Source organism: Brachycentrus maculatus, unplaced genomic scaffold, assembly GCF_059751285.1.
Source record: "Brachycentrus maculatus isolate JH-2025_06_01 unplaced genomic scaffold, ASM5975128v1 h1tg000392l, whole genome shotgun sequence".
In the NCBI taxonomy this organism is placed as follows: Eukaryota; Metazoa; Arthropoda; class Insecta; order Trichoptera; family Brachycentridae; genus Brachycentrus; species Brachycentrus maculatus.
Genome location: NW_028281141.1, coordinates 4,573 through 142,500, shown reverse-complemented (window position 1 = coordinate 142,500; position 137,928 = coordinate 4,573). Strand labels below are relative to the sequence as shown.

The 137,928-nt window shown below is 30.9% G+C and overlaps 1 long non-coding RNA gene across 1 annotated transcript; it reads left to right on the top strand.

The window, feature by feature from the left end:
- The first annotated feature begins 38,359 nt into the window (after positions 1 to 38,359).
- On the top strand, positions 38,360 to 120,100 carry LOC148303020 (uncharacterized). The gene is made up of 3 exons (XR_015838544.1): positions 38,360 to 38,488; positions 53,912 to 54,106; positions 120,063 to 120,100. It is a non-coding gene; the product is annotated as an uncharacterized LOC148303020 (long non-coding RNA).
- Positions 120,101 to 137,928: the final 17,828 nt, after the last annotated feature.

The window sequence follows — 137,928 nt, the reverse complement described above, 5'->3', positions numbered from 1 at the left end:
CTTTACGCCACCAATGGACACTCCTCCATTCCATTCGTAGAGAGCCCTGCGCATGATGTATTCCCCATGGATGTTAAACAGGTCAGGGGAGAGTATGCATCCCTGTCTTACACCTTTCTCAGTGGGGAAGCTTGCAGTGTTTATGCCATTGATTCTTACGATTGCCTTACTTTGGGCATAAAGTCCATGGATGAGTTTTATCAAATGGGATGGGACTCCCATCTCCATGAGTACTTTCCACAGATGTTCCCACTTCACGCAGTCGAAAGCTTTTTTGTAATCGATAAAGCATAAAACTGTTGGCGTCAGGAACTCTCGGTTTTTTTCGATCACTTGGCGGATGTTGAGGATCTGCTCTCTTGTTCCTCTTCCTTTCACAAAACTAGCTTGTTCCTTTGGTATTTGCCATCCAATGTAACTGTGTAATCGTGCTTTTAGAACATATAGCATTATCTTGCTGGTGTGAGAGATAAGTGCTATTGTCCTATAGTTTTCACACTTTTTGGATGAGCCTTTTTTGTGAAGAGGAATGAAAACAGATTCAGCCCATTCCTGAGGCCATGTTCCCGTTCTCCATATGAGGTTGCAGAGATCCAGCACTGTTTTTATGCCCTTATCCCCTAGTTCTTTTAGAAGCTCGGCCTGTATGCAGTCATTGCCGGGGGACTTGTTGCATTTTAGTTTTTTTAGTGCATTTCGAATCTCTTCTTCCAAAATGTCGGGTTCCATGGTTTGATTCTCAAAGGAAGGACTTCCTGCTGTTGAGGTCTCGGCATATAGTCCGGAGCAGTAACCTCGCCATCTCTCCAAGACGCTGCCAATGTCCGTCAGAACGCTTCCATTTTGGTCCTCTATTGCCCATGTCTGAGGTTTGAAGGCACGGGTTAAGAGTTTAACCTTTTGGAAAAGATCCTTTGTAGTGACGCTATTCGCTTTATCTTCTATCTCAGCACAGATATCCGAAATTTGTTTATTTTTGTCTCGTCGGCAATGTCTTTGTATATCTTTATTGAGCCTAGTGTATTCTTGTTTCGCTTCTGCAGATGAGGTTCCTTTTACTCTCATCGCTTTTCGCTTTGATATCATATCCCATGTGGGGTCTGATATCCAAGATTTCCTCTTTTCATTTCTCGGCTCCTGATATTTCATTGCAGTCTTGACAATTTTCTCTTTGAGACTGTTCCAACGCTGTTCGACATTTTCTGAGGAGTTTACGTTGAAATCAGCGTCTTGTTTCCTGATATCTGTGCCAAAACATTTAATTGCTGGCTCATTGAGGTTTAAAGTTTTAAACTTATCCCTTTGTATAATTTTGAACTTGGCTCTGATTTGTGCAATCAGCAGATTATGATCAGAGCCGCAATCTGCACCAGGATAAGTTTTAACATTACTTACCGATGACCTCCAGCGGCTATTTATCATGATGTAATCAATCTGGTTGCGACATCTCTCACCCGGTGATATCCATGTGTATAGGCGTCTGATGTGCTGTTTAAACCAAGTATTCATGATTGTCATTTTTTCTTCAATAGCAAATTGGATCAAACGTTCACCTCTATCATTTTGGGTGCCAATTCCATAATGGCCAACTGCACCTTCGAGGTAACTGTTTGATCCAACTTTTGCATTGAGATCACCAATAACCATTGTTATTTCTTTATTGGGTATTTGAGCCAGCGTTTCTTTGAGAGCAGAATAGAAAAGATCAATAACTTCATCTGGAGCATCGGCAGTCGGTGCATACACTTGTACAATATTCATTTTGCAGGGTTGAGTGTTCAGTTTGATGTGGATCATTCTGTCATTAATGGGGTTATATCCAATGACAGACTTACTTAACTGAGATGTTAAAATTACCGCTACCCCACTAAATGTTGCATTTGCATTGCCTGAGAAGTATATTGTATTACCGTTTGCTGTTGTTAAGTGTCCATTTTCGGTCCAATGTGTTTCTGAGACTCCTAATATGTGTATGTTATGGTTGGTCATTTCTTTTTCTAGAATATCCGTCTTTCCTGGCAGGCGTAATCCTCTGACATTCCAGGTGCCAACTCTGTGTGTATTACGCACGGATATTCTTGTATTGGAATTAGCTTCACCAGTCGCACATTTCCCACATGGTGCCTGGTGCGTCACACCGATGTGCCCGGTCACCGATTTCCCACCTTGGGGCCCGGACCCCCAGAGGCGCCGGGTGTCAACCGGATCGCTCGACGGCCTTCCTATTTGTTTGCTTGCTTTCATTGGGTTGTCTTGGGAAAGTAGTGCAGTGGTTTCCCGTTGCCTTCTGCACCGCAGTACTCCAGTCGTTGAGGCTGTTGCAGCTGCGCCTGGAGTAATCTGTTGGGCAACCGTTCTGGCATCCATTGCCTCCGCTCGCTTCCAGTTCTGATGGGTACTGCTGCCCTCCATCAGTGCAGTAGCCCAGCTAACTCGGGCTGTGGATGCCGGCTGTCCAGTTTCCTGGCAGCCACCATCCTTAGGTACACGGCCTGCACCGGGACCATCCAGGGAGCTCTTCGCCAGTTCAGTACTGATGTGAGCCCTCCAGACCCCCGTCTCCCGTCTGTTCACCTACCCAGGCTTCCAAAGGGGTTGGTTACCGCAATCTCTTCCTGGGTTGCTAGGTTTAACAGGGTTCACCACGGGTAGGTGGGAGTGGAGTTGATGCAGAGAGGCTAGTATGTACACAACTTGTATAGTTACATTGTATTGCGCATCTGCATCCACGAATATATATATATATATATATATATATATATATATATATATATATATATATAGTTATATGTAAATATATATATATATATATATATATATATATATATATATATATATATATATATATATATATATATATATATATATATATATATATATATATATATATACCGTAAAGTGGGTATACATTGCACCAAAATACTGCATTTTTTCAAAAAATTGTCTATTCAGATCAGGATTTTTACTTTTTCTGAGGTTTCAACTATTGCAATGTAATAACACATATACCTGTAACATGTCTGATACATTTTAAATTTTTTATCTATTTTGCCTGTATTTTTTTTTAATATTTATATTTTGGTGCAAAGTATCCCGGGGTAAAGTACAACTTTGCACCATGATATTTTCTCTACACTTTTCGTACTAGAATCCAAATTGATGCAAAGTAAAGGCTATCCTACAAGTTTCGTTGCACCTTATGAAGGGTTTTGGCTCACAATTCGCTAAATGCAGATTATAATATTGTATAATTTTGGAAAAATAAGACACTTGATAGAAATTTTAAAAAAATGTATTGAAAAATCAAGCAAAAATATTTTTTTTTTCCAATACTGAAGGTTTAAAATTATATAAAATAAAAGGTGGATATTAAAACATATTGTACTACATAGGTAATAGGAATCAAAATGAAATTAGGTCTAAATATGGTCAAGTTCCGGGACGGTAAAGAAACCTCTTTTGGATTGCATTTTCGGTTCTTTTATGGAACCCACTACATCCTTCCAAGAATATTGAAGAAAGTCATCCTTCATCGGCCACTTCCACGATTTGAGACTCTCCTGCATGGATTTAACACCCCTTTCTTTCTTTATTTCCAAAATCTGTCCCGGAAATTTTTCACCTTCATAATGAAATATGACATATTCTCCCACCTTCTTTTTTACTGGTCCTAATGAAATGGAAGAACAAATACGATAACTGGTTTTAGTCATCGTTTTTGTTCTTCTCCCTATTCCTCCGCTAAGCTTCCGTGTGAACTATTATCAGTTAATGTTAGATATGCTGGATGTTTCGAAGCGGAAGGTGGGATCATTGATGTAGTTGGTTCAGGTAGCATTTGTGTCTCGTCAACGTTCATTTCGACATTTGGATCGTGAGCAATGCTCTTACCTGGTTCTATCGGTATCGTTCTCCTGCGTTTTATGACTGAATTCTTTGGGTTGAATCTGTTTTCTTCCAAAAACTGTTGAAAACTCTGGCGCACGTCATCGTCATACGCTTTTAATGGCAACCGATTAAGCAACTGATTAGCTTTAGCAACAGTCAAGGTTTTATGTTTTTGCAAAAATGATCTTATCCATTCAGAGCCTGGTACGTTGTTCTTTAATATTCGTACTCTTCTGCCAAATAGGCTATTAGAATATAGCGAATGGTAAAAACACTCACTGGGAAACCGTACTCACTCATGTCTACTATGCAGTTTACGAAGGATTGCTCTTCGCCCTTGTCACATATCGGAGGTTTTCCCACAGGTTTTGTGTGCTGACCTTTGAGCTTATAGTTAATCGTCCTTCTGGGGATTTTGAAAATTTCTTCAGCCTTTCTTTGACTGATTGTACCATTTCGAATGGCCTCCAAACACTGCTCCACTCTCTTTGGTGTAAAATCGCAATATCGTCTGGCGTAAGGCCGCTGTTTGTGTGTTCTTGACATTTTTGAAAAAAATATACCATCAGGAATTAAGTAAGTACACAAAACCTATACATATTTAGCAAAAATGTCAAGTTGTATTAGCCGTTTCAAGACTTTTGATCAAATTAATTAACTCTGGCCTTTTGTGGATACTTTGCACCAGGTGCAATGTTACCCCAAATGTGGTCAATACAAGTCAGTTCTTAAAAAAAAAATATTTTTGCATAAACTCGACAACGTAACCAAAAAATACAGCATTTGAGAAAAGCAGGGCCTACCTACCTACGATTTAGAGACTATTCACTTGTTATAACTTGTTTCAGTATACTGATAACACTGGATTTTTTCGGACACAATTTTCAGACAGAAAACTTTCTTTACATTCGGACAGGAAAAACGCATTGAAGCAATAGCGACCGACTGTTACTTCCATAAACTAAAAAGTAGATTGAAGTGCCATCTATCAGAAACAATAGAAAGTAGAATGAAAAATGATATGTATCAGAGATGACCAGCTCTACAATTTCTTTACAGAAGGTGGTGCAAAGTATCACCCATGGTGCAAAGTATACCCACTTTACGGTATATATATATATATATTTATATATATATATATATATATAAATATATATATATATGTATATATATATATATATATATATATATATATATATATATATATATATAAATATATATATATATATATAAATATATATATATATATATATATATATATATATATATATATATATATATATATATATATATATATATATATATATATATATATATATATATATATATATATATATATATATATATATATATATATATATATATATATATAAAATATATATATATATATATATATATATATATATATATATATATATATATATATATATATATATATATATATATATATATATATATATATATATATATATATATATATATATATATATATAAATATATATGTATATTTATAAATAAATTGAAATTTAAACAAATTATTAAATAATAGTTTCACTCGATGGTATGGATACATAGATCTGAAGCATCACTAAAATACATTCAGGTATATTAAACATATATATAACATATACACAAAATAATCTTTTTATAAAGTAATAAGAAATATATTTTTTTAAATTTTCAATTACTAAGTTATTTCACTTCACCAACACAACATTGAATAGTAATGAAATTGGTAAGTCAGTTTATTATATCATTGCAAACAAAAAATATGCTCAGAAATTTACTTTATTCATTGAAGTAAGAAACACGTAATCGTAAAGTTCATGCTTGTTATCAATTTCATCGGAAAGTTTACTGTAACAATACATTTTCATCAGTATTACCAGACAACTCATTCCGGAACTTGAAAAGCAGACGCAGCCGTGGCGCACTTCAAAATGAACATTCTACTCTTCTCGTGAAACTATGTTCTACTATAATGGCAAATCTACGCTCTAATCCCTCTCGAAGCGATTGTTCCCCGCTTTCGTTTGGGTGGTTTTATTAAAAAGGGCATAATGGTCTCTTGAAAATTAATGAGAACGAGAGAAACCACCTCCGAAGGTTCGAGTGTTTACTGGAAAGGGGCGAGCCAGAGTTGATTTATTCAATTATTGTTGAGTAATTATTCACGCGGAAAGTCATGAATTGATTCACCTCCGATCTGAAGATGGCTTTAAACTAAAACTAATTACTTTTCGGCGATTCGTTTAAATGTTTATTCAAAGCATTAGTCCTTTGTAATAAACTGTTAATTACTTTTGAAACGGATAGACTAAATTCAATTTTCGGTCACTGGTATTGATTGACATCAAACAATAAAAAACTAGAGATTATATTTAACTAATATTTTTAAAACGGTTACTTTAATCGGGGACCCGATTTTTCGCAAAGCTGTGACCCTAGTCGCTGCTTGAAATATGACGTCAATAGCTACGTCCGATGAAATGTAGACATTTTAATAATTTCAGCTAAGCTACGGTTTAGCTCAACGAAAAACGAAAGCAAACGACTAACTATGATCGAAAACTCGTCGGTCGGAAACCGGAAAATGTCGGACGGCCAATGAGCGACCCGATACGAGTCAGTTCTTGTTCCAAGTAGTATGTTTTTATTTTATTATTAGATTATAACCAATATTTTTAGCTTTTCCACTTTTTTATTTGACCAGCGACCGGGTTTCGTCGTTACCGACATCATCGTAACGACGAAACCCGGTCGCTGGTCAAATAAAAAAGTGGAAAAGCTAAAAATATTGGTTTTAATCTAATAATAAATTAAAAATGCAATTCCATCACGAAGTGTCAGTGGATAATATAAATCTATTAAAAAGTGCCAGCGTATGTTTTTATGTTTATATCTATAACTAATGTGATACCAAAAGCACGCACCGGGATGGATGAAGTGAAGCAGTGACCCAAGTCGCTGTTAAACGAAGCGGTGACTTTTAAGTCACTATCGCCGATATACCGGTGATTTACAAGAAGCCGTTAAGCACATCTCTAGTAAAACACTATTTTTTTTAGTTTACAGGGATTTTATAAAAACCAATACAAAGACAAAGGGCCAGGGCGGCGGCTTTAATTTATTTTTAACATCACATCAAAGGTGAAGAAGATATGAAAGTCTGGGCATTTACAGGGCTGACGTCCGTCATAGGCTGGTTTAAGTGATCACTTTATACAGTGTCACATTTACCAATTCTACCCATTATTGACAACCACACTACTCAAATTCTTGGAAGTGTTATATTTATGAACCAATTTCGAAACATTGTTCTTGAATCACTAGAACTTCACAAGAGACATCTATTGGTGTGATGAAAAGAACCTTTTTATTAAGCAAATTAAACTTTTATATTAATATGTGAGATCCGAATCCTGGATTAAAATCACACACATGAGAATCGCCAGAAAATATTATTTTAATTTTTATTATTTTAAGCTTTTAATTTGACCAAAAAATTTATTTACAACATTTTGAGTGTGTCCAAATACTTGTTCACAAATCTGGATTTTCTCCAGTTATAGGAGTTATTTTCATATTATTTTTGACATCTCATCAAAGATGAGATTAAGTATTTGGACACACTCAAAATGTTGTAGCTTTAATTTAAGCCAACAAATTACTTTTTTAGTATATTAAAATCATTGTTGGCAATATGCCCTTATCATTAATCGTTCACTTTGTGTGTATATTTATGTAATGGTATTTTAATGTTATATTACACACAACGATGAATGATATGGAGAGTGTCAACAAATTACTTTCACTTTGGGCAAGTTGCACAATGATAAAAAGCAAGACACTTTTTTTTTCTTTTCACTTTTATCTGCAAACCAATGGTGCGTAAGGCACTTAACTATATCGACAAAGTATTTTTTTAAATTATTGAAAGTGATTAGACTTGCGCTTAGCATACCTATCAGTCCAAACTTTTATATGGGTAAATATATTATAAGACATTCAAACGTAGCAGTTAATTTAAAATACTTCATAAATACAGAAAATCATTTTCTGTTTAAAAAAAGAAACTTGAATCTAAGATTCCATATATCAAAGGACCATGATAGATTTTTGTTTTTTTGAAATTGAAATATTTGAAAAATTTCAATTATGAATAAAAAGCATATGTTTTTTGAAAAGTCTCATTTCTTTGAATTAATCAAAGTAAAATATTATCTATCACCACACGTAGGTATTAATAACTGTTTGTTTTATCAAAACTCAAAATGTGCTTAGCTTCGTTTTTTAATATCAAAATCAATTTATTATTAATATTAAAAGAAATTACAAAAGAAAATTTTGGTTATAAACTGAAAAATACATTAGTTTTAGTATTTTAATTCAAAATATTTTGAACCCCTCAATTATGACATGAATAATATAAACGTGAGATAGAACAAATGTGAAACGTCACACACTTGTGTAAAGTCCTGCAAAAAACGCCCTTAAATGTGGATTGATACCGTCGTGAGTAACGGAAAAACTTGGAGAATTCAAATCCAGCATACTCAGCCCTTCACAGCTCGGGACGATGACAAATAGGATACGTTTATATGAAATATTATTAGGGACGTTCGTGTGTGACGCTTTTCTCATATATTCCGATTAGAATTTCATGGGAATGGTGAGATGGAACTACCAGCAACAGGTTGAATTCAAATTTAAGGTCAGGCTTACTCACTCACACTCATAATTTATTACTTATTGTGTTTATTAAACAAATTACCCATATATGCCTTTATTAATTTTTACTTTGCTAAAAAACATCTTAAACATCATACGAAAAAAAACTTAAGTTGATTGATGAAGATAAAAGTGACATATATACTGGAATATTACTCACAAAGAGAAGAAAAGTAAGGTATATGCAGATATGAAAGTTATTATGTACCTTTGTATATAAAACATACTAAGGCTAGGAGGAACCTACGCTTCTAAAACAATAAAACAGAATAAAACAGACATGTTAGATAATATACCAACATTTTATTAATTGCTTCGACAGTTACCTTGTGGTAATATCAATCAATTTTTATTTCAAAATTTACTTGGTAAATGCCATTATTTCCGAAATATCTATTTTGACACGTATGTCGATGCGTTCCGCATCGTTTTCAAACACCGTGTATGAAGTTGAGTTAAAGTTTTTGGATTGTACCCTTGAGACGTTGAAGTATGAAGAGGGGGTAGAAGCTGTTTCTTTTTTTATTAGTGGGAACATGATGCATTGTTCCCACTGATTATTAAGTCTTTTTCCAGGCTTCAAACGCTTCTTTCGAAGATGTGTAAAAAAAGTGGTTGCGTTCCCTGTCTCCATTTTACTCATCAGGCCACTATTTAGATTCAACAATATTTTTCCTTCTTAAAAAATAATGTTGAATCAAGACAAAAAAATATGTTTTTAATTTAAAAACAAAACTCAATAAATACCACTATTCCTTAAAATCTACCGTGGCACGTGTTTCGATGCATACCGCATCATTTTCAAATATCGTATGATGCGGAATGCATCGAAACATGTGTCACAGTAGATTTGAAGACATAGTGGTATTTACTAAGTGTTTTTTTTTATTCGAAATGGATAGGTTTTACCACAAAGTGACTGCCGAATCAATTAAAGAAATTAAAGAAAAAAATGTTTTATCCTTTGTTTTGAAATTTACAAAATTGGAGACTCTAAAACCGTTGTAACCTGTAAACTAATTATAAGAATGCCATGAAATTTTGACACTTATCGTTGTAAGGTTGATACTTTGCAGAAATTGTAGGAGTTTGTCAACAGTATTGCCATAAACGTATCAGATTTGGTACTCATTAAATGAAGTTATACACGTATGGATCTGTTAAGAGTGTCGCCATAAATGTATTAGACCTAATACTTATTGGGTGAAATTATGCTTGTGTGGGTTTGTTAACTGTGTTACCATAAATTTGTCATATCGGATATCTTTTGAGTGACGTTAAACGATTACTTACGTATTCTTTTAAACACAGCTATGGTTCCTAAACCTGAGTAACGTTTACTGAAATTCACGAACCAAAATAATAATAAATTTACAAGCAAATCAAACAAAGTTCTCGTTAGCCCCGATTCATTTCGATTTTCTGGTTCACGCCATGTTTTCGTTTGCGCATACGTACATGTGTTATATATGTTTGTCCACTAGAGCTCTAATCCTCTGTAAATAGCTCAATAACACAGCGATATGATAGCAGACGTGTGACACGCAACACCAGAAATGCCGGTTAACGCGGGGGCGGATGCATCATCTGAACATACTCGACAGTCGGAGCTAGATGCGACAATCGCAGTACCTACGGGTCGATCGAACTAAATACTTAACAAAAATATTTTAAAATTGCAGTAAAACCTCGATAAATTGGATCTTTTTAACTTTACTTTGGACATAAAGGACAAAAAGATCGATCTATAAATATTATACGTAATTCAGTAATCTCAGAGAGTTGATTATAAAAAATTGTATTTATTGTTTCGGCATTATTCACTTTGTGGTAAGACATGATGAAATTGTAAAGAAAAACACTTGTTTTTTTTACCACTTGAGTTTGTTTTATTATGACAACTAGTTTTGGAAGCTGTGCTTTCATCTCTAGGTCTAAATGTAGTTTACATTTAGAGCTGATTTTTTTTTATTAAATTTAAAATATAAATAACTTCCGAGGGGACAAACGTGGACTTATTACATGAAGATTTTGACACACAAAAATTTTTGCGAGGTATTGTTTTTTTTCAATATTACGGCTAAATCTGATGAACATGGAAATTAATTTTAAATAACAAGAAAATATTATATATTGTGTTTTTATAAAATAACATAATATGTAGTTACATGGTGCAAGCCTCGGATATGCAAGTGTGTGTAAAGTATATGGGAACTTAAGCTTACATATTATGGGTATCCAAGCAACTACATATACGTGCATGGATAGTAAATGGGGGTTTGTGGTCCATTTATTATGCTCCTGGGACCGCTGCACTCCATGAGCCATGCTTCGTCAACTCTAAACTAAAGTCTTATTGGGGTACTCACGTCTGGCAAGTAACTACTAAGGAGAGCTTCTGGCGATAGGTTAATTATTACAAAGATCGCATATATTCAATGGGTAAAAGTTATACTTCTCAGGACGGGGTAGTAGCTAATAGTTTGGTTTTTTGTTATGACTATCCGATTCGAATAAATAAAAGTTATTTTTTCACTGTAATATGAATTCGATTCACCCTGGACTGGTACATGGGATGATCACCTTTTCTTTATGTGTCAACGATCAGGATAACACTACGTTTATATGATGCAGTGCCCTATGCACCATCGGGTGTGGATAAGGGTTTGAAGAAGATACGAATCAATAGCTGTGAAATTATCATAACAAAAATTGCGGAAAAATTATATTATTTTATCAATTAAGTGGCCCTTTTTCTAACTGTTTAACTTTGGAGTTGTCTCGATAAAATATTATAAGCTCCTTTTTATGGAATATTCATATTTTGTAATTGCAAGTTTTTACTTTATGCATGTTAGAACTCGACCTTTAGGGCATGTTAGTACTCGGGTATTATATTGTTTCCAGGCTTGTGTAGTGATTGTCCTGACGAAGAGACGGGAACGTCTTGAAAGCGGTAGATAAAAATCTCGGTGAGTGGTTAAATACTGACAATTAAAGTAAAAATCTAATATTTTAATTAAAAATATTAAAAATAAGATATAGTACTTACAAAGTTATTCGGTAAGTTATGTATCTTCAAATGTTTTACAATTGTAAATGCCATAGAGGTGTATGGTATTGAAAAAAAAAAACTATTATTCACCCGATCTACGATGGCCCCTACGTAAAGTACTCTATCCGCAAATCTGTTACTTTATAGGAGAGAGCTTAGAAGATTTTTTCAGCGTATTTTTATTTATTAATTAACGGTTTTATCTGAAATTCTAAACTAGTATTTTACATTTAAAAAAAGTGAAAACAATCTTTTCAATCGTTTTAAAACTTTATGCCTTGACAAAATGAATTAGTTAGCGTTTTAGGAGTTCAGTTCATTTCGAAAATTTGATGAAGAAAGCGTCTTATACGCCAGAAAACTAGGGGTAATTTATTTAATATATATTTTTGTTTATTGATATTTGTAGATAATGGTCTGTTGATAACGTACACCAAATGTCTCAAAATTACGTAGGGTACGTCGATATGATGCAGTGCCTTATGCATTGTTAGAATGCGGATAAGTGATTGAATGAGAAAATATAAGGTTATTCACACTACGTAGTTAACGCGTTTATATCTTTGGAAAAAAACCCCTTGATACTGGTAGACATTTGTCGATTTATCTTTTTGTCAAACGTACATTATGCTGAAGGTTGAAAATAGTAAAGGTGCGATAGAAAAATCCTCATCTTGAAATAAGTAAAAAAAAAACGAAATAACCTGACCATATTTCCTTTTTCACTTTAAGTGCTTCAGTACAATTATATTATGTTACAAATACTCGATAACTGTCACGGCTCGTATGCTTTCTTTATTGACAAAGGTTCGATCAATACACCGAAATAGATTGGCCCAATTTAAATCTAGTGTCCACTGGTATTTTTTTCTCTCGAAAACCTATATCTGTGAAAATACCATGTTGGTAGAAACATTTATTCAAATATATCTCTCTCCTTATCATTCATGGTTCACTTTGTGTAGTACCACTTAAGTAAACACTAATTCGTTACTACCGTATTTTTTTATTTTAATTACCTAATGATGGAATGATTATTACAAAACTGGTTGTCACAAATTGGTGTTTATGAAAGTGGTATTACACAATGTGAATGATGAATGATGAGTAGAGTGTTTAATAACATACTACAAATAAAAGTTAATGCTTTTTAAATACAAAAAAAACTTACATAACCACCCAAAGGTAAAAATTTGAACAGTAGGTACATAAATCAATAACATTTTTTTTCTCTGGCTTTTTTATAGAAAACTTAATCTCAAACACACCATAATTATTTAAGACAGCTTTCTTGTATTTATAAGTTTACCCGGCAAAACTAGACACCAGTAAGTCTGGTGACGACAATGTTTGACAACATTCTATCGCCGCCTGAGTTCACGCATGAGTTCAACACTAATTTTGATACATTTTTCTCTTATCATCTATCGGTTGCTATACACACACACACATATACATTATTTATGAGTGTGTGTATTTTTTGTTGAACTTTTGTTCATAGGGATTCATGTTTTCGGTGAAATTTCAACTTAAACTAAAAATTAGTATGCTGTGTTAGTAATTGTGTTAGTAAAAATTAGCATGCTGGGTTAGTAATTGTCCTGACGAAGAGACGGGTACGTCTCGAAACCGGTAGACGTAAAAATCTCGGTGAGTGGTTATATACTCATTTTATTGACATTTTTGTTAAAAAAAATAAGTAAATATGACTAACCACAAAGTAAATGCTTTAAATGTTAATAATATTGAGAATATAAAAATTAGTTTTACAACTAGTTCAATTAAAAAGTATAAATATCAATAAGTCAATACAATGGTGGTTTTGAGCCTACTCTATCACAATATATTTCATTTATCATCGTTATAATAATAATAACATTGGATGATTTATATAGCGCCATTTTCGTAAAAAAAAATACCTCAAGGGCGCTTATACAGATACGGATTATGATATGAAAATGATGAGAGATAAAAATATATTAAAGAAAAACGTCGTCAATCGGCTGAGTCTGGAGGAGGGGAATATATATAATTTTTTTCATGAAGCTTTAATAATAAATTGTACGAATAGAATTTGGAGTAAGCACATGTTTTTCAGTTGCTATTGTCTATTCTTTACACTTTATTTACAAAGTCGTAGGGATGCATTTAACACGTGTTTTTTCGAGAGCAACTGCTCTCAAAAACGATCCAACGTACTATTTAGGCCTACAGAAATAGAATGAAATATAAATTTATTTAGTAAGAAAATAAATTAAAGTCTTTAATATTGTAATTATAAAAAATTACTTTATCATTTTAAAACGTTTCATATTTTCAAATTAGTATCTGGTCAGATAAAAATTCATAATGTTTAAATTTAAAACGAATTCAGAAAAATAATGTCAAAAGGGACTAATAAAATAAAGACAATATCATAGGAGTATTATAATATAGACAATATCATTCACGATCAAACCTCGTATAGACATCTGTTATTCGTGTTATAAAACATTCAGTTTGTATATACATACGTCTGTCGGTATTTTGTAGACGGATGGAAAAGTATGTTGAAAACAAAAGAAAACCTTGACAGAAGAATTCTAAAGTGAATCCATTTACTACTGTCAAATTAATTAAATAAAAGCTGTGGAAAGCCCCAATGGAAAGCAATTAACACGGGCTTTTCGTTTGACGAACTGTCTGCGGGACTAATTTAGCGGCGACACCTGTTCAAGCAAAAGCAAATCACATCTCTGATAGCGATAAGTTAAGCGCTTCGGGCGATGAATGTGTCCGCGGTGTTTACAACCTAGGAGTCAGTTTTTAAGCAATCACCAGCTAAACTTTTAATGAAAAATTTGACATTATGATAAAAATTAGACATTTGTTTTATTACCATGCAAACTATTTTATTGAATCGGGTGAATAAACGTATTCGTAGACTTCTTCGAGGTGGTTCAAAAATATCAATCAGTGGGAGTTTCTTATGAAAACCTAAATTTAATATAATCACTTTAGCCCGTGGGCGGGGTTTATCTATGTCAGATACTGTAATCCTCAATTATTGTGATCGAATTAAATGGTACAGATTTTCATTTAATCACATACATATTTTGTAATCTAAAAATAACATGAAATCAAAATAAATAAATAAAGTCTAAGGTATTTACCAAGTAAATTTTACTTAGTAAATACCAGTAGAAAAAATAAGGTTATCCGAGTTAAATTCAAATACAAAATGGATAGATATTACCACAAAGTGACCGTCGAATCAATTAATAAATTAACGTTTCAATGCATATGTAGTTTGATACACAAATTCATAAATAAACATTTATTGTTTTAGCATTTACTTTATTGTAAGACATGTAAAAATTCTTAAATATAACACTCCATTTACGCCACTTGACTTTATTTATGACTATTAGTTTCGGAAGCAAATATTCCATCTTCAGGTATAAATAATAACTCAATATAATTAATAAAAAACTGCTCTTTAAATAAGGAGAGGGGTAAAACCCTTAAGCTCACTTGACTAATCCCCCTCCCCTTAACTTACCCCTCTCCGTATTTATAGAATAGTTTTTTACTAATTATGTTTTAGTTATTATTTAATTAGTTTGTGAAAATCTAAATTCCATGAGCTCAAAAACCTTAATGATAGAGAATAGTTTTGTCAATTTTTTGTGTTTTATGATTTGCATTAATCAAATGAACAATTTATTTTTTATTTCATCTTTATTAAGTTCCAGATTCTATAAAAAAATATGTAGAATTAGGGAATGTTACACGTGTTTAAAGTGATCAATTAAACCAGCCCATGAGGGTAGTAAATCTTGTAAATGCCCAGACTTCCATATTCTTCTTCATCTTTGTTTAGTCGTCAAAAAGTGTATTAAACGTTTTCTCAACTCAACCATAGATGCTGTCGAGAACTCACATATGAATCAACGCGTTAATTATACGATTTACCATTTATACCGTGTATGTACATATATACATATAATGAGTTCCAAAATTTGAGAAGTGTGGTTGTTAATCATGGGTAGAAGAATGATAAATGTTACGTTTATAATTATTCTTCTTCTTTTCTTCTTCAAACCCTTATCCGCACCCCAGTGGTGCATATGGCACTGCATATAAACGCAGTGTTATCTCGATTGTTAACACATGAAGGAAAGGTGATAAAGGCCTTTAGCTTCAGGTACCGTCCAGGGTGATGTTGAATAAATATTAGAGTGAAAAAATCACTTATATTTATTTGACCCCTCCAAGGAATCGGACCTGGGAACTCCAGAATGGTAGCCGAGCGTGCTGACCATTACACTATGGACGCGGACGATACGTGTATATAGCGATCACTTAAACCAATCTAGTAAGCCATACGCCCTGTAAATACTCATAATTTCATATTTTGTTTCGTCTTTTATTTATTTTATTTTATTTATTCGGGAATTGTACAGCTTACAATAAATAAAAAAAATATATGAAACAATAGTTACATTAACAATAATAAACATTATATTACATTGACAAAAAATAGTTACGTTAAAAAAAAGCCAATTAAACAATTCCACAATTATGTTATAAAACTATTAAAAAACATTCAGAGATTTAACAAAAAACAAAAAAAAATAAAAAAACAAAAAAAACAGTCTTAGTTGAGATATAATTAAACATCTAATTATCTTCAATCAATTAAGAAATGTATTGAGCGAATACATTGGTTCATTATATTAATAGATCTCATTATAGCAACACTGTAATGAAGAAATTTAATTTATCCGGGGCATTCTAAATTCTATCACTGATGATGTAGAAAATAATACGTGAGAGATACTCAAAGCTTCGCAGAGAGCTCGTTTGATCAGCGTGGGTTTACATTTTTCTACTCGACCAAACGCTAGACAATGATTAAATCTCTGCAAATAAATATAAAACAAATTCTGGTGAGAAAGAAGAATGTGTCAATACACTAAGAAAATATTCATTTGAAAAAACCAAAAATCTCTAATACCACCTTTAAATTACATACATAGGTTATTTCAAACAAACGAAGCTGTTTCCATTTTCCTCATTTTTCATTGGACAGTGTATTTGACTAATGTAGCGTAAATTGCGGGCCGACAGGGTGATCAGTTTTACGCTTCAGATTTTATCAGATTTATAAGTCTGACGGTCACGCACCTTGGCTTATTTGCAAAGACGTCTGACACCGAAACAGGCCTTGCGGGTTCGGGTCCCTCCAATTTCAACCTAAATTCAAAAAATAATGTGTTGATTATAAACCTTTGTTTCACGATTTTTTTAAAAAGAAAAACTTCCATTGGATTTTTTTTTTCATTTCAAAAATCTAATAAATAAGCATTCCAGGGCTTGTGGTCTGGCATAAGTAATCACTTTGTACACTTGTCTAACATTCTGCCCATTATTAAAAATCCATGTTGATGTGATTTTTCATAAATGTTTTATTTATTATATGTACTGTTGTTAGATTCCTTTCGTTTTAAAGCTGTACAAATTTGATAGATTTGGAATTTATGCTCTTCCGTTAAAAATCTTACTGCAGGTTTTCAGCTTACTCGGATTAGTTGATTTTTTTCCCACTTTAAAAAAAATTCAAAACATTTCCCAGTTCCCTAATGCTTTACGGAATCAGGAATCGAATTCATGCAGGATGACTCATTCAAATTTATTTATTTGTAGTTTGTATATATGTTTGTTCATGTTTATATGTGCACTTATAATATATTTAAAATACTTATTTTGTCAAACAGTGTAAGGTGATATCCAAAAGTTTAGAAAGCGAAAGATCACAAAACCGTCCTGATGGTATCGGGTGCTTTTCTTTGTACCATGGCGGTTCACCTGGCACGCTAGGCGGCCGCGGCGTGTCACCTGTTGTCTGCTGCCCGACGCGCTGCGACGGCCGGCCGGCAGACGTCGGACGGAAGTGATCGTCCGGTCAGTGTGTGAGCAGTCATAAGCGCGCGCGGGCCCGCTTGCTCTTCCTCCATCCAGTGTTGTGACTCGACTCACGTGTTCGGTGTTCGGCCCCCTACCTGAAACAGCTGATCGCGAAACGTCAAAAGTTCAAACTGAAATTCAAACTGAAATTCAAACGGAAACTCAAACTTTTCAGTGCGCACGTTTTAATGGCCCCAATGTCACATATCCCGCGACCTTTCAAAGCAACGTAATCTTATCAACATGACAGTAAATAAAATTCTTTTTCCGAATGATTTTTTGTAATATTTATTTTTAATTTCGTGTTTTGTTTGTGTTTGAGTGATAAAGTTACCGAGTGAAACAAGTTGTTATCTCTTTCGATAAATTTTGTGGGATGATTTGGTGGCACACAGAACAACACCAGGATACCGAGAAGGGGTAAGGGAATAGAAAAATCTTATTCAGAAACTTGTTGCTCTCTTTGTTCATCCAATAACTCGGATATTATTTGCACAATATATTGCGATGGAAAGTGAACGAGTTCAACAAACACATCTGTCTTTGTATCTTGAAAAGAGATGTTTCTTTTGTTTGATTTACTATTGAAAGAAAAATTCCTACACTCCCTTACAGACGATCTATTGTTTTCTGAATATTTCTAATTGTTTTTCAGGAAAAATATTTCTCTCATTATGTAACGAAATTTTATCTAATTGTTCATTATTGATTCACCAACATACATTCCTTATCGTCTAAAGCTAATTGACACTGTTTCGCCTTCATTTAAATAACAAAAGGTTAATTAAACTACAAGATCGAATTAAAAATTGCTGTTTGTCAATAAATAAAATGCATACACATATGGTAGTACGTTTGTATTTACACAACTGCGGATAAATGATATTTGTTTTCAAAACTCGTATCTATTTGGATCGAATGTTACATTATGAATATATGATAAGGAGTGAGATTTAGCACTCGAAGCGTCATCATTAGCCAAATATATATTGGGAACACATAAAATATTGGTTGCGTTTATGGAAATGTTTTTGACCCCCCCTACAATCTAACGATGACAAACATATACCGTTTCTACTTTATCTCTTGTTTTTCATTGGAATATAATGGAGATTTTGTAGCTTTAATCTATATGTTAACCAATAAAAAACATGCTTTAATTTTTTTTCTTAAAAATAACACCAAAAATAACATTCAATAGGTAATTATCGGAGTGCTAGATAACTGTTGACAAGTGTAACAAAAAACGCCTGATTCTTTTATTTTTCTGAAGAATTGGTATTCTTGTATAATCTGAAAGCAATATTCAAACTATTGATAACATAAAATAACCGAGCATAAAACTAAATTTTATACTTGTCATAATCCATAACACAAAGGTGCCTGTTACCGTCATATTATCCAAATCCAATTTAAATTTAATTAGAAAGTAAAAACCAATATTTCTTAAAATCCATTTTAACACGTGTTTCGATACATTTTGTATCATTAACACGTGAAACTAAGTCTTAATTTCAATGTTATATCTTTGTGAAGTCGGAGAATAGAAGGGAATAAAAAAAGGATTATCAACAATTTTACTATGATTTTAAGTCTTTCCCTCTAATGTCCATATTAATAAAAAAATTAATTAAAATTAAAATAACAATAGGAAACAGTTCCTACCCCTCTTCATACCTCAACGATAATCTTAACTCGGCTTAAAAAATAGTTATTTTATTTTGTTTATTGGTTCTTACTTAAGATAATTAATTAATTCTTTTATAACTTAATGAAATAATAAATTAAAATAATTAGTTAAATGATTCTACCCTACGAATGATAAATCGATAAAATAAATGTGTTCCATCTAAAACGAAGCATTTGGCTGGTTTATGTGATTACTCTATCCACTAGAAAACCGTTCTTTATTTTTTTTACAAACTTATGTATTGCGTATTTTAATAAATTTTTGTCTGATGTTCGACTTTATTTACCCTACCGATGTTTTATCTACACATGTAACATATTAAAAATTATATTCAGGTTATAAGCTACGGAATGTTTAGACTTTCACTTGTTTCGTATAAAAATGATAAATGATTTTCTCAGTTGAAACATCTATCATAATCATAATTTTGTACAAGATATTTTTATTATTACCATGAAGATAAATTATGTTGCTACACGGTTAATGTAAAATCACCGACCAAGATAATTTTTTCAAAATAATTTAATGCTTTTTGCACTACAATAATCTAGTATAATTATAGTACGGTAATGGGAGCTTTTCCCCATGTTGAAGTTGGTCGAGACTAGTGTGACCCCTAATGATAAAAGTAACCCCTTATCTTCATTAAGGTCAAACTTTTTCATCGAGCACTAGTCTTATCTCAGAAACCAATGCAACTTAGTAGCTCACCTATAATTTCGTAAACACATGCACCAACGTTCGTTTCAAACTATAATCTGTGCCTCATATTTACATCTATTACTACATACAACGGTTTATTTTAAATATTTTTATTATATAACCTGAAATATTTAACTCTGAAAATATATTCTCAATGTATCGAAATCTTTGTACACAAGTACCTCGTTCAACTCTCGTGGTACGTGAAATAATGACCAGCCGATAATATAAACTGATAATTTTACTAAAATATTTATTTGATATTACTCTAGTCTGGTACCCGAAGCAGACAACCCTTTCTTCGTCTATGTAACAATAAAAAGTACTGCTTCTTTACGATGCAGTATATTATGCACCATTTGATGTGGATATGGGTAAAAAAATCTATTTTAATAACAACTACAAAAAGTTAGGATATTTATAAAAACGATACAATCATATGTTTCGCTTGATGCGTGGTGCTTGATAATGATGCAGAATGCATAAAAAAACCTTGTCACCATAGATTCTAAGAGAAAACGTGGTATTTACTAAGTAAAATTTTAATTTTTAAAAATTGATAACGAAAAATCAAATGAAAAAAATTATCTGAAAAACATCATTTACGTTTTTTTTTTAATATTTACATTAACTCATATCACTGGTTGATTTCGATCCAAATAGTGTTTTTGCTATTAGACGACCAATGAAAAAAACATATGATTGTTATCCATATTTTTTACATTTACAAAATCATTTTTTTCTTCTTTGTTTTCTTCAATTGTGCTGTTTGATTAATTTTTTTATCAAATTTAAATTAACAACGCAAATTTTAATTTTTATAAAGAGACTACAAACATATTCGAAAATCATGAAAAAAATAATTGCTGACAAGACAAAGCTTGTTACTATAAAGTCAGTGTTTTGAATTTGCCGGATTGTTTTAAGTGTGCACTTGTTACATATTTTAGTTTCTCGGGCGAGTATATTATTATGCTTGCTAAACATTTTAAGCGATGACCTATATTCGTGAGTTGTCGTGAAATCCGCTAAACAACACAATAAACCCAAGATAATCTTTCCGAAGATTCATCGCACTATGACACCCACTATAAGCAACAATCCTGTGAAAATGGGTGAACTGTTCGTTTCGAGATAACAAGAACGTGACATCAAGTTGAAGGAGCACTGTCATATAGACAATAATTTATAAATCAGTATTTCATATCATTGTTTGTACGCAAAATATTACATTTTAATACATGCTTTAATTTTTATTTTGCTTAGCTCTGGAGGAAAGTTTTTGGCATATAATTTTTTTTTTAATCTTTTTTTAGTGAAAGTAATATTTAAATGTTTTATGTTGATGAAACTGAGAGTTTTCATCTCACCAATAGATATCTCTATTGAAGTTCTAGTGATTCAAGAACAATGTTTCAAAATGAGTTCGTATATATAGAACATCTAAGAATTTGAGTAGTGTGGTTGTCAATAATGGGTAGAATTGGTGAATGTTACAAGTGATCACTCAAACCAGCCTATGATGGTCGTCAGCCCCGTAAATGCCCAGACTTCCATATTATTCTTCATCTTTGATGAGATGTCAAAAAATAATATGAAAATACTCCTATAATTGGAGATAATTCAGATTTGTGAACAAGTATTTGGACACACTCAAAATGTTGTAAACTGATAGTTGTATTTTTTTAATTAAAATAAGAGTTTCAAAACAAATCTTACAAACTTATTGATATAAATGTCCAGATATAGAAAATTAACGAGATGTCAGCACACTCGTATATAAATTTGAACATTTTAATTTAAATCATGGTTGAACAAATTCTGGGATGCAAAACAATTTAAATTTAATTTAAAATGATTTTTTTTTTTAAATCTATGGACATTTCAAATAATAATTATAACCCAGGGTGGTCCAGAAATAACAACTCCACTACGGAAGAAGTATTTTAAGTTGTTGGTAAGAGTTGGTAATAAAATATAAAACGTTACTATTAAAACATTACTTACCGAAGTTTATTATACATAAGAGTACTCCACAGTAGGTAGTGTAACAAAAATTCAGTAAGTAGTGTAGAAATGCATTTGAAACTAATCACATACGTGATTAAACATCAGACAGTATGACAATGAGTAATAGCGGATACATCAGAAAAATAAGGGTCAACGACCGATAGCCAAATCAACGAGGAATATCGAATTCGCAACATAAAGATGGAAACAAAGTTAACTTAGATTTTAGAGAGCGGGTGTTTTGAGCGCAATACGGAGTATAGATGACAGTCGATCGATGTAGATTACATCCACAAAATACTTGTGAAATAGATGCAAATGTAATAGAGATCGAAACCCGTATTTGAAAACAATGTACATAGTATCAGTAGTATTTGAGACTTAGAGTGCAATTTAATATACCAAAACAATTACGTTATAGCAGTGACCAATGTTACAAAAAAGTGATTTACATCGACACTGAAGGGAACCAACGCTTACAACATAAAATAGAGTGGAAGGATATCCGATGAGCAACGTCAAGAATGACTTGGTGCTTGATTTGGCACTTTTCGACTGATGCGTGCGGGAATAGGTAAAGTTCAACTCTAAAATCAACCAATCAAAATACTTTTTTATTTGACCAGCGACCGGGTTTCGTCGTTACCGACATCATCAGACTGGTGACACCAGTCTGATGATGTCGGTAACGACGAAACCCGGTCGCTGGTCAAATAAAAAAGTGGAAAAGCTAAAAATATTGGTTTTAATCTAATAATAAATTAAAAATGCAATTCCATCACGAAGTGTCAGTGGATAATATAAATCTATTAATCAAAATACAGTCAGGAGACACATTATAACGTTAGATGGCACTTAACTTTTGTCACCCTAATTCCAAAGTATAACTAACATCATTACACCACAGACACTAACATTCCTTATTGCTCTTGTTTTAAAGAGAACAATTTAATTCTAGACATATCTACACATTATCTGTAAACAAGAAACTCGGCGCAATTATTTGAGTTTTCCTATCTCCACCAGTTAATCCAAGTCCCCGAACGGGCCGCGAACTACTTTATATAGCGTTCTAAAGCAGTTTGATCTTATCTCCCTTCCTGTAATTAGATGAGACAACATCAGTTTAGTGTGGTTATCGCACACTGGTATTCTAATCTCTTTTCGTTACGTAAAATCTACGAATCGCTACTGTCCGGCTATAAAATGCGTTAATAATTAGTAGTGTGAATCTCTTGGAATCCGTCCAAGGCAACAGTATGTTTTGGAGAAGGTGTTTTTGTACACTAGATATTAAGAAACTCGCTTGAATTGATTTCGAAAGCGATTAACCGAATTGAACACTTTACATTGGAAAAGTGTTTATTAATAACGATAAGTCAGATTTATTTATAAATAAACTTGAACGGAATATATGTCCATTAGTAAAATCATCGTTATCGTCTTTGTACAATGAGGTTATATTTAAGGAAAATGACGCTTTATAAATTTTCCAAAAAATATTAAAATGAAGCGATTTTCTAGAAATTAATTAGTTGAAGTGATGGAGAGTTTTTACTTAAAAATGTGTTTAAAAGTAGTTAGAATAAATAAACACTAGCTTACCAGTCAAGGTTTGCAATTCCGTGTGCCATTGGTACCATGCTCCTTCTCTCGCCTACTTTTCCAACTCCATTTATTATTCCATAAACCAGTTTGATGCATACAGGTTAAATATATGAAATTAATATCTGACTGAAAAATTCTTTAAAATAACAGTATTGTAAATTAATGAAACCAAGGTTACCTACCTATAAGAAGAAAAGTGAAAAAAAAAACATAAATCGAGAGAGACAATATCCAAGAAGGGGATGAAGATAAACTGTTGGATTCTAAAGAAAAATAGTGATGTTTTTTGTTGTTGGGGTTATTACAGAAAATGAATTTCTGCCTTTGGTGTATTTTAAGATATTTAGTACCGAAATAAATTTATTACTTTTATGCATCTCTTTTTTTCCTAGATATTGATGTTTATCTAATACTTTGATACATTTCCTCAAATAAAAAAAACTTGTTGCAAAGCTAACGTTTCTTAACTTGGGGACGTTATAAGAAGACCCTCTACAAGCAATTATGAAAGAATGTATATGATTATGTATTCACTTAATTACTTTTAAAAGCCGCAATTATCAACAACATTAAGCGTCATTTATTATGCAAATCATAGCCACAGAAATATTCTCCTTCAATGAGATTGTTAGGGGGTGAAATTGCACATTTGTAAGAAAGTTCTGCCGACCCTTTGTTTATTCATAAATTTTAAAAAGATCGCTAATGGCCGCAATTATGATTTAAAACACGTACAAAAAGTTTTAAAGATATTTCGTTTTGAGTAATCTTTTAAAATTCTTGTTTTAGATAGAAATGAATTAGGAACGTTTCTGCTAAAGGATTTTACTCAGAAGGTTTTCTTATAACAGTAATCTGGCTACTGTACTTAAATGTTTTAAAATCCAGTTTAACGTTTTTAATTAAATTATAATTGTCATACCTCAAACATATTTCTTCAACTTGGTTTGTGAAAAAGTAATAAGTAAAAGGCATCCAAAACATTGCATTTATATACATGTTCCAAAAAAATAATACAAAATGGATGTTTAATAATGGGCAGAATGATGATCGTCACACAAGCGTATAAAGTGATCACACAAGTCATATAAACACCAAGTTGTAAGCCCTGAGATGCTCAGACTTCTACCTTCTTTCAATAAAAATGATAGATTTTTTTTAATAAGAAAAAACTTATTTTAAAGTGTCTCAACTTGATATGAAACATGTACATATGTATGTGGAAGTCTGGTCATCCAAGAGCTTACTACCTGGCATTTGGCTAGCTTGAGCGATCACTTTATACACTTGTTCACCGTTCTGCCCATTATTAATGCCCATAGGTGAATAATCCAGTGTCCGATATAATAAATACATTTTATTATTATTGTGAAGAAAAAGCATCGCGAAAGATAATTTTTTATAAAATTATTAAATTAGAAATCTCGGGGATGAAATGTAAGAGCTTTAGACTTTTTTCTTTAAAGGTTGGTAAGTATCTTGAACATAGACAGCGGTACACGATATCTCCCTTCTAATAATTCAATAATGTAGCATGAGTTAGGTTTCCCTGCTACGAACCGATAGCGGACTAGGGGTGAGTGGGGTAATCTCATTAAAACATGACGCTTTTGTACAGAGATGTGCACGCAGCTCAACAAGTTTGCAATTAAACGGCCCCATACCATCGGCAATGCTTCGATCCGAATAGTTCAACTAACAATGCTAAACGCTTCAGCCAATTAAACGGTCAGTTCATGTGTATATTTGCACATTGCCTATGTTTGGAATTTTAAAATTATTTATTTTATATATTACTTATAACCAGCCATACGTTACTGTGACTCAGTCGATTTAAATGAAAAAATAAATTTGTGTTTTAGAAGTAACCTGAATTACTTTTAAAATAAAAATAAAAGCTGCAATATTATTTTTTGAAATCAAGCTTTTCAATACAGTCAGATTCTAAAATATTATATTTAAAAAAAAAACTGCCCTATAAATGTCTAAACTTATAAACATATTTTAAAAACATATTTTTCAATAAAAATCCTCGATATAAATCCAAAATTTGTGAACTAAAATTTGGACCCTGAAAATATTGTAAATTACCTTTCTTTTCTTCAAGGTACAGACTTTAACCACTTTTACTGGTCTCTTATTATTAGTTAATTGGAAGATATTGCTTCAATGCAAAAAGTTTTCCAATATGCTTAGTATATTATTTGAATTAAAAAAATAGATTTATTGTATAAGTTATTGAATTCACATTTATTTACTTTATTTTTAATAATTTCTTATTGTTATCTTTTGTGTGATATGATCAAATATACCAGGATCGCATGTTCGTAAGGGGAGGCAACTTACTTCAGCATTTATTAGTCAGTTAGTTCATTCCTCCGGCCACGTGTTGAGTTGCCAAGTGATTTCCATGCCACGTTGTCCGTACATTAAAAACGTTTCATTATCACACAATCTACATTATATTCAATTACCCGAAACGCTGTTCCAACTGAACCCGCCAACTTCGGAAATGAGGTTTTTTGTAAAAGCACTTCGAATTTTGCACTTTGCAGGATTCTCTGGATGAAATTTGGATTGCGTAAATTTAATTAAAACTTTTCATGAACATTTGCTATTAATGTTCGTTTTTAATATGGGTCGAATTATTCAGAGCTGTGATAACTTATTCGTTCTGAATTATGAATATTAATTGATTTTTTTCTCGAACAAAAAATTAATAAAAGGGGTTTGAATTGGTTACAGGTTTGATGAAACAGTCTATTTGCCTTTTTCATATGGATTTTTTTTGAAAATCAGGTTACTTGAGCGTATTAAGATTGTTTAGGCATGTGAACCGAATAAATGAAGGAATAATAATAATACAAATTTTCGATGCAAATGTGGTCGGTAATAGAAGCAAAAGAACCCTAAAAAAATTAGCATGGTTAATTATTTTATATTCAACATTTTGAGTATCTCCAAATACGGACTTCGGACCTCACATAATAATAAAAGAGTTCCTGCTCAATAAAAAGCTTCTTTTCATCTCACCAATAGATGTCTCTAGTGAAGTTCTAGTAATTCCAGAACAATGTTTCAAAATTGGTTCATATTTATAGAGCTTCCAAGAATTTGAGTAGTGTGGTTGTCAATAATGGGTAGAATTGGTGAATGTTACACGTGTGTAAAGTGATAACTTAAACCAGCCTATGACGGTCGTCAGCCCCGTAAATGCCCAGACTTCCATATTCTTCTTCATCTTTGAAGAGATATAAAAAATATATACTTTAAAGTGTTCAGATCTGGAGTCGGCATAATCGACGGGTACGTATGAGAAGATATATGAATGTGGAAAAGGCGAACATTGTTTGCAAAGACATATTAACAGAGGTGGAGATTAATCTCAGATAAAAATAATTACTCACCAGGTTTATTTGTTTCTAATTATGAATAAAATATAAGTTTTATTTTTAACCACATTTATTCTTGGTACTATTATTCCAACCAGTTTCGACAAACACACTATTTTTTTCATGGATCCCTGAAGATGACAAAGTGCTTGACAAAATTGGTTAGAATAATAGTACCAAAAATAAAAGTGATTTAAAACAAGGCTTGTTCATTCTCAGGCAAAGACATTTTTTAAAAGCAATTTGGATTAATTTTTTATTGTGAAAGAGTCCAACAGTTGTAGATTTATCTTTCGGAGATTGGTTTACAAATGTGTAAATGTTACTAACAAGCTTTATGAGGGTAAATTTTTCAATATTCAAGTAGTTATTTCGTAATGTACTAATGACCCATATTTGTCAAACTGCCGGTAGAAATTTGTTCATATATATTTCACTACATGCACGAGTAATACCTTTGAAAGGTTTGCACATCAAATATTAACATCTTCACGTGGGAGGGTCCTCATTACAACTGCCGTCGGACATTTCCAGGCAGGAGCCATCATTATGAGTCTCGGACGTCTCAAATAATTAAGAACCTCCCGTAAATTACCCCGCCTTCTGGTTCATTTCCACGGCGCAATTTTCCTCGCTGTATTTTCACGTCAGGCTGTATGTCAGGACGGTAAACGTCTTCGCTTTGAGGTAAGCGGTGCTGCCATTATGGCATCATTTATTCACGAGACATGCTCGCTTTAGCCGCGGCAGACGGAGAATCAATATCATTCGGTTTCCCAACCCTGGCCCATCAATTGTTTATGATTAACGTGTATATTTCGACCCGTTCCCTCGGGGTGGACGGGGGTCGATATGTGACCCAATTTCCACCCAATTGAAAGACTCGCCTAATGCATATTTAAATACTGCCGTTGTCCATTTGTTACGTTCAATTCCTTTATTGAAGTCGTATGAATTTTAAATTTGAGTAACTCCATTTTCTGATTTCATGATTGGTCCCAACAGAAACATATGCGACTTGAAATAAATACAAATCAAAGATGGAGCCTTCGTTTTCCATAGCAGTTGATTTGTTGTTTGAAGTAGTACAAAAGTAAAATTTTAACAATTTTGACAAAAAGTGAAACATTTCAAAATTCATGCCAATAAGTGAGACATTAAACAACCTTAACTTTAAAAACATGATTGTCAATCACGAACGCGGTTGATTGGTGGAAAGATAAATGTTCTACGGTGTATTAAATGATGACTTTAACCAATCACAGAATTGTAATTCTATAAATACACAAATTTTTATACTTTCACCTCAAATATCAATACAAAATTTGTTTATTTTTAAAAGAACTTTAGCTATTTTTTTTCTATTCACTCCTCAAAAATGCAATGAAAAAGTTATGATATAGTGTGAGAGTATCTACGTGATAATTTAACGCATGAACTTGTTTTATGGATATTTTCCACCTGTTGGCAATATTAGAGCACAAACGACTCTCGTTGTTTGTTAAAATAAACACGAGCAATATTTTTATGGCCTTAATTAAAATCAAAATGACTTTGCAAAAGTTTTTTTATCGGCCAAAGCTTGGGCAGCGTAGTAAATTTAAACTTCATTTTAAATTTTCAAGTTTTTAATGCTTTTAACACTTTGAATATCCGCTCTCAGCAAATTATTTATTTTTTTATTAAATCTGCATTTGTGCAAGTCTGAAATAAGATTTTATCTTACTAGGCTCAGCATATTTTTCAATTATTTAACCAAGAGCGCTTTTTACTACAACCATTTGAAGCAATCGTTTCAACAAATATTCCAATAGTTTTCGATCGGAATATTAAAACAATCATTTTCACGTTATATTGATTTTAGGTAATGCGAATTACCTCGTAGGAGTCGTATCTTGCACAGGTTTAAACAAGCATGAGTATCAAACCCCGAGTGCCTTTCCTATTGTTTCTTCTTCTTCTTCTTCTTGGTGTAGGGCTTGTGGCCTGTTTTTAGAAGGGATTAGCCTCCTCCAATGTCGATTCTCAGCTGTTAATCCATCTCTTAGGTGGTCTGTCCGGAGTCATCTACCTTGAGGTTGGCTGTGGGGCATCTGAATGGTCTCATGCTCCACACATGTGCATACCATTGTCTTCTTTGTTGTCTTTCTTACCTAACGACATCTTCGATCTCGCGAATTTCTCTTATCCTGGTGTCCCTTATTATATCTCGTTGACTCTTAGCCAGATATGCTTCTTAGACTGCTCATATCTGACACTCTTAGCGCATTTTTGCTACCGCTTCTATTCTCATATTTCAATCATTAATTTTCCTCCATTTCCTTTCCTCTAATTTTACTTAAGTCATCTGTATCTCATAACATATATTCAACTTTAAGATCCAAAAATCTGAATTGCAAGATTGATCACTCTGCCTTCGTAACACAATAAGTTTTAACGAACTTTGTAACATCGCGTCGTCGCACAGCGTGCAATATGACCGATCTATCTTTACTTTAATCGTTTTTTCATATTTTAATTTTACATATGTGAATATCAAAACTTCTTAATTAATAACCGGTGCAATCTTCTGCACACCTATTTTTAGGCTCAAATATATATTATGTATCACGTCGCAAAGTTGATGAACAGCGTGACACTAGATTTCAACTCCTAGTCAGTCGCGGATCAACGCCCGGTTTAATAAGATATTTGTCAGACTGTAGTGCTTTTAATATATATTTTTAAAAATAGACGTTATTGAACAATATACTTTGTTTATATTTATTCTAAAAAAAACTTAATATACTCGTATTAGTACGTATCCGTCCGCCTCCGTAGTGTAATGGTCAGCACGCTCGGCTACCGTTCTGGAGGTCCCGGGCTCGATTCAAGTAAAATAAATACAAGTGATTTTTTCACTTATTCAATTCTTATTCATATTTATTCAATATTACCCAGGACTGGTACCTGAAGCGGAGGGCTGATCACCTTTCTTTCATGTGTAAACGATCAAGATAACACTGCGTTTATATGACGCAGTGCCCTATGCACCATTGGGGTGCGGATAAGGGTTTTATTATTATTACTATGTAAATTCGTTCAATTTATAAAACATGTAAAAAAATAGGCGAAAATATTTTAATTGTACATTCACTTAGACCTACGAAACGATTTTGTTTGGATTTTCATTAATCTAGATAAATAACCACTCATAATACTACAAAAGTAGGTCAGCTAGATAAAGTTTAAAAAGCTCTATGTCACGTGAATGTTATATTCATTCTTTTTTTAGTTTTATAACATTTCAAGCGAGTACTGTAAGTAGGTCGTAATAAAACTGAAAATAAATTTTATTTCTTATCAAACTTTCAATTAAAAAAATAAATACATATTTCTTTATAAAATAACAAAATCAGTTTGAAAAAGATTTTTTGCTACGTCAACAGGCATTCAGTGGAATTAATTCAATCAATAAGGATGAGCACGAGTATTTGAGTTATATAATTGTTTTCATTAAAAACACAATGGTCTTATACAATGTGCAATAAGTTATGATTCAATAAATATTTTTCATGCAACAATAATTTTTGAAATTTTTGTTGCAAATTATGTGATTGATTTTTTTTCGTAATAAGTTATTAAAAAATTAAAATTAAAATAAAGTTTAAAAATAATATTAAATTAAAACAATTTTTTTTTCGAGAATCAAGATATATGTGCTCTTATTATATACATAAATAATTCAATTTGCTACTATTTTATAAAGCCTAAGTGAACCCTTATTAAAAATAAAATTGAGAATCTGGATGTTGTATAGTAGGTTTGCATAAATAAATTCTGAACTCTGTGACACTAACTAAAAAACTACATACTTTTCACTTCTACTTAACTCGATATTCACTGGAATTAATACAACAAACATCGAAAGTACATACTATATATGTTCCTGCCATATGGATTACATACAAGTTTAAAAAAAAAAGGATGAAAATATCTGTGCAAACATGGTGAGATTTGATTTTTTGACATTTCAACATAGGTAAAGAAGAATATGGATGTTTGTACATTTACAGGGCTTACGACCCGACACAAGCTGGTTTGAGTGATCACTTTATACACTTAAACTTACACAATTCTATTCATGATCGAGAATAATAATACTAAATTTATTTAAACTTTTGTTAAGCAGAGATCTTTTCATTTAAATGTATGAAAGTTCCTTCCAGAATTATTTTCCAGAATTAAAACTTGATTTAAAAAAAAATATTACTAATTTGTGAACAACAATCAAGACACATTAAAAATATAGTGAATATTTTTCAATGCTGCAGATCAAGAAAGACGATACATGTTACCATCATATTAAATCTCAAATAAAACTTTATACATTATACGTAAATGAATATGTAATATCGCCTATTCCTTTCAAGAACGTCATAAATCAAAAATCGTTAATTTTTAGTCATGTTTTCGAAATGCCCAGAAAATGTACTATATCCCAGCAAAAGAGGCATATTTTTAACTTAATATTTACCCTCTACAGGGCAGAAAGTGTTGTTTTTGCATTTTGAGAAAAATGTATTGTTTAATTTTTTTTTAAATATACTAAATATTTTTCAAATGCAGAAAAAATCTTCAGGTTTTACCTAAAAAGATCTGTCGCACAGTAAAAAGTTTGATAAGTGGCTTGATATTTATTTTTAATACATTGTATTCTATTTTTAAACTTTAAAAACGTTCTCCTGAAAAATCAAGTTTTTTGATTTATGACGTTCTTGAAAGGAGTAAGCGATATGTGCATATTAAAAAATACATTTATCATCGTATTAAACACTTAAAAATATATTTTTTTACATGTATTTATTTAATATTATAAACTGGCAAATATATTTTATTAGTTTTTTTGCAAATACTTTTGGTTTGTCATATTCTTAAAAAAAAACACACTTACGAATATTTAATATATTTATCCAATATGCCTTTGAGTGTGCTTCAGAATTTACATAATAATGTTGATATTCAAATTCTGATTTAATGGATTTCATAAAAATGCAAATATTGTATTTTTCTTTGATATTGATAGGATCCACCTTAACAATTTTTATTATTTCTTGTGTGGGGTACTTGGTGCACATTTTTTCTTTGATAGGCTGAGAGGACGCGCGTGGTCTGAATATATAGTACCACGTTCAAAGCCCCTTTGCTCTACGTCTTTATTCATGACTACAGACGTAATCTCAGGAAAGGTTCCCTATTTCGTCTTTGACGTCATTTTTGTCCACTTTGAACTTGCGATTATAGGGGGGGTTAAACGCGTACTTAGAACCGTGATTACGAATGCTCCTCATTTGTTATAATACTAACGTCGATGTTATTATTTATCTTTACTTAGATACAAAGTAACTGAGATTACCATCATATATTTTTCTATATTTTTGTGGTATTTCTAAATATCATTAAAATACGAGCACTATTATAAAATATATACAAAAATTGTATCAAATTATATATTAATTTGTTATATATATTTATATATGTGTGTGCATGTATGTAGTGTGTGTATTAAGCTCACTTTTATAATAAAATCGTTCGCAGTAATTCATCAAACCGTGGGCCATAAATTAAATATAACTACATTAAAAAAAACTCTTTATATGCAATGGCTATACTTAAAATTGAACGTTCAGTGTGGTTAGCTTTCATAAATATTGGGTAATTTGGTAATTTGATAAGTCAAAGTGAGTTTTGTATTACACTCAAGAACAAGCGAAAGAAAAATCATAAAAATGAGATTAAACACTCGTAGGGCATATCATTTTCCCATTTGAATGATAAAGCTGAAACGAACATGGTATTTGATACAATCAAGGAATATATTATAATCTTTACCTACTTTAATGTATTTTTTAAAGGCTTGATTTTAGAGATTATTATTTTAACAACATTATCGTTTTTTTTAACTCTCACTTATAGATAGAAACGTATTTTATAAAACCATATATTAACGTTTATATTAACGTTTATATTAACATTATTTTATTAATTTCTTATAAAAAATAAGAAAAATTATTTTATATATCAACGAAAGCTTCAGTGTAACATAAGTATAATGTATGTGTACATTGAAGAATTTATGTATGTCAATATTTTCAATATTTTTGCAATGTGTTAAAATAAAATCATTATTTATTATTTGAAATATTCAAAAAAAAAAGTATCAGAATGATCCAAATTAAAAAGTTTTTTTTATTCTCCTAGGTGCATCGATCAATTCTAAATCATATATCAACGTAAATGTTATCAGTATTTTCACAACATTTTATGTCTAAATATGAGAAAAAAGTACCAGGGTATCATAAATATAAGAGGCTCAAGGTTCGATTTTTCACCATCTTATAATAAGGTAACGCGCCTTCCATTCACGTGCGTAGTTCCTTGAATAATAGATTATTTAATTTGTGGAAATGCGCTATGACATGAATTTTATATCGCATAAGATACAAGCAAGGGTAGAGGAATAACGACCACGTGTATTTTTGGCAACGCCTGATAATTTCAAAATGAATAACACTTTTATGATTTTTACAAAATAGAGTATCAAAGAATTGAGAACGTAAAAACTTATTCGACAAGTTGAAGTTTATGCAGCGTGTATTATGATTGAAGAGATATTTTTATTTTACATTATTTTGCTTCCTTGAAAAATGGGATTATTAACCTTTTTATACATGTTATTTGACTATCGTTAGAAGGTTTCGTTATTTCATAAAAAAAACTTATTAAATTTCTTTTATTATTTTTTTGACATCACAACAAAGATGAAGAAAAATATAGAAGTCTGGGCATTACAAGTTGTTACAAGGTTTCATTATTTCATAAAATAAACTTATTTAATTTCTTATATTATTTTTTTGACATCACAACATAGATGAAGAAAAATATAGATGTCTGGGCATTACAAGTTGTTACAAGGTTTCATTATTTCATAAAAAAACTCATTTAATTTCTTATATTATTTTTTTGATATCACAACAAAGATGAAAAAAAATATGGAAGTCTGGGCATTTACAGGGCTTAAGGACCGTCATAGACTGATTTAGCTGACCGTAAATACCCAGACCTCCATATTCTTCTTCACCTATGTTGAGATGTCAAAAAAATAACTTCTATAATTGGAGATAATCCACATTTGTGGACAAATATTTGGACACACTTAAAATATTACTTCATTTCTGTTCAAGGTGATTAAATAAAAATATATGGTGATTGTATTCATGGCACACCACGAAATAGCTTGAACATGTTTCAGAACTGTGAATACGTGTTGACTGATGACCTGAATGCAAGATGTCTGACGCCAAGTTCCATAAAAGAAAATGCTTCTGTGGTTCTGACGGAGTCAGTTTGAGCGCTTTTTCCAAAAAGGAATGCTGATCGTGCCTCGTGAAACTAGAAACTTCAGCAGGAAAAATGTCATATGAAAAGTATTTATTAATACATTTCTATAATATTTTTTTTTATAATGAGAAATAGAGCAACAACAATAAACTCATATTAGCATTACGTAGGTATTTCAAACTTTTAAAATATACTTTCTTTTAAAAATAATATTATTAATTATATTGCATAATTATTACTTTAATTAACAAATTATTATATTTTGTATATATTTTAATATGCGTATTATATTTATTTTACGCTTTAATCACTAAGCGGTTAGCCAGCTTTTATTGGAATCTTACGTGGCTTTATTGTAATGATTGACAGTTATAGATGAAGAATTTAAGAATAATTAAAAAGGGGAGATGTTTTGAACAATGGACTTTTAGAATAGTTATTTAAAATTTTTAATTTAGAATTTGGTATTTAATTTTTTTAATTATGATGCTTTAATTATGACGATTAAAGAAAGCTTTATATTAAAAATAAAGCAGAGATCTTTTTGATTAGATGTATGGAGGATCCTATACGAATTATTTGACATACTAAGACACGCCATTTAAAAAATTTTATGCAACTTATGATTTTGACGATATAATTTTATTCACATTTTATTGGTGTGTTCAAATCCTTGTACATAAATCTGGGTTTCTCTGCTTTATGAGTTTTTTCTGAATGTTAACACATAGGTGAAGAATAATCAATTGTATGATTATTATTTGGTATTCAATTTCAAATATTTCTTAATAATTTTATTGAAGCCTAAATTTACATGTCACGTTTAAGAAATTTAGTTCTTTTATTTATGAAATGTATGAATACCTTTATTTTAATAGGTAATCAGCAAATGGAAGTTAGATATAAAAATAAAATCTTGAACGTTACTCATTATTAAATATAATTCAAAATACAGTAAAAATATTATAAAGAGTCATCTAATTTTGTCGTAGTGAAATTTATGTTACACAAAATGTTGTATTTTATCTCATGCTATAAAATTGTTTCAAGCGTGTAAGTGTTCAAAGTAGTTGATGATAAAAGTATCCATTATGAACTGTCCACCTTGATGACTTGATTACAAAGAACCGGATATTTTTCAAGCCGGTGTACTTCCGGTACCGCCCCTTACCCCCACTATGTCACTACGTGAACCCGACATCGGAAATGTGAAAACTCTCGAAAGCTTTCTCACTAGAAAATGATAAATTTTATAATGTGGATTTCCGATTTATAAATACCGATATACTTCAATGATCAACGTAATGCTGCAAAGGAAATAAATTATTTTATATATTTCACATTTGATTCCCTCTTCAATTCGTCGTACTCGCTAAAACGAATGTCGGAGATAATTTGATATATCGCTCACTCCTTTCAAGAACGTCATAAATCAAAAATCGTCAATTTTCAGTTTAGCATATTTTTGGAATGCCCAGAAAATGTACTATATCCCAGAAAAAGAGGCATATTTTTAACTTAACATTTACCCGCTACATGGCAGAAAGTGTTGTTTTTGCATTTTGATGAAAAGGTATTGTTTAATTATTTTTTGAAATAATATAAATATTTTTCAAATGGAGAAAAAATCTTCAGGTTTTACCTAAAAAGATCTGTTGCACAGTAAAAAGCTCAATAAGTGGCTACATATTTATTTTTAAAACATTTTATTATATTTTTAAACTTTAAAAACGGTCTCCTGAAAAATCAAGTTTTTTGATTTATGACGTTCTTGAAAGGAGTGGGCGATATGTCAGTTCAAAACGTATCAAAACAAATAACGCTTTGAAAACAAAGCTTAGATGACCGTTTGTAGGTATACCTAGTGCTCATGCTCAATTTTTTTCACAGCGCCACTCAGCCGCTGCCACGCCGTTGAAGAGTAAACACATGTACGCTATTGTCGACGTATTTTAGTTACAACAAAATGACAGAAAAAGTTGAACAATGTTGCTAATTATCTTGGGGATTCTCATGTGGAAACAATCCGCAAAATAAAAAAAGGTGTTTTGGGATAAAGCAATGGACACCACACAGATAAAGGAGTGATATAACCGCTTCAAAGATGGCCGTTCATCAATAGAGAGTGAAGCACGATCTGGTAGGCCCTCAACATCCAAAAACGATGTTGTCATTGATCAAGTTAGAGCCCTGGTATGCAAGATTATCGAATAACAATCAAAGAACTTGCTGATGAAGTGATCATTAGTGTTGGATACATTAATTCCATTTTAACTGAAGATTTGGTCCTCAGAAGGGTCTCAGTAAAATTGGTGCTAAAGTTGCTGACAATTGAGCAGAAGCAACTTCGTGTGGAGATCGCACAGAACATGCTAGAGACTGCGTTCAATGATCCCAACTTTATCAATACGCTTTCTATAATTTTTGGCTTTATATCCAGCTAAAAATTCTTTTGAAAGACACCAGATTTCAGACCAGGGAAGAAATCATTACTGTTGCGACGGGCCACCTGCGCGCCATACCAAAAGAGTCCAGTGTTGCTTCCATCAGTGGCAGAACCGTTGGAAGAATTGTGTAGCAGCTCAATGGGACTACTTTGAAGGGAATAAGTGTCATTTAATTGTTTCTCAATAAATGTTGCTTTAATGAATGAAAGTCGGATACTTTTTGAACAGCGTATATATATATATATATATATATATATATATATATATATATATATATATATATATATATATATATATATACAATATATATATATATATATATATATATATATATATATATATATATATATATATATATATATATATATATATATATATATATATATATTTATATATATAAACACATAAATATGATAAAAATCGTATCTTATATATAACAATCCTCTGTTCTCAATTAAATTGAGACGATGTATGCTTTTATCTTTAAATCATGGGCTAATAGACTAATCCAGCTCACAAAGGGTGAGTTAATCTATTGATTCGGATACTGGGAAAGCTTTTAGCTCATTGTATTGTCTTGAAAATCTGGTGTTTCGAGAACAAATCAAGACCTTGAAAAAAATATTTCACGGCAACGGCGCTTATTAAATTTAATTAAATTTATTTTCAATGTGTTTATTTTATTTATATTTCATCATAAACATAATTACCAATTAGAAATTATTCCATCTCCAGGGCACATTTTACAATATTTATTTATGAAAGAAAATAGTTTACGACATGGAATCAAATACGATAATCGATAATATAAACGACTGACATGATGATCGACAGCAAAAATAAAATACACAAAAATTGTGTGTGACCTATCATGACATATGGGATCGAAAGCAGAGCGGACACCTTAGGTTTCAGAAATGGAAAATCTAAGAAGCATATCTGGCGAAAGTCTACGAAACAGAATAAGGAATACCGGGATAAAATAAAAATGCGAGATCCAAGATATCGTTAGGTGGGGAAGACAATGGTATGCGCATGTTAGGAAAATGGAACCATCCTCCCAGGCAGACCACCAAAGAGATAGATTGACAGCTGGGAATCGACATCACATCATCATCCCTCTTAAAAATAGTCCACAAGGCCTAAAGAAGACGAAGAAGAAGAAAAAAAAAAGGATAAAGAAAAGTTAGTTAACTTTGGAAAAGAACAAACTTTTCAAAAGCGATTCATTATTACACCAAAAAGAAGACGAAGAAGCTATGATCAAATTATCATTAATTTACTGTCTCGAAATGCCTTTTTATATAAGACCATTGGATTGACTTGTTGACGATGAGAACACCAAATTCTGAATTTGGAATTCTTTTTTTGGTATTGGGCCACAATTAAAAAAAATCTTACACACCAGTTCCTACTTAAGCTTAAATCAATCTTAAAATATTCCATTTTCAAAAGCAAATTTTCAAACAAGCAAGCAGTAATATTCCTGTGACAGTTTCTTTCAATGGCCGCGAAGAGCTGACAAAATTTTAGTGAAATATATGTGTTGTGTGTTTATTACGTTTCCAGTTTTGTTTTTTTTATGTTCTTGTTCGCTTGATAAATGGTTAGTGTCAAATCTAATATCAAAACTGCGGTAAGTCCAATTCCTAAACACACTCTGAATGCTTTGGCGAAATTGAAATACATTTATCACATTTTTGTGCCGGGTTGAGTGAGAAAGCTTATTTCTTCTGACGATGTATAAATTTTAAAGATTATATTTATATTTCTTAATAAGATGTGGGAGTGATCATTAAAACAATATTTCATTAAAGTACCTAAAGTCTATCCAAATAATAAATAACCAATATTAAACAAGTAACTTTCTTTAAAACTTACCTCGTTTCCGCTTTATCTACTCACAGCTAAGCCATTATTTCTTAAAGTTTAATCCCTTCATTTTTATTTTTTCTTTGGTTTCTTTCTTAAAATTTTTAGTCTTACGTTTTTGGATTTTTTTAATGTGTCAATTTATATGGTGAATGTGTCAAGATACGTTTAAACATTCATTTCTTGATTTTATTTTTTCAAATAATAACTCTAAAGCTAACCACTTTTCTACGTAAAAGGAAAGATGGTTGTAGATTGAATATCCTCCTAATATTCTAATTATTTTCAAAAGGTTTCCTCGGTTATTTCCATTCCCCGAACGCGTAAAAGCTTTACTTACGTCGTATACGGTGATGAAATGACGGTTTGAAATTAAAAGTTGTCCCGTCGGCCTCCGTTTTATTACACGGCGGGGGTTTTATGGGCCGAGTAAGTTATTGGGACACTCAATAACGAGGCAGTACCGGGATTAATCAGGTGCTAGTTACGAGTTGTTTGGCTTTCTCGAGTAATTTGGTTTAATTAGTGGCCCCCCGTGGAGGCCGATGGCTCGCGGACCCTCCCGCTTGCTTTACTTAAGGCTCACTAAACTTTGCCAAGGACGGGGGTGTGTTCCAGATTTAAACATCACCCGTCGCAAGATTGGGCGAAAGTTACTTTGTACGCATAAAAGTGAGACGCGGTCAAATGGAACTTTATTATAAAACCGAGCACTTACGTTCGACATATAATGAGGTATCAAATCAATCAATATTTTTAAGTTCACAGGCTACAAACCATTTTTTCACCAAATATTAGTGTGTGTCCATATCCCTGCTTACAAATCTGAGCTTCTTCACTTAGGAGTAATTTATACATTTTGACATCTCAACAAAGATAAAGAAGAATATAGAAGTCTGAGTTTTTACAAGGATTACGACATATCATGAGCAGGTAAAATGATTACTTTACACGTATGTAACGTTCTGAGTTTCAAAATTTCAGTTGGTTGTCAATCATGGGTAGAATGGCGAATGTAACACGTATGTAAAGTGATCGCTTAACCAGCCTATGGTAAGTTGTAGGCCCTGGAAATAACCAGATTCTTCCTTATGTATGTTAAGATGACTATTTTTACATAACTCAGTTCATTCGATCTGTACTTTAATTATCTGGACCCACTCAAAATTTTGTCATTAATATTTCCTTATAATTTGTTTTTGTTTAAAAACTGCTTCTATGACAAGAAAGACACTAAATTACAATAGCATCGTCTGCTAGGAATTTGCTATCGACCATCCCTTCTTTGTGAGAACCTCTGACGACTTTGAGTGTCTATCTTAACTTTGACATTGTTATCTTTTTGTATTGAAGGAAATCTTTATCAGCGCGTTTCCTACTTGTTCCTCAGCGACTAAGAAAATGAACCTTTTTTATCATATATGATGTCTCGAAAACATTTAATATTCAATCAAATCCATTCGATTTAACCTTAAAATCATACTTGATAAAAATATGAAAATATAAATACCAAGTTGGTGCTTGATTTCCATAAAAGAACTCGCATTTCTTGCAAATTCGCATCTTATCCCAAGAGCTGGAATACTTGATTACCAAGTTTACTGCCACTCTCTGGTCTAAATAAACCTTAAAACTTTTTTCATTAAATGCTACCTAAATATGTTCCATTAAGAATATTAAAATACTCTATTAATTAAGTATGCGTAAAATTCAAATAAAATTATTGAACTTTTTAAACTTATTTACGTTTTCAATTAACTTGTTTTTAATGGATTTTTCCCTAAATTATTCATACTTCAAAGCACTTAAAGTTTGTTGATTCATCTTAATTTCTGGGTAAAAATTGTTATGCTTTCACTGATTGGTTGAGGAAAGATTTACTTTTATTTTTGTAAAAAATATGTTTTTTTTAAACGTTTACGGTATTTTTAATAAGATTTCTTAAAAAAAGAAGTTTGAAGTTAAATCTGAGTGGAGGTTACGTCAACAGATTTCATTGCGAAATAACCTTTTAGCTGACGCAACAAAAATTAACTCGGTAGGAAATGGTAGTAACGCGATGATTAAAATGTATACACAAATTGCTAAAATTACGCTCCAGTCACGAAACAAGTCTGAAACGGTTTCAGAGGAGAGGAGTTGAAAGCTTCACTAGTGTATTGTACCATTATTCAAATTTTAACGATGACTAACAATGTCTGCTCGATACTCGATATCTTGGAAGTGATTTGTCTTTTTACACAACAAACTCATTTCAATTTACTTTTATAAGTAATAAAAATATAGTCTCTTAAGAAAAATTAGTATACTATATAAGTTATTGAATTAGGTTTAACAAAAAAATATATTTTGCTAAATTAATCACAATTTTTTTTGAAATAAAATTAAGTACGACACTAACGTTGATGAATATTGTGTGTAAAATAAATGTTTCTGACAACTTATCTAGGCAATAGATGTAGCTTTTGAAATTTATTCTAGAAAAAAAAATATATTGTTTGTTTTTACTTGCAATAAATATAAAAACAACTTTTGCTTTTTTAATTTTATTTGAGTAACATGGTTATCAATCATGAATGGAATATTCGGTATAATTTCTCACTTGACCAACTAATGACAGTTTGTAAGTCCTGTAAGTACCCAGACATCCATATTCTCTTTTTATTTTTTATTTTTTTAAAGTAAATCTTTAATTAAAAATGGATAGATATGACCACAAAGTGTCAGCCGAATCAATTATGCATATATTTATCTAAATACACTTTTTTATTTAAAGTTATTTTTTTAATAAAATCTAAGTATATATAATATGTATCTATATGAATTAATTAATATGCGTTATTTTAATATGTTCAAAATGTCTGGCACATTATTTTATTTTACTAGCGACATAAAAAATTTGAAAGAAAGTATATTTTTATTTAAAGGCCTAACTTTACTTTCATAGTTCTGTTTTAATGCCGATATTTATTTTTTAAATTAACGGTCAGACATAGAAAGCTAAATGCGCGCTTTTTAAATCTCGTAAATGTTAATGAATGAAAACGAAAAAAGAAGGTTTTTGCGGATTAAATTTTCCCCGGCTGCTTAATAGGCAAGAAATTGGAGAGGGAAGCTCTAGTCTGTGTTAAAATTCCATTTTAATGAGGGGAGTCAAAGGAAAGAGAACTCTTGACTCCGGATCTCTGCTGCCTATCAATTACCAAGGATGTTATCATATCCTTGTCAATTTTAATCAGTATGGGTAAAAGTTCTTAAATTTTATTTAACACCCTAAAAACAAAACTTAGAACATGCGTATATGATACTAACCACCAAACAAACGGTCATTTGATAGCTGAATTTTTTTTTTGATGCAAAATATTCACAAATGTGTTTTTTATTATATTTTATCTATGTATAATATAGGCATCTGGTAATATAGCGGTATCTTTTTTAAAGGAATAACCCGCAAAGTCCCAACATTAAGAGGCTTGTCTGCAGGTAGGATAGTAAGGATAGAGAAGGTAAATGTAAAAAGTACATCACAAACATCCAGACTAATTAAAAAATATATAATTTTTTTAAATTAATTTTGCAATTGGCGGGAATCGAACCCACGACGCCAGTTTCGCAGTCGAGCGTCTACCGGCGCCTGTCAATAGTGGTAGTATTATATGAAGGCAATGTTAACAAACAAATTTAAGTGTAAAACACAATCGTAATGCTGATATTTTCAGGGTTTTGATCCTCTCCCCCATATAAGTTTTACTATAGATGGCAAAAAAAGGTTTTCAGTAAAAATAACTTTTTATTTCAACCTTAGATATCGCCGATAAAGTAACATGATGTAGATCTTTTCAATTGCAATGTACGTACAACAATCACAGGTAGAATGGAGATCGTTAAACGGTATTTGATGTGCTCACTAAAATCAGCTTTGCTGAGATTTTTTTTTACCTTGAAAAAATAAGGAAATAATGAACGATAACTGAAATGATTGGATATTGTCGGGTGTTTATTATTATTATTTTTAATTATCATTTACTATCGCCAAAATATTTTTTTAATGTTTTTTACGCTGTGCATCAAATTTTCTAAGCGTGTTTATAGTTAGGTTGTTGGAGAGAGCTAAGAGGAAAAGGAGGCAGATCAATCGTATCACTTTATAATGATAAACCTATGGCAAGACGTTTGAAAGATTCTCATTTAGAACAAACTTTTTTACTAACAAACCATCCTGTATTAACAAGAATCTTGTAGTATTTATTTCTCTGTTAATCATTTTATGTGACAGAAATTGGTTTACATATATTTTCGTTTACTTTAATTTTACAAAAAAAAATTTTTACATAAATATATAAGCTTTCAATTTATAAACGGTGAGTCATTTTTGATTGAAAAATGCTTTTAACTATTTGTAATGATAAAAATCAAGGCTTTCATCTTTATCATTATGTTAAATTACAAATTATTCTGCACTGCTATGGATTTAATTATGATATATCCAATATTAGTATTGCGCAGAAAAAAATAATGTAATTACGTTTTTATGTGGTATTTTCAAATTTTTAATTACACGAATACGTTTGGAATCTCCCCCTGACTTTTGACTTTTATTTGATCTTGATTAAAGTAAACATTTCTCTTCATGATCCACTGAATAAATTGAAAAATTAATTACATAGATAGGCATTGCGTTTAGGAACAAACAAGATGTCGGCAAACAGAAGACGTAGAAATATAATTAATTTTACAACCGCTGCAAAGAGCGGATAAAAACATTTTTATTTGCTCAAATAATATTTGCAAAGGCGTCGCAAAATTTAGTCGCCATCTTTGAAGCAATAATTTCCACTACCATTCTTATTTGTAAGAAAGTACAAGTTACAAATATAATAACAAAAACAAAAATATCTGCGTATATGTATGTATATTCGTTCATCTTGGAAAAACATACCGTACCTACAGGTATTGTACATTCTACATACATACTTCTTATATTGTACATACAATAGTTACACTGTGAACAAATACACATCTGTTCGTGTCTAAAGATGTTTTTTTTTTAACTGATGTCATCGTCTTATTTTACTTACATTATTTTACTTTGAGTGTGGCTCCAGCTTCTTCTTCACCCATATAGGTTGTGTCTTATGGAGTTTTTTAAAGCCTTGGCTCAAGTTTTATTTTAATTTTAATTTACTACCAATTTGAAACTACTAAAATCTTTATAAAAAAGGTAAATGTTAGTTTGTTCATCTTTCAAATCTATTCACGTATTTGCTTTGAAATTGTGTTAAAACATTGCATTTAAATACAGGCGTGTTTTATACAAACCTGTGAAAGGCGTTTTTACCTGTGACAGTTAAAAACAGTTTTTACCACAATGGCGTCGCCATCTATTGAACGTTTAAGCAACAATACGTGCGATAATAAGCATTGTTCATGATGGACAGCATGCTTTTTGTCACCTGCTGTCTCTAAGCATTAATATTTTCGAAAGCATTGTTGTTTCATAGGTTTTTAATATTTTAATTGCTAAATAAACATTTTGAAGTTGAACAAATAAGAAATGAGTGCCTATTTATTTTCCATTTTACTTTTCTGAGCCTCAGCAACGTATGGCCAGGACGATTTAGTATTAAGTAAAACCCTATCCCGTTAAATATATGTATATTAGACTTCATAAAACGAATTCTTTCATCCTGAATAAACGAAAGAAAATAAAGAACATTCCCTCGCTTGACATCAAGTAAAAATGCCAACTTATTAACAAATCAAACATTTCAGAGGGACGTTCGAGTAAATTGGTTTCGCTGATATGTTTATCTATCCTTATCCAGCTCATCACCCCTGTAGTTGTTCGTGGAAGGAAGAAAGGGTGGGGAGATCGGAGCGAGGGGGCGGGCGCGGCGCCAGTATTTTAATTAAGAGAACGTCTCAATATTGTTTCAGCTTCGTCGATGAGTAAGAAATAACACGCCGGCTTGTAAGGTGCAACACGGGTGGCAGGAAAAGTAAGGCTTTGATACTGCGCCATTCCAATAAGGGGTTGGATAGATGAAAGACGAAAACAACGAAAACGGGTCTCTATAACGTTTACGTTCAGTTTATGTAGTTTATACAACATTTACATCTGAGCAAATTGACTTGCTCGAGAACCGGTTCGGAGAAATTCGCAAATTATTTTTCTTTGTCGGCTGAGTTTAATCGTAACGTTTGAGGTGGCACTGAAAGCGATTCGAAGAGAAAATTGTGTATTTTGTGGATTTGCGTTATTTTACACTTACCAAATGTTCAAAAATAATGGAATGATTTATTTTTTACTGTAGTTTAAAGCAATATTTCAAACTAAGATTTTCATTACGCTCAATGATTTTGTTTGAATTTTCAATTCAAAAACGATTAATTAAATAAATATTTGTGTTCACGCTTTTAGAAACTGTGAAGTTATTTGTTTTCGCACATAAATATTTTCCCTTAAAACTACCCCTTACTTTTTTTTTCTTCTACTGTTTTTTTTTAATGTTTAAGATTGAATTTATTAATGTTTCTATATGAAATGTGTTACTAAATAGCTTTGTAAATATAAGTATAAAATTCATTTATAATTTTACTTTGACTTTTCGTTTTTTTATCAAGTCAAAATTTGTGGATGAAAATCCTGATAAATATGTACGCTAATAACTTCCATTTTTCATGTGAATATTTCACGATCTGTCAGTATTAATAATCGATTCAGGAAATACCATTTGAATGAAATGATATCCGCAAATATTTTATAATCGTTAAAAAAAATCCATGGAGAATTTCAATGTTCATAGCTACCGTATACGCTTCAAAGTGGAAGTACAGCAACTGACCTAATTATTAGCTAACTCTATGATTAAAAAATAAAATCTGTTATTGGAGGATTAAATTTTCATCATAGCGACTTAAAGATTTATCGTTTACATCAAACAACTTTTGGTATTTTTTTAATTAAAGGGATATTTTGAGCACTTTTTTTCTTATTATTTCATTTAACTTAACATTATATTGATAATAAAAAAATTGTAAGGATTGTAATTTAATTGAATTGACAAAACAATTTATCGGTTTATATTTTTACAGCGTTTTGTTGCCGATGATATCATTTGGAATCTAATTTCAAGGTACATTATATCTAACTATGATTAATTGTTATTTTTCTTCTCATCCTTAATCACATTCAATGGTGTTTAAAGCATTCAATGATACAATTGGAAGAGAGAAAAACTTAACTTTGATATTAATTACTTAATTAATTATTAATTATCAACTCAAAAAAATACTTATAAATTATGACTCCCCTGGAAACTTGGGACCTGTATCTCGTAAATATTTACTTGAAATTTCACACACGTTTATGATAAAATAATTAAATTGGTTAGTAAAACGTATTTTGTATTTATAAAAAGTACTGCTTTGCTAATATCTTCTATTGAAAATATCTAGAATTGCAGTTTCACTTTTGGACCCTTTCCTACCAACAAATACCGAGGAATATCATTATATTATTTATATTTAATTAAAATAGACTTTGATTATGAAATATTCAAAATATTTAAGATAAAATTAAAAATATTTTTAAAATGTAATTTAATGTCAGGTTGTGGTCCCGTGGTTAGTATCGCGGACACAGTTTCTAGGCTCTAACCAACTCTATCACAATTTGATACCTATTTTTAATAATGAGCCGCTTTGGATCACAGAAAAGTCCGTAATTGAAGAACCTTAGTAAATAATAAAAACACTTTATTTGTAAGAAATAAAAATCAGACGGTTTAATGAATTGTTGCGGCTACTGTACATTGCAAGTACTGGGTATTGGCCTGTTGAGATGGATTTTACATAATAATTAGCGTAGTCCTTAACAAAGTTTGAATGGAACTAAACTGCGTATCGTATTGCGGCAATTTGGGTAGGATTTATGGCGGCGGTGTTCCGACATCACGTCCGCTATTCATAATCACCATTACATTCAAGGTATGCAAAACAGAAGCGGGTGAATGGCGAGTTTTTTGTTCGGCGTTGTTCTGCGACCCTCTCTGCCGTCCTGCCGCCCTGCCGCCACGACGCCACGTCGCCCGGTTCCGGCGCTACAGGAGATGGCTTCAGTGAGCAGAGAAGGGGAGCTTTTAGTTTTTAACTGACTTTAATGAATAATTAATTTACACTGTACAAACTATTATCACTGTTTCTTAAATCACACCTAGTTTTACGATGTTTCCAAGCAGCAATATTCTAGCTAAATCGGTGTTTTTTGGTAAAATCTAAAACAAATGACAAATAAAATTAGACTTGTTCGACATTTACAGATACACGTGTATTTAACATCAATTATTTTTAATCTAGTTTACTTCAAAAATTGTGATACGTAATTTTTCGGGTAATAAAATGTAAAAAGATGCATAACCTTAATGGTGATGAAATGTAACACTGCAATTATTATTTAGATTGTTATAAAAAAAAAAGTTAAAGCAATTTTTTAAATATGTTTATTTTGAAGCAATTACAAAAAACAATTTTTTATGTTTATTTAATTAAATTATAAATGAAAATAAAAATTATAAATTTTAAATATTGTTTAATTTTACGAAAATAAACATATGCAATATCTGTCAGTAAAAATGTGAAAATTCAAATACTGATAAATACGTACTCGTATGAAGTTGTTGTTTTATTATATAAAATGTAGTTCCACCAAGAAATGCCGGTGCTAAAATAAAATTTAATGAAATATTATATTCAAACTAAATAAGGTTTTTTTTAAAATTTCATTACAACCAACAAATACCGATATCATTTTTGATTATCAAAACAATAAGTATCTTGCTGAGAAATCTTTTATATCGATAAATAAACCTGTCTGATACCCGAAAGCTCAGATCCCAACCATGACCTCCGTCATGATGCCGTAAGCTTTCCCAAAAAAATATTTTTCTCAATTCTCGTGCTTATTCGATTTATTTTCCCCCACAAATAAAATCACATTGGCCACCCATGTTGTTATATTATTTAGAAATGTCCCGTCAAGTAGGAAGTTACTTTCTTAACTGAGCTACCTACTTAAATGATTATTCACAAAACTTCAGACACTTTTTGATACTAAGTGTAATTACAGTTATTTTAAATCTTGTGGTCTAAATTTATTACCAGAACGATTAAAATGTTACGTTGTACGACATCAAATTAGTTTATTTGAAACTTTACTTTCGAAGGTATTCGCCAGAAGGTTGCTATCATAAAAATTACTTTAAGTAACGTATTTTTCGCTTGTTCTTTTATAAATAATGATGTAGTTGTATGTAAAGAGAATAATAACAACTATATTTATATATATATATATAAATATATATATATATATATATATATATATATATATATATATATATATATATATATATATATATATATATATATATATATATATATATATATATATATATATATATAAAACTCATTAAAGTGGTATATTTAAGTGTATAATTTTAATAAAATAATCCTTTTTCACTCCTTTTATTCACATGCCCAAACCATCTTAACAAACATTTTTTAATTTTATTAGTAATGCTTATCTGAACCTTTCATTCTTTCTTTATATCACTTTTGGAACATCAAAACTAAATCAGTTCTTGTTTATATAATAACGAGACATGGAATCAAATTTCTTCTCCATAATTTTCTGAGGCTACTTCATCTATTTGCGGATGTTATATAAATCTGAGGATAATATTATATTGTCATGTAATAATCCATATTGGATTTTTCTCATCTACTTGAGCGGATTCATGTACCCTTATCTGTGGCGTATGAAAAATTGACGACGCGCCATTATTTGAACAGATCAGATAAAACATTCCTTGTATAAGGTTCATTATTATAACTAATTGAGAAATAACGAAAATTAATTACTCACGAAAACGAGGTTATTTATAACACGATAAAAATACTAGTTTCTAGGATATATTCACAGATTCAACGACTATTTTTATAAGCAAAATGGACTCATGTGATATTTTACTTTCGTGGATGCATTCATTAGAATGTGTGCTTAGCACGTTTATTTCCCATGGAACGTATCTGTTTATTTATCAAATTGATAGTCACAGGAAATTTTAAAATATATATTTTTACTTTGCAAAGACAATGTGTTCCATAGTAAAACCCTGATATGACAATACATGATCTATCACTGTCTTCTACTTCCTTTCATCCTTTAAGCAACAGCTTCCTATGACTCGGCGTCATCTTTTTCCATATATTGCATCCTAATTGTAAAACTATTATTATACTGCGGAAAATTTTAATCAGATATTAATCGTGTTAATACACGCATCATCGATATATAAATAAAAATTTAATATTTGCTTGTTCAAAATCGTAAACATCCTTAAGTAATTCACCGCTTGCTTTGAAAGATTGAAATGCTACGAGCATTCGAATACGGGAGTATTTTCATATACCTAAATGATAATCTTTATTTTACGTAAATACAAATGATAATCTTTATTTGTTAGAAAAATAATATCATATATAGTTATGGTTATTCCAAAATTGCTTTGTTTTTTGACGAATATTTCATTTAAATACGCGCGTGTTTTTATATATGCATAACACATCGGAGACAGATTTTTTAAAAACATATTTTGTATCGCAATGGCAATGCCATCTGTTGAAAGTAAAAACAGTACAGTTAAAACCAATAATTGTTCATGGCGGAAAGCTGCTCAATATTTTACACCCACAGGCATTTTGAAATTGAATGTAGAAATGTGTGCTTTTTGCTCCATTCTTTCTTTTTCATTTAACCAGATATTTAAAATTTGCTCCATTCTTTCTTTTTCATTTAACCAGACCGAGCCGCGGTAATGCGTGGCCGTTTATATTTAGTTCAAATTAAACTATTACGTTAAATAAACGATCGCATAACGAGTATATAAACGATCGCGTTATATGAACGGTCTCGTTATAATAAATAATATAACGCGATCGTTTTCCATTTAAAATAAATGATCACTTAACCAGCCAGGTCGTAATCTCTGTAAATACCCAAAACCCCATATTTTTTTTCATCTACATATGTTGAGATATCAAAATGTAAAAATAACTCCTGAGTGGAGAAACCTAGATTTCTGAATGAGGATTTGGACATTCCCAAAAATGTTGTAAATTCCTTTTTTCAATTGACTTTCGTTGAAACTAGCATAACAAGGTTTTTTTTATAAAGGGATCTATTCATTACGATATCCAACCTTCCGTGGAAATGATAAATACTGCATATTATAATAGGCCTAAATACCAACAAACTTTAATTACTCGAGTCGAATATTAAATCAAATCGTTTAGTGGACCATTATCGCATGTGCCAAAACGCAAACTGCACATAAACCTAGGCGTAAAATTGCTTAACCGTTGCTATATTCGAGTATGACGATGTATTTTCACAAATAATTCGCAATCTTCATCAACGTTTTCATCTCGGTAAGCGTTCCCTGGCGTTCCCTCTTGACCGCGCCATCTGTGGGTCAGGTTGGCAAACAGACATTCTACCCTCCTTCTCCCCTCGAGTCCCTTGCAAATATACAGAAGTCCTTACAATAATGTTTTCTGACCAGAGCCTTATGGATGAAGTTAGGGTACTTTATCTGAGAGGATGGTGTTTTTACGTATATTTGATACGGAGGCTTTAGTCATCGTCAATTAATTTAATCTAATTTCCATGTAGCAGTAAAAAAATAGATTGAAATAATATGTTATTGACTTATTTGTATAAATGTCGTTAAATGTTTTTTTATCAAAAATCTTGTTATGATATAATTCTCTTCTCAGAACATTTCACAGTCAGATAAGAGTTCGATTATTTTCTCATTTTACCTTTTATCTGTTCGAGATGCCCAAAAGTATAAAAAAGACGCTAAGTATATTTAATATAAATTATTTAAATAATTATTAGAGTATTATTTTATTATAAGATTTAAAAAAAACATGTTAGTTAATTGAGATGAAAAGAATAATATATACTTAATAGAACATAACATATTAAATTTCAGTCAATGTATGTACAATACATGGAATGAATGTAATATAAATTTACTTTAGTAGGCACTTAAAAATATTAAAAATCTGTTTTCGATTGTACAAATCGTCGATATGGATAGATATTATTATACAAAAGGAAGTGAGCAGTCCTACGATCCAGATTTATACCTGGTAGTGATTATATAATAGGATTCAAATAATGAGTGTTTGGAGCTGAATGTGAGGAATATGGCTGCTGTAAAGAAAAGGAAATAAAGAGAAATAGAAGTAGAAGTAATTAAAAAAATAAGGAGAAGAAAAGTAGCCGTAGCTTGGTTACGCTTGCGATAGAACAAACTTGTGTAAACATCTGTTGAATTGTTTAATAAAATATGCATGAATGAAAGTTCATTCCTCTTCTTCTTCTTCTTATTCTTGGTGTAGGCCTTGTGGCCTGTTTTGAAGGGGGATAAGCCTCCTGCTATGTCGATTCCCAGCTATCGATCCATATCTTTGGTGGTCTGCCCGGGAGTCGTCTACCATAGGGTTGGACGTACAGTACGATGTGGGGGAGTCTGGATGGTTTCATTCTCCTCACATGCGCATACCATTGTCTCCTTCGTTGCCTTCCCCACCTATCTTGCATGTTTCCCTGATTCTGGCATTTCTTATTCTATCTCAAGACTCTTGCCTGATATGCTACTTAGAGTCTTCATTTCTAAAACTCTGATCACGTTTTTTGTGCCAACGGTGTCCGCTCTACTTTCGATCCCAGGCGTCATGGTGGTTCATACTTACAAAAATCGAAGTCAATATTTTCATATTAGCAACACTTTTAGGTCCTTGTAAAAAAATGTTGGAAAATTTGCTAACTACCGTCGCAATATCGAGAGTAAAGTTTCAAGTTGTTTTTTTTTTTCATTTTTACTCTGAACTAAACTTGAGTATAAAGTAATACGTTAAAATTCAGCGAAATAAGCTAAAAAGTTTTTTGCAGGTTTGATATCTTACGGACTTCTTCTACCTGTGAAATTTTCCATAGGAATTACTGCCGGGTCGTTAAAATGTGTTAGCGTTGCGGGGCTCGGGCGCTGGGTATGGCCTTATACTTTTACAGCGTCGTATGCCTTCTTGTATTCAGCTAGACGAAATATCTCAACTTGTTCACGCTTTACGGTCATAGAAGCTTACTTTATTTTGGCAGAAATTTTATACAGACACTTCTTAAAACTTTCTTAAGTAAGGCAGAAAGTTGTATTTTTTCTGAAATATATACAATATTATGAGATTTATACTCTTTCGATTTTATTTTTGAATGTCACATTTTAGGTCACATCATTAATTTTTCACGCCAACAATTACGAAGCACGTAAATTTATTTTGGAAACTTTTCTTTTCCAACGTGTCGAAGTGCTAACGTTTCTTTGTGTCATGTTCATGAAGGACTCGTTACTTACGTATAATACAGGGAGAAAATTTATTCAAGCAAACGCGGCCCGTACGTGCTGGGTAAAAAAAAAGTATCCGACATCAAACGCTGTTTTCATCAGATACTGCAGCCTTATGTTTCGTTCAGACAACCGTGGATCTATTTTTCTTGTATACGGTCGTGTACGAAACTCTCGTACATCACAACAAGAAACTTCCTTTGAGAACATTTATTTGATCCATCCATCCGTTTTATCCACTCCCGCGATAACAAGAGAGACCTTCGCTCCCTGCTAAGCACCCCCTCTTGCCATGACGCGTTCTGCCACCCTTTATAAAATTCAGACGTCCCGTTCCTTCATTATGACTGAGCATTCAATCTGCCTTTTGACGGTTGCCTCCCTTTTTCCTGCTCATTTTTCGATATAAAAAACATAATTGTTGTTGCCGATTTTCATAACCAGTATACATATCAAAAACCTTGTTATGAAGAGAAATAAAATATAAGAAGGAAATTATCTTTGAAAAAATAATCATCTTACTGAAATCAAATAAATATTTCCCAAAACTAATATTGCTAGTTAAGAACCGAATTATTCAACCTCAAATTTTAATGTTTTTTAGATAATGTTATTCAAGTGTTCACAAAGATCGCTCACTCCTTTCAAGAACGTCATAAATCAAAAATCGTCAATTTTCAGTTGTGCATGTTTTCGGAATGCCCAGAAAATGTACTATATCCCAGCAGAAGAGGCATATTTTTAACTTAATATTTACCCGCTACAGGGCAGAATGTGTTGTTTTTGCATTTTGAAGAAAAGGTATTGTTTAATTATTTTTTTAAATATACTAAATATTTTTCAAATGGAGAAAAAACATTCAAGTTTTACCTATTTTTACTGTGCAACAGATCATTTGTTTAAAATGATCTGTTGCACAGTAAAAAGTTCAATTAGTGGCTTGATGTTTATTTTCAATACTTTATATAATATATTTTTAACTTTAAAAACGTTCTCCTGAAAAATCTTTTTTTTTTTATGACGTTCTTGAAAGGAGTGAGCGAGATGTGACGAATAAATTTACAACGGTTAATATGAAAATTAAAAATTTTTATCAAACCGCATCTTTATTTCAATGCACATATTACGTTCATTAGTTTTTCTTCTTCATCTATGTTTATCTTCTCAGGTCCTCCTGACGTCGACTATCACTTGAAAGTATTATAATTGTCCTTGTCATGAACAGCTCTAAGCAGCGCCTCGACGGTCCTGATCCCCGTCTAATCTAGTATATTCTAGAGCCAGGATATTCCTGTTCTCTGCCCACACCTCGTCAATCCTATTTAGTTTAATAAAATCAAACTAAAAAAAATTGGCACAATATCTGGTATTAGTACCCCACTCTGCGAAAACATGATTCTCATTTTCAAAACAACCCGTGTAAGCTTACCTGAATTTAATTTGGATTTAATTCAAATTTACATGTATATTTAACGTAAATTGTTTGTTTATTATGAGAAAACAAAAAAAGGGTCAATCAATGTAAAAAATTATGATGGATCCCACAAAAGAGTAAACAAATTTCAACTCTTGGATGTGATTATTTAAAAGTATTTTTTTTCTCAATTTTTTCACAAAACTGGTTAAAATATTGTGTTTAAAAAGCTCTCATGATCATGTGAGCCTGAAAAGTAAATTATTGAACTGTTTTAATGTTCCCGGTATTTTTGTTTCAGATGCACGGAGTAAATTATTAGTGCCTTAAGTAGTGTTTCGTGTTTGAGTTAAAAATTTCCAAGTTAGGAGTATTGAGCATATTATTTGTTTATGCCATTTTTTCGGAAGTAAGTGATACAAAGTGAAGAAAAGTTTTAACAAAAGAAGTTGTTTAGCATTTTCCTCCGAGAAGCACTTCTTCTCGTACTTTTTAGGTAAGTTTTGTGTTTTGTTTTACTACAATACTTATCAACATCACTATACTTTGTACCTGATGAAGACTTTTGCCTTGTTTTGTAAAATTGAACGGTTTATTTGTCCTTCCTTTGACATTTTCCCATACAGTGAGAACAACCTTACACAAGAAGCTTTTTTTATAAATACGAAAGTACTTTCAAAGGTCTACAATAAAACTTTTCTTTGATCTTTATAGACCAAAACCTTTTAGTTTTTTTTTCCTAAATTTATACCATAAATGAAGTTCTTTAATGGTAATAAACTCTAAAATAGTAAAATTAATAAAAATATATTAATGAATCAATTTAGCGGAAAGATTGTATGTTTTTTCATTCTTTTTATATCATTAACTAGATACACTTTTTTGTCGACTTTCCTCATTGAATTTTTTTTTTAAATAGAGTATAAAAACGTGCCAATGAATGTAGATATATGATTAGTTATATAATGCAACACTTATAAATAAACACCACGTTGGTGATTATATTAAATTCGATCCCCAACTATCAATCCGTCAAAATATCAAGATATTTTAATGAGTTTAAAACGATAAATTATGTTAAGAAGCGCTCTAAAAATACGGGCCATGACCTTCAAATCCACACCTGATCGATCTGATAAATTTCATATAGAAAGTATTCCGCACAAGAGTTTTTTGGGGATAAATTTACAAACATAGACAGGATTATGCAGTAGAGATTTAATGACTCTTCCTAGTGACAAGTTTAATAATATTTGATTTATACGCAGAGATTTCTTTGTTTTGAACGTTTTGTTTGCTCACATTTTCTACACACGTGATGCGAATATGAATAATTTGATTTAAAAGACGAGCGTCTCGACACTTTACTTGAATTATAAAAAGCGTCCCTGAAGATGTCAAAAGTTATTTTAATATTATGAATAAAATCAAAATTCATGCATGCACGTGATAGACTTTACGTCGTATAAGAAGATCCAAGTGTGAATAAATCAAATCATATAAATATTTAACACACATGAAAATTTATGATTTTTTTACTCTAAAAAATAATGAGGATATTTTTTATCACTTTTCATATTTCATAATAAAATATGTTCATTTATAACATCAGTGATGATTGACTGGTACTTTCATCTTTTACATCAACCACTTCTGAACCTGGCTCTTTCTCATTATTATCCAATGCTTTCTGTACTGAGGTTGGAGTTCATCTGAGCTATCCGTTTGTTGTGATACCTATGTAAGTATACATTCCTTTATTACTTATTGGATTGCACATAGCTGATTGATCGATTTGAACATCAAAAGACAAGTCGATAAGTTAAACAATTTATAGACAACACTTTAAGTGTGTTCAAATACATGTTCAGAAATCTGTTAGGATCTTTTCTCTATTTAGGTTAGGTCTTTAGTGAGGATCTCGCATGCATCCAAATAAAACTGTCTCTGTTTAATAAAAACCTAACCAGTCCAATCACAGATGGCTCTAGTGAGCTCACGTGTACAGTGTCATGAGATTAATGATATAAATATGTAGGAGTTCCAAACATTTGAGTAGTATCGTTGTCAATCATGAGTAGAAAGGTGAATGCTGTACATGTTTATAGTGATCACTCAACCAGTATATGACAGGTCATAAGCTCTGATAATACACAGACTTATATATTCTTCTTCATCTATGTTGAGATGTAAAAATATTTTGTTTTGTCAAAAGAATCTTTGCTTTAGGCAATCTATATGCGTTGTTTTAAGTAATAATTTATATGTGTTGTTTTAATTATATAAATATGAAATTGTCTTTTGACCACGTTAATAACTTGATTTCTTTTTACTTTAAAACTTACTTTGTAACTAATTATCATCAAACTTTCATTTTTTTGTCGAAAAGTCTTCATATGAAAGATTACTTGGCTATAAATTTTCCCTAACACATACATATGTACATGAATTCAAAGAGGCGGTCTTCGATATTCAGGAACAGATGACCTCGAGCAAAATAGCTTTTTATGCCATACGTAATTTATCTTTCCCGCTGCCGGTCATCGAAGGCAAAAGGCGGCTTACAAGAAACGTCCATTAGCCCGAGAATTAAGTCGACCGGTGGTCGTACCGCTCCGCTGTATAGTCACCCGAACACTCTTCCTACCCTCTACAAACTTAGCAAGGCTGACCCAGCAACCCACTGCATTTTTTTTTCTTCATAATACATTTTTATTATATTAGGGGTAAACGGGTATGAGACATTTGGTCAAAAATTAGCCTAAAAGAATTTTTATTTTTATTTTTTTTATTAACATTATAATAACAATAATAAAACCCTTATCCGCACCCCAATGATGCATAGGGCACTGCGTCACATAAACGCAGTGTTATCTTGATCGTTTACACATGAAGGAAAGGTGATCAGCCCTCCGCTTCAGGTACCAGTCCAGGGTAATAATATTGAATAAATATTACAGTGAAAAAATCACTTATATTTATTTTACCCCCCTTGGGAATCGAACCCGGGACCTCCAGAACGGCAGTCGAACGTGCTGACCATTACTACTATTAACATAAATTGTTTATATTTATTTAAATCATAATTTTTAACATATTATCAAATAAATTTTGCAGAGACCCACCAAGCCACCTTTTGTGTCTTGTCGGTGGAGTTCTTTTTCAATACATTTTTATATTATTTTTAACCATTTTAACCTAATAAGTATACACACACAAAGAGAGAAAAATTAAGAATATATATACATTTTGCAATTTTCATAAAATTAATTTTTGATCATTTACCCATTCCTTTATTTTCCTTTTTTTCCATATTTTATTTTACATATTTTATTGTCGGCTACAAATTAAAAATGTTCGGAACGATATATTGCAGTGTTCGACTCCCATATTTATTACTAATTTTTGGCCTTATCATTTGGCCAGATGGAAATTTAACAACTTATTATTTCAAAATGATGTATCAGGTGCAATTCACCAATATAATGAAAAAAACGTAACATTATTTTTGATAAGAAGAATAAGTTATAAAATCACTTATGCTTTTGAACGAGCAATGCTCGCGGACGGCTCATGTGAATTATCGCGCCTACCCGAGTACCGCTCGCGTGTTTCGACTTGTTTGCATTGCATAAGATAAACAACCAGACTGAGTTCGCCGGTTGCCACTTAATGCTTTTTTACTGATTTTTTTCTCGATATATTGCCAAATTTTTTGCCACGTTTTTTTTTAAGTTGACTTGTTTTATTTTTTTTATGTAAGGTTAAGTTTTTTTATAATATTTTTGAATGCTTATGCAAACTTTAAAAAAAAAGAATATATAACCTGAAATTCGTAAATACATTTTTTTAATTCGAGAAGAAAATAAGATACATAAAAAATATTCAAATTTTAAATGAAAACACTTGTTTTTTTACCATTGAAGTAGTAAAAAATATATGTTTTCATTCATATTTTCGTCATGTCTTACCACAAAGTAAATGCCGAAACAATAAATAAATGAATAAATGTTCAGATAAAATTTTCATTTGTGTGGCCAAATATCAGTCTAGTCATTTTTTATCCGGTCAAATTGTTAAGTGATTAATTGAAAAGCCTTGTTTATTCTCGTAAATAATAATAACACCTCTCATTTTTGCATTAAAAATTGAGTATTTTAAAAAAATAATCAGGCATTTTATATAACAGAATCAGCTTCAACAACTAAATAAATTCGTGTTTGAAATCAATAAAAAATATTAGAAAAGTAACAAGTAAAATAACAGCAGTTTCTGCTTAATTAAAAGCTTCTTTACATCTCACCAATAGATGTCTCTAGTGAAGTTTTAGTGATTCATGAACAAGGTTTCTAAATTGGTTCATATATATAGAACTTCCAAGAATTTGAGTAGTGTGGTTGTCAATAATGGGTAGAATTGGTGAATGTTACACGTGTGTAAAGTGATCACTCAAACCAGCCTATGACGGTCGTAAGCCCCGTAAATGCCCAGACTTCCATATTCTTCTTCATCTTTGATGAGATGTCAAAAAATAATATGAAAATAACTCCTGTAATTGGAGATAATCCAGATTTTGTGAACAAGTATTTGGACACACTCAAAACGTTGTAAAATAACAGCATTTTAAAATATCAAGGTCTTATAAATCTGGAGTTATAACTTATTGTAGCTAGGCAAAATAAAATTTCTTAAAATTATAAATAATATTCAAAAGAATACTTTTTTTATAAAAATAACGAATAAATATATATATTTTTTTTAATATCAGAAGGAAATATTTTTATTGAAACTCTGAAAAAGAAAATGATCAATAAATTCAAATTTTTGAAAACAGATAGATCGATGTTTTTTTTAACTTATTTACATAATTTATCGTTTTTTTTATTCACGTGCTTTATGTGTGTGCATTTTGAAGATACAATCGATTCAAGTGCAAGTGTATATATTTTTTGGTTTTAATGCACAATGCCTCTCATACGTTGGCCCTAGTAATAAGTCCGTCCATTGTACGGCGCCGATCGGCACTCAGTGCGGCCGACGCGAGCCACGTTGGCGTGTCAATTTGTCAGACATTTTTTGTCTGCCCGTTAGGTGGAACTTATCATCAATCCCAGACAAAGGTATGGAGTAGGTGGGCCGGTGTGTATTGTACCACCAGTCTACCTTTCTTTCCACTTTTCTTGTTCTCTTTTCGCGCTCCCGGCAAAATGAGGAGTATATAATCAATCTTTTTTTCTCTTGATTAGATCGCAGCACCTTGTGGCAGAGATTTATGTGTAGGAAGACTGATCATTTCGCTTTTTTTAAACTTGTTTTTTGGAGATTCCTATTTCTGATTTTTCGGAATACCGATGCTCTTATTTATTTATCGAAATTGCTCTCGATAAACAACGAACGCTGGAGGATGACATAAACGAAACTGGCATTGAATTGTGTATATTGTCGATGGATACCCTCTGCAAAAGCTCAATCCAATCTTGTATTTTCTTCTTGAGCTTCCTTATTTCCTTTGTTCACTTTTTCTCTAGATATTCTTTAAAATTCATCTTATATCTGTTTCTATTAAAGTTGAAGATTATAAAAAAAAGGTTTGGAGTTTTGAATTAATGATCGAGAAATATTGCAAATTGTGATATTTTATTAAAATTGTACGTGTTGTGAATTAGTGGGACGACATTATTTATTAAATTTTATTTATCTTTATTTGATCATCTTCTAGGAAAACATAAATACAAGACGAGAAAAAATATCATATTATTCATACGCCAGGTATGTATGTATATATATGTGTATATATATATATATAAATATATATATATATATATATATATATATATATATATATATATATATATATATATATATATATATATATATATATATATATAAATATATATATATATATATATTTATATATAAATATATATATATATATATATATATATATATATATATATATATATATATATATATATATATATATATATATATATATATATATATATATATATATATATATATATATATATATATATATATATATATATATATATATATATATATATATATATATATATATATATATATATATATATATATATATATATATATATATATATACATATATATATATATATATATATATATTTATATATATTTATATATATATATATATATATATATATATATATATATATATATATATATATATATATATATATATATATATAAATATGTGTGTGTGTAAACCAAATATATGGTTTATCTTGTACATACAATACTCGTATATTAACAATATATTGATAGTCAATATTTCAGCGGAGCTTGACATATCCGAAAAAAAAAACACTGGGAAAATATGAAAATATGTAATAAAAGACGCGTAAAATTTCTTTATGCTGGTAATAATACGAACATCCAGTAACCAGAAAATAGTATTTCAGTTTCAGTACCTCGCCGCTAAGCCTCCACTGAATCATTTCCACACTTTACAACCTTACTGAAAGGGAAGACTTTTTGCCGTTGTCACGCATTCGAGTCGATTACTTGGTGCTACTTATTTTATGACATCTTTATTAAAACGAGAATCATAAAACATCTTTTTTATAAAGAACTTAGTCTCCGAAAATTGGTCCTCACTCTGCTTTTAATATTTGTATGTTTTAATATCCTTTTCGTAAAAAAACATCATAAATATAAGTTTCGATATCCAATTTTTTTATGTCATGTTTTAACTTTTATATTACTAATATCGTTGCGATTTGACTCCTTCTCTCCTATATCTCTTATTAGCAACAAATATCATATCTAATGTGGTTCATCCGTATTGTTTATATATTGTTCATGTGGACTTTTATTCATTAGAGGAATTTACTATTTACAATTTAACTACGTAGTATATGTAGATAACTTTAACATAACCTAAATAATTCATTTTTTTAAGACTTGATAGCATTTTAAAAACACTTATTTATCAGCATTATTAGGAAGTAAATGTTGCTGAATATATGTTTGTTATAAACCTGTATAGTTTTGAAGTAATTATAAAATTATTTTTACTACATAGATAGAGAGTTAATTTCCGTGTAAAATTGTACCGCAACAAACGACCATGGAAATTTTAAACCGGAGAAATTAAAATTTATTTTTAGAGATTAAAAGTGATCGATTAATTTTACCAAAAGGAAGTAAAATAAGAGTTATTCACATAAGGCGTATCAACTTTTTAATACAGTTTAAGCAATTTTTTCAAAAGCAAATGCGTTATTTGTGCTCTTATAAGTTCAATAAATGCTTACCATAAAAATGTTACGATTTTATGAAATTTATTAATTTACATATACCTGTTTTAAATCCAATCACTACACAAAATCGTTTTCAAGAATTATAGAAAAAAATAAAAAAATTCAGAATACGTTATATTAATAAGAATTTTAATGAAATTTCCTCAACAATATCAAATAACTATGTTGCGTTTTTGTTTTCAATAATCATGTTCAAAATATTTTTTTAAATATATATAAGTCCCTTTTTATCTGCAAAAGGTGAACGCGGTACTTTTTATAAATACCTCATTAAAAATTATCCTCGTTAAAAATCCGCGGACCTTATCCTCCGCCCGAGCATTTTAATTTGTTCAAAATATTTTTTCTTGAAGTTCGTACATTACGGCAATTAGAGCCATGGGCCATGAGCATAAAATGGAAAATAATTACCAATACGCCATCGATGATGGGGGAGGCTCGATCGACGTCGGTATTCTTTTAATTTGTTCACCCTCGCACCACTAATTGTCGCTACGATATCGCTCCAACATCCCCTGGGGGAGGACTCAAACCTCCCCTCGTTATATGCCGAGTGAATACAATAAAGAAATTTTATCCGAGGATCTTTTAATAATTCAGTGTACAACAACCTCGCCTAGGGCGCACTAGGAAAGGACAGTTTGTTTACAAAATTTCCAACTGATTGGCTACATCCTTAAAACCTCAAGAAAACTTTACGAAGATGATGTAATACTTTTTTGTGTCAAAAATAATTGGTGAATCTTGACAAGTTTTTGTCTTATTTTGCTTGTTAGGACACTGAATGAATTGGTACTGTATTAGTAGTAAACGGATCACAATTATTGTAAAGAAAATGTTTTTGGTAAGCGTGAATAACATAAGGAGTGAAGAAGGACGGAGGTAATAAAAATAAACTTTAAAAAATGTATTACACTCTGAAATTTTGTCATGTCAAAAGCCTATAAAACTGGAGGAAAAGTGTGACTTGATTTGCGGACGTTGCGGAAGCCAATGGAGTATCAGGTTAGACGCATGTTGTGTCCATTTTCACTACCTAACCATGCGAAAAACTGCATCGAAGTACTCGTAGTAGCAACATGCAAGTTGAGTTAAGAGGTCCGTGATTCGATATTCAGTCAGCCACAACTTGATTTCAATTTTAAATAACTTAGGTTACACTGATAAAAAAATTGTGTTCATGATACAAAAATTCATAATTACATATTATTTATAGTATGGCGGACAACATGAAACGTGTTTACGATGGAAGTTATTGAGTACTCTTAACCTTACGTTGCAATATGAGGGTTGTTTTGTAATTCTTTTCAATAAAATATATCTTTTTTGGATTTAAATTGATCGTAAAGTTATTTTCAGAACATGTAGACAATATAATGAATAATATATACAGACAATAAAATGAATAACGTAACTTTTGTATCAAAAACCGAATAAGTATACTATTTTTTTGACATCTCATCAAAGATGAAGAAGAATATGGAAGTCTGGGCATTTACGGGGCTTACGACCGTCATAGGCTGGTTTAAGTGATCACTTTACACACGTGTAACATTCACCAATTCTACCCATTATGAAAATGTAAATGCAAATGTAAATGTAAATGCCCAGACTTCCATATTCTTCTTCATCTTTGATGAGATGTCAAAAAAAATAATATGAATGTAACTCCTGTAATTGGAGATAATCCAGATTTTGTGAACAAGTATTTGGACACACTCAAAATGTTGTAAATAAATTATCTGGTCAAATTATAACCTTAATAATAAAAATGAAAATGGTATTTTCTGGCGTTTCTCATGTGTGTGATTATAATCCAGGATTTGGATCTCACATACTAATATAAGAGTTTCTGCTTAATAAAAAGCTTCTTTACATCTCACCAATAGATGTCTCTAGTGAAGTTCTAGTGATTCATGAACAAGGTTTCTAAATTGGTTCATATATATAGAACTTCCAAGAATTTGAGTAGTGTGGTTGTCAATAATGGGTAGAATTGGTGAATGTTACACGTGTGTAAAGTGATCACTTAAACCAGCCTATGACGGTCGTAAGCCCCGCAAATGCCCAGACTTCCATATTCTTCTTCATCTTTGATGAGATGTCAAAAAAATAATATGAAAGTAACTCATGTAATTGGAGATAATCCAGATTTTGTGAACAAGTATTTGGACACACTCAAAATGTTGTGAATAAGTATACTATAAACTTTTCACAAACCAAGTACCAGTTAACCCGCGGCACCCTGGTATTAAATGTTAAAATCTCATTAAAATTAAGTGTGAAAAATAAATACATTTTTTCGGTAGGTTATGACCTCGGTGGTTTAAAGTACTGATAACGACTAATTGGTCAAATTAAAGAAAAATGTTTGTTCTCGTATTTTATACGAGAAAACTGAATGTTTGAGCGTTCGTCGTTAAGGTAAACTGTTGTGTTGAGATAAGGAGACTTGGTATGCTAGGGTGGAGATGTAGTTATTTTTTATTTTCTCGAAAATATAAGAATGGTGTGTTCTTAACAACTTAATGGCACAGCCAAGGGAGCGAAAATTGCTTTTTACTCTTACGTTTAGACACTCTTTTTTTTAAAGACGTGCGAATTGCTTTAACAATTGACTGAAACTACGTCAATAATTGGTCATTTGAATATTTTAAACGGCTTCTCGCGTAGCATTCAATTGTTGACGATAATTGAAAATTTAAAAATAATGTTTTATGAAATAGCACTACGTGAGCAAATTTCATAAAACCAGTATTTTTTTTCGGAATCATTAACCAACTCATTTAATTTTCCAATATGTATGCAAAATATTTATATAATTAAAATATATGATAATAACAATAATACTTTTGGGTAATGTAAATAGTTCCATTTTTGTTAAATACTACCTCAAAGGTGCTTAAAGTTTGTAAGTTTGTGGGATAATCGACTTCCTTATGAAAATAGGCCATTTCGAAACATAAAAAAATATTACGCAAATACCGTTAAATAATACGTAAGTACCATTTATTAAATACATTTTAACAAAAATGTGATCCGCAGTTAATTTTTCTGGTGTTGTTTACATTAAATGTTTGTATTTCAATAAAAATGGCAAATTAATTTTTTAGGCAGAAAACAATGAGTTTTACAAAATTTTAAATTACTTGCAATCAAAGCTCATCGCAAGTTATTATTACCAAAGAAAATCGATTTACTGTTCGACATCCATTTTTTTCGTCGAAAGATTTATTGGTTGCTGGAACGAATTTATTAGCTTTACATTTCTCTCCGCAATAATATTGACACTGTTTATTTTTACGAAGAGCAAACAGCGATAACGAAGGGCTAGGATGGGTGGGGAAAAAATAAGAATGATAATGGACGGTCAACAGTACTAAAGGCTTTGGTTATCATACATTACATTTTTTATAGAACGCTTGAGAAAGTCACTTTAGTCTCCTTATCTACCTCAAAGTTTCCGAGGGCTTTTTTGCTTCTTGGAAACACGTTTAGGAGAATATAAGTTAAACGGAGAAAGTAAGAGAGCCCTATTTATGGGGAAACCAAACATAACACATATTATGTAAACCAACACACACTGACACAGTCATTCCAGCTGATTCCATTCATCCCATTTCACATAAAATGGCCAGTTTCCATTCATTATTAAATAGACTAATTAATATCCCCCTCAGTAACTCAAATTATAATCGTGAATTAAACACAATTAAACTAATAGCAAAAAACAACGGGTATAATAGCGCGCTAATAGATAAAATGTTAAAAAATAAAATTAAAAATAATTTTACCAAAAAATACATATATTCAGCACCTAATAATGATTCAATAAAAAATAAATCTTGGCGAAAAATTTTATATACGGGTTCAATAACTAAAAATATTTCGAAAATCTTACCCTCCCATATCCAACCTGCATATTATACAAATAATAATTTACATAAAATCCTCGATAACTCAAAATCTAAAATTGATTTATTACAAAAAAGTGGTGTTTATGAAATTTCGTGTGGAGATTGTGATAGAAAATATATTGGCCAAACTGCGAGAAATTTAAAGATTAGAATTAAAGAACATCAAAGCGGTCTTGTTAGTAATTATTTTTCGGAATTTGCAAATCATATAATAGATACTAATCACTCATTTCACTCCCATAAATTAAAATTATTACACCTTGTTCCATATAAAGGCCAAATTATGAATTATCTTGAAAATTTAGAAATACAAAAAAACCTGAATTCTAATAATAATTTATTAAATAATATATTGTTTCAAAATTCTTCGCCATTGCTTTCAATTTTTCCTTTGTTTTCAAACTCCGTTCCTTGACTAACCCCTTCCCCTTACTTTCCCCCTATCCTTATTTATAGAACAATTTTATATTTTATATTTTAGTTATTATACAGACCTGAATGATGGAAGTTTAGCTTCTGAAACATGTAGTCTATAATTAAACTCAAGTGGTAAAAAACGAAGTGTTTTCTTTAATTATTGTATTATGAAAAGTATGATTATGTATGAGAATAGGATTTTTAGAGCCAGCAATGTTGTGCTTTTTTTTTAAATCATATTTATTACGTATCTCAGCAACACGTACTTTATTTAAAAATATATCCTGCTACGCTTGTGATATGGATTATGTTACGTTATTTGTTTTTTTTTACCTTATTCTTTTTATGTTTCATTTAATTGTTTTTTAATCTAAGATTTCTAAATTTTACTGTTTCGCCTATGCCATATTCTAAAAAACATACAAGTTATATTTTTTTAATAGCATGGTTTTATATAATGCACTTATACGTACGCATACATACACACAAACATACGTAACAGTATTTTAAAGAGAGTTTCAAAAAAATCGATAATGCGATAAAATTATCCAGTTAACAATAAATATACTTTGATCGAGTTTTATCTAACTTGAATACATAAAATTTTTATTTAAATTCAACTTAATTTTTACGTTTTAATGAAACTGTTATTAAATGTTAAATACATATGCTTAAGCAAAACTCCAAGACGTCCGAATTGCAAAAGCAAACAGAATCCTTATCGCCTCGTTAGTGCTTGCTCCGGACTACGGACTTGCTAGAGCTTCTAGTTGTTCAAAGTTCCTACCGTCACACCCCTTCAAATCCCAAAGGGATGCACGAAGTGAGATGGAAATCTTGAAATGACCGCTAAGGGTTCCTCGGACCCATAACTAAAGGATGAGGCTTGTTCTGGGGAGTCCCATAACTAGGGGGCGATGCTTGTTTTTTAAGGGCCTACCAGACCCGCAACTTGGGAGACGTGCCTGTTTCCTGACATGTTACCGAAAGGTTTTCGGAGCCACTTGTAGCGAGGAGGTCCGCTCGGACCGCTTCACGTATCCGTTGCGCGCATTTTAATCAAAGATTTACGAATACAAAGTAGTTCTTTGCCTTATTTCTCGATCATTATTTCCGATCACGTACGCTGCCGTGAAATGAGACCTCGTCCGAATAAAATAGTCCGCACAGCGTCTCTTGTTGACGCTTTGATTTATTCAGCGTGTAAATAATTCGTTTAAAGACTTTTGTTTCTTGAGATACGTGTAGATTGCCAGATATTCTGATATTATATGCAAATTATTGATTCGTATTGGAAAAAAATACTTTTGTTTCTAATACAAAATTTTTAACTACATATGGATGAATTGCAGACTTAGTGGGCATAATGAAAATGACAAGTTTTTCAATGAAATATTTTTGTTTGATATCAAGAGTTCTTTTTTTAAAAATTAGATACAGCTAAATTAAACATATTTTATAATTCAAATTCTTGATTAGTTGCGTAAAAAAAGTATCTTTGGTTTGCAAATGAATACATTCATAATGTAATGTCGGTTTTATAAAGGATCGAATATCATTATTTTTCAATCTCAAATGACTCGCAAAAAATGCAATCCTGATTTTAAATACATTTATTTTTGTGATACATTATTGAAGCAAAGCAATCAGTAATTAATTTAAAGTTTGATAGTCAATCTAGGAAAAAATATTAAATGCAAATTTAATGATTGTTTACACACACGTAAAATTTTAAATGTCGTCTTAAACAGTAAAAATAATTTTTCATACATACACACGTAAAATTTTAAATGTCTTAAAAAGTAAAAATAATTTTTCATACATTTTTATGTTTAAGGTATTATTACCTTTAAGTTAACAAAATACATATATTCGGAAACCTATAGTTGAAGTATGAACATACTGTCTCCATATAATTTATCTTACATGTTTTATTCATATGTACGTTTTCTATTGCATTTTTTTAAAAAATTATATATATATTTAGATACATTAATAAAAAATAAACTAACAAAACATTTCGCCATTCTTCTCATTCATTCGCTCGGGACTATTTTGAATCCCCCACTGATGTTTCGTATCTAAGATGCCATTAATAATTCAAACTTACCCTGTTAAACCACACCACTATCTGGGTACCGCAAAACTGTATCAGTTATGTGGGTCATTGTATAGTACGTAATAAGATATTACAGAACCTTTATACCGTACATCTAAACTGTTATGGTGATACAATAAACTAGTGGGATTCCAAACGACGACCATTGAGTTTATCTGAGGATTCAGCCGCTGGAGCTTTCCAATCTTGCTTTCGGTTAACCTAATGGAGAAAGCTTGCCGAGGTATCCCAACGTAGAGGCAGCACTTCAGTTTATTCGCTGCTTAGAAACACCAGGTATTCCGATCTACGAGTTTGCATAACGATCTAATTCCAAGTTCGAGTAACTAATCCCACTTCCAATTGTAACTCATTGCAAAAATGTCCTACGAGAATTTTCGTGAACTTTATCAAATAATTTGTCTTTTAATTTTCCGTCCTTATACGTAGATAACATAACTATTAACAATTAGTAGTAAACAGTAAAATCTAAATGATATGCTCAATTTATATTTTGCATATTAAAAGCATTGTTAAACTCCTTATCATTCATCGTTCACTTTGTGTAATACCACTTTCAAAAATACTACTTCGTGACTACCGGTTTCGAAATCATTATTTCATCATCAGGTTAAATGCAGATAAAAATGCAGTTGTAACAATCTCACATTTATACAAAAATAAAATTAATACAAAAAATATTATTTATTTATAAATTTTAGACCGTTACAATTTCATTTTTATCTATATTTGACCTGATGATAAAATAATTATTCCATAAATGGTAATAACAAAGTAGTTTTTTTTAAAGTGGTATTTCACAAAGTAAACGATGAATGATAACGAGAGTGTTTGATTTGCATATTGAATACTTTAATAGGGAATACAAATAAAAAAATTATTTGTCTTCTTAAAAGTATGTTATTGATAATTTGAAATTTTAAAATACTTTTAAAATCTAGTCCCTCTAATTTAAATTTCAAAAATACTATTTTTTTGTTAACTATTTTTTTTAAGCAATTTTTTAATCGAAAATGAGGTAAACGTAATGGTTTAACATTTTTATTTCATTTAATTTTATCACTTTTATCTTTCACACTTAAGAGAAAATAATATACTATGAACATTCATCATGTCGCAAATACTTCTCCTCGGTGCATTTTTATTTTGTATATCGCATTACGCGAGTATTATTTTTAAAACGTTAAGATATAAAATGTATATGTACGTAAGTACCCACTTGCACGTTGAATTATTTGTTCAACATGTTTATAATAAAAATCGTGGTGAAAATAAACATACTCATTAGTTTGACAACACGCACATGTTTGTTTGCATAAATGTTTTCTATTTCCGCTAAATTCTTTACACGTGTTAACTGCTCTATCTGATTCTCATTATCAAATAAACTTGATATTGGATTTAGTGTTGTTTGCATGATCCTGATATCTTTGTTATAAAATAAAATCTTTACAAAAACGCAACAAGCTATGTTCTTGATATTTTAATTATGTTTGTAGATGTTTTTTATGAAACCATTAAAAAGTAATATTGAACTCACAACTAATAAAAGTTATCCACGATTATAATTTCACAAATAATTTTCTTCTGCAACAACATTTTGTTATATGTAGTACGTTTTGTCCATTTCGTCACCGAATATAAATAAAATAAAATAAATAGTAAAATATTTTAGATTTATATTAAGAAAATTAAGCAATGTATGTATGTATGTATATCATTTAAAAATGGCATACGTACATACATACAATTTTTATTTTTATGTTTTATCAATTTTATGAATATGTTGATTGATATGATATCAATAACGCTACATTTATTTATTGATTTGGCGTTTAATTTTTAGAACTATATTTTAATTTATTTAACTAAGTAGATTCGAAAAATCTGTGTTTGATTTAAAATTAATTCAAAAACATTACATTTTTAAATAGTTTACATTTTTCATTAATTGATTCGGCCGTCACTTTGTGGTAAAATCTATCCATTTTCAATATTATAACACCGTATATACGGTTTTTAAAAATGATGCAAAATGCATAAAAATACGCATCACAATAGATTTTAAGAAGCAGTGGTGATTACCAAGTAAAACTTCAATTTAAAAACGTTACGTTTTCAATGATATATTTTATTGAAGTTTTATTTTTTTACATCCGAATTTATAAAAAAAAAAGTTTGAACAACGCCGTAACAATGAAATGAAATTACTTTTAAATATGGACCTAGTTATGAAAAATTGCGCACTAGTTTAATTATAATGTTTGCATATTCTACGGCAATGCAGGTCTTCTATATCTGATATTTTACTTTAGCCCAGTTTGCTACAATAAAATTTATGGCGAAGATTTTGTAGTGCCATCCAAGAGAAAGGTATAATCTTTCAAAGGCTATCTCTGGATCGTAATGTCAACACGGAAACTTTACCACCTCTGCATGAATTCGAACTTATCGCACATGATAAAAAAAACTTCACAATACCTTAGTAAAACAACATATAAAACATATTCCAATGTGTGATTTGTATTTTTAAGCTGGGTTTGTATTTTCCATGCATTTTCTCTGTTTGATTTTAATACGAAAATACAGTTACTGTTTAATATAGGTTGTCACAATATACACCTAGAGTTCTACGATGCAACTTATAATCACAAAACTTATGGATAAACATATTTTTCCGATAAAAATTAAATTGTGTTTTATTTTCATGATGAAATGGAATTTTTAAATTTAATTTAGAATTTCTTTGAAAGGGTTGATATTTTAAATATTTTTTAAAAAGGGCTTTTGTAAAAAAATCACTTCATTTTATAATTGTATTAAATCTAGGGTTTTATTTGGTACTTGAAAAACAACGATCGCCGTGACTGTTTTTACTAAACCCATAATTCAGTAAGTCAGTGAGTTGATAAATCTATAATTTTGTAGAATAAGTGAACGAGATTCACTCGAAATTGGGATCTGATTACTGAATCGTTATAAACGAACGGTGATCAAGATCCGTTTGTTCACGAATGACTAACCTCTACTGCGAACCGTTTCTATGGAATTCAAAAAAAGAAATTGTGATAATTTATCTATTTGGCGAATGAAGTTCGGTTTTTATGCTAGTTATCGCCGTTATGTTCGTAATAAGTTGATTAACCCAAGCTGAAGCCGACCCCAGACAGTTTCAGCGTGAGTAATGACTTGCGTGTTATTCCTGATACTGTCTCGGGTCAGGTTCAACGGGTTAATATCCCGAAATATTACCAGATTAAAGATCACTTTTGTTTTCATAATATCTATTAATTTGGTGGTGGATTTACACACTTGTATTTATTTTGATTGGCAGTGACAGGGATATTGAAAGCTTTTAAATGTAAATTTACAGTAAAATCGGGATTGTAAAAACAAGTTTGTTTCGCATTTTCAATAAATTTCACAAATTAGTTTTTTTTAATGTTTTGCAAGAGAAGGTCTGAGAAGCCTATAGATGCTTCATATCAGATCTGGGAATGCGGTGGGACAGCTTCCAAAAAAATAATCTGTTGTAATAATTGATATGATTTTATCCATAGTTTTATTTATTTATTTGTTTATCATTACTTTTTACAAAATTTTATTTTTTTGGTAAATCTGTCACTAGGTAGAACCCGTGACGAGACGTTCATTAACGTTTTCAAATAATTAAAATATTGAAATTACAGATATAACAACATAAAATAAAATAAAAAGTTATGTTTACAAAATAAGTACAGATTATTACAGTGAGAAATTGACAAGTATGAAACGATAGTAATATGACTACATGTCTTTGACTGGGATGATTAACTTTCTTATGATTTTTTTTTCTTATTTATTGCCACTATATGATCAATACAAGATTCACTGTATTCATATTTTCTCGTAGTTTTATTAATAGCTGATTGAAATAAGTTTTGCTGATTTCAATGAGTTCGAAGTTGTTTCGTTGTTTGTGCCCATGTTTCAGAATGTCAATATTGAAATCTTCTTGCATGATTACATATTCCGTATCTTTGCTAGTGCTATTGTTTCATGTAATGATTCAAGAAACAGCGATATGTTGTTATTTGCTGGAGATCGATGACAACTTTTCGAAACCCTAAGGTTTGGATATTTGCAGGTCAAGGTGGGGTCGTACCAGGGCCGCATAAAGCATGCAGATACCCGTACTTGCATGCGCCCGGGTTGTTTCAGCGATTTATTGTTTCCGTGGACTGCGCCCAGCTGAATATCTGCCACCGAGTTTGTTCAACCATACCAAGAGCTGCCGAACGATTTGTTCATTACTGTTTTATGATCATTTCCTTTCCAATTTTCCACCATTTTCGGACTCCAGTTTGCGTATTTCGGCCATAACATATTAGTTTCCATAACGCAGGTAAATATATGTAATTTTTTTTTTTTAAAACACCGTATACAGTTTTCTTTCATTATTGAAAATATATGTAAATATATTTTTTTTTTAAAAGACTGGATACAGTTTTGTTTCATTATTGAAACTAGAACCTAAAATATATTGGTGTCAAAAGTTTACGTAATCGAAGGGCATGTATGACTAGTATGGACGTGAAGCAAGCTAAGAGGGTATCTCAGGACAAAAGAGTGTGGCGTTCTATCCTCTATGCATACCCTTGCAGAGAAATGGCGTGATGATAGTAATTATGATAATTATATTAGCTAAAATATAATATGTGAGGAATACCAAAAAAGTTGCTTACATGTGATACATTTACATTTTTAGTTGAACTATTGTTTTTTATCTTTGTTTTCTTCTTTTTTTATTATTGACTGTCAATATGCTTGAATTTTGTACCTACATTAAAATTAAAAAGTTTCGGTATTTTTTTTAGAATTGACAAGAATAGTAAAATTATGGTATTTTTTTTCTCTTTTATTGAAATAAAAAAATCTTACTTTTGATACGGATTGTCTATGCACGCACACTTTACACGATTCACTCGTATATCTGCTACTCGCATCGTTCAGATATCAACACAATCAAGCATTGTCTACATTCCCAACTTAAATGATGTCTATTTTTACTTTTTCGATTCGAGAATGTGTTCGTTAAAATCTTCTTTGTAATTGAAGACCGCTGGCGCTGTGACAGTGCAGCGCCGAGTTTAAGAGTATCATAAAGCACTTTTACTACATGCGATGGACGCTAAAAATTCAGCTCTACGCTACCTACGTACACACATATGTGCATGTTTATATACGCAGAGGTTAGCATAGCTCTTGGCCACTTCGGTGAAATGGGCGATAGAGGAATGAAGTATATTCGGGAACATTTACCGGTTAAATTATGTACGTGTGGTCCACGGAATGGCATCTTTCCATTGATTTCGAATCTCGAATGGCTCCGGAAATAGCATCGACATATGTATCTATACTCGTTCTGAACAAAATGGCTATCATTATCGGAGAGAAAGCTCCCAGTAAGGGGAATGTCACAAACCTAATGGATTAATTGAATGCGGTGAACTAATATGGGATAGAAATTGGTTCGATATTTGCTGAGTGAGGCTATTTGCAAATTAATTAGGAAATAATTCGGATCTAGTACCATATTATTTGCTGGTTTGTTGTGAATTAAATGTTTGATTAATTTCAAGAGATCCTTTCATATGTTTATCACAGATATATATTAATAAATTCAATGCTTCTAGTATTCTAACAACGTTGGTTTATTAAAAGATGAACAAAGTGTCATAAGCAAACGTTTATATTAAGATTATTTTATGAGAACATTAAATTGTATTAGTTTTTCATTTGATATTTATTTCTACGATATAAAACTAGATCTCTGTCGAAAATGCGGATGGTTTTATCACTTTTTTTATTAATTGATTATGAATTCAAGCAAAAAGCGAAATGATTTAATTTTACATTATTATAATACCAAATACGATTCGGATACCATATATTTGGGCATGAATTCTCAATTTGTTTTTCATTTTTAAAATAACTTAATCCATTACCTATTCGTTAATCTATAATTATTATCATTGATTATTTAGTTCAGATTAACCATAAATGAAATTGATTGATAACTGGTAAGAGTGTAAGTATTATTACTTTCAATTCATATCGCTCACTCCTTTCAAGAACGTCATAAATCAAAAATCGCCAATTTTCAGTTGTGCATGTTTTCGGAATGCCCACAAAATGTACTATATCCCTGCAAAAGCGGCATATTTTAAATTTAATATTTACCCGCTACAGAGCAGAAAGTGTGGTTTTTGCATTTTGAAGAAAAAGTATTGTTTAATTTTTTTTTTTAAATAAACTGAATATTTTTCAAATGGAGAAAAAACGTTCAGGTTTTATCTAAAAAGATCTGTTACACGGTAAAAAGTTCAATAAGTGGCTTGATATTTATTTTTAATACATTGTATTATATTTTTAAACTTTAAAACGTTCTCCTGAAAGATCAAGTTTTTTGATTTATGACGTTCTTGAAAGGAGTGAGCGATATATATTTTTAATGACTTATCAAATTGCATTTCTATAAATAACAATTAACTACACGTACAGAAAAAAATATTCTAAGGTACCTACATAAAAATTGTGAATGTTTCGATGTTATATTGGCATTTTTGATCTACTTAATAATATATTATATATCACGTGATGAGGGATGTATTTGGAATATGGAAGTCTTAGTATTTACAGGGCTTATGACTTGTCATTGGCCAGATTGATTTTTTCAATAACTCTCTGCAGTTCGGATGTAAGGATAGGGAAGGTAAATGTTAATAATGCATCACAAATACCTAGATCAATTGCCAACAAATATTTCTTGAGTTTATTTTTGCAATTGGCATGAATCGAACCTGCGACGCCAGTTTCACAGTCGAACGTCTACCCAACTACGCAACGGCGCTTTTCATCACTTTATACATGTTTAACGTACACATTATTTTTTTATATCTCATCAAAGATGAAGAAGAATATGGAAGTCTGGGCATTTACGGGGCTGACGACCGTCATAGGCTGGTTTAAGTGATTACTTTACACACGTGTAACATTTACCAATTCTACCCATTATTGACAACCACACTATTCAAATTCTCGGAAGTTCTATATGTATAAACCAATTCAGAAACATGTTTATTGAATCACTAGAACTTCACTAGAGACATCTATTGGTGAGATGAAAAGAACCTTTTTATTGAGCAGAAACTCTTATATCAGTATGTAAGGTCCGAATCCTGGACTTTAATCACATACATGAGAAACGCCAGAAAATATCATTTTAATTTTTATTATTTAACCTTATAATTCAACCAGATAATTTATTTACAACATTTTGAGTATGTCCAAACACTTGTTCACAAAATTTAGATTATCTCCAATTACTGGATTTATTTTTATATATGATGAGATGTCAAAAAATAATATGAAAATAACTCCCGTAATTTGTGATAATCCAGATTTTGTGAATAAGTATTTGGGCACAATCAAAATGTTTTAACATTCACAATTCTACATATGATTAACAGCTGTTTTTTTTTTGTTTCAACTGACACATTCTTTCGCATTCTCGGCAATATCTATGGTTCAGATTAGTTAGTTTCTTTCAGTTAGCAAAGACCTTTATGATTCATATTTTTTTCTTCTTCTGCTAATAAAAATTGGATATACGTGCAATGACAGCATCACTGAAAATTTGTAACATATCTTTGTACTCTTTTCTTCACACTACTTTCTACTACTCACGCAACTAATGTAATTAGATTTTTGAGCTCCTCACTCGGATGTCTTTTGCCACACCATATTAAAGTGCCTCACGCTCTTGGCTCATCTTCGTATTTCTTCATAAAATAGTTTATAAACCGGATAATATGCACACATAATCAACGTCGTTAAGTCGAGTAATGTGCTTCACACGAGAGGGGGGGGGGTTTAATGTGTGTAATCACTAATTAACGGGGAAAGTCATTAAGTGGCTTTGATGCTGTCCGCTCAGCGTTACCTGTCCGTGTAATGTGGGTCGCTACCAATTATTACAGGGGATGGGCCGGAGGGTGATTTTGTGAAGTGATGCGATTAAAATATTGCCGATGCATACGGCTATCGGCGGCAGCCATTCTGCTAGCTATTCATAATTAGCTGCTCCAAGCATATTACACCTACGCCTAGATACAACAAATCCCTCGCAGTAGACAATTTGTAATAGTTATGACATTTCACATTTATAGCGTTATTTACTCAAATTATATTTTTCAATATACACGCTATCGTACAACAATATTTTATATTATAAAAACAATATTCTTCATCACCAATCTTAAAATAAAATTGAACTTTAAGTGAACTTACTGAAAATGAATTTTAAAATAAAGTTCTTAAAGGTACATAGTTACTAGCTAGTTAAAATTATAGTTTTTAATTAAAATGCATACTTGCTTCCTTCCTTTTAAGATATAATAAAATGTTTTAAAACCTTTAAGTTTATATATGTGCAGTGAAGTTAGAACAAGACAAACATTTTTAGCATTAAAAATTACTTTGTTAACAAGTATTTCAGAGAACCAAAGCTCAATTTTTTTACAATATTTTTAATTTAATACGTTCATTCAGTAGAGTTTGTAATATAGCCACCATGTTAATAAGGATTTTCGAAAACAGAAGATAGATTTATTAACCATATTTAAATTTAATAGAGGTACATCCAGTAGAGTTTGTAATATCTTTTTCGTCTTTAAATCTTTATCCGCACCCCAACGGTGCATAGGGCACTTTAACATATAAACGCAGTGTTAACTTGATCGTTAACACATGAATGAAAGGTGATCAGCCCTCCGCTTAAGATACCAGTCCAGGGTGGAATTGAATAAATATTAGAGTATTAAAATCACTTATATTTATTTGAACCCCCTCTGGTAATCGAATCCGTGACCTCCAGAACTGTAGCCGAGTGTGCTGAACATAACACTATGGAGGCGGTTTGTAATATAGCCGTGACTAAAGCTGGTTAGTTGTCACAGTGCCCATAACTGAACGTTTCTCCACATACCTTAATACTTACTACGTTAGTTACATAGGCACTGTGTTTAATACCACCTGTACTGGTATGTACCATCAGCACCTATGCATGTGTCCAGTCCTGCATTCTATCCCACTCTCGGAGAGTGAACACTAATTAAAATTGAGTGCTCAATGTTCTCGAACAAGAAGAGCTGCTGTATGTTCATTGTCACCTGCATATGGGCAGGGATAGGAATCGCTCTTTGATTTGATTAAGCTATTACGTTTCCAATAGTACCATCTCCTTTATCTATGTACATTACTGTTATATCAAAAGAAAAAAAAACTATATTATTTCGAGAAATAAAAATACTTTGATTTTTGATCCACTCACATTTTTATTAACCAACTAGTTTCGGCACCAACCTGTTGCCCTCTTCAGGGTTTAATTTATGACTAAACCCTGAAGAGGTCAACAGATTGTTGCCGAAACTAGTAGGTTAATAAAAATTAGAGTGGATCAAAACACAAAGTATTTTTATTTCTCGAAATAATATATCAATATGATCCACAAAGTTAATGCTTTCAATATTCAAAACAGAAAAAAAAACTACTCATGTATATTTGAGACATTTTTTTATACACTTTTAGATATTCAGAACATCTATGCTTCTACCATTTAAAATGATAAGACGATCTTTTTATTCTCATTTAATAAAATATTAGGCTCAAAAAGTTATTCACAATCTGATTAACATTAACAAAATGGTCGTCTTTAATATTTTAATATATCATCAGATTGCAATGAAACAGTAAGTTGTTTCAAATAAGCTTCTTTCAAAATAGAGAATTCTGCTTTTTGCCATTTATGATCATGGGTACATGAAGTATAAAAAAGAACAAAGCTTTGCTATAAGTATTTGAAAAATTATTATTTTGTGGATAATCAACGGTATTGACTATTTTGCTCATTAGCAATAAGTAACAGTATGATTTATTAAAATTAGTTAAATGTTAAAAGGAATGTTTATTTAATAAACCAATAGCTATATATTTTTTTATTTGACCAGTGACCGGGTTTAATCTTTTAGACGAAACCTGATCACTGATCAAATAAAATAAAAGCGGAAAAAAATTAATTACTTCATCATATAAATAGCCGTTCCATCAAGAAATGTCGTTTCAAAACTGAAATTTATAAGGTACATTTATTTGTTGGAAGCAGGTAAAAATATATAAAAAATTAAATAAAGTTTAATAATAATAATGTACAAAATTAATAAACAAAATATTTAACCTATAATCGTTTGACGCGACAAATAACATTGAAATTTGGAGAAGTGTGATCCTAAATTTACTTAATTTGAATAATGTCCCAAGAAAGGGATGAAAATTATTATAATTTCCATAGTTTGGTTTCTATTCCTTGAGATTTGGCCCTTATAAGCGACTGCCCCAATTAACCAGCAGCTCAGCTAAGCGGAATCGAGAACTTTTGAACTACCTATGTGAAAACGAAGACTGAAAACATCAAATGGGTCACATCTAAATATAACATAAGCATTGATTTACTTCATAATGGACACGAGTTGACGTAACAAAATCAATAAGCTTCTTTGAATGGAATGACTACTAATTTCATCGGTTACCTATGTATATAAAATTTATGAGTATTGAATTAATTTCAGAGAAATTCGTTATTCGATAAAAGCAGTGCACAGTAAATTACGACTGTAATAATATTGAGAAATAAAAGTCAGTAATTTTACGTTCGTATAATACGTGATTTATAATGGAAATAAACTAAAATTTAATAGATAAATTTACTTTACTGCAGTATTTCGAAGAAAAAGAAAAATTTTATGAAACTTCTTAAACAATACTATCTATCATTAGAATCCTAACAGTTTTTACCTCTACCTCCTTCCCAAAACTCCCATTTTTCTTTGCCTTTCTTAATATCATCAATTTGTAATTTTCATAAATATTCAATAAAAAAATGTTTGCTTAATTCATACAGCCTTTTTTTCTGTAAATGAAGTTTAAATAAATAAATAAAGGGATTTTATCTAAGCTTATGAGTCTTCATCGTTAACGTCCTTACGTCTTCTGCAATGGATCACGTTGTTTGGAGCCTATGTTTGGTGTTATTGCTGGATGTGTTTGTTGAACCGAGAGGACCCTTCGTGCATGCTAACGTGATAAGCTTTAGCACAAAGGTGAGATCACGGGTCAGCATCCACAAGGGATATAGGCTTTCACGGTTATAATTTTCAGAGATTTATTTCACTTGAAAATCACTCGCTAATGAAGCTTTGGGATTCGAATAAATGAATAATGTCTCTTAGTTGAAAATATTTATTTAAATATATCGCATAAAATAGGACTATTATAGTACGTCAGATTATGAGTTATCAGGAATAGATTGTGTTTAGGTTTACGCAAAATATTTACACATTTTAATAATTGCCAACCTGGAGGTTTACAGTTTTTTATTTATTTCTCTATTAGATGCTCACATTTTCTTCGTGTATTTTATAATCAAAATAATACTGCTAATATTTGATGCAGTGGCCTATGTACATTGAGTGAAGACAAAAATTAGAAGTACATATGAATATATTAAACTACTTCCTTAAAATCGTATGAAAAGTAAATAATAGAAAAATTTAAAATAAATTTAAAAAATAAATATTTTTATCTTATAACATAACATGAATATATTTTCTTCTCATTGCATTTACAATATGATAGCATTTACGTAAAAATCATCCGTTTTCTTGAAATATTCTTAGTTCACGATGTCATTATGTACATTTTTATTTTGCGTTTTATAAGATAATGGATCTGGGCATTACATTCGTAGTAATAAAAATTAAAACGGTCTTTCTTATCATAACAAAAATTGTGAAAATGTGGAAAAGTATTTTTGTTAAAATAACAGTAATAAATCTTTCACTTTTATAAAAACGCTACTCATTATATTGCTAAGCCTATTAAAAATTTATGATCTTAGATTTAGACTCATAAATGTCAAATAAGTAAGGTGATAGTATATTTAGTTACTAAAATAAACCACGAATATCTCCATTCCAAAGTTTTTGTTGTACATATCAATTCAACATTATTTATTATTTCATGTGTTAGCTTATCATGCGCAACATTCGAAATCTCAATTTTTAGGATACTATATCTATAATATATATTGATGTATGATTTAGGAAAACAAGTTATTATTTTTTTATGTTTATTATCTTTAAAAAAAATAACTATCAAAACATCAGAATTGTATTTCCTGTTTGGCAAGATTGGCAAGATGGAGATGGAAAGCCACACGAATAAAAAATAAAATAAATCTGCATTTGAATTTTTTGGATAAAATGTAGCTTTTAAAAAAAATCTAAATTAACTTAATCCCTTTAAATCTGATGTACGTGCTTAAAAAATAATCACCCAAAACAAATAAAGGGAAACAAACACTAAACCTTATTGTAATAGCCGATATAATTCACAGAACATCTGCGTTTTAGAAGTAAAATTAAATGTTCAGCCTTTTTGCATAAATCTTACATATGTTTGTAGAAAAGTAGGTTAGACACACACTCTCTCCCGCAAACTACGTAGCCAAATAATATGTAAATTATTCCCGACAAAATCCGGAATCCCGCCTTCATCCTACATATATGTAAAACTTTGTAAATTACAATTTAAATGACTACGCAAATTCATTATGTTTGGAAATCTCTCTAACGTATTAAGTACGAGTAATGTTCGTATTCGGTTAATGCTGGGCGCTCACATTTAACAAAAGGACTACAATGCTAGGTAACAACAGTGCTGTGGATTGTACATAGCTACCGGGTGTTGGCGTAGCTATGCCGGTGTACATTATACAACCAGTCGGGCATCGCCTAATACCCAAATCATAATGTAAGGTACAATAGTTATTGTACGGCAAAGGTGGATTATATTTCGCTCTCCTGTATCCTTTAGCGATGTAATTGGCACACAAATTAATTGCTCCTCTTTGTGATCGAGAAATAACACGGCCAAAAGGATTACATTGCATATTGTTTGTACTATTTGTTGCAGGCGGGCCGACACAAAGTCACGAACGAACAATGACGCCGCGAAACATTTTGATTAGATGGTTTCTCCCGTAATTATGATACTTTGTAGCAGTATTGTCCCCAATTCCATTAATTGCAATTTCACAGAAAAATTCAAAATATCTCTTCTAAAGAAAGGATTCCTGTATTGTTGTTATTTTGTAGATATTTATTGCATTTTTTAAATTGTACAGTGGAACCTCTTATAACGAGCACTTCTCATAATTCGTGATTCGTATAACGAGAAGAAAAAATGTGAAAAAGTTCTCCCTTATCGTGCGACATTTCGCATGAGTTACAGAGAAAGGTCGAGTCCCTTTTTCACGACATTAGCTTCTGAGCCAGGACCTCCGCAACAGTCAAAACAAAAAATGTTTCACTTAACGAGTAAGATCCTGGAACGAATTGTGCTCGTTACGAGAGATTCCACTGTTCTTAATTTTATCTTAGCCTATAATTTGTAAGTTTCTTTTAATGGACATGTTATATTTTTTTAAAATTGATGTCGGATAAGGCATAATTGAATATTATTCGACTTACTTTAAAACTTTATTTTTTAAATGTTTGGTTTAATACATTAAGACTGAAGCGATATATAGGAGGTATCTGTATTTTTGTATTTCACAATTTTCATCTATAAATATAACAAAGTTTTTTTTGAAAAAATGCAACAACAAAATATTTTTTTTTTAAGTAGACCATCTTTTTCTTTATCATCTTATTGGCTACCTAGTGAACTACGCTAAATAAAAAAATATATTGTTTGTCGTTTTTAGTACAATTAAACAACTATGCAATATCAATTAATTTTTCAAAAATTGTGATTTTTGACCTTTTTTAGAAAGAAATTTGAGACGGTTATTTTATATTATAGTTACATGTGTCTAATAAGCATAAGAAATAGGGGTATTCAACAAATAATGTGCAGAGTGCAGCTTGCGTGTACAAGTATAAGAAAGTGATTTTTGCACATACTTGTATGGTAAAGAATATTTATTTTTAAAAATGCTATAAAGGTATATGAAGAAATATCACAATTTTAGGCAATATTTTATGCCAAAAATATTTATGGCAATATTTTAAGCCTATGTGAGCGGGTAACAGAGGGTGTAAGTGCGTGCATGGGTACAATAAACGAATAAAGAAGAACAGTTTTGTAGCCGAGGAACTGTTCATGTAAAGAGTCTTTGAAAATAAATCGCGTAATGCAACCGAGTATTCAGCCAAATCACATACATAGTTCCTCGATACCTTGTACAAGTATTACAATTCACATCGGTTTGTAAAGCTAGTAAAATGCTAAGAAAAAAAGTGTCAGAAGGTGTGTATTTATGTAATTAAAATTTTGTCTTTTAAATACATTTAAAAAAACGCAATAATGATAAGAAAATAAAAAAATTACAAAATTTAACAATATGTCTGAAATTTATTATATTTTTAGCCGACATAAATATGTTGTAAAATATAACTGACAGTTTTATGCTACTTATGATATTCGTTTTATAATATATACCATTCCTTTAAGATTCGGAAGAGAGATAAATGTTTCAGCAACTCTCATTTAAATTAAAACTCGGCTGTTGTGTTAAAATGAATGCATAATTTATGTTACCTCTTTCGACACGATCATTACGGTACCATATTATCTCAGAAACTTTACAGCCCAGAATCATTTTATTGTTTTGCGTTCGGAAAGATCATAAATTTCTGCGAAACTTTTTTCAATTATCCGATTGGTCTTCGCAAAGTTAGTCCAACTTCCGCTCCCGGTTATCTATTCAAATAAGGAGCCTTTTGCCCGTCGAGCATAAACTAGTCCCCGACTCGACTGCTGAAGTTATATGGAAAAACAACATCGCTATTCATCTTTAACGACCGAATATACAAATTAAGCTTTTGTTTTCGCTGCCGAAGAAGAGGAGAAGGGACTTCTTCCGTTCGTCCCCCCGACCGTTATTATTTTCAAGTTGGAATTAAAATAAACTGCCTGCCGTCAGATGTTGATTCAATATTAGGCGCTTTATTACACGGGCTCGTTCGCTCTCGCGATAAAACCTGCCCACCCGCTTCCGCCCCATTACGAAGTTTACTTTGAGGCTTTGTTCGATTGATAATGTCCCATTCTCCTCTTTTGGCGCTAGCACATCCAGCGCGGGCGTGTTGAGAGGGCTAGATTTACAGGGGCAAAAAATATAGCGCGGACGCGCCCCGGCTGGAGTACCTGTCACTTGGAAGGTTATTGATTGAATGACGTGGAACGGACAGCTCAGCGAGGATTGATGATGTATATTTTTAGAGGAGGACTCGTCGCCTCGGCACCCAACACGCAGGTGAGTGTGTACTGGCTACTCCCATTGTATTGTGTCAATACCTAAATTAATAATTACCATTGTTTCATCCCGCAATTGAGTCATCAATCAAACTCGGCATTGACATCAAAATGAAATCAATCCTTTAAAAAAATTATTAAAATACGATCAAATGTAAAACACAGTATCTTCTCAATCCAATAACAATTTGAACTGGTATCATCCCCATTCAAACGATTGTTATACTACTAATTATTATCCTATGGTGAATAGGGTACTACATCGAATAAACTCAGTGTTATCTTAATATTGCATGAAGGGAAGATGATGAGTAATGCCCTTTTTTAATCAGTCCCAAGTAAAACTTAATCAATAAAAGAGTCCAAATCATATTTATTTAATATGACTTCCTTGGGAATTAAACCCGGGATCTCAGACGCGGTAGCTAAACGCGCTTACTACTACACTCCGGAGGCGTGCAAAACTTTAACTGTTAATCAATAAATCCACTCAAAATATTTAACACTGATCAGATATGTATAAATAAAAACGAGAAAAAAATATATGTACATACTTCTTAATGTAAACCTGCTTTTTTTCTGTTTTTTTTTTTTATTATTTTAAATACATATTTTTAGATATTATATGAGCATGACCTTCTTTGTGCTAATGGTGATTTTAATGTTATCTTTATCCTTGACGATGTTGTTGTAATTTTCTCTAAGTAAACAACCCAAACCCACATGGCATGTAGGTACCAAAGGGACTAATGTGTTCCATAGAATTGTGTTTAATTTAAACCAAAGTTTACCAATATTCCCTAAGGTGCTAGTACTTTGCCGAATTACAAAATCTAGTCTAGGCATCGTACTAACTCCTTATCCAACAACCTATTTACCGGCATGGCAACTAGACCAGCGCTGTTTACTTGGAGTAAATCATATATGTTTTGTTTTTTGGATAAACACGTGTTTTCATATTATTCTGAAAATAATAATAATATTAATAAATAAGATTAATAAAAAGAACAACAGGGTAAAATTCGTGTGTTCATGGATGCATCTTTTTGATTTTTTTTTTAAATATTTGTTTTAGGAATTTAAGAAAAGGGTAATAACTCGTTTTCTATTTACATTTTTAAAGTAATCTTGAAAGCCCGAAAAAACACTACACCAACACTTTATCGGTAAATCGAGATATTAATGAATTAATGATAAATATAAATAAAATTAATACGAAACGTCATATATATATATATATATATATATATATATATATATATATATATATATATATATATATATATATATATATATATATATATATATATATATATATATATATATATATATATATATATATATATATATATATATATATATATATATATATATATATATATATATATATATATATATATATATATATATATATTTATATATATATTTATATATATATATATATATATATATATATATATATATATATATATATATATATATATATATATATATATATATATATATATATATATATATATATATATATATATATATATATATATATATATATATATATATATATATATATATATATATATATATATATATATATATATATATATATATATATATATATATATATATATATATATATATATATATACCGTAAAGTGGGTATACATTGCACCAAAATATTGCATTTTTTCAAAAAATTGTCTATTCAGATCAGGTTTTTTACTTTTTCTGAGGTTTCAACTATTGCAATGTAATAACACATATACCTGTAACATGTCTGATATGTTTTTAAATTTTTATCTGTTTTGCCTGTATTTTTTTTTTATATTTATATTTTGGTGCAAAGTATCCCGGGGTAAAGTACAACTTTGCACCATGATATTTTCTCTACACTTTTCGTACTAGAATCCAAATTGATGCAAAGTAAAGGCTATCCTACAAGTTTCGTTGCACCTTGTGAAGGGTTTTGGCTCACAGTTCACTAAATGCAGATTATAATATTGTATAATTATGGAAAAATAAGACACTTGATAAATATATTGAAAAATCTAACAAAAATGTTTTTTTTTTCAATACTGAAGGTTTAAAATTATATAAAATAAAAGGCGGATATTAAAACATATCGTACTTCATAGGTTATAGGAATTAAAATTAAATTAGGTCTAAATATGGTCAAGTTCCGGGACGGTAAAGAAACCTCTTTTGGATTGCATTTTCGGTTCTTTTATGGAACCCGCTACATCCTTCCAAGAATATTGAAGAAAGTCATCCTTCATCGGCCACTTCCACGATTTGAGACTCTCCTGCATGGATTTAACAGCTCTGTCTTTCTTTATTTCCAAAATTTGTCCCGGAAATTTTTCTTCTTTATAATGAAATACGACATATTCTCCCACCTTCTTTTTTACTGGTCCTAATGAAACGGAAGAACAAATACGATAACTGGTTTCAGTCATCGTTTTTGTTCTTCTCCCTCTTCCTCAAAGCTTTCGTGGTAACTATAATCAGTTAATGCTAGATATGCTGGAAGTTTCGATGCGGAAGGTGGGATCATTGATGTAGTTGGTTCAGGTAGCATTTGTGTCTCGTCAACGTTCATTTCGACATTTGGATCGTGAGCAATGCTCTTACCTGGTTTTATCGGTATCGTTTTCCTGCGTTTTAAGACTGAATTCTTTGGGTTGAATCTGTTTTCTTCCAAAAACTGTTGAAAACTCTGGCGCACGTCATCGTCATACGCTTTTAATGGCAACCGATTAAGCAACTGACTAGTTTTAGCAACAGTCAAGGTTTTATGTCTTTGCAAAAATGATCTTATCCATTCAGAGCCTGGTACGTTGTTCTTTAATATTCGTACTCTTCTGCCAAATCTATCCAAATAGGCTATTAGAATGTAGCGAATGTTAAAAACACTCACTGGGAAACCGTACTCACTCATGTCTACTATGCAGTTTACGAAGGATTGCTCTTCGCCCTTGTCACATATCGGAGGTTTTCCCACAGGTTTTGTGTGCTGACCTTTGAGCTTATAGTTAATCGTCCTTCTGGGGATTTTCTTCAGCCTTTCTTTGACTGATTGTACCATTTTGAATGGCCTCCAAACACTGCTCCACTCTCTTCGGTGTAAAATCGCAGTATCGTCTGGCATAAGGCCGCTGTTTGTGTGTTTTTGACATTTTTGAAAAAAATATACCATCAGGAATTAAGTAAGTACACAAAACCTATAGATATTTAGCAAACATGTCAAGTTGTATAAGCCGTTGTTAGACTTTTCATCAAATTAATTAACTATGGCCTTTTGTGGATACTTTGCACTTGGTGCAATGTTACCCCAAATGTGGTCAATACAAGTCAGTTCTTAAAAAAATATTATTTTTACAAAAACTTGAGAATGTAACTAAAAAATACAGCATTTGAGAAAAGGAGGGCCTATTTACCTACGATTTAGAGACCACTCGCTTGTTGTAACTAGTTTCAGTATACTGATTCCACTGGATTTTTTCGGACACAATTTTCAGACAGAAAACTTTCTTTACGTTCAGACAGGAAAAACGCATTGAAGCAATAGCGACCGACTGTTACTTCTGTAAACTAAAAAGTAGATTGAAGTGCCATCTATCAGAAACAATAGAAAGTAGAATGAAAAATGACATGTATCAGAGATGACCAGCTCTACAATTTCTTTACAGAAGGTGGTGCAAAGTATCACCCATGGTGCAAAGTATACCCACTTTACGGTATATATATATATATAAATGTGTGTGTGTGTGAAAATGAAAGAGAGAGCAAAATAAGTAGGGAAAAAACGATAGGGGATGAAACATGCAGAAGGAATGGACAAGGGTGACTGAAAAACTGAAGCATGATGTTTTAATTAAGGGATGGTGTATAACATTGCAAAAAAATAAAAGTTAAAGCCTAAATTAAAAAATCTCGTTTAAAACATCTTTGTTTTTTCTTATATTAATAAGTGTAATTAATTATTCAATCCATCGGGAAACGAAAATTTGACGGAGAAGTTTAAAGTGAAAACCGCTAAGCCCATCTATGTTATTCCTTTTTTCAAATAACTCGAAACTCTCTGTTAATTTTTTCTCAAATGCTTTCTGCACCAAAACAAAACAGTTTTTCATGTTAGCGTCTATGCGAAAAGGTTAGTCGAAATTACGTATTGGAGAAAGCGAAAAGCGAATAAGTTGAGTAAAAAAAAAACTTTTTGAAACTACGTAGTAAAATGCTTTGTGTATTATTGACAATTGAATAATTTTGTTAAACGGCTTTCTATCCAGACAATGCATTAAAAACTTAACCATTTTTAACGCAATTTGTTGAAAAAATATTGTTGTGATGAATACGATTATTCTATGCCTTAAATTCTTCCAGTACATTTATCGACAAATTATGGCTTGATGCCTAATTAGCAATATAACGCTTTTCTTGAAAATGAAAACACACAAAACATTATTTTTTTGTGTTACGTTGTTCATTTTCAAAATAGCGAGCGGTTATAACACGGGGAGATTATTTATAACACAATATAAATGCATATATTTTGAAGGCATTCTCAAACATCAAGAATATAATCCCTGTATTCATCCCTGTATTCATTTCATAAAATTGTACAACATGTCTACTAGATTTACCTCAAAACAATGATTATTGGTAAATTAATTAGACTACACTCGATTTAGAGAGGGGTTATAAGATTGATATGAAATTGTCCGCCTCTACAGCGTAGGGCATAGATTTGATTCCCAGGGGGTAGAAATAAATATAAGTATATTTTTTATTAATAAATATAATATATATTTTATACCACCCTGAATTAGTTCATGAAAGACAGAACTGATATCTTGTGCTCACGTAATTAAAGTCTAGTTAACAAAAATTTCGTAAGTGTGATTCAATTTTCTCTACAACATTGGATGCAGAATAGGTTAGAATATGAGAAAATACATTGAGAGTAATGTATGTAGCATTTTGAATGATGTTTATGATCAGATATTCATTACAAAAATGTTAATAAAATTAGTATATAACCACTCACCGAGATTTTTACGTCTACCGGTTTCGAGACGTACCCGTCTCTTCGTCAGGACAATCACTAACACAGCATGCAAACAATACTACCCTTCACCACCATAGCACCATTTACACACTCAAAAGTAAGTGTGATTTTACACACTTGAGTGTGTAAATGGTGCTATGGTGGTGAAGGGTAGTATTGTTTGCATGCTGTGTTAGTGATTGTCCTGACGAAGAGACGGGTACGTCTCGAAACCGGTAGACGTAAAAATCTCGGTGAGTGGTTAAATACTAATTTTATTAACATTTTTGTAAAAAAATAAATAAGTAAAAATGACTAACCACAAAGTAAATGCTTTAAATATTAATAATATTGAGAATATAGATATTCATTCATGATAAATGATGATATTGTACAATTTATTCATAATATATTTTTTATAAAATTATTTATCTCAACACCGACTTATTATAAAATCAAATAGTTTAAAAAATATATTGGAAAACACTGCCTTCTTTCTTTTTCTCTTTAAAATAGACGTTTTGTAATGTCTTTAAAACTTTTGTACCTACAAAAATAATATCTAGAAATGTTTTTTTGTTAAAGTCTAAAAGTAATTTTTACACATAAATATTGGTTTGATTTTGAAGAAAGAATTATTGATTTTTGGTATAACGGTTGCATTTTTTAAATGACACTGTGTTTTTAACGATTACTTAGTCTTACTGAAGTAAACTCGTATGTATATCCTGACACACATTTTATGTACACATAGTACATTTTAACTCATATTCATACTTTCACTCGACACTATAGGATGTAACTCAACTTTATGCCATAATTTAAGCCAGGCTATATCTCCATCTCACCCTTTGCCATCTTGAAGATATAATAATGTGAATGGGTAAGCTCAAACCTGTAAGGGGTCTGTTAAGTAACACCTGTGACAAACATTGCATTGGTTTGAGGGAAATATAAGAGGAATTTAGAAGAAAAAAAAAGTCTCTAACTTGGCATGAAAAAATAAACATCTAATTTGATGTTTTATAAATTCGATATCTGAAATACGTTTAATCCGTTTAATTAAGTAATTATTGCCACATTTTTTTATAAAAAAAAATTAAAACATATATGCGATAATCCATTTTGATCACAAATTAGAATTATACTGTACATACATATCTTCAAATATAGATCCGTAGTTGTTTTTTTAAGAGCTTTTTTCCAATCTTATACGTGAACAAACTTAAATCTGGCGACATATTAGTTTTAGATTAGTTTTTTAGATTAAGACTGTGTGTCTTATCATTAAATAAATAACATGGGAAACAGAGATGACGAATTAACCACAAAAATATTTATTATCTTTAAACTGTAATCAACGGCGACTAACTGTTATTTAAGATGATATATTTGTAAATAAATAAATAAAAATTCAGGTATCTGTTTATTGAGCGCCTTTAGGGTTGTGGTTTAAAATTTTAAAATTGTAGCAAGTAACTTGTAAAATATTTTTTTAAATCTCAGTTTAAATCCATAAAATGAAATATAACGTACATAATTAAAAAAGCCAGTTGGTCTTAAAAAATATTCTCCCCTAGGGTGAATGAAAAAAAAATAGGCTACAATTTTGTTTTTCATTCGTACTTTTTACTACCTCGCAATAAAGTCTGGATAACTGGCATACTGGGTGTGAAAATCTATTTGAAATTTCAGTGAGATAAAATTGGAATGAATAATTAATGACTCAAACCTAAAAACCTTGTTTATGTGTGTTTTTTAAATCATCGTAGTCGTGCGGAAGTAATGTTAAATTATTCTTAAACTTACGAAGCTGTTCTGTATATTACAGTATATTATAATATTTAACGCCTGGATATTGTTTTCAGACATGCATTGGTGTGGTTTAGTTTGGTTAGATGGAGAAAAAAATAAATATTAGAAACAATGAAAATATACATTTTTTTAAAATGAAAAACAATTCAATCGAAAACGAATAAGAATTCAAAGTAACAGCAGCTATCGAGAAGCACGCTGTTCACCATGAGAAACGCTTGGTATTACGTTGATCATAGTTATTTTCAGTAGATGGAGCCACTATTGTGGTAAAAAATATGTTCAAAAACATTATTTTACCTCTCACCGGTATATAATATCACGCGCGAGTGAAAGAAACGTTGTGTCAACATTTAAAAGTGATCGTTGAAAAACGTTTAGCGTTTTAAGGTTTTTAACATTTTTTTCATTTACGTAGTTTAATAATACTTTTATTTATGACTTAACAAAAATATGAATTATTTTTGTAAAACGATAATTGAGGTATATTTTCAGATTTGTTTAATATGAGAAAAAACAACGATGTTAAAATCTTCGTACACATATCCAAAATTTATCGACTGTTTTTTCAGATAGTCAATTTGATGAAGATTTAAAAAAAAAACAACAATATCGAAGTTTCAGTATTCACAAAGCTTATTTGCAAAATCTATCGTTGACCGGATATATTGATTATTTTATCAAATGCGTAACATTCACAATTTTACGGTTAAGCGTGTATTCTATTTGATCTTTAAAACAAGAAATGTGACAAGAATCGTTTAATGTAAGAGATCAAATACCTATCCCATCTAAATTACTCCTTCAAAACTACATCGATCATATCGCTCAGTCCTTTCAAGAACGTCATAAATAAAAAATCGTCAATTTTCGGTTGTTTATGTTTTCGGAATGCCTAGAAAATGTACTATATCCCAGCAAAAGCGGCATATTTTTAACTTAATATTTACCCGCTACTTTTGTATTTTGAAGATAAGGTATTGTTTAATTTTTTTTTTAAACATGCTAAATATTTTGCAAATGGAGAAAAAACCTTCAGGTTTTACCTAAAAAGATCTGTTGCATAGTTAAAAGTTCAAAAAGTGGCTTGATATTTATTTTTAATAAATTGTATTCTATTTTTAAACTTTAAAAACGTTCTCCTGAAAAATCAAGTTTTTTGATTTATGGTGTTCTTAAAAGGAGTGAGCGATATCTAAATTGGGTATTGTAATATTTTTGGGAAAGCATCGAGTAGTGACGGTAAGAGTTGTAGCAAGAAACGAGAACCCATTCATGGAACCCCAATTTAACTTAATTTAAACTGTTATTTATGAATTCGTTTTAAAGTTGGTAATTAATTGCCACCCTTGATCTAGAACTTAAGGAAGAGCTTAAGTACTCAAGTGTCTCTGTTAAGACGTAGATAATAAGGTGATCGCTTAAAACCCCAGCAATATTCCAATTACGCCACTCTACAATGCCGTATATTAGGAAAGCTTCTATCTGCACTAAGTGTCTAAGCCTCGTATGTTATATGAGGCGATCAACTACCGTTAGGATTAGTTTAATACGATACATAATTGCTTACATCCATCACACGGCATATAGATGTGTGCATTGCCAATTATTATTGGGTGATGTAGCAAGATCCCGTGCATATGAACTACGCAGCTTCCTAGACTAATCCGAAATTTCAAGGATATTTTCATAAAGTGTCACTCGTATAAAATACTCATTATTTTTATTCACATTATTAACAGCGCCTCCAAATTTTTGTTCACAATTCTGGATTGAGCTTCACTTAAAATTCATTTTAAAATATTTATATTGTTAAAATTTCAACACACGTGAATAAGAACATGAATGTATGGACATACTGAAAATGTTGTTAATAAATAATAGGTAAAAATGAAAGTTTATTAAAATTGGGAGCGATGTTTTCAAGCGTTTTCTGTTGTGTAAAATATTTTAGGAAGAATCAAAAAATTCATGAAGGTTCCTGCTATTGAAAACTTACTAATTTCAACCATAGGTGAAGCTGAAGAATTTTCTTGCGGATTGAAGCATTAATTTAATTTTTTTAAAGTAGAGTAGTGTGATAGTTAAAATTATGTGGAAAAGTGAATGTTACACTAGATCACTAAAACCAACCTATGACAGGTCTTAAACCCTGTAAATGTTCAGACTTTCATATTCTTCTTCATCTGTGTTATTTTTCACAAACCTCAATCCATGTTAAGTATGTTTGTGAGTATATGTTTTATTTTATATAGTGTTAACGTTGAATCGATTGAATATTTAGCAAAAATGAATTATTATTTTCAGCGCATAAAAAGTCGTTCGTCAACATTATATTTAAAAAAAATGGTGTATGCCAGCACAACAGTGCTAACTTGAGCAAAATTATTGGTCAAAGTAAAAATAAACCATCTTACAATTTATAGATGTTGAAGCTCATTTCCATAATGATGACACCGCAGCAACAATTTAAGTACCTAATGCTGTGCAAAAAACCCACGTGCGAGGACTGTTCAAAATACTCTAGTTAAAAGATTTTATAAAAAAAAGTTTAAAAAAAATTTAAGCATACCGACTACAGCTTTTGTATGTTACTTTTATAAGGAAAGGTTTTTTATGTTTAAATTTGAAATACAGAAACCATTTTATAATAATAATAATTTTAAAAAATACTTAACTTTCCAAACGTTTTTTTTTCTACCCTGTAGTACAAAAAAAAGTGAGATTTCATAAATCGGTAGTGTAAAGGCAAAGAAGTATATCTGTCTAAGACTACATTTTACAGGAGAGCAAAAACAAACTTGTGAAATTAAATAACTAATTTGTTTTATGTATTTTTATATGTACATATCTTAATAAAACTAAATAAGTATTGCAACTACAGCTATATCCTTTTGCCGGATTATGGAATACAATATTTTAGACATTTTATGGAAAGAACTTAGAAAATGAAAAATTTGGCAGATATACCCCTTTGCCATTACACTACCGAAATGTGACCTCAAAAGCGTATTTAAAGAAAACTGATATTTATAACTGTATTTTATTGTTCTTGTTTTTTTTAGTTTGCTCAATATTTTTTTTTGAACACGTCATTTTTAGCAGTGGTTTATATAAAAAAAAATACTTAAGGTAATTTGTCACCTGTTATGGATTTGGTTACTCCATTATTACTAATTTTTTTCTGTTTTATAAAAAACAACAATGTGGCATGAAATCGATTTTATGGAGCACATGCTTCTGATCAACTGATAATCTTAATTTCTTGTTGTATATTAAAAGCATTTTTAACTTAGTAGTATCACACTCTCTTTATCATTCTAGGTTCACTTTGTGTAATACCACTCAAAAACACTATATCATGACTACTTCATGACATACTTCGTGATATACGTCATCAAGTATTGTTTTTAAGAAGTATTACACAAAGCTAACGATGATGATGATGAGAGTGTTTATTAAATATAGTCAAATTTTACAATAATGATGGCTACCATACTGTTTTTTAACCTTATTAGCAGAAACGATTAGTCCTGTAGAGTAAAAAAATATTAAATAAATAATCTTTCCTACAAAACTGGCACCTAATAAGTAACTACGCACTAAATGAAGGCCAGAAATAAGATTTAATTAAAATCCGTAATGATCAAACAATTTGTCATGAAATTCTTTCAGGTGATGTAATTTCCATTTCCGTCGCGTTACGCATGACTTAATACGACCCCCAATTCCTTTATGAGCGAGAGAGGCGTCCCATAAATCGCAGTAACTCGCTAACGTCTTTAAAGTGCCAAGATGTCAGATTCAAGATTCAGTAAGCCATGAATGTTAACATCGCGAGCCCAAAGTGCTCAAAGACTTTTGCTAATTAATAAACTTTAAAAGTTCTTTGAAATGTATACAAGGCTTTCATCAAACTCGATATCGCCGCCTCATTCCTGCTACTGAATCGGCTGTGGAACGGTCCGTGATTAATGCCAAGGAACCAACTCCCTTTCTAATATTCTCAGACTGTTTTATAACTCTTTTAATATTGAAATTCGTCCATTTCGTAAAGTCTGCTTCGGTAATAAATTATTTCATGTGGTCTAACTCACTATTTTAATTTACTTTCAAAATATAACATGATTAATTTTGCGATGAAAGACTACATAAAAGAAGATTGGGAATAACCTTTTTAATATTTGAAATGAAAATGTTGCGTCCATAGAGCAGAATTTTTAATTTCCTGCAAGAAAAGTGGTTAGTTATTGCCAGATTGTGAATTTCTGAACCCTTATATTTGATATGTTTATTTGTAAAATGGGTAAAAAGTTTGATTAATTTCATTCTAAAATATTAGTAATGAATATCCAATACAGAAGTATAATTTAATATTTTATATTGCGTCGAATAAGAGATTCAATTTCCATCTTATATTCTGAGAAATGTTTTCGAAAGCAAGAATATTATACAAAAATATTAGCATATATACAAAAATATTATTCCTATTTCTAAGAAATTATTATCTTCCTTAACATAAATGTGTAATCAGATACAAAATCTGCTTTATTTTTGTATATAATATTAAACCCCCTTATTTTCTCAGAAAAGATTTTGTATTTTTTTAATGTTATTGATTGATAACATAAACATCCCACTCAATTATGTTTATATTTATAAAAAATGTTTGTTGTCTACTTATGTATGTAAATTATGATCTTAAATGACTTCCAGATCTGATATATCTGTAGTAATACACTCAAAGCTATCGCTGCCGAAAAGTGCAAAAAACAATACCCAAAAGTGTGTTGTTGAAACATGGTGAAATAAAGGTCTCTGCTAAATAAAATAAATTTAAAATAATTAGTTAACTAAACCATAGATAGTGCTGAAAACTCACATGTGGAAGAAGGTTTCAATTAGAGGATAAACACAACATTTGAAATTTGAGTTGTGTGGTTGTCCATCATGGGTACAATGGTCATTGCTACACGAATGTCGAGAACCCTGAAAATACCCAGATTCCTATGTTATTCTTTATCTTTGTTAAGATGTCGGAATATGATAACAGTTATCAGCGTTAAAGGGGCGTGGCTGTGAAATTACACGAAGCTTAAAAATCATTTTACACATTTGAAAACATTTTTTTTCTTTTACATTTTATGGGGGTGTCACGTGCTACAGTCCTCATGGGGTCATATTTTCCCCCAAGTAATAAACTCCGCGATATCCATTTTACACGTTTACTCTTTCGTTTAACGATAACATTCAACCTATATCCGTAAGCTAATGGCCGCATTAGGACGGTTATATTTTCCGGTGTCGTGAGCAGAGTCTCGCCGCGCCGCGGTAAGACAAAAGTTCGGCCAAGTCGGAAGGCAGTTAGACCGACACCAGTCTTAAAAATAATATGTAGGTCTTCATACTTTACACAAATTCAAGCTTCAGGGGGGTTATTTCGACGCTCGGTCTTAAAATCAAATAACCATTCGAATTTATTGTTTAACTCTCGTAATATTTTTCGTTGACAGTGCTGCATACTTTAGCTTAGATTAGCTTCGATACTCTAGAGTAGCCTCTTTAACGCAAGTTGTAAAGAAAATTAATGATTTTTGAATATGCTTTTTGTTTTATTATTCATGCCTTCCATTCCCTTTGTTTATTTTTTTTTGTTTATTTCAGGTATTTATGAGCCAAAAATAAATTCATTTCTTAAAATTCATTTCAATGTATACGAGAAGGTCATTCATTATCATAAAATTAATAAATAATTTTTTATTTGATTTTTTAATGATTATGGTATAAAGTTCAGACATATTGAACTTTTTTATCGTTTGTATTGAGAAAAACACTGTTATTTTATAAACAACAAAGAAATTTTAATATTATTATTATCTTATTTATTGTTTCGGCTTTCACTTTGTGGTAAGACATGTAAGCTTCCGAAACTAGTCGTTAAAAATAAATATAATACTCAAGTAATAAAAAAGATATATTTTAATTTACAAATATTTTTGTCGTTATAAATTTCTCAATTTCTTCATTTTTACATCAAAAATGCATAAGTATATCTTAATTATTATTTTTCTCAAGTATAACAATATTGATAAAATATACAAATAATGTTGTTTTTTTTTTTAATTTGAAAAAACTACATTTTTTTGCTATTTTTTTTAAACAGTGATTTAAGATTCCTTTAAATAATTTTCTAAAAAACTCGGTTTATTTATGAATAAATAATAATGAATTATTTCAAAATTAAAATGTTGTAACTATTGAAGCCCACAAATATGGTAAGATATATCTACATCACCTATCTGTACATTTCAATTTAGACACGAAAAAAGTCTAGAGATATTGATGCAAATTATTTTTTTAGGATTCTTAAAGTCCTATTTGTTTTTGTAAACGTGAAGCACAAAAAATAAGATAGACCTTCCTGACTCTCCTCTTAAGGATTACATACATAACATAATTCTGTCCAAATATTTCCAGCTTATCCGCCGTTCGTTATCCCGCCATATTATCGCGTGTGACTTTGCCAGTTAGTTATGGTGTTAATAGGCGTGTTTGTGCTTTATTAGCAAAGTTGGACGTTTTGATTTCAGTTAATTATGGTACAAGAAGGTTAAACAGGTTACCCAAAAATTGTGCTTTGATTTGAAAGCTCTAAATGCTCTTTAAAATAAAATAAAATATGTATAATCGAAGGCATTTTGCTTGATTTGAAAAAACCGCTAGTTCATGAAAAATATTAATGAATTCATATTTTATATGCATATTTGATTATAATTATTATATGTTTATTCGATTTTTAACATCTATGTATCTATCATCAGCGCTATCACCATTTCAACTTTCACTATCTGATAAGGAACATTGTCACTTTTATTTGGTTTTAAAATACCCATTTTTTGTGAAATTAAAATTCTTAATAGACAATCGGTTTGAAATTTCCAAAGTCGTTTGGAAAAAAAAACAAAAGTAAAGTTATATTTATCTACACTTGATGTACGAACGTAGAAAGCGACATTATAATTTACAACTTTTTGAGTGCGTCCAAATACTTGAACACAAAATCTGGATTATCTACAATTACAAGAGTTATTTTCAATTTATTTTTTGTACATCTCATCAAAGATGAAGAAGTATATATAATTCTGGGCATTTAGAACCACCAAGAATTTGAGTAGTGTGGTTGTCAATAATGGGTAGAATTGGTGAATGTTACACGTGTGTAAAATGATCACTTAAACCAGCCAATGACGGTCGTCAGCCCCGTAAATGCCCAGACTTTCATATTCTTCTTCATCCTTGATGAGTTGTCAAAAAATAATATGACATTATAATTCATTGCACAGATATGTTAATGTTTACACTTTGTCATCTTTGTCTAAGATATTCTTTGTTCTGAATCTAGACACAATTCATTCGCACTGTCTTTCTTTCTCGCTGTAATCATTGCATAAAAATCTTAGTCAGATGCTCCAGTTGTATTACTACTATGTAACCAACTAGTTGAAACTTCTCGTCAAACCATTGTGCTGCCTTTTGGAAAGATATTTCATCTTGCTACTGTTTAGCTACTATTGCTCGGCATTTTCTCTCAGTATTCCGATGTGGAGTTCATCCAGTATGCCCAAAAGGGATAGCTCTATAGTTTGTATCTTTGCATTCCCTCTGATTCAGATTCTTTACAGTGGTCGATACTACTTTTGGCTTCCAGAGTTTCGTTAAAGCGGCGTACTCTGCGGACTAAATTCTCACAAACCATTCAATTCCACTAGGATTCAAAACTTTTAGACTCTGTACACATATTAGATTCATATATATATATAAATATATATATATATATATATATATATATATATATATATATATATATATATATATATATATATATATATATATATATATATATATATATATATATATATATATATATATATATATATATATATATATATATATATATATATATATATATATATATATATATATATATATATATATATATATATATATATACATATATATATAAATAAATATATATATATTTTTTTTAAACCTAACTTACCATCACGCCGCTTCCTCGCAGGGGTAGGCAGAGAGAATAGAACGCCACACCACTCTGTCTTTGCAAACATTATTCGCCTCTTCCACGCTCACGCATCTCCTCATACATACCCGCCGATTGTTACGGCTTCCAACCTGGCCACTTTCAAGTATTTGGCATACCTGATCGTGCCATGTTTTTCTAGGTCTTCCTCTGCTCTTTTTTCCACTTACATTCACCTCGTAAATTTGTTTTACCGTACTTTCAATTCACTCATTCGTTCTACATGTCCAAACCATCTCAACACACCTTTCTTAATTTTATCGATAATGCTTATCTCAGCTTTGCATTCCTTCCTTATTTTACTATTACTTCGCACATCTATCATACACATTATATATATATATATATATATATATATATATATATATATATATATATATATATATATATATATATATATATATATATATATATATATATATATATATATATTTATATGTATATATTTATATATATATATATATATATATATATATATATATATATTTATATATATATATATATATATATATATATATATATATATATATTATTCTTACTAATTTTCTTGTTATTATGTATCTCATAGAACATTTCACTTTGTAGTATTTTATTCGGCTCACTACATTCGCATCCGGTGACACTTCCTGGATTTGCTGCTGAAGTGGACGAGAATAGTAATATAATATTTGTCTTTGTTCTCAAATTCTTTAAAAAAATACTGCTCTGTTGTTAATACATAAATAAAGTATCATGAATTTGGGTCAATATTAAACATGTGTTCCTAGATAGAAATTGTATTTTTATTTTTGAAACAGAGTACAAGTATAAGTTTTTTACAATAATTTGAACGCCTTTTTTAATTCGTTTCTTGGTATAGTATTCCTATTGATATTATATATTTCAGATGGACGCTTCAAATTACTTGAGTCTTTAATTCGTGAAAAAAGTCACACACCTTAACCCACTCGCATCAAACACAACACTATCGACGCAATGTTAAATTTATCTAAGAGAAGAAGAAGATAAATTAAATTTATTTTATTGCTGTAATTATATAATCTCGTAAATGTAATCAATGCTTCTGTAAATGGGTTAATATTTTTTGACATCTCAACATAGGTGAAGAAAAATATGGAAGTCTGGGCATTTACGGGGCTTGTGATTGTCATAGGCTGGTTCAAGTGATCACTTTACACACGTGTAACATTCTCCAAGTCTACCCATGATTGACAACTACACTTCTCAAATTTTTGGTTGTTCTATATTTATATGATCCGATTTCTAACATTGTGCTAGAATCACTTTAACTTCACTACAGACATTTATTGTGAGGTGAAAGAAGCTTTTTATTTAGCAGAAACTCTTTCAATTATATTGTGAAGTCCGAATCTTGGATTGAAATAATACATACATGAGAAACGCTAGAAAATATCCTAATAGTTTTATTATTGTTGGCTTTTAATTTGACCAGTTAATTTATTTACAACATTTTGAATGTATCCAAATACTTGTTCACAAATACGTAAAAAAATTATACAAAAATTAACTCCTGTAATTGGAGGTTATCCAGATTTGTGAACAAGTATATGGACACACTTAAAATGTTGTATGTAAATTAGTTATTTTAAGTACCTACGTAAATTTATATATATATATTTATATTTTTTTTTTGATCGTCCATACAAATTTATCGTACGTGTTTGATTATGTCAATGCGTGACAGGAAGCCTACGTCAGTCAGTCCAATCCTGAGCTGTAGGCATTGGACACGCCCCTTCATATTGCTTGATGGCGTTGATAATATCTTGTCCCATTTCCACCCCGATCTCTTATCAGCATAGTTTGGCGTGTAACAATTACCATGCTGAAATAACGATTTTAATTGAACGCAACTCCGTTTTCAAAATCCGGGAAACCCTATTTTTGATGACTTTTACGATAAAAGTAATTGGATTACATTCACTTCAGAAATAGTGTTTTTTTTGTTCTTTTGATGTTTAGCATACATTATTATTTTCATGTTTTATGGTTTTCTTTCATGTATATACCTACGCGCATATTGAATTTTAATAAAACACCGCGAACATTTAAAATATTACATTTTGAATTCAAGTTTTACTTGTTTTCAGTTTTACTTAAGAAAGAGTGTAAATATCACTCTTTCTTAAAATCTATTGTGAGACGTGTTGCGATACATTCTGAATTATTTTCAAATACCATGTGATACGAATAAAAATGACGCGGAATGCATCGAAACACGTATCATATTAGATTTTAAGAAGGAGTGGTATTAACGAAATAAAACTTAAATTATAATACCACTTGAAGTGGTATAAGGAATGCAAGGCTGAGATAAGCATTATCGATAAAATTAAGAAAGGGGTTGTCAAATGGACATGTGGAACGTATGAGTGAGGAAAGAACGTGTTGGAAAAAGAAGCAGAGGATGACCGAGGAAAACATGGTACAATCAGGTATGTCAAATACTTGAAAGCGGCTGGGTCAGGAGTCGTAATAATCGTCGGGTATTTATAAGGAGATGTATAAATGTAGACGAGGCGAAGAATGTTTGCAAAGACAGAGTGGTGTGGCGTTCGATTCTCTCTGCCGACCCCTGCGGGGAAGCGGCGTGATGGTTAGTTAGTTAGTTAACTTAAATTAAAAATGAATAGATGTTACCACAAAGTAACTGCCGAAATAATTAATGAAATATTATATCTTGAATTAACCCATTACGTCACAATTAAGCATAAATAAATAAAAATGTCAAGTGTATACTTGATTTTTCTCGATTGTCTATCATGATTTCCTAGTGGTTTTTTTTTCACAAAAGCTTGTGAAATTATATTAGCATCCTAACCATCGCTGCTACTAACATCTTATTAGCTACTATTTCTCCTCCATTTCTTTTATTTTAAAGTAGAAAGGTTCCTCGTATTGAGATCCTTCACTTCATGTCATCTGTATTCTATCAAATATATCTTCCTTACATCAAAGAAGAAGCGCAGGACTGATCCCCTTGCGTTCATATGATTCGGAATCAAATTGATACCAATTCAATCCGATCTAAAGGCCATTAGTTTGCAGATAATGAATGAATAATTTTCATGCTGAGTAATTAATACTAATTACTCATAAGTGTGACAAGTTTTGTATTTATGTTAATTTTTCCTTCGTATACTCTGTTTAGTTGTAGTTGAAAAGTTAAAAAAAAATTCAACAATAAAAATAACAATCTTCTTGGCATTTTTAGAAGTAAAGTAATGCATTCTATATAATTTACCTTCTATGCGAACGAATGATAAGCATTGCTCGGTGATATAGTAAAGGATGCATATTATGTCCCAGGTAGTTGTTTTTTTTTAATAACTCGTAAATAAAATAAATTTTATAATTATGGTCTTTAACAATGATCGATGTTCCAACGTAAGACGGTTCACAATAGAAAATTTCGACCACTTCTTTTAACGGTCAAATGTCATCCAAAACAAAACAGGTAAAAAAATCGTCCTGGAACTTAATGCGCCTTGTATAACTATAATATTGATAAAATACATTTAGTTTTATGCAATACAAACAAATTTACTTACTTTGCGGAATTATAAAAAAATATATATATTCATGTTCTCTGAAATGAGTTTAAAGTAAAATATTAAAAAAAACGTGCATTTTAAAGTAAGTTTATTTTACAAATAGTTGATTAACATTCGTTTAACTGTAATATTGATAACATAAATTTAGTCTTTACAAATTATGCAAGAAATACTTGTATACTGACATTGCAGAATTATAAAAGAAAAAATTTCATATTCTCTTAAATGAGTTTAAAGTCAAATATTAATAAAACGTGTATTTGAATTTAAGTTTATTTAACAAAACAAACAAAAGTAGTTGATTAAAATTCGCTCTAGGAATTCGATTTGTCCTTTGAGCGCTTCCTTTTATTGAATATATTCCATATCAATCTGTGATCGGACATCCAATGAAGTTCTATTGAATAAGACTATACGATGTTATACACAAATTTGCAAACAAATATTTTTGAAGATATACAGTTACAAAAATAATAAATATTAATATAATTTATACCATTTCTTTTGTAATAAACTGCTCGTTTCCGAATAATATATTTTGAAACAAAGGTATTACAAATTTCTATTTTTCTTCTTTATATTAGTAAATTAAATTAGTTAAGATAGTTGAAAACTAACATTTATTTGATAACAATTCACATCTAATTACATGATCACAATGCACAAATGGAACCTAACATTTCAATTTGACGTTTTATCTAATTAAAATTTAACGCTTTTTAAAATAACATTTTTTTTTAACTTGCAAAAAACCTGTGCATAAGCTTTCTTATTCTAATTTGTTAGACTATTTATTTTTTAACAATATTTTTATTGCTTTTACAAGAATTTTGCAAATCGCCTTCCAAGATATATCAAAAACGTTTCAAGAAAGAAAACAAAGTGTTTTTACAGGATTTCATTTAAGACTCGGTACTAATAGAAGTCAGGATCTGTCATTAGCTGGTTCCAATGACCACTTGAAACGCTGTGTAACATTCACAATGCTGTTCGTAGTTGAACATAAACATCGCCATCTCTTTAGATTCTTGGCATATTATCAGTGTCAAAACCTTTTCTTTGTGGGTGAAATATCTTTTTATTTTCTACTTATTTTAAATACATGGAAATTACAGAAAAAAAACATTTAATTTGCATCTATTGTTAGAAATGCTTAATCAAGATATTAAAAAAATCATAAATTTTAATAAAAATCAATTACCAAAGGTTTCCAGGAATATCTGTACAACTTTTATTAATTGTAATCAAGTAAAGCACATAATTGATGTGTCAGATCGCGTTGGTAAATGGATACTCCATGGTCCGTTCTTTGACCGCCGCCATTACAGACCGTTCAGGTAACACGGACTAATAATACCCCGCTGGGCGGCTAATAAGTCAAAGCCAATGAGGTTTTTCTTTTTCCGGGTATCTGTAATTGGATATGTCTTTCGAATTTCCCGACAGCATGTTGGTAAAGATTTCCCTCTAGATTTTCACTGCTCAGATCACGTAAATATGTAGGTTTTTTTAATAAATACTAACTAATTTACCGCTTCCGTAGTGTGATGGTCAGCACGCTCGGCTACCGTTCTGGAGGTCCCGGGTTCGATTCCCAAGAGGTAATCCAAATATAAGTGATTTTTTCACTGTAATATTTATTTAATACTACCCTGGACTGGTACCTGAAGCAGAGGGCTGATCACCTTTCCTTCATGCGTAAACGATCAAAATAACACTGCGTTTATATGACGCAGTGCCCTATGCACCATTGGGTGCGGAAAAGGGTTTTATTTATTTTATTTTTAACTAATTTACCAATTTTACGAAAAAAAATACTAATTTATTTCTCAAAATTCAAAAGGATAGTTAAATAAATACGATTCTTTTATTATATTTTTTATTATCTGCTAATTTAAAAATTTACATTTCAAAATAACCCAGAGAAAAATATTAATTAAAAAAAAAATAGATGAACTTTTTAAATAGACACATAAAATTTTAATAAAATTCTTACTCTATTACAAAAGTTCCTAAAATTAACCTAATGATATTGGTAGGGGGCAATATTGATACACGGCTTAGTAAATTTGTCATGATTCTACAATATATCTTTTGAGGATTTCATTTGGAGGATAATAAATGTAGTTTTAAAAAAAACTACAAATATAATCATTTATAGAGAAATGCGGTTTGTCAGTTTGTTTTCCTATATAATACAATTTTTAATAACGAAAAAAACTTGAATGAATATTTTATATTATGTTTTTTACCAAAAAAAGCTTACATTTTTAATTATCTTTTATTTTATTTTATGGCATGGTAAATGATTTTTTTATCAAACCCTCAATGAAAAATTCTAATAATTATTTTGGGGTAGTCAAAATATTACATTAAATTAAATGCTGTTTACAGAATCTGAATTATGAAAATAAATTGGTATATAAAATTAAAAAAAATAAATAAATAAAAAATTGTGTAAGACATAACTATTAACTTACAACAATTGAAATAAAAATGTGAATAAAAAGATGTCTTCAACCAATTAATGCTAAAATTTAGTTTAGAAATTATAATATAAGATGAACTATATGTTAAAGGCTCTAATTAGAAACCAACTGTGGGAGATCAAAATGTAAAGGATTTACAAGGATTTCATCATTAATTTAATATGATATCCATTACGATTTAACACACGTATATCTACAAATGCTTACCGTAAAACAAAGGCGTTCATTGGCAACCAGTCTGATACATTTGGACACTATAAAGTGCATTGTGTGCACTAATACACACCAATTTCCATCTGTCTATGTACGACGTCGGTGTTAATCATCATTGAGTGCGTGCTTTGACTCCTCGTTGCACAGTGGGCCCGTAATAGGTCATAGGCTTCAAATATCGATGTCTGAATTATAACCTCATTCTACCCCCAAGTAATAATCATTAGCCATACTACCTGAGGGTATAAAAGAAATCTAGGATTTTAAAATTATTTATTCACTTTTTGGCATCCAAAGTGACCATATTGCATTAGCTCTCATTAGCGTTATCCGAGCGGCAATTACTCACTCTGCGTTCAATTTATCGTTTCCTAGAAAAAGTTTAATTGTGACGGTTGTTCAACAATGGAATTTCAAGAAGAAGGTTAGTATAATATTTTACATACTTTTTTTCTTCTTTTATTTCGTAGGTTGAATCAATTACATGGGTGCTACGCAGTACGTAAAATTGTTTTATAATTTTGTCCTACTTTTTATTTATATAAACTTTTAACTTATCTTGACTTATCCTGGCTTAACGATTTCTATCTCAAAATGCAGGCTTATGTCTGTAGTTTAAGAATCATGAAAAATTGTCTGCGCCAACTTGCGCCGGGAACCTATTTTCCCGCTCGTAGCACCAAATGGTATCCGCGTAGAAACTGTACGAAAATACCATGTGTAACTTTTTAGTATTTTTTTTTTTTTTTTAGGTACCATCTATAAATTTGTCCGCCTCCGTAGTGTAATGGTCAGCATGCTCGGCTACCGTTCCGGAGGTCCCGGGTTCGATTCCTAGGGGGGTTTAATAAATATAAGTGATTTTTTCACTCTAATATTTATTCAATATTACACTGGAATGATACCTGAAGTAGAGGGCTGATCACCTTTCCTTCATGTGTAATCGATCGAGATAACACTGCGTTTATATGAAGCAGTGCCCTATGCACCATTGGGGTGCGGTAAGGGATTTATTATTTATTATGCTATAAATTCTCTTATACACGTATGCATCTATTGGACATTTGACTCTCCGTAAAAGAACATTAGTCCCAGGCAGAGAGGAGTCGGCACGTCTTGCACGCGTTGACACAACCATTACAGGATATCACAAATAATGATACCAACAACTTGCAAAACCGTGTTGCAAATACGTATATGTAATAGATTGTCACCATATTGGAAGGAGGTCGGCCGCTCAAAACTTGTTTAGGCTTATCCGTGGTATAATTTACCACCTTCCTTGCATTAAGTTTTGATTCATGGGTCCGAGGTGATTGATCATTCGTTATTATCAATAGGGGAGCTCTCCGAAGAGGCTGCAGAGTCCTAAAATAAAATGATCAAATTATTGAGACGCGATCATACTTGAAAAATATCAAGAATTGTTACCAATACCGATCTTTTAAACAGACTTCTTCTTAGCTCTGACCCGTTTATATCTATAAGAAAATTACTACGCAATAAAAAATCTGTATTATCAGAAATGGTGTTGGAGATGTTCAATGTTTAGGAATTAGGTTTTTCATTACAATTCCCTAATTAATTGATTTTCTTTATTTGAATTATTCAATTATTATGTATTTAGTGTGCTTCAATAATACTTGTATATATCATATTTTATAATCGATAGAATTGACTGCTGGAAATTTTGGTTTCGCAGAATTCTTAAATCCCATGGACGGAGCCGCCCGTATGATTGAGCTGTTTTGATGGGAGCACGAGCTGCCGTCAACCAGCATTTCCTACTAGCAGAATACGTTATTTAAAAATAAAAAAACGGGTTTTTTACAATTACTGTCTTATTATTTTATGTGAAACTACTTATAGTATCCATAAAAAAAAATTGTATGCACAGTAACACACGCCATGATTAGTAATATTACGATAACCCCCTACAACCGCTCTTCTTAGACCGCCGGCCGTCTGTGCGTTGCTGCTGCTGGGCGTGTGTAAGGGAGGGGGTGACGAAAGGTACTGGAACATAGTTATACCTACAGAGAACTCGATAGGAGCATTCTCAAAGGGGATAATGTCAACCTTTAAACCTTAGAATTAGTAATGTGAAGGTACGATAAGTAAGATAAAGTTAAACTATTCCAAGTTAAGTTAAGGTAGCTTAGGTTAAAAAGTCGTACTATAAAAAAAAGACAAAAGAAAGAGGCGAATTTTTAATAAACTCTTTCATAGGTATCCTCCCTTACAGTCTCTTTTAGATTAAGTACCTTATTAGAATTAATAATTTGAAGGTACGATAAGTTAGATAAAGTCAAGCGAGTCCAAGTTGAGTAGAGGAAGCTTAGGTTAAAAAGTCGTACCAAAAAAAAGGAAAAATTTAAATAAACTCTTTTAGAGGTTAATCTTTTAGAGGTCAGTGAAGTAAAAGACTGGGGGCGTTTGTCCACTACACGGAATTACACGGAATTTTACCATCCGGCCTGTCAGTTAATGTTTTAAAACGATGATTGGCTTGGATTGCCTTGTGCTTTTGTCCATCTTTCTTCGGGTACGTGCTCTTGATCGGTGCGTGAACACGTTGCGCGTTAATTCGATCACGCTAAGCTGTCGCATTCGCTTTCATTTTTCAAAACCGGACTGCCGGACGGTAAAATTCCGGGTAGTGAACAAGCGCCCGCATGAACAGAAAATGTTAAGAAAATTGTATTTTGAAATCTCAACATAGATGAAGAAGTAATGGAAGTCTGGGAATTTACAGGGCTTACGACCTGTCAAAATCTGGCTATGTGATCACTCTACATACGCGTTACATTCACCTATTCTTTCCATGATTAACACCCACACTCCTTTAAAATTAAAAACCTCTAAATAAATTGATCAGTCTAGTGTTTGTGAACAAGTATTTGGACACACTCAAAATGTTTTATGCAAAGAAAATTGTTTATCGTTATTTTTTTTCATCAGTAGGGCAGTGAAAAAAATTAATAGCATTTTTAAATAAATGTATATTTATTTAAGAATAATGTTCATTTACAATATTGAATGTTCAATTTTACTGTACAACTCGGAAAAAAACAACATCAAAATTAGTGCTACTTTCATATTTACTTAATGTCATCTGTAAAAAACTTTAATGTGCGGTACTTATTTGGACTCATTTCTAAAGACGGAGGCTGTGAAGCAGAAATCCGGAGAAGAATTGGAATGGCAAAATCAGCAATGTCTAGTCTGGCGAAGATATGGAAAAATCGATCCATACTGAGGAGAACGAAAACCCGTCTAGTGAAATCTCTTGTATTCTCCATTGCGCTGTATGGAGTGGAAACATGGACACTGAGGAAAAAGGAAAGACATATGCTGGATGTGTTTGAAATGTGGTGCTGGAGGAGGATGCTGCGCATTCCTTGGACTGCAAGACGCACAAACGTCTCCATTCTCCGCGAACTGTCAGTGACAGAAAGACTCTCCACGACTTGCAGGAAAAGGATTCTGTCCTACTTTGGGCATATCGCCAGAAAGAACGAGAAGAGTCTTAAAAAACTGGTAGTAACAGGTACAGTTGAAGGCAAGCGGGCAAGAGGACGGTCTCCAACAAGATGGACAGACCAAATAAAGGAATTAACCGGATCCTCGCTAAACGCTGCCATCAAGTTGGCCCAGGACCGGGAAGAATGGAGAGGACTTGTGCACCAAGTGCCTGACATTCCAGAAGACCACGACGCTCAGCATTGAGCAAGAAGATGAAGAAGAAGACTTATTTGGAAACTTTTAGTGTAAAATCTCGGTCGGCAAAAACAGGTTGACCTTTTTTCAAAAATAAATCAGTTACAACGCCAAACTATATTAAACCAAACTCAAAAATATGAATAAAAAAATAAAAAAATCTTAATTCAACAAAATCATTAAAAAATGTTGCAAAATTCAATTATTTATGCATTTTCTTCCTCTTCTTGCAAAAAAAATCAAACTGAACCTCATTGTAGCGTACACTATACGGCGAAGAACATTGTTTTCACAATGCGTATGTTTAAACGATGTTTGATATTGTACCATGTTGAAATCAATAAAAAAACACAAAGAATATAGTTTAAAAATTTATTTTAAAATTTTATATTATTCAAAACATTCAATTATTTAAATTTACGTTATCGTAACATTTTAGAGAAGATCATAAACGATTCTAATAAATGGAATATTTTAACGTGTAGGCATTCTATTCACTATCATTCAATTTGAATTTCATATAATTTGAAATAAATTTTGCAGTCATCTATCTAAATTGTGTAAATTTTTCATTGCGTAATACGTTTTCATATGTTGTATTGATTTTCTATTCCATTTCAACTGTTTGATTCAAAGTACGTTCGTTAAAGTGTTCATAAAATATTCATAAATATCAATGAAAAATCAAACAAATGGATATTGTACAATTAAAGATATTAATGAAAGAAAACGCACCTACTCGTGCTTAACTTCTGTTCCAGCCAATCAAGGCTTTCGAAGTTTTTATTTCAAATGTTTTTATTTTTATAACCTCCATACTAATTATGTAGTTTAAACAGAGTGATTGCAAATAAAAATTTGTCCGTGGAAGCCAAGCTAGCGGTTCACAACGGCGTGCTGGTAGTGACACTTATGTATAGAAGCGAAACATGGAACTGGCAAAGGAAAGAAGAAAGCAGAGTGAACGCTGCTGAAATGCGCTCCCTCAGACGAATTTGTGGAAAATTATTGTAAGACAGAATTAAAAACGAAGATATAAGAATGGAATGTAAGGCTGAACAAGGAATAATTTAATAGATTAGGAAGAGTTCTTTACGGTGGTATGGACATGTGGAGCGAATGGATAACGAGAGAATGACTAAAAAAATGTGTGGTGAATATGAGCGGGAAAACAGAACGAGGACGACCGAAAAAGACTTGGCACGATCAGATCAATCACACCCTAAAATCTGGTGGTGTCGAAAGTCTGCGTAATCGGAAAACATATATGACTAGTATGGATGTGAAGGAGTCGAGGATTCTCAGGACAGAAGAGTATGGCATTTCATCCTTTCTGCCTACCACTGCGGAGAAACGGTGATGGTAGTAGTAGTAGTAAAAGTAGTACTTATTATTCTATGTATTTTTTATACAGCAGAAACCTTCTTTATCTGGACTAATTGGGGGTTAACTTTGTCCAGATATCGAAAAATTCGTTTAATCTAGTAAATACATTTTTTTATTTATTGTGAACACATGAAATAAGATCAAACTTATACTTACTATGTAACGTGATTATTACGAAATGCGTAGGCGTACAAAGATAGTGTAAAATGGAAATATTTGTGTATCTAAAAAGAACTCAAATACGCATTTTCCGCAAAATAAAGATGTGCGTGTTGTAATCGTAAACAATTGTTATAATTTTTCTCTTTTTGTGAGATCCAATTAAAGGATTTTTGTTGTTTGAAACCGTCTGATGTTTTCTGATGTTTCCGCTTTCGTGGTATAATGGTAAGCGTGTTTAGCTACCGTGCTGTAGTTCCCGAGTTCCATCCCCAGGGGGGGTGGAAATAAATATTTGTGATTTTAGACTCTAATAATTATTAATATTACCCTGGTCTAGTCGCTGCAGCGCATGAGTGATCACCTTGCCTTGATGAAAGTAAAGATCAAGATAACACTGTCAATACGATGCAGTGCCCTGTGCACCATTGAGTGCTGACAAGGGTAAGAAGAAGAAGAAGAAGAAGTTGTTTTGAAGCTTCCAATTCACGTTTAATTTTTTTGTACTTTTTATGTAATAATATCATTTTTTCAGTTTGTTTACGGAAGTCTGCTTGCGAGTATTGAGTTTACATAGTTGTATGTTTCATACTAGGTATACAATGTTCAGTAGCTATTCTAGTAGCTGTACACCTACTCAATACCTGAGAGTAGTTTCCGCAGATTAACCACGTGTTCCACAGGATACCGACCGTGATCAAATAAGTACACACCATCACAGCATCCGATATACTTACAGGCTGAACGAACACGTGTATGGGTATAATTATGTATTGAAAAGCTCCGACTTCGTTAAGGGAAAAGAGAGTAAACACCGTAAATACAAGTTTATTTAAACACAAGTGTTTATTTAATCATTGGTAAATTTATACAAATAAAAGTTTTTTATCAGTTTTAAATGTATGAGTATCTTAAGGGTGTGGTGTTCATGGTTCACCCTTTACTATGTTCCCAATTATTTTTTACAAAAGACAGTAGTAGGCCTAAATTGGTACTTGTATTTACACTGTTCTGAGTTTTAATATCTTTGTACACCAATCCATGTTAAATCATTTGTGAATATTATCATAAAAGTAATGTGAAATCGATTTTCAACATTTAAATATTAGCATTTAAATATTAAGAGTTTAATAAGGGGTAAGAATTATATCACTGTTGATAAAGTGAATTTAAGACCATGAAACAGAATACAATATAAAATACCGTATATTTGAATATCACAAATTGTATTACGTATGTAAAGCATAGCATTTTACACCATGCAAACTTCATTCGTTTGTTACTAAATATGTTTTTTTCGTTGGTAACATTTTAATGTTTGTATGGAAAATTTTATTTCTTTTCAGAAAAAATGTAAAGCTGAGATAAACATTATCGCTAAAATTAAGAAAGGTGTGTAGAGTGGGTTTGGACATGTAGAACGAATGAGTGAGGAAAGAACGGTAAAACAAATTTATGAGGCGAACGTAATTGGAAAAAGGAGCAGAGGAAGACCGAGAGAAACATGGCACGATCAGGTATGCCAAATACTTGAAAGTGGTCAGGTAAGGAGTCATAATAATCGGCGGGTATGTATGAGGAGATGCATGAACGTGGAAGAGGCGAAGAATGTTTGCAAAGACAGAGTGGTGTGGCGTTCTATTCTCTCTGCCTACCCTTGCGGGGAAGCGGCGTGACGGTTAGTTGGTTAGTTAGTTAGTTTTCAGAAAAAATGACCTTTTATGTATTTCGAGTTAAAAAACGCAAAAAACAGTTATATATCCGATACATATTAATTGGGTTTGACAAAGCCCAGTATATTAGAGACAGTTTATAAAAGCCAACAATTTTCTCAATGCATTAGCTAATAAAAAGTCCGAAGAAGATCGCGTCATAGTATTTTCAACAGTTTTAAATTTTTCCTAGCTTCGTAGCATTCCTTACACAATACCCTGGCTTCATGGAAATGAGCAATGCCCGCACTGCAGCTGAATTCGCTATCTATGTTGAAATATTCCCAACCTGGTGCCACCCTTGCCAGAAATGAGGGACTATTTTATTAAAATATTATTGACTTCGTCCCTTCTGCATAATTCCAGTAAATTAAATTGATAATAATAATTTTAAATGGTATCGCTATCTTATAACGAGATCTAAGGGAAGTAAACTAATATTAAAAAAGGAAATGTTAATACTCAGGCTTATATTCAAGTAAATAAATTATTTATTTATTAATTTCGTCAGAAATCACTAGGTACTTTACTTTTTTGTTGTTCCGTAAATAAGCATTTTACTTTAAAAGATGTTTAGAAAGTGAATAAAAATCTTTACAAATAAAAACTTTACGTTGTTTCATGCATATTTTTTATTGACAATAATCAAACAACTACGTTGTATGTAGCTTTTTCCCCTATTTTTATTTGACCATCGGTCGAGTTTATCCTCACTGACGTCATTGCTCAGTAACTGCACAGTAAAAACAAGTGTTTTTTTGCCTTTTCTTATTTTTATATTTTATATATATTTATGGAATCAAAATAAACTATTTTTTGTAAAATTTTATTTATTCAATAAATTTTAAATTCATTTGTACTCATATATAAAAGGGTTCTTATGCGATTGCAAATATATAAAAAAAATAAAAAATTTAACAGAACGGCTAACGTTACATAAGTGAATTAAGTGATCATTTAAGCCAGCCAAATGTCACGTCGTAACTCCTGAGATGCTCATCCATCTTAGATATTTTATCTCAAGTTGAGACACATATAATATTAATAAAATATGACACGTACAATGCACTTACACTTGAATTCTAAGCTTTAAAATATTGCAATCCTACAAGTTTCATGTCTGGAAGGGCTACCCTTATAAAAGCATTGTCACGCCACCTCATTCACGGCGCAGCCAACAGAAAAATGATTAGACAGAAGCCATAAAGGTTTCCATCTCCCCTGTCTCTTCTGATGCCCTAGTGCATTCAGCCCCTACACGAGGGGGTGGGTTGTAACCCTCACTGAATACAACCCTAAGCCACCCACCTGTGCATGCCAAACGTATTGGTCATATCATGTATACACCATACATAGATTTGTGTACGAAGATTAACTGAATTGATCGGAGTTGTTTATTTGATTTGTTTTAATATTACAATCATTTCGAGTATCATCATGTTTTTCAAGTTTGTCAAATAAAATACATGTACATATTATGCATTTCCTCTGTCAGTAAATTTCGTTTACTTCGAAACATTTTTTCAATCCATTTATTAAAACAAACATATTATACATATCCTCTCGTATTTTTTATGTATTTTTATTCAAGTAGTTCAGTTCACAAATTATAAGGAAAAATCCACGATTCCATAATTAACACGTTGACTGATATGCCAATTTTTAGAATTCTGGTCTTAAAAGACAATTTTATTTAATCATATTCAATCAAAATATATTCTTTTACTTCGACAAAAACGTCTGTTTTCTCTTTTCTTTCTTTACCATTTCGCCATATTGATTCACAACAACGCCTGCCAACAAAACTAGTATATTATATAATTGTATGATGATTAATTTTACTTTTCATGTTATTTTATCAATCAGATCATAGTATTTTATTTGTTAAATAAACTCGTATTTTGTGGTATTGAATATCTCGAAACGAATTTCGCTAAATTTATTAATGGTTAGGAAACTCGATAAAATCTGTTCCCTCTCAGCAAATTTGAATTAAATTATGATTCGGATTGAAATTTAACAAGTCCATAAATAGATTATTCCCCGAAATCATTTATTTAATCATTCCAAAAGTTTTAATCTTTCCACTTGGCGTTGTCATAAAAAATGACCTTTCATTCAGCGTTCGACCCTCAAGCGACCCAGAAACCTTAATCAATTTTATTATTTACAGTAAGGGATATTCTGGATTCATGAGACTTGAAAAAATAAACCCTTTTTTCGTGCTGTTGTATTACACACCAATTAAAATTTATTCGGTTTTTTACTTTTGAATTCAAAATAAAAATCACATTTTAGAGAACCATCATGCAAGATATTTTTTTAATGCTTCATTAAGTCATTTTTTATGTTTTTTCTCTACAAGTTATTTGGAGGTTACTTAGAAAACTTTTTTTTTTACAAAAAAAAATCTATTGAGTTGCATAAAATAATGTTGTTTCTGTTATTAATATGTATTTCTTAACAAGCTGCACCCGGATTCTCGTAACTTTGACTAAGTCTGTTTAAATGGAAAAGAAAAACAATGGAAAGTATACATTTTTAATATGTCAATTTTACAATGCTTGTGGGCATACACTAGTACAGTAGCAGCTGTCAAGAAGCATGATGTCCGCTGTGTGCAATGAAAGTTTTGCTGAAATGTGTACGGATGGATATTTTAACATTACCCTGAACTGGTACATGAAATGACGGATTGATCACCTTGCCGTTTGTAATAAACATTAAGTTAACATTGCATTTATGTGACGCAGCACTCTTTGCACCATTTGATGCGAATAAGGGTAAAAAGTGATGATTCGTTTTAATTCACGAGATACATGAGTAGGATGGTTGAACGATTACATTTATAGGAATTAATGATCAATAAGGAAAATATAGGAAGTAAGATCAGTTAAGGATTTGAAGAGGATAGAAAGAGGATCCCAAAGGAATGGAGGGTGTGATGGATGGTTAGGGTTCCAACGGGTAAGATAGTAATGTTTCTTGAAGATTTTCAATGAAGTTGCATTTTTCACGTATTATGTATATAAATGATATTCACTGCACATTGGGTGTGTGCAAATCCTTGTTCATAAATCCAAGTTTCTTCACTTAGAAGTTGTTTTACTTTAAATAACTCCTTAGTAGAGAAACTCCGATTTGTGAACCTGAACTTGGACACAGTTAAAATGTTGCGAATAAAAAAACTAGTCGAATTATAAGCTGCATAAAAATTAAATGTCATGCTAAGAGGCGTAAATTATTTTGAAAAAAAATATTTTATTCAAACAATTAAATATAATTGTATTTTTAAATAAAAACTTACTTAAATCAAGAATAGATGATGATGCAAAGTCAAACATTAAGCGACAGAATTTTGAGTGGTGTAGTTGTCAATCATGTGTATAATGTTTTTTTTAATAAAAAGAAAAAAAATGTTTTTGTTACATATTTATACAAGTATTTCAAATTCATACTATTTCTGTGAGTCAAAGCGGCTCATTATTAGAAATAAGTATCAAATTGTGGTAGAGTGGGCTCGAACCGAGAAACTCTGACTTAAGAGTCCGCGACACTAATCACGGGACCAGAACCCGACAGTAAATATTACACGTATATAAAGTGATCACTTAACCAGCCTTTGACTGAACATCAGCCCTGTAAATACCCAGACTAACTCATCTAAGTTGAGATGTCAAGATGTATAAATGATATTGTTTATTTTTTTGATAAAGAAATGAGATGGAATTTGGACATATTTCAGAGGATTGTATGTCCATATATCATCCCTTTCGATCCCCCCTCACGCATTCCTGATATGAAGTTAACAGTATTTCATCCTTGGTATGCCAATATTGACCGTCCCTCAGCTCAAGTCCGCCATCGGCGCAGCTCCCTCGGAATAAACACAGGTGTCCCTCGCGGGGCTATATGACGGAGGAGGAATGCAAAATTCCATACATTTCATCTCGGACGGTACACGGCGGGAGTATGCAGTCGCATACCCGAGCCTTTATTACATGCCGGGGCCAAATGAAAGCAATAAAATATTAATATTCTCTTTAGCTGACATTTTATAAACCATATTCAGCTGTCGGCTCACATGGCTTACCTGTAATTCGTTTATTTTCATTAATCTTCTTTATACACGTTTTATTTTTTCTGTGATTCTGTCACATATGATTTAATATTTCCGTATTCAGGTACGTTTATTTAGTAATATAATAAATATTAAAAAAATACATATTTACTTTAAAGGATTAAATCGCACATCTTCTACTTTCAGATACTCTTCTGCAGGTAGGATAATGAGAATAGGGAAGGTAGATGTGAAAAATATATCACAAATACGCAGACCAATGAAGAAAAATATGAATGTCTGAGTCTTTACAGGGCTTACGGCCTATCGTAGAAATATACATATACTGTCCAAACCTCCAAATAGACATTTGGCCGAACAGATTTATGGCTGAGCAGATATTCAGATGAACAAACACTGTACCAAATATTTTTTTAAAAAACCAATATAGAAGTAGTCTCTTTAAAATAAAGTTAATATTATTAATATGGTATAAAACTAACAGCGTCTTTTTCCATCTATTTTATTCCGAAGCAATACTGTATTTGCCGTTAAGCTATATAACACATTTTATAAATGTGTGTGTGTATATATATATGTATATATATATATAAATATATATATATATATATATATATATATATATATATATATATATATATATATATATATATATATATATATATATATATATATATATATATATATATATATATATATATATATATATATATATATATATATATATATATATATATATATATATATATATATATATATATATATATATATATATATATATATATATATATATATAACTGTGCCCATGAATTGTTCTTAATACATTACCAAAAATGTTTCCAAACTGTAATATTTATGTAAATTTGTTTAAAAGTTTTACAGTATATTGTTGCGCACGTCGAATACCTTCAAATTACGAGCAAACATGAAAATACACTGAACGATTTCAGTCGACGAGAGATCTTTGCTAAGAATTACTCGCAAAAAAATCTATAATAATAGTCTTGTCGTATCAAAATACACGGTACAAGAATTCGAATGAAAAGGTTAACCCCCAAAGTAGATACGTCTGTTATGTTGTCGCTGGAGTTGCACCCCTTGCGACATGTGCCGGGACACTCCACCCCCTCCCATGCGCCTACGCCTCCACAGCCCCCGCCGCAAGTAGTATAGGGCACAGTATAATAATACATTTTTCCCGTGGCCCAAATGCCTTTCCCGTCTCACTTCGAATCCATTATGCTCAACCGTTCCAGTAATGCTGTCGTATGTAATATTATGTAGATTTCTATTGCTCTCAGTATGACTTTTTCTAATAAATAAGAATGAGCTACTTTTATCGTGGGCTTTAATATATTAAAATACCTTTATTTATATTTTATTCTCAATAAAAAAACGAGACGCGGCCCCATCATTTATGATAATATTCAGAAGGCGAGAATATATTTTACCTTCCGTTTTTTATGTATGAGAGTAACACTCTTTAACCCGAAAACCACTTTTTTCTATGTCCACGCCTTACTTTGAAAAAGTAAATAAAGTTTCTTTGAATAATCAAAAGAGTTATATAAAAATAAGATTGTTTGAAGAATGTCATCAACTCCACTTTTTAATGTCTTCAATTTACTGTCTTTTCGAGGATAAGAAATCCGCATATTACTTTGAGAAAGAATGTAAAATTTCTTTAAATAATCAAAATAGTAATAAAAAAATATACATAAGATTTTTTGAAAAATGTCATTAAATCTATTTTTTTATATCTTCAACTGCTGTCTTCTAGAGGATATGAATCAGATCTCCCGAGAATTCACATAAGGTTACTCCTTTTTTCCATCCTAAATCCATTTCATATACATATGTAGGTAAGTACTCGTGGAAATATGTATGTATATGTATTTTTTTAAGATAATATTCTAAGCTCGATCAGTAAAAAAGTTCACATGTTTTAAGTCAACATTAGCGGTACCATGTTCTTTACAACAAACGTCGATCAAAAATAGATCAAGGAGTTGATTAAATTTTATTTCAATCACTCATTCTACGAGTATTAAGATTGAACGAAGGGGATGTTAAATTAACAGGTTAAGTTTCAAAGAGTAAATCGAATGAAATGGATAGAATGAATTACACTTAGTGAAATTACATTTTTCATGTATTTTTTCAAACACAATATTTTTATAAGAATTAATGTTGAATGGACTACGCTTAAATTCACAAATAATTTTATGAATAACGTCTTCATTTTGACTCTGTTGAAAAATAATGTCTCATGAAATTAATGCTATCTTTTTCTTGAATAAAACATAAGCTTTTTAACAGAAATGTTTAAGCAAATGAAAAATAATTATTCCGGTCTGTATTTCGGAAAGAAAAACAAGGTTTGTGTACTTTTTGAATATTATTTCAATAAACCTGCTGAAAATTGGGTCTTTTCGCGACTTGACAACCGTAAATATGCTTAGTACCAACCTAACGCTAATAGGATATTCCTCGTTTAGCTACTTTACCAGAACTGTTTATCTATTCATCTGCTCCTTAATTTTATAATGTTCCATTCTAATACTACGAAATGGGTATCAACGAACGAAGATATAAATTGGTACATTTAAAAAAGTAAACGTATTTTTTATTGAATCAATCTCCTTATACATATGTATGTATATATATATATATATATATATATATATATATATATATATATATATATATATATATATATATATATATATATATATATATATATATATATATATATATATATATATATATATATATATATATATATATATATATATATATATATATATAAATAAATATATATATATATATATATATATATATATATATACATATATATATATATATATATATATATATATATATATATATATATATATATATATATATATATATATATATATATATATATATATATATATATATATATATATATATATATATATATATATATATATATATATATATATATATATATATATATATATATATATATATATATATATATATATATATATATATATATATATATATATATATATATATATATATATATATATATATATATATATATATATATATATATATATATATATATATATATATATTTATATTTATATATATATATATATGTATATACTGGAAGAAATAAAAATAAATATAGTACTTGTAGTACTATTTATAGATACCCTTGTAAAAAAAATGGTACAGCACTCATAATTGCATACCCGTTCCCTTACAAGCTAATTATGGCACAGTAATTTGTACGAAAAACACCTTGCCTTCATAAAATTAATCACAAATTACTTTTATTTTTATGTACCATACTTAACACCAAATCGATCTAATGTGGGTCTATAAGCAATATGGGGTGCGCATGAACGTCAAAAATATATTGAACAAGAGCTCAAAAAGTTGTGCGTACTTAGTTAAATATATATTTTTTTTGATAATTTATTTCGAGTTACACATCATAGTTTAGCGATTAAACAAATCTTTTTTCACAAATATTTAGTTTTATTTCCGATGAATTGTCATTAAAAAAATTAGTATTTACAGAGATAGATAAATTGATGGAATGAGAGTAAGCAACTCTTTTTAGGAATACGCAGGGTTCACGACCCGTCATCAATTACCATTCCAACTGTACATGATCTTCTAGACTTCCATCAATTGCTGAATCATCTGTTTACCCATATTCATTAAGATGTCTTCAAAATATTGCGTAGTGTGGATGGTGATCACGTCACTAGTAATTGACAGCTCGTAAGCCCTATGAATGTTTAAAATGACTTTTATAATACCTTTCCATATATTTTTTTTTCGTCTTTAATCCTTTTTTGTATTATTTTATTCTCAAATTATATATATGAATATAATAAAAACACACAAATATTCTCAATCTTCAAATCGTCCATATTTTAAATTCAATCAAATTGAGATATCTCAAATTTAATTTTTTATGAGAGACTATAAGAAATATTTTAAGTGTTTTATGTTTTTTTTAGTAAAACCTTAACGTTTAAAATAAATAAATTATGTCAAGATAATATTTTATTTTTTGGGCTCAACCCAACCTGAAAATTTCAGACAAAGGGCGCTTTTGTTTTTTAAAGAAAAGAAAGCAGTAAATTATTAAAATTCTCTCTAAGATGACAATTTAATAGAACACTTAAAGCTCACTCACTGAACATTTTCATCTACTTATTCAACCATTCAAATTCTTGTCAAAACCGGAAGCTCTTTTTTTACATCAAATAAATCCCATAATTATGCTTTACAGGACTGAAAGCCTTCAAGTGAAAGGAGATTTTTAAAGCTTTGATGATCAAATGAAATGGAAATTCGTTAATTATATTAATATCTTTAAACGAAGCAATCCTCTTTCTATTTAATTATTTCGTTGCTTATAACAAGGTTTATATAAATATATTTTTTTTACTTTTGACAATAAAGAATTTAAAAAATAACACTTGTGATAATTTATGCTGATTTAGAATTGTCAGATGATTACTTTATTTCTAATGGTCCTTAGCAACAAAAATGATTTTGATGATTCTAAAGTCATTTATATATTTTTATATTTTTATAAAAAATATATATATATATTTTGGTTAAGCTATGTTTTCATCCGCACTCTAAATGATTATTATTATCTAACATGTGTTCTATAGTGCATACGTAAAATAATAAGTAATTTGCTCGTTTATCATTTTAATCCTGTTCTTCATTATTTTAAAAAATGTTATTCTGACCCGTTTGAAACATTATTGCTAAAATTGAAATAATTTTTAGATTTCAGTAACAAAAAATATTATTTGAAACTTATTTCTTTTTTTCATATCTCGTTACTGAAATCTGACAATCCCTTAAAATTCAATAAGTTATTTTGTCATTTGAATCATTTCAATATGTGAATTAAGTTTTATCGTAATTATTTTATTTATTCTGTATAATTAATTTCAGGCTGTCGCATCCCGGTCCAAAGCTGGCGACCTTTGGTAAGTACTTAACACATTTATTTAGACAATAAAACACAGAATAATACATGCTTCTAGCGCGTATGATTTTTACATTGCTTTAATTACAAGTTTACTGAACATGTTGTATGATTATGTGTAATAAACATCAGTGTGGGGCCTTTAGGGTCCGCCGTAGAGACTAATCGCCCCTACAAATGGTACCAACCCCTGTGGGAAATTAATAGCCTGGTCCGAACAAGATGACCGCTTCTGCGTAATTTTTTGTAAAAACAAAGGGTCGAAGAGTTTAGCGAATAATGCGCCGGCATTAAAAATTGGTAATAAAACAACCCCGTGTACCTTTAACAAAATATGTCTGATTATAAGGGTTTCTGTATTTTTTTACGGGTGAGTTTATGCCCCACTTGGGAATGAAAGAAAAAATAGCCGAGTTTTGAGTGTTTTTTTTTTAGAAACATTTATTTGTTTTCTGTGAACATTGTTCTATCATTTTGATCAAATAAACAAACAAGATAACTGAATTAATGGCGGTTGTAGGTAATAATTTTAATTTTTTAAGTATCCTCTAAAAATAATGTTAACATTTTTATGAAACGTATATTAATATCCAAACAGAACTTATGTAAAAACAATTATTATATCACGTGGCAATTTGCTCTTGTAGAAAAAAAAATCTCATAACATCTCTGGTCTTCAGCTTGTACAAGTTATTGAATTGTTTTCGGGGAAACATTTCTCAAACAAACAAGAAGCACAGATTTAATAAACACCGCTCGTAATAACGCTTAATGAGTTGCCAATAAAATTACGTTCAGCGGCAGGTTTTGTTCCGCAAGTACGAGGGAGCAATCGTCATTTCACACAAAACTCCGGCCCGCGAGAGGAGAATCACGATAACAATAAACCAGAAATAATGTCTCTGCCATTTCACCGCTTTTGTTACCTCGTTTTCTTACAATTTTCATTTTCCCCAAATTGAAATTCTCCCCTGAAATCATAACCTAATTAAATTCAAACTGAAAACTCTACGTTTTCTTAATAATTCCATTGAATTCGGTCGCTTTGTTCTACGCAGAACGAGTGTGTGACGGGTGACGGTTTGTCGCGCTGTCGCCCGTAATTTGATTTGGCGTCGAATTTTCCAACCGCAAGAAAGTTTCCCCTTGACTGACACTAAGTTTTTAACATTTAACACTCGGATGACTTCAGATATCGGAAGCGGCGATATGAACGTCACGATTAATGAATAAATGTTTCCACTCAATTTAAAATGTGAAATAATGCGTTTATTTTCTTCTGATACATATATAAGAATCAAGATTACAAGAAAGCCTATGAATTTGTTGAAACGTATTTCAAATTGATTTTTATCAGACAATGATTTGGAAATAACCGGTTCTATCCCTTAAAACGCCCATTATTACGAGATCTATTTTGAGCTTTTAGAGATTCCTCGTAAATTTCAACCCGAATTTAATAATCCGAACAGTAGCCGCCAAACCTTTCAATGTACACCCACAAGATTTTTTCGTTTGGTTCCGTCCATTGTACCACCCGTTACTAGCTAGTTGTTAATCATTATAGACAATGGAAACAATCCCCGACGAGGAACAACCTGACATCCAAAGTAAAGTATATATCACAGGACAACAATGATCTCTAGGTTACCAGAACCACGAGAATGGAGGAAGCTCGCTTGTTGGAAGATTTACACGTAACGGATATCTCTTTATAAGAAGATTTACACCTGATGGTTATGAAAATATCTCGTAAAAATCCACCACACTAATTTTTGTTTTTCGTTGAAATTATAAACCATAATTAAATATCTTAATGAATAATATTTGCTTTTTGATCAAAGTATATGTTCAAAATAATAGTTTCAGTGATGTGGTAGTGGTCACATGATTAAGAGCGGGGTTTTAGTCAATGGCTCTATATTTTATCCTCACTCTACCACAACTTGTTCCCTTTATTTATACACAAGCCCTTTTGATAAGTCTGAAATTAACATATGATCAAATAACATTGGAATACGAATAAACGTTTAAAAACGTTAAAAGTGTAAAACCATTGAATTAAAACATAAACATTGATGTAATTTATGATAATGAAAAAAAAAAACACTACAAAATATAATGAAAATGTATACCTGTTTATTTATGAATATTATTTAAGCAAACGAAAATTACTTATAATTATATTTCTTTGTAAACCACTCCAAAAATTTTAGAAAATCAATTCATCAGTTATTTTGTGATACGCGTATTTTTTTTATATTGTGAATATGAAGTCGTTTTATGAAAATTTTATTGATTGATCGATCAATTTCATAATTACAGATTTTTAAACAGTGAATGTATTTAATTAATTTTTCCTATATTGTATTTCTCACCACAGCTGTTGAATTGCGAAACAATTTTTAACCACTTACCTTTGATTCAAATTGCTAAATAATAACAAATATTGATTCCCTAAAAAAATCAGCGTTGTTTGAATTCAAATACTTCAGCCAACGCAAAATGAACAACGAAGCTTGATAGCGAATACATTGAAAACTCGTCATAGTTTTCACGCAAAATACGAAACACGAACATTAACAAGCTAGGTAGGGTCACACCACGAAACCAGTTTCCATTGTTTCCCCCCTACTTCCGATGCCAGGAGCTTTTCCCGCCTGCTGCGTCTTCATCGCTTCCGGTCCATCCCAAACCCCTTCCACCATCTCCTCGAGGCTTTGTCGCCCTGGTACCCGTGACATTTGAGGGTCTGGATTCTTCCCAATTATCCTTACTTATTTACGAAGCGGGGTTGTTACGCGCGCCATATTTTCCATTTGTGACCGTTATTATCGCTGACTTGATTATGTGAAGTTGTATAAATTGTTCACACAAAATTTGCAAAACAATTGTACTTAAAATAACAGCCTTTGGAAGGGTTTTAACAACATCTTTTGTCAATACTCAGCATTGTTTTTTGAACAAATATTTAGAATATTCCAACTGGACTAAAATATATATTTATGTTCACTTGTTTTATTTGTGGGAAAATCAGCTAAAATAAACATGTTAAGACAGTCTCAGTGATATGTTTTTAAGCATTTATGTAGGGGAGAGTGCCCATGGATGGGACGTTTTTGATTTTGCCTCTCTAGTTCTTCTCTGTAAAATAAATCACAAAAAGTAAACGTAGTTTCTCTTTATTCAATCTTTTAGCTACAAATATGCCATACTTTGTTTTTTAAAAAAATTAACCTAACTGCCTGAAAAATCGATTTCAAATAATGTCCTAAAATGTCCCATTCATAAACACCCTCCCATGAGAGGGACACCAGTACACCATGAATGGGACATTAATTAAAATGCTAGATTGATGGAATAATTCTATTTTAAAACAAAAATCATCTGTAGACACTTTCGTATAATACGTAGACATATGTAAAAGCAATTTTATTAAACATTTTTGTAACATTTTTGGCAAAAAAAGTTCAGATATCTTAATATTCCACAATTTTCATGGGCCACGAAATTTACATTCAAACTATTGCATAAAACTATATTGATACTCTCCTTCACATATGTGACACTTATTATCCTCCTTCTTTTTGTTTTTGTCAGTGATACACCTTCTATTTCGACTGATTTATCTGAACTGATATCTGTCATCACTCATTAAAATATTTTTTTGAAAACTGAGTTTTTTAAAAACTCTTTTAGCGTTAGGCTTATTTTATGGTCTATCTATAGGTTTTCATTTTCCATTCTTCAATAATTGTATTTTCAAAAACTTGTCCTTTTCTGAAGTGTCAGATATTAAACTTGATTTCCCCTTACTGATTTATTTTTGTACTGAAGAAGATATTCTTCCAGCTGAATTTAAATACGTGGAAAGTATTTCTTCTCGCTTCAGACTAAACTAACTTACCATCACGCCGCTTCTCCGCAGGGATAGGTAGAAAAAATAGAACGCCACACCACTCTGTCTTTGCAAACATTCTTTTCGCCTCTTCCACGTTCATGCATCTCCTCATACATACCCGCCGATTATTACGACTCCTAACCTGACCACTTGCAACTATTTGGCTTACCTGATCGTGCCATGTTTTTCTCAGTCTTCCTCTGCTCCTTTTTCCAATAACATTCGCCTAGTAATTTTTTTTAACCGTTCTATCCTCACTCATTCGTTCTAAATGTCCAAACCATCTCAACACATTTTTCTTAATTTTATCGATTATGCTTATCTCAGCTTTGCATTCCTTCCTTATTTCACTATTCGCACATCTATCATACATCGTTTTGTCGCACATTCTTCTGAAAGATCGCATTTCGACTGCATTCAGTCTACTTTCATCCTTATTTTGCCAACTCCATGTTTCACTTCCATACATTGGAGTTAGAACCAGGACTCTGTTATGCACTGCCAGTTTAGCTTCCGCTGATAGGCTCTTTTATTTCCTATCAGCCTTTACTTGTTTGACATGTCTATAAAGAGAAGATTTTCCTATTGCATATGTCTTTGCAACCGACCTAATATTTTGCTTTTATTTAAAACCTCTTCTACAGCAGCTTCAATTAGAACGTTGGTGATTGATGGTTGGTGAACGATGGCGTGTTTTTGGCATTATAACCTAAAAATAATATAATGTTTACAATGCGTGTATTACAAACGAGTACAAACGATTTTTAATAAAAAATAAAAGTATTCGCCATGAATGGGACAATTTTTCCTTAAGTGGGACCGTCCCATTCATGATCACTGCGCGCGTCCCATTCAAGGAAATGCGTGATTTTTAGAAAAATAGATAAATCGATACATTTATACTAAAGTAAATTTGATGAAACATACTTTATAATATCCTGAGAGAACCAACTTAAATAATTGTATATATCAATTGCAGCATTTATCATAACCTATATGTACAAACAAAATCAAATTGCAGTATATAATTTACTTTTTGACGCAAAAAAATTGTAACACATCTTACTCGCTTCACTGTCAGTCGAGAACTGAGGTTTGAGGATTAATCTGTCTAATATCGTAGCGTTCATGTTGGGTAATTTTTAAAATTTTTTTGTAACAATAGTTTGGGCTGGAGGACGATTGTCCCATTCATCCTCTGTCCCACTCATGGGCACTCTCCCCTACTATGTGTACCAAATATTCAATAAATGTGAATTAAAATTAGTAAAGTAGTTTTGATCCCGTTTAAATATATATAAATCAAATATCAAAAGAGTTTTTTTCAAATTAGTTTTTAATATGCATGCAACTTTGAGGAAAAGTTTTTTTCGTCGTGGATTCAATGTCGTTTTATTGTTCATAGATTTTGAAATATTATTAACAAATTGCTGTTTTAGAAAATTAAAATATAAAAAGAATGAATGCATGGCTAATGAATGTTGATAATGAGAAATTTCAAATTAGCTACGGGCGTGAATTTATAAATGATGAATTATTCAAAAAAATATATTTATTTCATTTATTGATTTTGTATTTATTTCCTGGTTATAAAGATCCACTTAAATTTAATTTAATAATTTAATTTGCAACTTTGGAAATTCATATATTTGTATGACTTCTAGAAAATTTAAAAAGAATCGAGAAACTTGAATTAAGTTTAAGAAATAATAATTTACCAGAGTTCGCTTACCATTTAAAAGATAAAAATCATATATATAACTTAAATATAGAAATTCTAAAAAAAGTAAAAAGTAAAATCAATAACTGCAAAATAGAAAAGACAGTTGAAATTCATAAGAATAAACATTAATAAAGCCTTCTCCCTGCTGTCTTTATTCCCGTTTTTTTTTAATTAAAGGCTCTTTTCATCCTTCGACGTCCCAAGGACACAAATCTAAAATTTGGACAAAGCTTCACGTTACGAGTGTATTTGCCTATAATTTCCACTCATGAATTGCAAGAAATTATAGTAACCGTAAACATTAAAAGTAAATCCACTCACGAGTAGGCATGGGCTCTAAAACTTTTAAAGTTGAAGCCTAATTAGGGCCATGATAAGCGGTGTTGCAAAAGCTGCAGCTAGATTTCTAAGTCACTTGGGGGTTAGGTAATTTAAAAAAAACTTAGCTTCACATTCTGCATTAGAAAATGATGCGGAATGCATCGTAACACGTGTCATAACAGATTTTCAGAATTATTGATATTAAGTAAAACATGTTTTTTTTTTTAAAACAATCAACATATATGGATTATGAATACCCTCCTCAATAGGTAATAATTCAATATTTGTATTCTATGAATCATCCCGTTTAATCTGTGTTCCACAAACGAGAGCGGGTGTCGCTTTACGTTTTCAATCGCTCTGTTCGCAGAAGGCTCGCCCGTGTCGGATGACGGCGATGCGTGCGTTGATCTGATAAATACATTTTATGGCACCAACAAATGAGGTGATATTTCACCCGAACGTCAGCCTCCGGCTACCAGCTCCCAACGCCTCTGCCCGTGCCCTGATACAAGCGTACAATACGTACATAGTAGAAGGTATACAAATACTCCATTTATATTGGTCCGATTTTAACAGACGTTAATTTGTACACCCGACTGTTCCCAGTGAATTATCCATATTTCAGTTTATTTCTATTGTTTCATAACTTTATTTTCTTCTATATATTGGAGTTTTGTTTAGATCTAACAGACGTTAGTATCATTTTTTTATACTAGATAAAGAAAAGTGTAGCATTTAAGAAATAATATTATATTTCATTAAAATAGAAAAATCACAGTAAAGAAATACATTATCATCATTTGGGAGTACACATGTATTTATCAAACTTCTTGTACAGAATAAATGTATAATAACAGATTTATTGGTTAGAAACAATGGCTTCCAACCAACCAAAGACATACTTGTTATACTGGTCAAAGATTGAACCTTCTACAACCGTTTGAAATTATATGGCTTGTATATAAGTATAAATAAGTATCTAATGTATGGAAGTGAAACATGGAGTTGGCAAAAGAAGGATGAAAGTAGACTGAATGCAGTTGAAATGCGATCTCTCAGAAGAATGTGTGACAAAACGATGTATGATAGATGTGCGAATAGTGAAATAAGGAAGGAATGCAAAGCTGAGATAAGCATTATCGATAAAATTAAGAAAGGTGTGTTGAGATAGTTTGGACATGTAGAACGAATGAGTGAGGAAAGAACGGTAAAACAAATTTATGAGGCGAATGTTAGCGGGAAAAGAAGCAGAAGAAGACCGAGAAAAACATGGCACGATCAGGTATGCCAAATACTTGAAAGTGGTCAGGTTAGGAGTCATAACAATCGGCGGGTATGTATGAGGAGATGCATGAACGTGGAAGAGGTGAAGAACGTTTGCAAGGACAGAGTGGTGTGGCGCTCTATTCTCTCTGCCTACCCCTGCGGGGAAGCGGCGTGATGGTTAGTTAGTTAGTTAGTTATAAGTATAAATGAGAAAAAAATCTTTCAACTCAGTTTTTTTTTCAAAATAGGCCTTCGGTTCTCAAAAAAGCATTATTTTAAAGTATTCTCTGAAATGCAGGCCGTGTTAAATTCTAGGAGGATGTTCAAAAATCAAAGTCCTTTTTGCCAAAAGAGGTATGTGTTTGTTTGATGTGTTTTGGATCATGTAGTTCTATGTACCTAACCAAAAACTTTGTTAATTGTGTGCCTTGCTGGAAGGCGCTTTCTTGTGTAATATGACAGTTATGCTTAAATGCATAAGTAAGGAATGTTTAGCGTATAGTTGTTTGACGGTCATAAGTTGTAATTTGCTGAATGTTTCTTTGTTTAAGTTAGAGAATTTAAAAAATATATAATAACATTAAAAGTTTATATTTCTAAAAACATGATTCTTATTTCAGTGAACACTTTTGAATATCATTAAAAATCTAATCAAGATTGCTTGAAAACATTTTACTTTGTTAAAATACCAATCAAAGTTGTTTAAAAGTTTATTTAGAAATTTAATCTATTTGGGCTCGAGGTTTACCACTCGCTCATTACGCCATTCTCAAAACTGTCAAAATATTTAGATAAGTGTATTAGGCAGGATAAAAGTTTACACCCCGAGCTGTCACGCAACATGATGTGCTTGACGTTAGTCATCACTAATCGTGCCTGACAAAAGATGAAAGGAAACACCTGTACTGTTTCTTGCCTACTACATAATCACCACGCCCGCTGAATACCGTAGTAAACATACCAATAAAATGGTTTTTCAAACTCAAAACACAGATAAAATTTGCTGATAATATGTAATTATACAAAAAAAAACTGCATTATTATACTTTTACACATGGTATGGATATCAATATAAGCTAAACAATAATAAACAATTTTATATAAAAAAAAAACATGACATTCTTGTTACATTTTTCAATAAAAAATAGCCAAGATCCCGTGAGTAATAATTTTTCTATTTTGTTTTACTACACCGAACCACAGGATCGTTTTAATCAAATATTCATTCAATTCGAACCCCTTATCCGCACCCCAATGGTGCATAGGACACTTCATCTTACAAACGCAGTGTTATCTTAATCGTTCACACACGAAGGAAAGGTGATCAACCCTCCGCTTCAGGTTCCAGGGTACCTAATATGGAATATATATTAGAGTGAAAAAATCACTTATAATTATTTGACCCCACTGGGAATCGAACCAGGGACCTCCAAAACGGTAGCCGAGCGTGCTGACCATTACACTACAGAGGCGGACAATTTAATCAAATAAATTAAATATAAAAATAAAAAAATTAACTAGTAAAATTAGAACTTTTAGTAAATGTGTACTTACATACTCGTATAATATTTCTGTCACTTTTAAAGAGGTTAAACATTTTGTTTTAATATTTCTCGTGGTCCGAAAAAGCGAAGTATTCATTTCACTGTCAGTACAAGCTGATAAATAAAGCGGTTTCAAAAATACTCACATCGAATGTAGTATGTATAAGAGAAAGTTGGAAAGAAAATAATCCGGTGCATATTGATCGAATTTTATAAAAATAGAAACTACTTTCCATGTTATATTTTTAGAACATCGGTGATGTTAATGATCGATATGACTGTTTACGAGATTGCTTAGTCTTAAAATATCCTCAATGCTTAGAGAATGAGGATCAATTCATGCTTGTCATCTTCGGATGACGTAATTAGAATTTATTTTAAGAACTGGATATTTTTGAAAGTATTTCTTCTATCGAACAGGAATTAAAGAATTTCGTAGCTTTTACATTTGAACTCCGCCTTCCATATCACAATTAAATGCAATATATAGAGACACATATATTTTTTCTAATAAGTTTTAATTTATCAGCAACGGCTGGAGTATTGATATTGGCTTAGACTAAATATTTCGTGCTTTACTTCTATACTTTTACTGGTACTAGTTTGTATCATTTAGACATAGAGGAGATATAGTTTATGAGTAAGCGTCCCTGGACAACAATTTCCCTTTTATTTTCATTTTTTTGTCAACAATATTCTTTGCATTGAACTTCAATAAATGTATTTTTTTCTCCACACAATTACCATAAAGAGACCACACAATCTTATTTATTCCCTACACATTAAATGAGGGGTTAACATAAAATGTACACTTCTGTAATATTATTGACTGTAGTAAAAAAACCCATCGATTAAAACGCTTTTAATTTTGCAATACTCATTACAAAAACTTTTTATTACCACCTCTGAAATTATTAATATATACGTATTGTTTGTAAGATATGTAATTATATTATCTTACATCATCACGTTTCTTTTCCTTTTATTATAAATATTACTAAAGAAATGGGTGTATCTAATTAATAAAAAAAAACATAAAATTAATCAGATAACTTTAAACATTTATATGATTATAAGAAATGTACAGATATTTCCTTTTGAAATGTGAATTTTAGCAAATTTTAGCAAATTTTAGCAAAATTAGCATTTATTACAATATTTTAAATCGAGAATTTCAATTCCAATTTGAATTGAAATTCTCGATACATAAATTTGTAATAAATATTTGGTCTTCAGGCAGGGCGTATAAATTACTTCAGTAGCCCTGCCGTGGTATTATTTACAATTAATATTTTAGAAATACATAATTTATATTATTTATGGCCGGTGTCTATCCATTCTCGACCAATATCGGTTTGTACTTCTGACCAGAGCGGGCTGACCCGTAAGGTTTACAGTATCAAACTACCCAACTCCATACTAAGGCTTCATTAATCTTACACGCTCTCCGTGATGTTCAATTCTGGTCCTAAATGTGGATCAATTATTCTCAGCAAGACTTAGCTCGTATAATATACTGGATTATAATTCGACTGACTTCGAAGAGTGCAGATAATCAATTTGAACATTTAAAATTTAATAAATACATTATTTTTACAACATTTTGAGTGTGTCCAAATACTGAAAGTCCCAAATATTTCATCTCACCAACAGAGATGTCTCTAGTGAAATTCTAGTGGATAAAGCACTATGTTTCGATATTAAACAATAAACGTAGAAGTTTCAAGAATTAAAGTACCTAGTGTGGTTGTCAATCATGGGTAGAATTGGTAAATGTTACGCCTGTGTGAAGTGATCACTTAAACCAGCCTATAACGCTCGTAAGCCCCGTAAATGCCCAGACTTCCATATTCTTTTTCATCTTTGTTGAGATGTCAAAAAATAATTTTAATACATTCTTATGATATTTAAAAAAACAAGACAGTTATAGGAATTTTTATAATTTTATTGACTTGTTAGATATTTTTACTTTTTACTAATTCTAAAAAAAAGATTTCCTTTTTTCAATGTTTTTACCATATTTTCTCAAATAAAGTGACTAAGCTCTTGTGCTTAGAGAGGGATTAACATTCACTATTGTTTATGCTTATGAGTGATTTAATAGTTTTTTTATTATTTATTTTATTTTTATTTAGTGTGTTTTTTTTTATTTTATCAACATGTTTACATGATTTTATTTGTGTATAAAAATTTCACATACGAATCTTGATAGTTAAATACATAAATATGACTTATTGTGTAACAGTAAAAATCTGCTTTTAGAATTACCTGAGAACGTGTTTGTTTGATTTATTTTAGTAAGCCAACAACAAAACATTTCGTGATGAAATTCATTATGTTGAATAAAAAAAACTCCATTCCTGAAATGTTTTGTTTTCGACTCAATACAGTTGGGTCGTTGAATAAAAATGAATTTCGTGAACAAGGATTTGGACACACTTAAAATATTGTGAATAATTTTGAATTTGATCATTTTTCTGTAGTATTTTTCTACGCAAGAATGAGTACGTTTTAAATTTTCGTCGACTCTTTCTTGGTCGGTGGGTACTTTTATCATCGCAAAAGAAAGAACATTGACGGGTGACAATCAAATGCTCATGTGAACATGAATAGAAAATGAAAACAAAGGGTTGTTTTATGGCCACGATATAAAACGGGTAGAGATGGAATTGATAAATTGGTTTTTCTTTTATTTTACGATATATTTTTTCTTCATATCATGACCCGTCACAGCTGACAAAGATATCCTCTTTGTCCTGTCACCCGCACTAGAGCACTTGACGAACATAGATCCTATAAAATATACGACTTCATGAGGATAATTTGTTTTGAATTTACTTATTCGCTTTATATGGCGCTCCGCCCTAATGCCTCATTAAATTTTCAATGGGACTATTATATCGATTTATTTAGTAATGCATGCAGCTTATTTACATCACAAAGATATATAAACATATGAAACATTTTTTTTCTCAGGGAAGCACTCATTTTGTAATGACTGGTAACTGTAAGAATCAATTTATTTATTTATTTGTTTATATTTCCCCATACACACGATTTTAAATTACAATAATGTACCATCACTGAATTTTACTGTGTCGAGGGCTCATTCCACAATATTATTTGTAAAACTATATGAAAGAAAATTGTTCTTGAAAAATGCATAGTTTTATATTTGTAAGTTCCTGAAAAGCACGGTACGATGAATTCCAGAAGCATTTTTATTTACAACATCAAATAACCTGTACATTTTTGTAAAAATATGTAAATTTATTTATTTATTTTATTTATTTTTATTTCACTATACAAATTATTTCAATGAATAAAGAAAACACTTGTTTTTTACCACTTGAGTTTTTATTTTAGACTACATGTTTCAGAAGTTAAACTTCCATCATTCAGGTCTGTATAATAACTAGTTATAATAAAAAACTCAAGTTGTAAAAAACAAGTGTTTTCTTTAATCATAGTAACATGTCTTACCACAAAGTTAATGCTGAAACAATAAATAAAATACAAATTATTTCAAATTACAATCATGTACCCTCACTGAGTTTTCCCGTGGAAAAACACATTTTCCAATATTTATTGAAGTAAATTGAAATAAAAATGTTATGTGCCATGGCGTAGTTGGGTTGAGACTCAATTGCGTAACTGGCGTTGCGGGCTCGATTCCCACCAATTTAAAAATAATTTTTAAACATATTTATTTTCAATTGGTTTGGGTATTTGTGATGTATTTTTCACATTTATCTTCCCTATACGCACTATCCTACCTGTAGACAAGCCTCATCTATGACATAGCCGAATAAAATGATTTATTTCGGATTTATCCACCACCGTTGTCTATTTAAGAATAACTTTTTTTATACTTATTTTATATTTTTAACGACATTATGGATGATGGAAACAGGTTATGCAACATTATTACAAAATGAACTTTGTTCTTTTGACCAAAAGAGGTATGTGTTTTGTTTGATGTGTTTTGAATTGTGCAATTTCGTGTACGTTTTCATGAAATGTGTAAGTTGTAATTTGCTTTTTGAAGTTACTTACTGTATTGGATAACACTCACGACGTCATCCTTCATATTTTGACGCTCCCGTTACAACCTGCCCATCGCAGACTGAAAATTACGGAGTAAACAACGAAATATTTGTTTTCAAACGAAAAATTCTGCGAATGTTTTCCGCTGAAGGTTAAATAAAAATGAAATTCCGAGTATTTTTCTCTGAATTTTTGAAAACTAAAAAAACCTTTTGGGAATTGGTTATTACCATGATATTATTATACAACAAGCAACGGGAAAAGTTTAGAAGTCACATAAAAACTCTCAAAACTCATGAACCGTTAAGTATGTATTATACATAGTTATGTTTGTTGATAGAATCATTGTAATAATATAGGATCCCGTGGGATTGAACTTGTTTTGTCGTTTAACAAAATAATCCCAACATAGTTCTTTAAGAAAATTACATTTTACTAACATTTCTATTTCGTCTTATACTATAAATAATTTCCTTCATAAAAATATTTTATTTCTTCTTCTTTTTCAAACCTGAATCTGCACAGAATGGTGGATAGGGTACTGCATCATATAAACGCAGTGTTATCTTGATCATTAACACATGAAGAAAAGGCGGTCAGCCTTCTGCTCCAGGTACCAGTTTAGGCTAATGTTGAATAACTATGTATTAGAGTGAAAAAAATCACTTATAATTATTTGACCCTTCCACCTGGGAATCAAACTCGTGACTTTCACTATGGAGGTGGACTCTTTTGTATTATTTATTTTATTATTATTCAATCATCGAAGAAATTTTTTAAATTTATTTTGTATTTTTGTTACCATATTCTGCTATAAAATGAGTTAAATAATTTATTTCTCTATTCGGTGAATCGTTGGTTATCAGTAAAATTACATTATAATGGCGAAGTTCCACATCGGTCGTGTGATATTGTTTAAAGCAAATCGTATAACGACTATAACATCACAGATCCGTCGTGCGCAAAATTGTCGTTTGGTGGGTGACTCGAAATAAAGATGAACTCATTTACACGATTTCTATTAGGAAATAGGTACATTATATTAATGGCACTGAAAAAAAAATCTGTTTAAATCTGCATCATTGTATTTCCATGCACGCTTTAAATTCCTATTACGTTTCTTGAATGGGGTAAAATTACCTCACCATTCAACGTGACTACTAACTTTGGCATGTTTTACAAATAAATCCACCATAGCCGGATCCACGGATCGGTTTTTTGATAAAAATCCTTCGAGAGCATCCAACGTTTCTACTAACTAGGCACTGCAAGCAATAAGATTTAGAAAAATCTTGAGAAATAAAAAATATTTGGTGCTACAAAAAAAGTTAAAGTTGAAAAACATCCCCTACAAAATCTTCTAAAATCAATAATGCAATCATTAAGTACTTGAAAAAATATAACAAAAGCATTTGTTTCATTAGTTGTCTTTACAAAAAAACGTTAATTTACAAAATTTTAAAAATACCAGTTGTTTGTGGCATGTATCATTCAATTTTGGGTGTTTTGCCAAAAAAAAACCTCTCCCCAACATTTAATTTGAAGAAAAATTGTCATAAATTGGTATTGTGAATACTTTGTCCACACCTAGTAGTGATAAATAATACAGTTCCAGCCCCGAAAAACCCTGTAAAATGATAATGAGAAATGCCTAAAATAAACATTAAACCAGCTCAAATAATTGACACGCAAATTTTGCGTTTCAATTATTGTCATGTCATGACATGTCTGCAATCGGATGAGAGTTGTACATTTCATTAATTCATTCTTCAAACCGAGCTTTTTCACATCCTAAAAAGGTGATGGTCGAACATACATTTACACTACGTCATTGTGACGTAACAGCGTGAGGTTTTGTCTTGGCGAGGGAAGATAATTCAAATGTAGAGAGAATAGGTCTGATGTATTTCAATTCCCCGAGGGTCACTTGCGGCCGCAGCGCCTGGCACTCCTGGCCGTAATGCCTCCTAATCCGCATACCTTATTCATAGGCGCCCCAAGCCCGCACCTACTCCAGATTCAATATTTCAAACTTAGCAAACTTGCCAAATTCCAACACCATATTCTATTGATCCCCTCAAGATATATCGGGTCATGTGCAATCGTTAGAGGTGTCATTGAAGATACTCAAATTTCATAAATTAGATGAATTTTACCAAAAGTGATTATTATTGCGTTCTTACGAAGATATAAGAAAGGAATGTAAGGCTGATCCCCTCAAGATATATCGGGTCATGTGCAATCGTTAGAGGTGTTATTGAAGATACTCAAATTTCATAAATTAGATGAATTTTACCATAAGTGATTATTATTGCGTTCTTACGAAGATATAAGAAAGGAATGTAAGGTTGAACGAGGAATAATTGAAAAAATTAGAAAGAGTTCTTTACGGTGGTATGGACATGTGGAATGAATGGATAACGGGAGAATGACTAAGAAAATATATATGGCGAATGTGCCTACCCCTGCGGAGGTCCGACTCCTGACCAGACAACATTCAAATATTTGACATACTCAATCATGACAAGTTTTTCTCGGTCTTGCTCTGCTTCTATTAGTAATCATATTTGTTTCATGGATTTGTTTTATTACTCTAAAAAATATACATTTTTTCATATTCTTTCGTGCAATTTAAAAACATTAAAATATATTTTTCGGAGAAACTTCAGAACTTAAATAATGTTTTCTTACCTATAAACCTTCTTTAGGAAATCATGATACCGGATTAAAAATAATTAAAGTCACATGAATCATTCTTGGATGTAATTTCTACATTTAAATGATTTTAACAATGTATCTTTAATAATATCTTTTTGAGTGTTTCCATATCATTGTTCAAAAGTCTGGGTTTCTTCACTTGAAGTTTTTTTTTACATTTTGACATCTGTAGATGAAGAAGAAAATGGAAGTCTGGGTATTAATTCGGCACCAAATAGCCCCAATATTACGTTAAACATAATTGTTATTCAAACATTAAGTTTAATTGTTTTTCAAACATAATTGTTATGACAACACAAGATACATGGGTTTTTTTCGTGAATGTATACTCACGATATACTCTGGTGTAAACCGTATTTTTGTTTTACATACATATATACTTAAGTGAAGAAAATTTCAAAAAATCAAATGAGAATATTCATATTTTTAAGTATTCTTAAAAATTAATTAGTTAAAAATAAACGTTTCTATGAAAAGTTCAAAAATCATTTAATATGAAAAATTTCATTTTATGGATGCCCCAATAAAATATCCAATTAGTTTTTCAGACTTTATTGAATCCATAAAATCGGAGCGGTTGTATTGATAAAATTTTATATGGACTGAAAAGTTTGAATTGAGATCGATTTTTCCCTGTGAACAGCCTCAAATCCCTTTCTACATTAGTGGCCTTCCCTTTGTGTTCCTACTATCAGCCTTGCCTCGACTCCATAGACACACGCTGATTTAATAACGCTGATAAATGAGACTGCTTCCGTTCTAGGTGATTCAACCACTGACTGCTTTTAGAGAAATCAATACGTACTTTTCATTTAGATACTCAACTGCAAATGTATATCCCCATACTTAAAGCTTTCGATGAAAGTGGCGGCCTTTGAAAATATTTTAGATACAGAAGAATAATTTTAAATGAGATATAAGTTATTGCATAAAGTAACAGATATTTGATACGTTAGTACGAGAATAGATATAGGATTGTACAAAGAAAAACGCAACTCAAAAAAAAAGACATCTCTAGACGTAAAATCGCCAAGAGTCTGTCAATAAACCATGTCAAATATCATAGCTAAATTTCATTTATATGTTACAATTTTTATATATTAAAAAGTCATGATCAGCAAGGAAAAACCTTTTAATCTTCTTAAGTGGAAACAGTTGTAAACAGTTTAGATTTGATAATTATACGAGTAATAAAAAAATATATCTCTAAAAATCAATGCAAAGTCTGTCTCAAAATACCACCAAATAAATGTTTCTCAGAAAAGATGCTTTTTCCTTTATTTTCACAATCCTACCATGCGTAAGGACTCTCACACCCATTGTTATAAAAATACCATTTTGTATGATTTAAACAAACATTTCCCCCGCGTAAGGCTTACTGGAAAACTTTATATTTTCACTCAAAAAAAGAATAACGTAAAGAGTCCCTCCATCGCATTAAAAGCTTTTTCAGTAACAAAAACGATTTACTGTAAACGACTTTTAAACGACTGAGAAAAGATAACTTCAACAACGTTATGCAGGGGAGAATGTACCCTGAGAGGTTTCAAACTACTGCTCCTGTCCTCTTCTATAGATGAAACTATATTCAATAGCTTAACAACTATAAAATTTTACGAGTAAACAGTGCATTAGTTAAATTTTATGAGCACTGCTTCAAATATTAGTAGCACTCTTTTAATACGGAGAATATTTTGAAATCAAATAAACGATGCCACTAAAGTGAGTTCACTCTCCCTAAGCCTGTGGAAACCTAGTATTGCCATATGTTTATATACTGCTGCAGTAAGCATCATCTGACAAAAGTGACAAGGTACGTCATAACAGACGGTACCCCGGAAATACTGCTAATGATATAAAGCGAACAGGGAAGATGATATTTTTCCTTGTGACGCAATATCGCTGATTATTTTTGACAGATAAACGAGGAATTTAAAATATTTTACGATTTCTGCCGTAATGTTTACGGAGGAACGCGACCGGTTCACGTCCATCACGGCTGTGCGATCTGCAGAACAGGAGCTGTCAACTGCAAAAAGTTATGAAGAGATTTTTCTCACAATTTTTAAATTAACTTTTTCGAATCATCACTTTTATGGGTCATGGTTTGATATTTCGCTGTACACCAGACCATAACTCTGGCAACCAAATATTTAGTATCAATGTTTTCAGATTTTCTTTGTTTTGAAATCATGTATATTTTTATTAAAATTACATGCCCAATTTTTTATTCATTTTGAAATGAAATTTTTTTAAATCATTTATTGCTTTTATTATTTTTTAATCGTTTATTTTAAATAATCTATTAG